General features: G+C 40.4%; 4 protein-coding genes and 2 long non-coding RNA genes across 13 annotated transcripts; 4 read left to right on the top strand and 2 right to left on the bottom strand.

Moving 5' to 3' along the window:
- The first annotated feature begins 8,514 nt into the window (after positions 1-8,514).
- LOC145431460 (uncharacterized) lies at positions 8,515-11,628 on the top strand. Of its 4 annotated transcripts, none has more exons than XR_013911767.1 (5): positions 8,515-8,556; positions 8,678-9,294; positions 9,671-9,818; positions 10,180-10,267; positions 10,852-11,628. It is a non-coding gene; the product is annotated as an uncharacterized LOC145431460 (long non-coding RNA). The 4 variants fall into 4 exon arrangements; XR_013911769.1 differs by having other exon boundaries at positions 8,520-8,810; positions 9,259-9,294; XR_013911768.1 differs by having other exon boundaries at positions 8,520-8,810; positions 9,231-9,294.
- Positions 11,629-16,863: 5,235 nt separating this feature from the next.
- On the top strand, positions 16,864-44,471 carry trim37 (tripartite motif containing 37). Of its 2 annotated transcripts, XM_026181888.2 has the most exons (26): positions 16,864-17,119; positions 18,928-18,997; positions 19,162-19,263; positions 20,563-20,603; positions 20,974-21,090; positions 21,407-21,494; positions 21,611-21,733; positions 23,880-24,003; positions 25,120-25,187; positions 26,093-26,217; positions 26,478-26,528; positions 26,884-26,965; positions 27,098-27,174; positions 27,844-28,023; positions 28,123-28,237; positions 28,485-28,676; positions 29,030-29,163; positions 29,289-29,371; positions 31,156-31,404; positions 32,551-32,859; positions 34,888-35,034; positions 38,965-39,160; positions 39,267-39,358; positions 40,790-40,900; positions 41,932-41,974; positions 42,121-44,471. In XM_026181888.2, exons 2-26 carry the CDS (start codon positions 18,977-18,979, stop codon positions 42,128-42,130), a joined length of 2,880 nt encoding a protein of 959 aa, XP_026037673.2. In that variant the 5' UTR covers positions 16,864-17,119; positions 18,928-18,976; the 3' UTR covers positions 42,131-44,471. The 2 variants fall into 2 exon arrangements, with proteins under 2 accessions (XP_026037673.2, XP_026037674.2); XM_026181889.2 differs by having other exon boundaries at positions 41,932-44,471.
- A 9,351-nt stretch (positions 44,472-53,822) lies between these two features.
- Positions 53,823-118,213, bottom strand: ppm1e (protein phosphatase, Mg2+/Mn2+ dependent, 1E). 4 transcript variants are annotated; one of them, XM_080307595.1, is made up of 8 exons: positions 118,013-118,213; positions 117,694-117,929; positions 71,541-71,662; positions 66,131-66,330; positions 64,816-65,004; positions 64,399-64,542; positions 63,322-63,415; positions 53,823-62,411 (listed from the first exon to the last, which is right to left on the bottom strand). In XM_080307595.1, exons 2-8 carry the CDS (start codon positions 117,870-117,872, stop codon positions 61,483-61,485), a joined length of 1,857 nt encoding a protein of 618 aa, XP_080163721.1. In that variant the 5' UTR covers positions 117,873-117,929; positions 118,013-118,213; the 3' UTR covers positions 53,823-61,482. The 4 variants fall into 4 exon arrangements, with proteins under 4 accessions (XP_080163721.1, XP_026037001.1, XP_026037000.1 ...); XM_026181216.2 differs by having other exon boundaries at positions 117,694-117,881; positions 118,013-118,212; XM_026181215.2 differs by having other exon boundaries at positions 117,694-117,881; positions 117,994-118,211.
- Positions 118,214-118,527: 314 nt separating this feature from the next.
- smg8 (SMG8 nonsense mediated mRNA decay factor) lies at positions 118,528-128,695 on the top strand. Its single transcript, XM_026182615.2, has 5 exons — positions 118,528-122,532; positions 123,714-124,611; positions 124,759-124,904; positions 125,323-126,204; positions 127,503-128,695. Exons 1-5 carry the CDS (start codon positions 121,909-121,911, stop codon positions 127,713-127,715), a joined length of 2,763 nt encoding a protein of 920 aa, XP_026038400.2. The 5' UTR covers positions 118,528-121,908; the 3' UTR covers positions 127,716-128,695.
- LOC145431579 (uncharacterized) lies at positions 128,374-133,230 on the bottom strand. Its single transcript, XR_013911928.1, has 3 exons — positions 132,987-133,230; positions 129,218-129,378; positions 128,374-129,113 (listed from the first exon to the last, which is right to left on the bottom strand). It is a non-coding gene; the product is annotated as an uncharacterized LOC145431579 (long non-coding RNA).
- Positions 133,075-141,578, top strand: kcnj15 (potassium inwardly rectifying channel subfamily J member 15). The gene is made up of 2 exons (XM_026182612.2): positions 133,075-133,248; positions 136,412-141,578. The coding sequence occupies exon 2, from the start codon at positions 136,480-136,482 to the stop codon at positions 137,500-137,502; it is 1,023 nt and encodes a 340-aa protein (XP_026038397.1). The 5' UTR covers positions 133,075-133,248; positions 136,412-136,479; the 3' UTR covers positions 137,503-141,578.
- The last annotated feature ends 1,636 nt before the right edge of the window (positions 141,579-143,214 follow it).

The following is a 143,214-nucleotide window of genomic DNA, read 5'->3' as shown; positions in this document are numbered from 1 at the left end:
TTCCTTCATGAAGGTATTAACTTGGCTGTCTTGAGAAAAAAAATATTTTCATATCATGCAACAAATACTAAAAATTGAATCATGCTGAAAAAAACAAATGTAATCTATAACAGCTGCAAAACTATAAGATAGAAACAAAATATGCCAAGGCTCCATGGACAAGAGACATTTGGGAGAGTACTGAAATGCAATAAATTTCACTGACCCTGTCACTACTCCAGAGTGAGATTTGAAAGCCCTCCAACAAATAATTCACCAAATCAAAACTGAAATAAGAGAATAAATGACACCCTTTTAAAAATGAGTCAGTCAAGGAGCTGAAATTCAAAGAACATTAAAATATGTTGAGATAATGGGAACAGTTCAAGGCTGCAGGGCCTGCACAGTAGTTAGCAGCTGTGAGGATTAGGAGCTGGGCAGCTTGGAGCTGTGTTTACATCTGAAGGGTCCTAGGCGCTAGGTGAGAAACAAGATTCGTGTGAATTAAAAAGTGCAGGGCTAGAGACAAAGGTGACTGTGGCATATCGCCTTGCCACTAGCTGGAAAATATAGAGTGTTTTTATGGTTATTTGAGACATCCAACATTTTAGTCATTTATTTATCCTAAGTTTATATTTACAGTACTACATGAAAGTTAGGAACATCCCAAGTTATGAAAAGAAAGTACATCTATTTACATGTAATGTGGTATAGCACAATAGTGAGCAGGAAGAACTCCTTTTCAGCAGGACAAGACCTCAAGTACCATGCTCAGGAAGGGACAGACAAATAGCTGAAAGACAAGAGGAAGGAACACGGAAGGAAAAGAGAGGAGTGGAGGATAAACACTCAGTGCATCATGGGAAGTCTCCCAACAACTTAAGAGATGGTGAAGGGTTACCTTCTTTTCTACTGGATGCAGAAGAAAAAATCATTTTTAGGCTGAATGAAATAAAATAAAAATGAAATTTTCATAGTTTTATTTTAGATGCTTATATGTTTTTTACTTTGCACAGAGACAAAATTCGTTTACAAAAATCAAAAACTACCAGGGTCAAAAATCATTAGGCCTCCTGATGCTAAGTGTCAGTTATGTATCCTTGTTGCTGGATAAGTCTCACGCGTCTCCTCAGCAATCCCAGCTCACACTTCGCTGATGAATCTCTGAAGGTCCTCTGGGTTTGGTGATCTGGCATGGTGCTTGGTCTTTAGTTCACCTCACAGATTTTTAATGGGATGCAGGTCAGGGCTTTGTGCAGGCTAGTGAGTTATTCTTTTTGGTTTTCTGGAGGCACTTCTTCCATCGACGTATGCATGGGTTGTTGTTGTGTTGGAAGACAAAGTGATGACCCAGACTCAGTTTTTTTTATTGTGGACTGATTGACATTTTCTTTCAATTCTTCACGTCTTTCTTTCTTTATGATTCCTTCCACCCACTGGACTCCTCCCACCGTGTTTCACTGTTGGGACAGTGTTTGGGTTGTGCATCTCACCCTTCTTTCTCCAAACATAAGCAGCATCTCTGTAGCCAAAGAGTTCTAGTTTTTTTTTTTCATCTGACCAAAGTTCAGTTTGTACAATCTTTCTCTAGGTTGTCTTTAGCATACTTCAGTCTGGCTTGAAGGTGTCTCATCTGCAGAAGTGGAATTTTTCTTGGTCTACAAACTCGCAGTCCATAGCTGTGCAAGGGTCTAGTGATCATCTTCTTTGAGACTACCTCACTTGGCTAAGTTATTCAGTAGTGTCTTGGCACTTGTTCTGGGGTCTTTAGACACATCTCTTACTAGTTTTCTTTCCAAAGTCTCTGAAATCTTTCGCTTCCAAAGTCTGCCAGGTTTGATCTGTACTATTTTGCACTTTGTAATTTCTTGATAGTTCTCAAGAAATTCTGTCAGTTAATGTGTGCAAATAGAAGTCATTTATGATTCTAAAGAAAACTAGTATGTTTAGAAATGCTGTTTCCCTCAGTTTAAAAAGAACTTGGGGAAATTTTGACAAAAACTAAACTAAACTGGGCTAAATTTCATGGGCGGATTTAATAACTTTGTTATTAAAGGCTCTACCTGTCATTCTACTTTTAGGAATCATGAATAAGTCTTGGACCTGAGACCATTAGAGGACATGCAGTGTATTTTCATCAAGGAGCACAACACAATACCAGTTTGTCAAATGCCATCTACTGCAAGTATAGACATTTGTGCAGCAATTTTAATGTCTACCACCAAAGGATGACATTCCTATTTTAACTCTTTTGCACATGGATTTCTATTAGAGTTGTTGTCAATTGTCATGTTGTTACAATAAGAGGTCTGAGACCATAGTTGCTGGGCTCTTCATGCTTCGCTCTTCATGCTTTGCACTTTGTTTATCTTTTTTTTCCCCTTTTTACTTTTGCTTTCGCTTGATAGTTACTTTTAAGCACTTAAAACTATTTGCCTGTGTATATATGCCAATAAAAGCAAAAACAAATAATTGAGAATGATTCATTGATCAATAATAATCACTTAGAAAATCCCAAATGAATTTAATGTAAGTTTAGTTTTAAACAAAAGCGGTTGAGTGGAACTTTTAGGAGGTAGTTGTTCTTGGGAGTAGGATTGGGTAGGGAGTAGTATAACATATTATCATATGTTATTTTATTACTTCACTAATTTAATGTGTAGTATGAAGATTATAGTGCCCCCTACTGGAATATTGGCAGCTGAAGCATTACACAAACAGCAGTAGCATGGTGTTATACATCTATTAATATGTAATATGTAATATTAATATTCATATAGGACAATCTTTGTATAGTTATATACTGTTGCTTGCTTTTCTCAAACCAGAATAAACAAATGTTATTATTGGTGTACTGGTTACCATTTGCATTTCTCCACAAAATACGACAGTTGGATATTTCTTTACCTGTAGTGCTGTACAGGTGAAGATAGACAAAGAAAAAAAACTCCCCATATGTTTTTCCCCTGAGCCAAAACTTAACTGATCTTGTGGGCCTAAGAGTAAACAACTGTTTTGCCTTAAGGAGTGCATGCATTTCTTCTTTATTTGCGCTTTCATGAAGTAACCTCATCATGTGTTTGACATCTTAAAAAAGCAAATAAGCAAATAAAGATAGTAGCTCGCTATTGTCTTCACCATCACACCAGTTTTGCTTTGAGTTTATTGGCTTAACTGTCAACAAAAAACAACCACACAGCAAAAAAACAGAGGTTTTGGCAGTTTGCTGGTCTGCAGCATTCAAGTGTGTGTTAACACAGTGCCAAGCAAGAAAGACATCAGCAATCATCTTAAAGAAGCAAGTCTTGCTCCTCATCAGACGTCAGAAACTGCAAAAAGCTCAAGAGCTACATATCAGGCTCTCCAGCCCTCGATGAGCATGTTAAATGTTAAAAGTCATGACAGCACAATTAGAAAACTGAAGACATGTGCCTTATTTGGAAAGGCTGCCATGGGAAAGCCTATGGATGACGATGAGATGAGAAAATGAAAAGAGTCAAGGTGTTGCAATAGCCCAGAGCCCATATTACAGTTTTTCTCCATTGGTTTGGCTCATTTCTTGAAACAGAAATTACATTCTCAAAATAACATGGACAAACCTCCAAACCTCTTGGCAAATGTTCACAACAGAATGGCATTTCTCATTCATTTTATCAAATGGCAAATGCCTTAGTACATGTCTCAATTGTCTCAGTGCATCTTTGCAAATGATTAAGTACACGTAGCCTACAGTTATACAGTTAGCCCACATTTAGCACATTTTCCAAATGAATAGATCTTGTAGATCTAAACTGATTAATTGATTCTCAGTCTAATGATCATTCTCTCCAAAACATGTCAGCATGATTTCATTGTATAAGTACTCGCATGCACAACTGTCTGTTCAATTGTCAAAATTGGTCAAGAACATAATACCATGAATACCATATATGAATTTCTTTGAATATTTGATAAATTGATGACAGTCATTGACAGTCAGGTGAAACTAGACTAACGACGGGGGAGTGTCACACACAGGTGTGTTCCATGATTGTGTGCTGCCAGACACAGATATATAGAGCTTGACCAGAGCCAGTCCGATCTCTGAACATGGATAGACAAGGCCAAGCAAACGGACAAGGGGAAGTTCTTCCTCAAGGAAGAGGAGGAAGAAGAAGAAGAAGAGGAGGACTGAGAATGCGTGGTGGAGGAATAGGGGGAAGAGGCCGCAAATAATGCCATCACATTGAGACAGATCCGTGATGCCATCCTTCAGGACAATCATATATTCCAGAATATAAACACATTAAGCATCTCCACAATAGACCGGGTTTTGAAGAAGCATCAGATGACAATGAAACAAATCTACAGGGTACCATTTGAGAGGAACTCTGACAGAGTGAAGGAGCTGCGCTACCAGTATATAAATGTAAGTCAGTTACTGGTTGTCTCTCATTATAACCTTACCTGTAATCACAGTAAGCAGTAGTTCACTTATTTGGTTTCAATACCTCCTTTACCTGATTTCAGAATCAGTATTTGCTTCATCTGACTAACAATTTCAACAGAAAACTGCAGTTTACTGTATGAAACAATTCTCATTATAATCCTTATTTTATTGTCTCCCAATCAAATCCATCTACTACTGTAGGTTTTACTGTAACATCTCAGTAAGTCATCAGTATTTCCCACTCCCCTTTCTATCAAATACCCCTGCAGTACTTCCTCATAGGCCTATCACTAGTTTAGAACCACTGGAGTAGTGGCCTGTGGTATATTGAACCTGTGGGGGAGAACATGTAATTGTCTAACTGTAGTATATGACTCTTCTGTATGACTGATTTTATGTTCTTTACTCTATTTTAGAGAATAATGTCATTGGAAGGACATGAGACCCCTCACATCCTGGTGTTCGTGGATGAAGCTGGCTTCAACCTGGCCAAGGGCCGAAGACGTGGCCGTAATATTATTGGCCACTGGGCCACAGTGGATGTCCCAGGTCAGCGAGGGGGCAATATAACTATGTGTGCTGCCATTTCTGAGAATGGTGTGGCCACTCACATCCCCAGTCTTGGCCCATACAACACACACAAGCTCCTCATCTTCTTGGATCGCCTTTATACCGATTTTTATACTGAAAATGAGAGAGGTCTCATAGGGCCTCACCTACCCATTCATGTAATTGTGTGGGACAATGTCAATTTCCACCATAGCCCACTCATTAGGGGCTGGTTTGCAATGCATCCAAGGATGATCACGGGGTTCCTACCACCTTACTCTCCTTTCCTCAATCCGATAGAGGAGTTTTTCTCTGCTTGGAGCTGGAGAGTGTATGAGCATCATGCTCAGGATCAGCCGTCCCTGCTCCATGCTATGGACGCAGGGGATGGTTGCGGCATGCACGCCGTGTCTTCCCTCGTTGCATCGCAAGAGAAAGTATCCGCTGTGATGTGGACGAGAATCTGTGGCCAGACGGACAACAGCGTGTAAATAATCAGGAGGGTGAAGACAGTGGACAAGAGCGGGAGAATGAGTACAGCGACCACTGAATAAGTCCTTGTTTTTTGATTTTGTGTTCATACAATTTACTACTGTAATGTACTTTTTTTTTTTTTTTTACATATGTATGAAACTTTCTTTGCGTGTGAATAAAAAATGGTTATAATTTCCTTGGTAGTGTGAGTGCAATCTGTGATGTCAAACCTTGGAGGCTACTCTTTTCTGTTGTATATTGTTGGACCTCTGCCATAGTGACAAAACATCTAAACATTTTGTATGGCAGCACTCACACAATGCCAAGGGGACGATGCATTTTGGGGGCACTGACTATTCAGATTAGAAAGAAATGTAGTTTTGACACATGAGTGAACTGTTTTAGGAGAGATATGAGCTTTTGCAGGTGGACCATGTTGTTGTGATCAACCATCCAGGTTTATTTTGACAAAAGCACCAAGAATGATGAGAATGTCCGATCTGTGTCGAGAAATGAGCCAAAGCTATTGAAAAGGATCTTTGCCATTTTGGAGACACTGACTGTTTAAATGAGAAAGGGATTTAGATTGAAGCCTGAGTGAACAGTTTTGGAAGAGATATGAGCTTTTGCAGGTGAGCTATAGTGTTGTGCTAAACTGTAAGAGTGTTTTGCCAAATGATCTTAGAGTTTTGAGAATGTAATTTCTGTTTCAAGAAATGAGCCAAACCAATGGAGAAAAACTGTAAGTCAAATTGTGTGGCAGGAACTTACAGTTTTCCTCAGTCGCTTTGGTGCGTTTCTCAGATCAGAATTGAAATTCTCATAACTATTAGTTCAACCTCCACAACACTCAGTCATTTGTGCACATCATAGTAGCAATTTCTCCTCTCTCTGAACAAACTGCAAATGATTTTGGACATGAATCAGTTGCTTCCATACATTTCCCTGCTGCTTTCTGACATTTCCATTTGCTTATGTCATGTCAGTCAAAAGTAATCATACCTATGGATGCTGAATAGTCGTTCCCAATAAAACTAATAGTCATACATCCATTGCTTGAGTCATCACACACAAAATTGTTGAACTAGTTATCACATGCCAAATATTGGCCATCTGTCAAGCAAATCCTATACCTTTCTGTATCATTGTTCCTGGAAATGTCTCCGAAATTGAAGTGAATTACAGCTGTCACTCATGAGGAGGCGTGTGAAAGTTTAGTTGTAACCAATGACAAACAACTTGTTCACTGTCAATTATGGATGAATCCTGTGAATCCCCAATTGGCAAGCATATATAAACTGCGCAGGAGCTAGTGTGTACCATTTCTACACTTCTGTGACACAAAATGGAAGGTCAGCACCGTGGAAGAGGGGTGAGGATGCGGGGAGGAAGGGGAAGGGGAAGAGGGAGAAGAGGCAGATATAGGCGGATTCCTAATGAAATAAGGGCTACAATTGTGGACCATGTTGTCAATCACGGCCTCACCATGGAGGAGGCTGGTCGAAGGGTGCAACCCAATATTGGAAGAACTACTGTCAGTTCAATCATTCAAACATTCCGTAGGGAAAACAGGTATGCAAACAGTAATACACTGTACTGTGCCATCTCAGACACATCACATGTTACTGTACTGTATTTGCAATTTCACAAAAAGTTTACTCTGCACCACATAGGATTGTAAGACAACCTCGCGGAGGCGGAAGAGGGCCCCTTTTTACCCCACAGCAAGAAGAAGCCATTTGTGCAATGGTCATTGCAAACAATGCAATAAAGCTGAGAGAAATACAAAGCGCTGTCATAGAGAATTACACGGTATTTGGCAATATTGAATCTGTTTCAATTTCAACAATTGACAGAGTACTCAAGAAAAATGAAATCCACATGAGCAAATGGCCCTGCTAGCAGCCATGGATGCAGCATGTGACGACATCACAGCAGGGTCCTGCAGAGGATGGATTCGCCACTCCAGGAGATACTTTCCTCGCTGCATTGCGAGGGATAACATCTGTTGTGATGTAGATGAAAATATGTGGCCAGACAGACAGGAACGTCTGGATGTGCCAGAATGATTTACTGTACTGTTACATGTGCTGTTTATTGTTCACATTAGTGCACAGCTCTACCAAATGGGTGATTTTATGTTTACATGTATTCTACAGTGAACAAGTGACTGTAGCATATTTTTCTTTTGCACAATTCTGTAGGATTACAAACACTTCTACACAATGGAAATGTGAAACGTACGTATTCAGTGTCTCAGTTACTCCCAAGACTCCCATAACATCTACAGTGACTTTACTGCACATTTCAGATGGCTGTACAGGTAGGCCATAGTGCTGTCGTCAGCATTTTCAGGCGTCACCAGTTGTTTTTGCAATGGGAAACACTGAAATTATAAACTGTCATAGTGGAAACATGACAATGCCATTTGACTATCTTGTTCATAAAGATGGTGTCAAGACTTTTCATTTTGATGGCACTGACAGTTTCATTGACATGGATACTTGCTTTTGAGGTATGGATAATCAATTCTGTGCATGTGACGTGCTTTTGCAGGCTATCCACTAGGTTTTGCAGTTTGCACTAATTGTTTTGGGAAATGCACTAACTGCTGTGCAAATGTTAATGGTGTTCTGAGAAACACACCAAAGCGACTGAGAAAAACTGTAAGAGAGCTATGAATAATCAAATGACCACAAACACCAAGAGTGGGCCAAAATTCCTCCATAATGATGTGAGAGGCTGATAAAGAAACACTGATACTAATACATAAAATGATGACTTGTACGATCTCATGGGGTGGGGTCTGATTGGATGTACTCCATTATGTTTTATTTTCAGTTTTACACCCTGCTCTTTTTTTTTAATATTGGCTTAGAGATCATCCAACATGCCAGAAAGAGAGTGTTTGGTTAGCAATACTGATGTAATAGATTTAAAAGTTGTTAAAAGGTTTCTACAGGTCAGATCTTCATCACTGCTTTCTGTTGCCTTCATGGAGCTTTCCCAAAGTACTGAGTACTCACTCTCGCTATGCACACACGCACACACACACACACACATATATATATATATATATATATGCATACACTGAAAAAAAGGGACTGGCCATCTCTTGGATTTATGTAAGCATCTTGCATGTATTTAACACAATTGCCTCATGTTTTAAAGATAAATGTAACTATATAGTGTAAAAACTACATGATATGCAGAAAGGGTGTATTAAATTGTTTATATCATGTTCAGGTGAAGTAAGTCAATAAGATAGCAACGTTAAATCTCGTGAAACCACGCGTGATTTCATCTCGCGGGCTTTGGATCGTGGTTTAAAAAATGCATCCATCTCAGTCAAGTCGAGCAGCCAACTCTACGTTTTTTGGTATGTCTTGATTTTTTGAATTAATATTTACCATATTTCAGCCAAATGTAGTTAAACGTCTAAAGTGCCGCCATGTAACATGCTAAAAAAGAGCCGTTAGCTTATTTGCTGTTTTATCTGTTGTCAAAGAATTGGCGCTTTTTCATTTGAATTTGTCTTTGGCACAAGAGCCGTAATATCACATTAAACCTAATTACGAGGCACTCATAACATAATTTGGTTTTCTGTGTGAATAGATTTGCCAACTGACTCTTCAGTTACATTGTGTATTTACTGCACCGTGGTGTTAGTGAGATTTTGGACATTGAACAGCTTTAGTTAATATCATCAGCGGTATTATGCTAGCTTACATCCCTACCCCTCCTGCCCTCACCTGCTGTCCTTTTGTTTTTGTTTTTGTTTTTGTTGATGCACATTGAGAGACCACATCTATTCTGCATTTCACCAGGAGTCAGCTGATGGATTGTGGGTTCAAGGTGTTATGGTAAGAAAGTATATTCTATTTTCGCTTAAGGTTTCTGTAACTTAATTATAATAGGTTTTTTATAATTATTAGGTGCATGCATACTCAAATAGACCAACCTATTAATACAACTGAGAAATCCAAAATCTGCCATAGGTTTGACTTATACCTGTATGTATTGTCAGAAAGGTGATTACTGGACTCACATTAATGCACACTTGAACTAAAATGAGGTTGTAACTTGTGGGTTCTTGGGTTGCAAATCAGAAATAAACATCTTTGGATTTTTTTAATCCCATAAGATCTGGAAACACAGTTTTTATTCAACAAAACATTACTGATTATTAACCAAGCACAGTGCCTGCTGTTATTTCAAAATAATTTTATGTCATTTCAGATGAAATGCAGCATTCCAGTGCATCCCAACCATGCCTTTACAGGTTTCTGACGGAGCTGAGTTTCTCTCTGACAGTCTGCTGAAAGTGTTTGCAAAGTGATCGGGGGAACAGGGCACAAAGCTAAAGGATGTAGCTGCCATGATGACAGTAAGAACTTTAAAATTCTTTAACTACAAAGTGTATATGTATTGCATTAGGTCAGTAAAAGATTTTTATGCTGCATCCATTGAAACAGTCAACTATTACCTGTGAGTACTGATTCCACCGAAAGGATGCCATAATTTTCGTCATGCATTTACTGGCCCACTGAGAAAAATTGATCTTTTTAAAAAAATAAATGTTCTGGAAACTATATATCCATAAAGTTGATGTCAAACAGGAACTTTTGATATTGCTTTGTAGATGCTGGTGTTGCATGTTGACTGGTTTAAGTTTTGGTCTGGGATCATTTTCTTCTGTGCTACTGAAAAGTTCACAAATCTCTGTTTTCTTTGTTATAATACTTTAGGATGACATTAATGCTCAAAGGGAGTCTCATCAAAGTGCTCCGCATCTGTGTGAAAGACAATTGCAACATCTTGGTGCAGGAGTTCATGGTGAGTGTTTTATGAGTAGATTGTGGCTTTGCAACATTTTAAAATGCATTTAGTTATCCACTTGATCCTCATTGGACCAGTTAGGACCAGTAGTCCTCTTTAATAATTTGAAGTTCACATGAGGCCTGGTAGTGAACTCAGCCGCCGGCCCTTGAGGCCCCACCCCTGTATTAGGGGTCACATCAGATTGAAAAAACTTTAAATTTGTCATTCTAGTGAACAAACGAAAATCCCACCAATATTTACATTAGCTTTTGTTTGAAAAAAAAAAAAAAGACCAACAGCTAACCAAATTGTGGGGCTGAAAGTCTAAATTCTAACATCTTCTGAGTGACAAAACCTGGATTTCTGATGGGCCGGTGTCTTTCTAAGAAAAACTAATGTAAAGCATTTGAAATTATGTTTTTCACCCTCTCTTAGAAACTCTGTTAGACCATGAATGGCAGCATGGCAGGCCACTCTTTGGCTATAGCTATTTACTATGTTGCTTGCATTGGTTTAAATTACTCTAACATTAGAACTGGTAGATTCAAAAGAGATGAGTTTAAAAAGGAATCTTAAAGAAATGTTTTGTGTTTAACCAGGACTTGACTGAGGCCACTGCACAGATTGAGAAAACCACAATGAACATCTGTCTCCAGAGGATGCACCAGGCAATGACTTTTCTGACGTTGGCATCATCATCGAGGGTATAGTAGTTCTTCAAGATCTGGATAACGTGACCTTTGCAGTAGCCATGCTGTTTGGACCTTTTTTATTCCTTCAATATGAGTTACCCATCACAACTCTGCTACACTTTTGAGGTGATTCAAAGGGTGGTAATGGAGTTGGAAGCAACTCAGCTCTCAAGAAAAGCTCACAACTAAGACAAAACTGCTCCTGCAACGAAGCTCACTGTTATGCATGTGAGGTGACCAGCTCTAGGTGAGAAGACATTTAAATCTCACACTTGTTCTGCTGCATTTTTGAAGCTCAATTCCAGGAACAGATCGCAGGGTTCATTTTTATATACTCTGCAACTGCCATGAGGACGAGCCGTTTTTTTGTTGTTGTTGTTGTTTGTTTTTCCTTTTGCTCTGTACAAGTTCTCTGTTTGGCAGCATTTTTAAATTTCTCTTTGTATTTTTTCTTTCTTTTACTAGTGAAGAGATGTAGTGTGAACAGTTATACAGTCTAAATATCCCATATGGGCCGTGTGAAATGGTATTTTCAGTTTCATTCAGTTGAAGTAAGGAACGTTGAATATTTCTAAGCTTGCTGTTTTGAACCAAGATGTCACAGTATGATCAGTGCCGTAATTTTTGACAGTCACTGTATCAATGTTATTTTTGCATCTCTTGAATAAAGGTTTTGACCTGCAAGTGCTAATTTCTTTAGTTATTGGGGTAAAATGGGTAATGTTAATAGGAAGGTGTTTGCCAATTCAGTAACCTAATTTAATGTTAATGGAAACTAACATTACCTCAAATTGTTTAGTTATAATTGTTGTTTAACTGAATCTTGACGTCAGAGGCCTTAAATAGAATGTTTTGTATTGTTCTTTCCCAACATTTTTCAAAAGAAAGAGTCTAATTTCTTTGCTGTGATTGATTCCAGAGAACACGGAAGAACTGACATTATTTAACTGTTGGTTTATATAGATTCAGTAGTGGAGTAATGTCAGTTTAATTCTTTACCTACTGTCAATGCAGTGAAATTAGACATTTTGTTTTGAAAGGTTACTGGTGGATGCCAGCAACCATCTTGGAAGAGAACAATATAATCTGTTATAAGGCCTCCATTTGAAAATTGTGTATTTGATACTAGAATATAATAGCAAAATGTAATTTGAAGATAACATGTAGTATTTAAGTGACCAAGTAGTATTGGGTAAAAGTTATTGAATGGTGTTGGGATAAAGTGAGAAAATTGTGAAGGATTAAAATATTTCAAGAGCTCAAATTACTTCATCAAAACATGTTTAAGTCACATTTTATCAACACAAATTGCACAGGTTTATTGAACATGAATAAATTGTGTTAATTTAACTCAATTGTTTAAGTTGCTGCCAAAGCAAAACATCTGTGTGCAACAAATGTCCACCATTGAATTAAGTAAATCCAACAACATATTTTTTTCAGTGTAGATAGATAGATAGATAGATAGATAGATAGATAGATATAATCTAGCCACCACCTGTTGCAAGTCATCTGCTGCCATCCAACCACGGTGTTTTGTTTGATATCTGTTGAGTGTGTCAAATCAACAGTATATACAATTTTGGTCAGAAGTTTTCATATACTCATCATGGGCATTAATGTCACGATTTAATGATTTTTTGTTTAATTGATCTGTTCTTTTTCAAGGGCAAAATGATTTGAAAGCTTACATTTTTAATTACTTAAAAAACAAACAAAACAAAACAAAAAAGACAAGAATTGGGTGCAAGTTTAACTTTACGTAATCTCTAATCTACACAGGGTCATACAGCGTCAAATATATGCATACATCCCCACTAATATTTGGTTAAATGTTGCTTTGCAAATTGCATCTCACCTATTCACTCTTGGTAGCCACCAGGCATAATTCTGGCTGAACATTTTGGCCACTCTTCTTGGCAGAAGTGGCACAGTTAGTTTGAACTGGTTGGTTTCATTACAGGGACCCAGCTTTTACACATAGTCCACAAATTTTCAATGCAGTTGAGGTAAGGGCTTTGGAAAGGCCTTTCCAGAAGCTTGATGGTAACCCTGTCCCATCTACATGCTCGCCTACATGTTTCTGTTATCATCTTGTATTTAGTATATTTCATTTGGTTACTTCCTGTATTACCTTGCTGGGGGTTTTCCTCACATGTTTTGTCTATTTTTTACTGATCGTCTTCACGTCTGTAGGATTATGTTTACATGCACCTCATTCTTTAACTCTTTCTCACCATCTGTCCTTCATCTGTCTATCCTGTCCTCACCTGTCTTTGTCAGACTTTCTGTTGGATTGTTTCCATTTTTCCTCTTTTATGTAATGCTCATATCAGCTTTGCACTTGTGTTATTTCCTGGTTTGCTCTCACGTTAGATTCCTGCGCTGATAATTGATTTGTTTTTTTTGTTTATTTCTGCTGTGTTTGTCCTACGTTTCTGTCCTGGCTCTGTATGCTATAACAGGAGGACTGAAATGAGTTTAAAAGTTTAAAATATTGAGCAATTTGAAAAAACGATAGAACTAAATGGGGAATAATAATAAAAAATACTAAGTTTCATGTAAACGTGTTAGAAAACTCCTCATTAAGCAGGAGCCATTTATAGTATTAGTGTATGTTAGTAACCTATGAAAGCACTAGGTGCTGCTTGGTGGAGCACATATATGTTTAACTCAACAGCTCATGTTTGCACATCTAGATCTGTGCTGTAGGTTTTGATTGAATGCATTTATACAATAATTCATCTAAAACCCAGGAATAGCAGAAAAACATGCAAATTTACGTTGTTATGGCCCATCTAGGGGTGGCCAGACCACAACACAAGGGTGATCTATCCTCGTCAGCAGCCACATCACACAACTGGTAAAGTTTGACAATGATTTATTTATCATAATTTGATTCGTTAGGTTATTTTTCACAAAAGAAGGAGGTGGTTATAACTTCAAGATGGACCTAATGCCAAAACAACAACAAAAAGGGGCCTACCTCAACGATTTAACAAACTTACCTGCTCATAAGAATGAAACCAAATGACAGCAACATGCCCCCCTAACTATGGAAAACCTAATATAATCAAACAGAATGGTAGTTCACCCCTACTACTCCTGTATAAGGCGAATGGCACTGGGCAAGTAACAAAAGATCTCCTGATGCACTGCCATTAAATAAGTCGTGTCCAACTACTTAGCCAGTCTGTATGGTCAGTCCTTTGGATCCACCAATCCCGGAGAGGCACCTGCACACTGAGATTTGCATATTTAGACAACATTACAACAGCAGTTGTAACAACATTATATGAGAAACTGATGACACTTGTCACAGTTTTTAACATGAGAAGTAGATCCTGCTGATGTTCACAGCTAGTTATTTTTTGTTGTTTAATTTAAGCAATAATAAAACACCTCATCCCCAAATGCATTTAACCATCCAACATGTTTAACATTTTTGCTGTTTTACTTTTTTACCCAGCAGTTAGACAGCATCTGACTCAACTCCCTGGGTTTTACGAGATTCATTCACATACTTGTTGTCTTTAGTCATGTGCTTCTGCTAAGTTGCGCAGCTCCTTTTGTTTTCCCTCTTGTTCTGTGGGATGACTGTTTTTTATATCTCTGAGAGAGTGGCACATCTCCTTGCAGCACATTAAACCACAGCAGATACTTAAACACAACAACAGAACAAAGGGGGTTAGGAAAAAAATGCCTGACATGGTGTTCATTTTTAGTTTACATAACTAATCGTTAACCTCAAAGAAAGGTAAAAGAGGCCAACTGAAATGCATTAAGGTAGATGCTTTCTTGATCATGAGCCAAAAAATCAGGGCATCAGGGGAGAGATGTGTTCTCTGGAGTGACAAATCATGCTTCTCTGCCTGATGAGCCAACGGATGAGTCTGGGATTGGCAGTTCCCAGGAGAACTTGTCATCACCTTAGGAATGAATTAGAGCGGAGACTGTGAGTCAGGCCTTCTCGTCCAACATCAGTGTCTGACCTCACAAATGTGCTTTCGGTCAAAAATTCCCCGAAACATACTCCTAAACAATGCCAAAAGTCTTTCCAGAAGAGCTGAAGCCGTTATAGGTGGTGATGTATGCTGGGATTTTCCTTCACAACCAATTCTGGGATTTATAGAGACTGATGAGAAAACGAAAATATGCATTCAGTGACAGTAACAGCATGGATCCATTCATCCATAGCAGAGTACCCATGTTCTGATGGCTGCTTCCAGCACGGTCACAAAGCTTAGATATACTCAAACTGGTTTGCACATAATGATGAGTTCACTGTAAATGGCCTGTATTTGTATAGGGCTTTAATTAGTCCCTAAGGACCCTAAAGCACTTTACACATTCAGTCATCCACCCATTCACACACTGGTGATGGCAAGCTACATTGTAGCCACAGCCACCCTGGGGCGCACTGACAGAGGAAAGGCTGCCAGATACTGGCGCCACCGGGCCCTCTGACCACCACCAGTAGGCAACGGGTGAAGTGTCTTGCCCAAGGACACAACGACCGAGACTGTCCGAGCCGGGGCTCGAACTGGCAACCTTCCGATTACAAGACAAACTGCCAACTCTTGAGCCACGATCGCCCCACTGTAGCCTCCACAGTCACCAGATCCCACTACAATAGAGCACCTTTTGGATGTGGTGAAAAGGAGCACTCCCATCCTGGATATTCAGCCAACAAATGCAAAAACTGTGTGATACTATCATGTTGGTATGGACCAAAATCTTGGAGGAATGTTTCCACCACCTTCTTTTATCTATGCCATGAAAATTAATACGGTTCTGTGAGTGGGTGTGGAGAACAAACCAGGGGATTTTTTCAAACTATTATGTGTCAAAATTGTTAATAATGTTCCAGTGTAATCACTGCCTCCCAGCTATGAAGTTAATAACAATCCAGTGATGAAGTAAGTATGAATATGTTCTCAGTATGAATGCTAGAAAATGCATTTTCTGAAGAATGAATGAATGAAGAAACTGAATGTTTCGCGCTGAAATGATATATTTGCTGAATGTTAAGTTAAAAATATTGAATGAGCTGAAAAATACTGAATTTTTCACCTGAAAAAAGTGCAGAACTGTTGAAAGCTGACGTTCACACAGAAGAAGTTGAAAAGTAGCTGAACAGGTTTAAAATGTAAATTAGAAAAAGCTGAGTAATGACAAACGAAAATAGAGTCAGAAAACAACCGAAAGAATATTAAAAGTTCATATTCTTTTAATCACTGAATGACTGAAATGTGATCCCCCTACTTGGATCCACACAGTTCAAAAAGTTTACATCTCTGAGCTTTGGAAGACACACTGTTGGAAAGAGAATAACGATGGCTACGTCTTGAGGGTCAAATAATAGCTGTAGACCGAACACTGTGGACACAGCAGCAGTTTAAAGAGAAGGTTTTAAGATAAATTTTTCCTCTACTCCCAGTCTGGCAGTTGAATTTTTCCTCTACTCCCAGTCTGGCAGTTGAACTGTCTCACTCTAACCTATATATATATATATATATATATATATATATATATATATATATATATATATATATATGTATATATATATATATATATATATATATATATATATATATATATATATATATATATATATATTTATATATATATATATATATATTTATATATATATATATATATATATATATATATATATATATATATATATTAGTATATATTATTAATATACTAATATACTATAATATATATATATTAGACAGTTATATATAGTATACGATACAGTTTACGATATACAGTGTACACTTTGTGCTTTGCCCTGCCTTAGGTTTACGCTGTACTTTCCCAAACTTTCCATTTGGGGGCGGCAAAGCCCCACAGACTTTCTGTCACTTGCAAACACATAAAATTAATAGAAGAAGAAAAAAAGCCATTCGATTGGTTATTGCTAGGGGACAAACAGCCTCTCACCAACCACTGTTACATCTTCAGCTTAGGTAGAAAGGCAGCTGTATACCATCCTTGGTGCGGCACAGTGTGAGGTCTATTTTGTCGCAGCTAAATCTGAGTAGCACTTTAGTCTTTTTTATTTTTTTGCGGTGCTTTACGCGACGGAGGTGTTGTAATATATTATAATGTAGCCGTTAGCCGTGGTTTGTTTATCTGGCGGGGTGGACAGAGCCGATTCTCCGTCTAGGTGAGTGAACGACCCTGCTAATGCGAGCAAGCTAGCTATGAAAGCTCTCTCTCTCTTTCTAGATATATAAATATACATACACGCACTTATATATGTTTTTGTATTCAGGCTATCCTGCTATATGCTGCTGTCAGGGTATATCTTCCTTCCATCTATAGCTGCTGCCATTGCTGCTGCCGGACTGGTTTTGTGTCTGCTGATGCTGGGCCTCTGGCACAGATTGCAGGCTGCCGTTCACAACAACTGTCATGTTGTTGCTAATGTAGGCGAGCCCGCTGTTTGTGTTGTGCTCTACAGACACAGTTGCACTGATGTTACTGAGGTTTACATTCATCTTCACCACGTGCAACTATTGAGTATCGATTAGAGCTGCAGGGGTGACAATTTTGATCGTTTTCCCCATTTACTCGGATATTAAATAAAAATAATAATAATATTAAAAAAATACCTGAAAAAAACTGCTGTTTACTACCGCACATTCCTGGATTTTTATGTGGCCAGACCTTCCAAACCCCATTTAATATACGATATGTCAAAGTAAAAGATGTGCCATTTTTGCTTTCACAAGAAATAATTAAATGATAATAAAAATAAATAAATACAACTTATGCTACTTTCTCTTTATTAAGCATTTGAGTAAATTGCTTTTTAAAGTTGCAAAAAAGGCTCCAGACATGCCGGACCATATGCACTCACCAGCTGCATTACACCTTCCTAGTACCAGGTTTGACCCCCTTGTGCCCTCAGCAGTGCATTAATTCTTTGTGGCATAAATAGCTGGAAACGTTCCTTTGATTTTGTCCATAGTGACATGATGGCATCACACAGCTGCAGGTGTTTCATTTGCACATGTATGATGTGAATCGCCTGTTCCATCACATCCCAAAGGTACTGTACTGGACTGATTACTGTAAATGACATTTGAGTACTTGTTGTCATGGTCAAGAAACGGGTTTGAGGGGATTTGACCTTTTTCACATGGCACATTAGCTCATTAGAAGCACCTTTTAGAACATAGTCAGCAACAATACTAAGTGTGGTGTTTAAAAGACGTTCACATAGTATGACGGATCCAAAGTGTGCCAAAAAAAATGTCCCCCACATCTTTATAGCACCAATTTTTTACACTAAATTCAACAATCTTCTGTTGTCCTGTTTAGTTTTGGTGAACCTCATTTTCGTGTTCTTGGCTGTCAATAGTGGTCCTCGGTGTGGTCATCTGATCTTCTGCTTCAAGGTTCAACGTGTTATGCAGTCATAGGTCCCATTTGGCACCAACAGCTATGCTTCAGAGTCACTTAAATCTCCTTTATTCCACATTCTGATGCTCGGTTTGAACTTCCTCAGGCCGTCTTGTCCATGTCTACATGCCTAAATGTACTGAGTTGATGCTGTGTGTTTGGCTGATTAGATATTTGTGTTAACTACCAGTTGAATGGGGGTAATAATGAAGTGGCTTGTGAGTATAGATTTAAACTTAACAATTAAGTGATGTATTTATTTTAAAAAGGAATATTATTTGTTTTAGTAATACTTAAAATTACTAAATTGTATTAAAAAACTATTTCTATACAGTGATGTTTTATTTAAGAAATGTAAGTAATTAAAGCAAAAATTAGGGGTCCATTCTCAGTGTGCTTGCAGTAAAGCCATCAAGTTTCTACATCACATCTGTAAACCTTCTGAAATGCTTGTGAGGTTTCAAATCCTGCAAACCTTGATCTCAAATGTCAGGTGCCTACTTTCAACTGTCCAACTAAAGCACAGTTTGTTTATTGATATATCCTTATACTGTTTTTCTTTTTTAGAATACTTGTTTGACTTGTCTGTGAGGCCCAGAACATCAAACTGGCTGAAATGGATGAGCAAAGTGTTGAGGTCAGTTTCACTGTTAGACTGCTATGATGTATTACATTATATATTGTATTGTATAGTGTATTACTTACCAAATTCATGTAATGTGCATGGTTTAATCTTCATAATCTGTGGTCTTGAGTTCTGTGGCTGTAGTCGGTTTAAAACGTTCTTCTGTCCCTGTGCAGAGCATTGCTGAGGTGTTTCGATGCTTCATTTGCATGGAGAAACTGAGGGATGCTCGCCTCTGTCCACATTGCTCCAAACTCTGCTGCTTCAGCTGTATACGAGTGAGTCTGTTTAGACATAGCAGCGATCAGAAAATGTTCTCCTCACTCCACAACTCTGCATTCAGTTTTTACAAGTATCTTAGTTTTTATCTAATCAATTTTGTGATGTGACCAAAATTACTGCGACTATGTGCAATGAACGTACAGTCTTGTTGCTTTTCTAATAGTTGTTTCAAAGACAAGGGCCACAAAACAACATACGTACTTGACAACCTTGGTTTTATAGAGGAATATAAACCAAATGCAACCAGTTGCCAACAATTTTTGTCGAGTCCCCTGTTACAGAAACACATGTTGCAAATGCTTATTAGCGCAGACTGACTCAGATTGCTTGCAGCATGTTGCTAGTCCGTTTTTATAGACAGCAGATTTTGCAAAACTTCGCCAACCTGTCCGTGAGTGATCATAGAATCAGACTTAAACCACAATTATTTGAGAGGTTGCCTCCAAGCAGCCAAACTGTGCAGCCACCTTGTGATTAAAAGTGGTCACCTGCTGGTTGAGGGTGTTTCACGCTCAGCCTCTGGGCAACCAACTGTTTTCATGCAACTACTTGAAATCAATCACTGAATGTGGGGAATAAATAAATAAAATAATGGAAGTCACCAGGCATTAGGCTGGTTTTTTTTTTTTTTTCCAACTTGAAATGAGGTTGATGTCCTATTTTTACTCTAATGTGATTGAGCCATTAATGATAAAGCGATGAGACAGATAAGTCTGTTAAATCACACAGTTGGGATTTATGTAGAGCTTTTCCAGTCTTACTATCCAAACCCTTAAAGAACACACAAACATTCAGACAGCACTTTTTAAAAAATAATAAACTACACACTGTCCAGCACACCTGTGTATCTTTCAGCCCACCGTTATGTGTGTAAGATCTTCGTGTTTTTTATACATGTTATTTTTATCTTTGTAAAATTTGATGGTGACTGGTTTTGGGATCGGTCACGTGCTGCCACCGCTACTTCTTTCATGTTTTATAGCTACATTGATAAATACTGAGATGACTTATCAAGTTAATAACCACCAACAGTAACCACAGTTGTTACTGTTCCCTTTCAATAATATTTGGTCAACAGTGCAGCAGTGGGATGCCGATGATTCACATGAGTCAGTCTTTGCTTATCCTCACACTCAGTAGGATCAGTTTGTGTAGTTTAGTTTTTCTTGGTCTTTATAAGGAATGTACAAATAAGAAAAAAATATAAAATGATTCCAGCTCTGTCCTGAATCATGAATCTTTGGCAGACTGTTTGTGCTGCTTGTATTTAAGCTGAAATCTCTCCTGTGTAACAGCGATGGCTGACGGAGCAGAGAGCACAGTGTCCACACTGTCGGTAAGCACCTGCTAACACACACACTTCATATAACTAATCACATTTGGTGGAATAATTCATGGTCCATGTGAATTTTGTTTGAACTCATAAGGTACATGGTAAGACCAGAGTAATGACTAAAAACAGTGTGTAAGAGCTATACAACTCACAATGTAACAGCGTGGAATACATATGAATTCGATGTGAGTTAATTCAGCAAGACATAAGCATATTATGTCTTTAGTATATCCTATGGGCAAGGAGAACACCAATAAAACTGATGAAACGTAGCGAAACAGACAAAAAGCCTCAAGATAACTTTCTGATCTGCTTCATAATGTTAGAATAGCTATGCAGTTATTAAAATATGTGTGTGCATTCTTTTGTACAGGGCTCCACTTCAGCTGAGGGAGCTTGTCAACTGTCGCTGGGCGGAGGAGGTCACCCAGCAGCTGGACACCCTGCAGCTTTGCAGCCTCACCAAGCATGAGGACAACGATAAAGACAAGTGAGTTCTTGACAAGTGTCTTTCAGTCCCAGTCCTGTTTTCTGAGTTGAAAGTGTTCTTGTCATTTTTATATCCCTGTCTTCCTTAAATTTCTCTTCATAAATCAAATCTTAATGCCAGAACTATGAAAAGTTATTTTAAGAAGTTTTGTTCATTCTGTGTCACCATTGTTTTATATTTGTCAGGGTTTTGGTTTTTTGTTTTTTTTTTTGGTTGGGGTTACTTATATATGCTCTGTGATGCTCAACTCAGAGAATAACAATCAAATTTGGTACAGTTGTGGGAAACAAACAGTGGTTGTCTTGTTGCTCTGCAGATGTGAGAACCATCACGAGAAGCTGAGTGTTTTCTGTTGGACCTGTAAGAAATGCATCTGTCACCAGTGTGCCCTGTGGGGAGGCATGGTAATGCTTCACTTATATAATAGTTGGCAAAGTCAGAAACGCTCTCATTAATGAGTTTTCCGCTACATAAAAGTCAGATGGCGTCCGGTGAATTTTGCTGTTTTGGTTGCTTCCAGCACGGCGGCCACACCTTTAAGCCCCTGGTGGAGATTTATGAGCAGCATGTGACCAAGGTGAAGGAGGAGGTTGCCAAGCTGCGCCGCCGCCTCATGGAGCTCATCAGTCTGGTGCAGGAAGTGGTGAGGACTGCTTTTTCTCTTATGAACAACAAATGCTCAATAGTTTGATATTTACTGTCCTGTCAGATCAAACTCCTTCTGTTTCGTGCACTCATCACTTTTCACCTTCACCTCTTCAGTAAATCTTTTTAACTGCAGATTCATATCCTAGTACATATTTGAATTCTTCTTGACATTCATGGGACTTGAGGGATGTTCTCTCCCTCAACTATGAAGAATTATTAATGGGTTGGCGAGTTATCTTGAGGCAAACTCAGTTTTCAGTATTACAAAGGTGTCCTTTCTTAGCTGTCTAGATCAGCGGTCCCCAACCCCCGGGCCTCGGACCGGTACCGGTCCGTGAGTCGTTTGGTGCTGGGCCGCGAGAGTTGAGGCTCAGGTGTGAAATGTGTGGTTTTCAGGGTTTTTATCGGGTTTCAGCGTTATTTTGTTATCGTTTTTATCGTTAACTCGGTCTTCCTGGGTCATTTCACGTGTGTTATGAATAAATCTTCTTTTTTTCGGTACCGGTACTAGTTTTATTTTGTTGTATTTATCCGCGACACCTTAAAGGCCGGTCCGTGAAAATATTGTCGGGTATAAAATGGTCTGTGGCGCAAAAAAGGTTGAGGACCGCTGGTCTAGATTACCACGATGAGTTATGCTGCTTTAAGTAGAGTTTAGATTCTCTGCTGAAGGAATAGGTTTTATATGTATTGCTGTATCTTACATGCCACTGTTATGATAAGCCAATGTGTTACACTGTCTGCCATAGGAATTTATACACATTCATTTTTTGATGCAGAAAATGCATAAATGTTTTTATTTTCTGACATTAATATAAAAAATAACTAGCATTTTTGTTTTGCACAAAGAAATAAAATCAGCTCCATAATCCATAGAGCCCAATTAATGACCCACTTGTAGAGGAAAGCTTAAGTCAAAGAGCCTGTGGAAATTGTTTTAACTTAGGACCTCTGAGGCCCACTTTAAAGTTTCAGGTTATTAATGTCAACTGGGTACAGCATGAAATGTCCCGACAAAGCACTTTGCAGTGTTTCTTGGTCATTATTTGTGTGATTACACTGCTACATTATTGTAGTTCGGTGGTGGGATTCAGGAGCACCTGAGGGTCACTCTGGCCTTCTCAATTTGAGCAGTGACATTAAAGCAAACAGCAGTGAACTCAGGGAACTGTTATCATGATACTCCTGAAAGATACACATAGATGAGTTGTATGAAGACTGCCTGTCTCTCTATCTCTCTTATGAAAGCATCCACTCTCTAACTGCTTCTTCACACGTATCGTGTCACCTGACATGATGGACAGAGTGAGACGAAAGGTGAAACAAAGAATAGATAATAATAAACTATAACACAATAAATTAAAATGCCCATAAATGCTGAAATAAGTGCAAGTCAGTTACAAGGCAAAAACACTCAGTCTGTTTGCGTCATAGCTTGTGTTCAGTTTCAGTGTCTGTGGAGTCTGCTTTTGCTTTTTGTTTGAATATAATACGTCCTGCGAGAGGATGAGCTCACTCTCCTGTTTAAAAGGCTAAATGCTTTCTGTGATTGTGCCTGACTTTGTTGGTTTGTGTGTCTACTGAATGATGTATCCTGAGAGTTTTTAGGATGCTTCTATAGCCTCGGGATACCTTCATGTTTGTCTGTTAGACCAAAAACTTTGGACTGCATTAATCTGAATTCCATATCCCAGATTATCATAGTGGTCAAATTTTAGCTCTAGGTATATTGTGATTATACTTCCATTCGAAAATGAAATATCATCTTGATAAATCATATAAGTTGAATTATTTTGTTACCCCCAATTTCCTATGCTTCACATCCAACGATAGATGTGACATTGTGATATAGCGACCACAACAATAAAGTATCTACTGTACATTATAAAGCGCCTTGAGGCAACTTTTGTTGTGATTTGGCGCTATATAGATAAAATTGAATTGAATTGAACAACAGTCCTAATCAACACACAGGATTAGACTTCAAAATGATATCAAATCCGCAGCCTACAGTATGGGCGTGCTGTATTGCTGACATCCAGCAGATGGCACTGTTGTTTTAATAAAAGCTTGTCAGTGAAGTTGACACAGTGAACGCATATTTAACACAGTGTGTTTGTGTGTTTTGTTTGATGGTTCAGGAGAGGAACGTTGAGGCAGTTAGGGGTGCAAAAGACGAGAGGGTCCGAGAGATACGTAACGCCGTGGAAATGATGATCGCTCGTCTGGATAACCAGCTCAAGAATAAGCTCATCACCCTCATGGGTAGGACTCACACTGTGCACACACTCACTGTCAAAAGCAGATGTCCAGATAAATGTTTTTTTTTTCTTTTTTTAGCTTTTTATATACATTTTAACCTTCAATTTAATTAATTACACATCATTTCAGTGCATTGCTTTTATCTGAAAAAGAGCTGACCTCAAATCTTATTTTAAAAACATTTTTGACCACTTTCAAGCTCATTATTTCCATGTCTGAACACCTTGCCTACTTTTATGTAAAAATACTGAAAGAACTCTGGTAAGCTGAATTGAATGACTGGCTTTTAGGCTGCAGGAGAGGACACATTATTCTCATTTTCACCTGCATTTTTTTGACTTCACCAGAGTAGCTTTGCACGATTAACTGTTCAAAAAAATGTCCTGCAGCCCATTAGATGGTTCAAACTCTGTTTAGAACAAGGTCAAACAATTGTCTTCCGATTGGCTGAAAAGCAGGCGGGTGGGGCTTGGGCACTCACAGACAGAACTGCATGTCTGAGATGACCAGATTTCGGCTATCATACAGAGCCAGGAGTATTTTTAAAAAAATGAATGTTTTGCTGACGGGGTGACATAAAATCTTTTTACCATTAAAATATCATTAAACATGAATTAAGGAGCATTCAGCAGGATTTTGCAAAAAATAAGAGATGAAACTGCTGAAAAAACATATTTAGAGTTATCTGAAGAGAATGGTACGTTAGGGTCACCCTTACTAACTGTAGTCATTAATTAATATTCAGCAGTTAAATAAATTAATCCCAGTTCTGTCGCCACCTGGTTATGCATTCCCAATAGAATAAGCATAATTTTAACAGGTTAAAGACATATGGCAGTGTTTAGTTTTCTTGTTGTTGCAAGACTGGCTTTAAATGTGTCTAAAGGTCGAGACCTTCACCCAACAAAACACGCAGACTCCCCACTGAAAGCAGTGAGAGGCGCCCTTTATAGCTGCGGGTAATATACATATGAAATATTTATCTGGACTGAGTGGATCCGTGCACTTGGCGCCCACATACACAACCTGCACTCCCACACACTCTCACTCAGCAGCTTCCATCAGGGCTGACATTCAGCACAAGAGTACTGAAAATAGAACTGCGTTCCTCCCCATCAGGCCAGAAGACGTCCTTGACCCAGGAGACGGAGCTGCTGGAGTCTTTGCTGCAGGAGGTGGAGCATCAGGTTGGTCGTCTGCAGCAGATCAAAGCCTCCATTCATTTTTTTCCTACGGCATATTGTTAGTTGTGTAATATTAAAGCTGAGAAACCCCACACACAATACAGCAATACATGCTGTCTCATTGATTCAACACTATTCCAGTCTTTAAGGTCAAGGTATATTTTAAATCCTCTCTTATAGCAAGTGTCTGGTGCAATATTTTAAAAGTTTCAACTGTGCTGTTAACTGTTTTTAAAAAGGAAACGACTAATTTGAGGTCTATCCAAACAATACATCTGCAAGTTATAAAACCAAAAGTATGATGTAATGGCTGCAGAGCTGGTGAGAATTCACTGTAAGTGCTTTATTTTACACTGTGGGAACTTCTTTTATTCATTATTGAGTAGCAGAGCATGTTGCACGACAAATCGGGCGAGCAGGCATGTTGCATTTGCACGATTGTTTCTTACAATGTGATGTGATGAATCATGAGCTTTTCTGCACTAAGAGTAGCAGCCAGAAAATATTACAGCACATTAAATACAGAAATACTGGCAGCGTTGAGGGATGGGTCATCTCATTTACCATCTTGAAGTTATTTTGTAAAATGACTCCAAAAAAGTTGCACTTTACTATTTTTCATAGATATTCGTAGCATAAATGTAACATTTTACTAAATTACAATTACAATTTATTTTTTTTACAAAAGAATCAGATTTTGAGGGGGTCAGGTGGGAGACTGTTTTTTGTTTTAAGAAATGAACTTTTATATTCTGACTTTGCTTCTTTTGTTACTGAATTAAGTAAAACATTTAGTTGAATTTCAGTTAACTGTTTATTTTTTCTGAGCAAAAATCAACACATCGATTGTTCAGCTGCTTGCTGGCAGTAACGAGATGATTTTCCTGAATTGTGTGTATGCTGAACAGCTTCACTCCTGCAGTAAGAGCGAACTGATCTCAAAGAGCCCAGAGATCCTCCTCATGTTCCAGCAGGTCCACCGGAAACCCATGCAGTCTTTTGTCACCACGCCCGTCCCTCCAGACTTCACTAGGTAATATCCTCAGCTGCAACACCAGACGGTCCAGGGAGGATGCAACGAAATGCCTTAGCTACTAGGGATAACAAAAATTATCATCAATAATAAATGTTATGTGGCAGGAGATTCCCATTTGTTTTTTTTTGTTTTTTTTTAATCAATCGATTAAATTTTATGGCTCATAATACTAAAGGAAATAACCTGACAGTGACTGTAAACTACAGGTTAATTATTGTGCTTTTATGTGCAGTCATCTTTCCTCTTTGTGCTTTCAGTGAGCTGGTTCCTGCCTATGACTCCAGCACTTTTGTTCTAGTCAACTTCAGGTAAATCATCTCTGAGGCTGCATTTGGTCATAGAGAAGACAAACAAGGAACTCTCACTCTGACATACTGTCAGCTTCTTCCTATCTTCAAACACCATCCTTAAATTTTGTTGAGGATTTTATAAACTATGGAAAAATGTAAGGTACTTTTTAAAAATTTATTTAGCCTTTATTTAACTAAGTTCCTTGAGATTAAAATCTCTTTACACACTATTACAATGTTACAAGTTAAACTCAAATATAAATGCAAAATAAAATGAGTCAGAGTAAAAATAACCAGTTAAAAGCTTCAAATGGGAAATCTATCAAAACATCCTGATAGGGTTTCAGCTCGTTTGATATATGTTTGTTTGTAGCACCCTGAGGCAGCGGGCTGACCCGGTCTACAGCCCTCCCCTGCAGATCTCTGGCCTCTGCTGGAGACTCAAAGTCTACCCAGTGAGTTGATGTATGCCTTTTAAAACCTGGCTGCAGTTCTAGCTGACATCGATTGGTTATTGTGACTGTAGTAATTTAGACAGAAATCACGTTGTCTTTGCTAAAGCAGCACATGTCTCTGTGTTTCTGCAGGACGGTAACGGTGTGGTTCGTGGAAACTATCTGTCTGTGTTCCTCGAACTGTCTGCAGGACTTCCCGAAACATCAAAGTATGTAATATTTTGTTGTACATTGACTGCTCTTTCAATAAATTCCTCCTCTGCTCTGTTTTCTTTCTGTGACAATTTTTTATTTATTTTTTTTACAGTCAAGCCTGGGGCTAAATTGACTTGCGTAAAAGATTTATTTTCAAGTCCAATTTGAATAATTTACAGTTAACATGCAGGAAGACACATAGATTAAAAATGTTCAGTTATAATGCAGCCAGTGTTTTTCATAAAACCGTCAAGATTGTTTTAAAATGAAATGAAAATCTGGTCCTAATAGATGCACAGTATAACAAAAACCACTACATTACATGATATAGGATATTTGAAAAATGAGTTTGGCATCAGTGAGGAGATAATACTTTTTCTTTCATGTTTTAAAGACGTGTTACCGCTTCAACCAGGGGAGCAACAGGGGAACCCCTGATTGAATATTTAACGAGAAAACTGCATCAAATTTTGTCATTTTTAGCCGATTAATACCAAAATCAGGTGATCCTACTTGGACTCAATAATACTTGTGGCTTGAAAAACTAATCACTTCTAGTTTGGTGTGTTAAATATCCGTTCACTGTCTTTTAGTTCTTTAAAGAAATACATCCTCAAAAGTCCCGGATGAGTTCTGCTTTTGCTGCATTTCCTGTGTGTTGATATGCTCTTTGATATGCGTAGATATGAGTACCGTGTGGAGATGGTCCATCAGGCCTCCAGTGACCCCACAAAGAACATAATTCGGGAGTTTGCCTCTGACTTTGAGGTCGGTGAATGCTGGGGCTACAACCGCTTCTTCAGGCTTGATCTTCTAGCCAGTGAGGGATACCTGAACATGCAGACAGACACACTGGTCCTCCGGTGAGAACACGCACGCCCAATTCTAATCATGTAGAATCAGGTTGAGTTGGAGATCTTTTATCCCAGTGTGACTGAGTATCATTGGTTTTCTTTGCTCAGCTATCAGGTTCGCTCACCTACCTTTTTCCAGAAGTGCCGAGATCAGTACTGGTACATCAGCCAGCTGGAGTCGGCCCAGAGTGGCTACATCCAGCAGATCAACAATCTCAAAGAGGTACTCTGTCTGTCCGTGTTTGTGTTCTGTATTTATAGGCATGTTTTGTTTTTTTACTGTTTGTTGAATTTAGGATTCACTGACTCTCGTCAGCCATTGTTTTAGAGTAAACAGATTCCAAAGTTTTCAAAGATGCCAAAGTCTCTGAGTCACTCTGACTCATCTAGTTGGAGTTGCTTCCATAATTAAGTGTCTGTTTATTTTGAGCTAAATAATATTCCCCGAATCTCTGTATTTCTGATTCCAGAGGCTCGCTATCGAGCTATTTCGCCGTCAGACCTCACGCAGCTCCTCGCCTCCTGACCTGAGGCTTGCTGCGGGCACCACGACCTCTGAAAGAGACCCTCGCTCGGTGAAGAGTGACGATGAGATTCAGACCACTTTGAGCAATAATAAGAAAGGAGAAGAAGAAGAGAGGACGCAACACGATGACTCTAATGTGAGGATGGAAAATACTGCTTGACTTTGAAAAAACAGCTGATTGCTTCTTAATGTTTTCTTATTCGAGAGGGTGTCTGTGCATAGCTGAGCTTATACAGGTTTTCTTAGGTGATGGGCATCATGTTTTCACTGGAGGTGTTATGACTATGTCAAAAACTACTAATTATCTAGTATTATTTAGGTATTTTATTTATTAAGCTATTAATTTATTGGTGTTAAAATTTTCTTTTTATGGGGCATTTCATTGAATTTTAATTAAAAATCAAATGAATAAGAGCTGGAGGTTTTGGGATCCAGCGTCTTCCTGTACGAGATACAGCTCATTAATTGCCTGGCTCCTCTGTTGTCCAGGAGCTGTCAGACGGTGACCTGGAGGTGGACTGTCTGACAGAAGAGGAGGTGAACCCTCTGGATGGCAGCAGCACTTCAGGGAGCTCCACAGCCACCAGCAACACTGAGGAGAATGACATAGACGAGGAGACAATGTGAGCACAAATGGCTTTATTGTGAAACTTTCTACAAAAAATGTGCTTGGTGGTAATTTGATAATGAAGGCTTTGGTTTCTTTGGTAAGCCGAAGAAATGGATACTAACAGAAATATTTTCACAGGTCCGGGGAGAATGATGTCGACTTCATCGGCAACCTGGACACAGAAGAAGGAGAGCTTCCTGATGACTTGGCTGGAGCCACGGGTATAATTTAAAACATTCATAAAACTGTTTGATTTGAGTTTCCCACAGCTGACATGTTTTTGTTTTGTTTTTTTAACACACAGCAGTGTTAAAAATGTCAGATGTCAGTTTTATCGTTATGTTCTTGAAGGATTATTTAACCTATGCAAACAGAAACAAACTTAGAACCATGATTTGTGAACACATGATTTATGCTGCTGAACAACAAAGAACTGTTTATTTTTTTACCCCTGCAAATTGTGTCCTGAAATAAGCTTTCATTAATTTGTTCTTAAGTATAAATCAGCAGGAGGAGAAATCAATAATGAATGACTATAAAGCAGAACACAATTTAAAGTAATATTAAATATGCACATTACTCAAGGTGTAATGTTGTACATTTACAGCAGATGTTCTAAATAAGGACATTTTCACACATTAAAGTTGATTATAAACCTCTATTTCTTACTTAGAAATATCAAATGGAAGCTCTTAAATCAAAATACAAGTGCAATTTAGCCAGTCTTAATTCATATTACATGAAAGCATGATTTTAAAAAAGGAAAAAAAAAGATTTCTAAATGCTTGAGTTCTTCTTAGAGGGCTGTAACTTGTGGTTAATAGTATAAATGAATATGTTTCAGTTATTTAAATAAAATATGGTGTTTGTTCTCATTGTAACTCAGTAGGGCAGTTAAACCGTTAAATCTGATTATTTTCATGACAAAAATGTTCATCTAAAAGTTGCTACAAAAGCCCAGTGGGTTTACTGAACAATTCCCTCCATTTACGGAGTGTAACCATCAAATATTTATTGTCCTTTCTCAAATAAAGGCCCTGTTGTCTCCTCAGTTGAGGCAAATAAAAGTCAGCCTCTGTTTGAGAATTTTAGGAATCTATTTGTGTTGTTTGACAACTGTAGAGGCAGATCACAGCAATATGATGGTGGACCTCAAAGCGGCTCCTTCAGGCGTGTTTGACTGTGTTGGTGTTGAAAGGCATGAAGAGGATGAGTCAGTGTTGGTGCACCATGCCCCTCGCAGCCTGCCGATATAGAAGCACTTGGTGTCCGTGTGTGTACATGTGTGGGGAGGGGGTGTTAGATGTCAGAGTTGAACATATCTTTGCTGCATATTGTTTACATCCCACATTGGAGTAATTTTTATTTTTTTATGATTAGGTTACAATTCAGCGAGAGACTCCAGCCTGTTTTGTAACTCTGTTTTTGATGCAGGTTTCTTTGTCTGGAAAACCTTTAGAGAATTTTCTCTCCCAGCAGCTGGAAACTGGCCAGTCAGAAACTCATGTGGGCTGTACAGATAATAACATGTCTCACTGCTGCTTGAAACCAGATCAGTGTTTCTGTTGAGCTTCACTTAAACTTGAATCCCAGATTCAGTAGGTCTAAAGATTAAAAAAAGAAAAAAGGGGGGAAAAAAGTATTTTAAAAAATTTAAGAAGTTCAGACAGCTAAAACCTCCTCAGGCTTTTTGTTGGCAAATTTAACCATATTAAAAACTTAAGGACACAATATATCCTATAGACGTTTACTTTTGAATCAAGTTTTTATTTCAGTTAACTGAAAGGTTTTTCACAATGCCTTTTAGTTTAGTTTTAGTTACCTATAGTAACAATGAAGAGCACCAGATCTCCAACATAAAGAAACAGCTCAAATAACACATAAACATGAATATTTGGAAGGAGAAATGGAGCAATAATCACTTAAATAACCCCTTATTCCTCTTTTAATTTAAGCACAGCCACACATGAACCATATAAACCCTGTTTTTGTGTCTGATCTGCAGGCGGTTCCAACTCCAGTGTGCGATCATTACACCGTAGTGCTGCAGCTGCTGCCGGTCGTAGTACTAGTGGCAGTGGAGCTTCCGCTGCTGCTGCTGCCGCCACCGGTGCTGTTGGGCCAGGTGGTAACAGCCTCCTGGAGATCGACCCGGTCATCCTGATCCAGCTGCTGGATCTGAAGGAGCGCAGCAGCGTGGAATCCCTGTGGGGTCTTCAGCCTCGGCCTCCGGTGTCTCTCCTCCACAGCCAAGGTCTGTAGGCACGCTAACAAAATATCAGTCCCACTAAACTGGGAGTCATTACTCAAACTCTGACACAGGGGTTCCTCAAAATAAAAAACACTTTGTAAGGTCACAGGTTAGCATGTAAACAGCACTGGTTTCAACATATTTAAGTATAGAAAACACATGTAGGATGTTCTGTAGGCTTTGGGGATAAACGCTGTGTTTGCACAAGATTACCAGAGAGCCTCATGCTGATTCTTATCAGTCTCATCCTTTTTCTCTTTTGATGGATTTGAACTTGCTTTCGATATGAATCGGTTTTGCTGCTTTCTATGGAGAAGAAATACATTAGACCAAACTTTTCATTTTCAGGGTGGGAAAATTAAACTTACAGGAATCAGAAAGAAGGGTGCAGCGAACGCCAAGAATTTTGTGAAAAGAACAAAGAAAAAGACCAAAATCAGTTTTCTTGGGACTAATATTGTCCCAGCACTTCTGCTAGGAGAAACATTGGAGCTAATTTGTTGTGGATTTTTTTTTTTCTTTAAAAATTGGTCAAAACCATTACCACCAGCATCCTTTTGTAACCACTTTCTCTTGACCTGTTCGATTAAAAGCGTTGAAGAAAGGTGGAAAGAGAAAAACAGTTTTTAGGGCAACAAACTACCCTCTCACCTTGTAACAGCTGATGTTATTAAGTCTGAAACGACAGTGATCTGAAGGACTACAAAAATCTCATCTTACGTACTTTTACAGGTCATTAAAAAAAACAATATAAAGTAAAATAAGATGTTTGCCACATTGAGACCTTTAGTTCAGCAGTTTATTACGTGAAATAGGAAACAGACTGTTAATTAACATTTATGTGATCTGCACCACTTGTTGTGAGTTATAGGACGCTATCCTCTGCTAAAGGAGGTAATAAAGGAAGTATTGAAGTGTTTTCCTGAGTATCTGGAGAATTTAAACCGAACTTAGCATAACTGCCATGCAGTTTGTGAAAAGACTTTAGGTACATTTGATGTTTAACTTTTTCTCAGTACCAACAGGGAAGCTTCTGATTGGTCCCCGAACCACCATGCAGCTTGCGACCATAGCCCCAAACATAGTTTTAAGCTGTATATTTGGAGCTTCACCTTATCTGCTTCTCTAACTTGTTTCTTGTGTCTTCAGCTCATCCTCACTCGAGGAAGGAACGAGAGCGGCGTCCGCAGGTGGTGCGACGATCAGCTCCGGACTCGGGGGTCCTCATCCGCCTCAAGGCTCAGATGGCTGAGGTCCGCAGCAAGATGGCCGATGTCAAGAGTCAAGTGCTGGAGGTGCGGGGGTCAGCGGAGCCCAGGCCTGGCCCATCTGGGGCCTTCGGTGCTGAAGAGCTCCCGTCTCATCACGGCGATTCAGAGATGGCAGCTTGTCATAAACCCAGCGAGCTTGACCTGGTGGGGAGAGCAGCTGCGACTCGAGCCAGACCCTGCCGCCCCGGTGAGGACTGCTGTTGCAAGCTGTTCAGTGTTAATGTGTAAACAGTGACAGTTTCAACCAAACAGGGAATCTGAGTTATCTGGTTACCCACGCTACAGTTGGTCCGTTTGATTATCTCAATCTCTGCCTGAGGAAATGAATTTATTGAATTCTTTTTGAAAAGAAAAAAACATTGTAGAAATGAAGAGCTGTGTGAAAACTATGCCGCTTCTTTTTGCATGGCATGTTATTCTGGTGGACAAAGTACACAGCAAATGTGCAAACCGGAATAGAGAGGACAATCTGTGTGGGTTGCCACACTGTCAGTTGTCAAGGGTACTCATATGTAGGGCTGTCCCGAATACTTTTGTTTAAAAAAAATTTTGGGGGGGGTGCTTTGCAAAAGCAAATGAACATAACAGAGAGAGAGCATCGTATCTGTGCTGGGAGATCACAGAAAATGTACATGATGACCTACAGATATTTTTTTCTTTAGCTTTTGAACAGTAAATCTATTGAATAGGTATAACTGTTCATCACTGTAAAAATCCACCATGTTGCCCTGCAATCTTGAAAACAGTGACAAGTTGGACATTGCCGTTCTACCTAATCAGGTTTTATGTATCTTTTTAGAAAGCGGCCACATGCGAAGTAGTATGAATTGGCCAAACAACAACAGCAGTTGGTTATAAGCTAATATTTTCCAAGTTATACTCGAGTGTTGCAAAAATCGCACTCGCCTGCAGAGTGCAGATTAATGCACTACAGATGGCCAGCATTTTTAAGCGGACTTGGTCAGAAACATAAAATACTGCAAAATATTAAATTGACACATATCGTTTTTACCCATCAGCTGCAAAAGGCTGATGAGCTATTGCTGTGGGCTGGGTGGGCGGTGTGGACACCCGAGTTTGTGAACGTGATAACTCAAGAAGGAAGTCGCCTAATATTTTCAAATATTGATACCACAGGTACATCTACTAAAAATCTCAGACAACTTCAAAGCCTGGCGACTTTAACCTCAAGGTCAGAGGTCAAGTTTTCTGAAAATATTCTGAATGCAATGACATTAGAACAAGGCGACATAGGATTTTACCACAAGTGTATCTACTACAAGGCTAAGGGACAGCACTGGGAGCCACCAGTATTTTTTATTACTCATTTATTGCCAAGTGTTTATATGATTCCAATATGTTACATGTTACATGGTCTAAATTTTACTGTTTTTGAACAGGATGTTTACATTATATTCTCAGATATACGTATACTCTCAGAATCCACTAAGCTAAAACCTAACAGGTTAACATGCTCTTGCTGAGACTGAAGCAAGTTGACAGGTTGGCATAGCCTCAGTTTCTTTTTTTTCTGTGTCTTTTGGGAATTGGTCAGACGGCCCGGTGGCGCTAGTATCCGGCAGCCTCGCCTCTGTCAGTGCGCCCCAGGGCAGCTGTGGCTACAATGTAGCTTGCCATCACCAGTGTGTGAATGGGTGGATGACTGAATGTAGTGTAAAGCGCTTTGGGGTCCTTAGGGACTAAGTAAAGCCCTATACAAATACAGGCCATTTACCATTTAATTACAACATTGAAAGTCAATATTTGCTGCTTCTTTGGATCCAACTAACCTTACATCATTTGTAGCTTTATTTATAGCTTATAAGGGAAATAAACTCTTTTAAACCCTAATCATTGCATAAAACTTGTAATATTGCCTGCTAGCTCTGGGAAACATCAGTGGATGATATTCAGGCTAATTTTTCATTGGAAAAATGTGCCCAGAGAAATTTTGGACTTTTTGAGATTCTATTCTGTCAGGACAGATTATGCTGTTTTTGTTTTGGCACAGTCTTAGGAAGAGATGGATTAGTTTACTTTCCATATTCCCCTATTACACTAAGCCAGGAAGGCCTGCCTCACTATCTTTAGATTAAACTCCAGATAACAAGGCTCACGGGACTTCTGCTGGCACAATCAATATGGTTTTTATTATTATTATTATTATTATTATTATTATTATTATTACATTTGTGTGTCTGTGTTCTGTGTGCAGCCAGGAAGTCTCTGTCTCCTGTCCTGGACAGCAGCTCTCTGGTTGTGAAGAGGAGGAGTCCAGAGGAGATGGAAAAAGACCTGAGGGGAGCAGAAGCTGCTCTGGAGCTCAGCCTGCATCCTAAAGATGGGATGGGAGGAGCAGAGGGTAAGTGTATTCTTGTTGTTGTTGTTGTTGTTGTTGTTGTTGTTGTTGTTTGTTTGTTTTTTTATTCTCCTTTAAACCTGCATAAAATCACAGCCAAGGTGTAACATTGTCCTAAAAAACCGAATTCAAATCTGTGAGAATGACGTGAACAGTAGATGTTGTAAAACCGAAACACTGATCTTTAAAGTGCAATAAAGACAAACGGCAGAGTCAGGTGATCATTTGTTTGTTACTTCGTCACTTCAGGGGCCCGTTCTTCGTACGTCGCTTACTACATCCAAGATCAAATGACACATCCAAGATCAAATCATCGCGCTAACCGTGAGCTCGCTAATCCGGTTCCCCGAACACACCTGCTGTTGACGATTAGTACAGCTGGACGCAGTAATGTGACATCACTGGGTGTCGTAAAAGGGGCTACGCATCGATAGTAGAAACATTGATCGGCAACCCGCTGATTGGTCGGCGAAAATGTCGAAGGGGCGTGCTCGGTATTTTCCGGCAGCAGAGCAAGAACTCATGAGTGAGGGATTCCAGGAGTTTCAGAGTTTAATTAAAACGCAAGAGAACACTGCAAAGGCTGCAAAAGCAAGGAGAGAGGGCTGGCAGAAAGTTGCTGACAAATCAAACTCGTAGGTAATTTAATAATAATAATAATAATGGATTGGATTTATATAGCGCTTTCCAAGGCACCCAAAGCGCTTTACGATACCACTATTCATTCACTCCCACATTCACACACTGGTGGAGGCAGCTACGGTTGTAGCCAGGCTGCCATATCGCGCCATCGGCCCCTCTGGCCAACACCAGTAGGCGGTAGGGTAGATCTATCATATGACACTATATTGTCCAATATCATATGGCATTATATTATATTATAATATGTTATATTATATCCCCTTTCACATTAGAGCCACAACAGGACCCACAAGAACATGGGAACAAGTAAAAGTGGAATACAGGAGTATTCTACAGAATGGTAATATTTATCTCTTAGATTGCTTTGCGTCTCTTGGCAAGGTAATACTGGCCTGTAATACTCTGTTAGTTTGTTCATAACAGCAACCAAGAAAAGGGCAGAGGAAAAAAAGACAGGTGGTGGTCCTGCACCCCCTCGTCAACAAGTTGGTTAAGTAAATAATACCCTCACGGGAATATCGATATCTCTCTATGAGCACACTGTCGCGCTGAGCTAAAGGATCCTGTCTATCCCGCAATATACGCTGAATTCTGAGGACTCTCCTTATCAATCTTGCACCTTCCGCAATGGGTTGGTCGCGTATACGGACAGGACATGGCTGCGACAGGCTTCCCAAATCCACCTTCGCTTTTATAGCCGTGGTCTCTCATCTTGATTACACGAAGTAATTTACAATTACTACTCTGAAATATGAATTACATCTGTAATAATCACATACATGTAATAGAATGTTAATAGTTCATTTCCCTTTTTTAGGAAATGACCTGTATGTATCTGTGTGACATCAATAAAAGGATCAAGTGCTGCATTATCTTTAGTTACATTGATGTTATTTATTTATGGTGAAACAGTGGAAAAATATCGCTGTTGCTTTCGTATAAATGAAGCGGACATACCTGCGTGGCCGCGATCTAATCCTGTTTACATAAAGTAAACCTGCTCCCGAGCAGGTTTACGCTTACGGCTCTGTTGCTATGACAGCAAGTCCCGGATGAGCTTCGGGGAACCGACTGATCCAGGATCACGCGAAATCGTCAACAATCTAATCCGGCTAACCTACTTAGCGAGGTACGAAGAACGGGCCCCAGGTGAACATTTACAACTGTTTAGACAAAATATGGATAGAGAAGGGTTGATTTATTTATTTTTTTGATTTTGTTTTAGAGAATCAACAGTGATTGTGCTGAAAATTTAGGGTGCAGAGCTTGACTGCTTGAGTGCACTTTACTCAGTCAAGTATCCACCTGATGGATCCTGAAGTTTCTGCAGTTGATTTTTATATTTACTCTCCCCTGTACTGCTTCATTAAGACTTAAAATAGTTTGTGATTCTTTAGTTGCTTTTATGTTTTAACATCGACACAAAAACAGTAACACTTTTCTTTTATAAGAATTAAAAAAAAAAAATCTGATTCCTGACTTTTATAGGTGACTTTATTAGATTAGCCTTCAGACGTGCAGTTCATGATCTCCCCTTTATGAGTCATGTAATCATCATAAATTATATATTGTGGTTTAAGAGGTTGAGCTTTTAAAACTTTTCATATCAGTATTATGGTGTGGCCTGCAGTTAGTTCACCTTTAAGACACTCTGAATATCATGGTAACAAAAAAACCCCTGAAAGGGTTTTAAATGAGGTTTTTCATTTGGGGAAAAAAAATCATCGTAACTCTCTTCCCAATACAGACAATATGTGATGACCTCCCCTGTACCCATAATGATTAGTTTTGACACGACCTAGTTTAATGACCATTAGAATAGTTTTTTTTTTTTTCAGGGGTAACTGTATAGGCGGAGACCACCTGCAGTAAACCCAGTCATTTTGTTCTATAAGCAGACACTGTTTGGTTCAGAAAAGGGAAACAAGGGTTACTGCTAGTAGGGTTTTCACGAGGTATAAAGTTAAGGCAGCAAATCACAGTGGTTTTTATTATCCACTGAACATTCTGTAGCACCACCATCTGATCAAAATAAATAGATATCCAAAGACATTATACACTCTCCTAAACCTGCAGTATGAAGGGATTCACTTACCCCAACACTGGCGATCACGATGAGTGGTTACACAAAGCTGGTTATGAACTTTTTTAGTTATCCCAGGGTTTCCTGATCTGCGTATGAACGTTTACGTAAAAATGGTTGGCGTTGCCAGCATCTGAACAATCACACTGTTAAGTGTATCAGCAAGTAAAGCCATAATACAGAATAAAAGTAACACAGCTGCTCCAGATGAGTCAGCGATGTGAGATAACCAATCACTCTACATTAATTTAATACATACAGCTCTGAATAAAAGAGCTACTATGTTAATGAAATTGAACTTATTTGAAGCTTGGAAAGAAAGTGCGCCAACTGTGTAAATATGTGTAAAGATACCGAAGATTAATTATTTTATTAAATAAATTTTTAAGTTGGTTTTGCATGCACACTGGATGTAAGGTCAACAAATACAAAGAAGTGCTCTGCTTGTAGAACAATAAAAATTATTCACAGCCAACAGAAAAATAATGAAACAATAAAATTGTCTCTGAGAATTTGTATTTCTTGCTGATCATCAGGGAAATGGAAAGAAATTAGATATTACTGTCTGCACACAGTGGTCCGAGGGTTTTTCCAGGAATGGTGATGCTGTTTTCCAAGGAATTAATCAGCAGGCGGTGATTTCATATCTGTTGATCTCTAATTATGCTCGCAGTTTAAGTTACCAAGCTGATATACCCTGATAAGAAGTGTGAACCTCCTCCGTGGTACAGAAAACCCAGGATGAACCTGGATGAGACAAAATCCTGCTTCATTGCAGAGGCATTTATAACTTATTCATAGTGGAATTTTCAAACTGAACGTCCCACGATCTTTGACGTTGATTCCCAAGAAACACTTTTCATGCTCCAAAGAAGATAAACTCTTCTGATTTTAATGAATCACGAGCAAGCCATGCCGAAAAAGGTCGAACTTAGAGATTTCTGCACACTCCTCAAGACGATGCTTACGCTAGTGCTTCTTTTATTCAGGCTCTAAGGAAACTTATTATGACAGTGTCTTCAGTGCTTCCAGATTTGATTTGCAGTTTAATGACTGATGGGTTCTGGGATTCGCCAGCAGGGCTTTTTTTTTAGAAAAATAATACACAATATTACTTTATGGTCACACCCACTCAGCTCCCTGTTTTATCTTTTCTTAGCACATTCCCACTTTTCCATCACGTGACTTGGCTTTTGTCTTCATTCCAGGAGTGCTGAAGGCTGACAGCCTCCAGGGACCCCTGGTGTCTCTCAGCACCACATCAGAGCAGCCCTCCACCTCTAAGCAGCAATATACGATGGAGCAACAGCTATACGGGGCCTCGGGGTCCAGGGAAGACATCTTCACCTTGGCAGCATCGAGCTACATGGCTTCAAGCAAGAACTGTGGCAGCAGGAGCCTGGGGTACGACCCAGAGACTCCTCACGCACAAGAAAAATTATATCTGCAAGAGACAGCCGTGTAATGGAACGCCAGGGTCCCATATGTCTTTCATTTCTTCCCGCTGCAGGGCAGCTGCGTTGGACTGTGAATCTGAGAGCTCAGGAAACTCCCATCAGTCCTTGCCGGAGGTGCCGTCTGCACAGCTGCTGTCATGTGAAGGTTGGTTCACCTTCTAACTGTGAGCCTCAGGAGTGATTGTGTTTGATGATTTGGATTGGCTCTCTGTATACCAGGCAGGGTTTTGTGCGTCATGCTACAAGGCCGTGTCCCCGTCAGTCAGTCTAATTTAGTCTTGGTACAAGTTTGCAAAATTGAAGCTTGATGATACTTTCTTTAATTAAAAAAGAACATCTGGCACTCAGCATACTTTAAAAAAGGAATCATTCCCCTATTCTGACTGATGGTCTATGAAATCCATCAATTCAATAAGAATTCTCCATCCATCCATCTTCATCCGCTTTATCCGAGGCCGGGTCGCGGGGGCAGCAGCCTAAGCAGAGAAGCCCAGACCTCCCTCTCCCCAGCCACCTCCTCCAGCTTATCCGGGGGAACACCAAGGCGTTCCCAGGCCAGCCGAGAGATATAATCTCTCCAGCGTGTCCTGGGTCTGCCCCGGAGCCTCCTCCTGGTGGGACATGCCCGGAACACCAACCCCATGAGGCGCCCAGGAGGCATCCTTGTCAGATGCCCGAACCACCCCACGTGGCTCCTTTCGATGTGGAGGAGCAGCGGCTCTACTCTGAGCCCCTCCCGGATGGCCGAACCTCTCACCCTATTTCTAAGGGAGAGGCCAGCCACCCTTCGGAGGAAGCTCATTTCTGCCGCTTGTATCCGTGATCTCGTTCTTTTGGTCACTACCCACAGCTCGTGGCCATAGGTGAGGGTAGGGACGTAGATCGACGGGTAAATTGAGAGCTTCGCTTTTACACTCAGCTCCCTCTTCACCACGACGGACCGGTGCAGCGTCCGCATTACTGCAGCTGCAGCCCCAATCCGTCTGTCGATCTCCGGCTCCCTTCTCCCATCACTCGCGAACAAGACCCCGAGATACTTGAACTCCTCCACTTGGGGCAGGAACTCATCCCCGACCCGGAGTGGGCACTCCACCCTTTTCCGGCTGAGAACCATGGCCTCCGATTTGGAGGTGCTGATCCTCATTCTCGCTGCTTCACACTCTGCTGCGAACTGTTCCAGTGCGAGCTGGAGGCCCTCACCCGATGAAGCCAACAGAACCACATCATCCGCGAAAAGCAGAGATGAGATTCTGAGGCCACCGAAGTGAAAGCCCTTCGCTACTTGGCTGCGCCTAGAAATCCTGTCCATAAAAATGATGAACAGAATCGGTGACAAAGGGCAGCCCTGGCGGAGCCCATCACCCACTGGGAACGAGTCCGACTTATTGCCAGCAATGCGAACCTAGCTCTTGCAACAGTTGTATAGGGATCGGATGGCCCGTAGCAATGGGCCAGACACCCTATACTCCCGCAATAAGAATTCTGTAACACTGAATTATGAGCGTGCCTGAGAAGTTGGAACTTAAAGAGTTCTGCACACGTGTAACAGTCTCATTCTTTCTCGTCTCGTCTGCAGATCAGCCAGCATCTGTCCTGGTGACGGCTACAAGCAGCGACAGCGACACTGAGGACGAGGCCCTGCAGAGCAACAACTCTCGCTACGACAACCACACTCCACCCTGCACAGGTAACCAGCACACACATCATGAAATGAGGCAGAGCCAAGGTGCATGATGTAGATACTAAAATCATTGTTCAGATTCTGCAGAATCTGTTAATGTTTCCCTTTTTTCTTTGGTGGTTATCATCTCTACACACTCCTCCCTCTCTTTCTGCTCTAGTGCTTTTTTGGTATGTGCGTGTATAGTATACATGTACAGTCATGTACAGAGTTCGCAGCTTCAGTCGTTCGCAGACTTTTCCTTAGACTCTAAATAATAATCGTTCATGTACAGCCTTGCACATCCTTTACTATTTTTTATTTATTTATTCTTTTTTTTTTTTTTTTAAGGAGAAGGCAGATTGGGATGGTGTACCACCCCTGTATTCAGAAGCAGGAGGTTTAAAGGTAGCCAGTCCAGGGGTGTTATTCATTTCTCCTTACTGCGTCTCTGGCAGATGGAGTCCAGCATTCCTGCATCATCAGTTTACCACGTGTAGCCATCTCGAGTGTTTTGCTCAGTTTTCTTGTGTTTTTCATTTTGTTCTTCTTAAAGCTCTATGATGCTGCCCAAATGCATATTTAGGGTTTAAACTATTTTAAAGGCATTTATAGGCATTTTCTTTGACCACATCCAAAATCCACAGTTTTCACAGTTCGCTGGTGCTCTTGGAACGTAATCCCCGCAGATTTTGGGGGGCGACTATATTTGATGAGTATTAGTACCACTTCTTTTTATTACTTTTTTTAAAACATGAGAGCAACTGGATGAGGTGAGTGGGATCCCACAGGGGTGGTGTGTGAGACAGCAGACTGTTATCCAGCAAAAAGGATGCACATCATCAGAGAGACTAATGATTTCGACCCTGGCAGTTTTTGTTTTGTTTTTTTCCCTCATCTGTATATTTGTGGATTACTGATAGCTAAAATAATTTAATAGTCAGATGTTTGGGAATTTCCTGGTACTTTTTGTCTCCTGTTCAGATGCTGATTTTGTGTTGTAATAGTGTTATGAGTAACACACAGATTGGCGTGTTTTTCCTCCTTACTTCTTCCAGGAGAGCAGCTCCTGTCTGATGACATGAGTCTACCTGCTGACAGGTGAGCGCAGAAGGGCGCCAGCTTCACGCCATAATAACGATGCAATAATGGCTGGAGAGGACACACATGCTAGTTACACACAGCTGTAGAGTAGAAACTATTTGTTATGCATGAACTGAAAACAAACACTTGTTTTTTTTTCTTAGAGTTTCCTGAATGTCTTTATTATAGGACCATGGCAGAAGTTAATGAAATAACTGTTAAGAGCGTCACTTCATGTTGTGCAGAAACAACAGAGCTGCTCCCTTCAAGACAAACAACATCACCGTTTGCGTTTAAAGTTGTTTTTCTCTGTTCTGGGTTTGTCTTCATTCGGGGGTTTGACCCCTCGGTGCTGCTTTTTGCTCGTCAGTGTGGCTGTTATATAGCAGCACTGGGTTTACGTAAGTCAGTCTCATTATTTAATAGCCACGTACTAATGGCGACACTGCTGTTTGTTTAATGACTGAATTTCTAACAGTGTTAGGTGCATAGAAGCAGGACTGCAGTGCTTTTTAGTCACTTTATTTAATTCCTTGTGTATAAATGCTTTTCTAAGTCTGGCCTGTCTACAGCATATATATGTAAATAATATGTAGCCTGTCAATAAGAGTTTAGTGTTTCTACTGCTGTGCTGTTCATGCTGAGTTCAGTCTTCCTGCCCTTCAGGCCCAGCACCTTCTCCTCTTCCTTCACCCACTCGGCTCTCTTTATCCACCGCTCAAACGCTTCGTTTCAGACGCACAGTTTTTTTTTTTTTTTTTGTTCTTTTTCTCGAGGTGAACCATTAGCTTTCCTTGTAAGTCATGTAAATGTCTTCGCTCTTAATAACAGCCGCGTCAGACTTTATTTGACATTTGAAAAGGCTAAACGATCAACTGAGTAACGTGGTTTATGAAGCTGCCGCTGCAGTCTGTGGGCTGAAACTTCATAGCACACCGCAGCCTCCGCGGTGACCCTCAGACTCTCAGGCAGGTGTTTTCAGTTCAACATCTGCATAAACACCAGTGACTGCAGGGCAACGGGCCTCTGCCCGCAGAGACTGACACACATACAGCACACCTGGCAGCTCATCAGTTATTATTAATTTAAAGGAGCAGTCTGAGTTTGGGTCTTCTCTTGATTCTGTAAAAATCTTTGTTAGCTTTACTGGACTCTATCCACACCTGCTCCTCTCCACTCCCACAGATTCAAACACCACTAAAACAACTGCCTTTTTTTTTAAATTTATTTATTTTTATTCCATGTTTTAAGTCTGCAGTGAGTGAGCGAGCATTGAAAAGCTGAAACTGAGGCAGTAGCTCTGTTTAAATTATTAGTAACACCTCTGTGTTCCTGATGTGGTGTGTCAGCACATCTGCTCTGGAGAGTTTCTGTATGTGGGCTGTACTCAGGCACAAAAGTGCAAAATTTAAAGGGCTAGTACACCCAAATTAAAAAGCTTACGTAGTGTTATCTATTAGTGAGATTGCTGTTCTTACATGGACACGATGGAGGGGCACGCAGGGCATTTACTTAGTACTCTCTCGATTAATCCTACGGATCATTTTCTCAGGATTTCATTTGGCTTATTTAATGGTTCCAAAGAGTGAAAAATGACTGTCGCAGAAAAAAACGATCGGCTAATCAGAAAGTTTGCCCGTTAATTTCCTCTTTATCTAGATTTACTGAATAATTGCTGCACCTCTAGGTGAGTGCTAATTAGTTTGGGGAGCTCTGAAAAATGACTTTCCTTCTAGACCCTCTTACCATTGATAATTTAATTGGAAATATGTGGGGACCTTCTAATGAAAACTTCCCAGGATGGAAGGTTTTTGGTTTTTGTTTTTTTTTGGGTGGGGGAGTAAACTAAACAAAAATAATCTGCATAGAATGAAAGTGTGTTTCTAATTTTGGGTGAACTGACCCTTTAAAGTCGAGGCACATTTAGTTTTCTGAGGAGTTGACAGCAGAGCTTAATAAGAATCGCTGTAATTATGTAACGTGTGCTCTGCTGCCCTGCTGGCTTTTCTTGATGAATTTATTATTTCTCACCTCACTTCTCTGAACAAACAGAGCGAACACGAGTGAAACGCTGTTGCTGCACTTCACTGGGAGAAAACATGTCGAGCACTCTGTCAGACCTTTCTCCTTCACCCCTCAGCTGTAACTCATTTTAAAAGCCACTTATTCTTCCCATAATCGGGAGTTTGTGTTGTAAATATGTTGGAGTATGTTCTTTTGAGGCTGTGCCTGAATGCACATGGCTTTAACAGCTGGACTGAAAGAAGATGGACTTCTTGTGCGCACCAAGTCTTTACACTAATAATTGAAAAAGTCCATTGCAGCTCATCTTGTAAATTCTGCTTTTTCGTCTGTTCCACTGTTGCGCACTTTCACATACATGACCGAAACACATGTTGTTTTGTCAAAAGCTGCTTTTGTTTTACATTTCCAGAAGTTGCAGTCTATAATTTTATGTGTATATTTTCTTTTTGTTGTGAGTGTAATAAATAAAATGTTTTATGATACTGAGAAAGAGCACGGTTGCTTATTTGTGTACCCCACAGCTCACTTATGCTCGTAAAGCTCTTGGAGCCGTAGCCGAAACCCAACAGGAAGTTCACCATTTTGAATTTAAGACTCAATTTTGGCCCTGTTTCTTATGCTATTTTAGGATGTTATGTTCCAACCAACTACTAGGGATTCAATTTGATCAATTTTGTTTCTCAATCTCATCCAAAGACCTTGGTGATGCTAAGCTTGGTGAAGCGTTTGCAGCTTCGTTAACGGGCGTGTCTGTGGCGGCTTGGAGAATGCCATTTATCCGCCATAGCGTTGGAAGTTATCAGAACTCACGTCTTTGTGAGTTTGGCATGGTTGATAAACCTCCAGGGCTGAGACATCTACATGCTGAAAGGACATCGCCACCATAGCTCCGCCCAGTGCCTACAGACTAAAGCCTTTTGTGATTTAAAAATTCTGATACATGTGACCTTTTCATCATGGGTTTACATTCTAACAGGACTAAAAGACTTGGAACAACAAAAAAATCCAGTGGCACTGAAGCGACTCACAAAATGATGGCAAGAGGAAGAATTAGTGCAAATTACCAAAAATGAGATGTGCAAAAATTAGGCTTGAAACAGGCGTAATACACTGTCAACCCAAGACTACAGAGGTTCTGAGTTTGAATTCAGAGCCCTTGTATGTGCAGCTTGTATTTCATCCTTTTACTTAATTATGTTTAATTCTCCTGTCACTGTAATTGTAATTGTAAAAAAAAAAAAAAACGAGAGGGTTTATGGATGTTGTTTAGAACAGCATGCACATGGTGGGTTTGAGAGAAGGGGCATGCTCCTTATTCGTTGTAGTCAACCTGGAAGTGAGCAGTGGAAAGAAGATCAGATGGATTCAAAGCAGGACTGAGAATGACTGAAAATACAAGAAAGATTCAAAGAGACCTCAAACTGATGCAAATCAGCTAAACAAAGACAAAAATGTGCATCAGAAAGACACAAAATGTAGAAGTCTGGATCTCAGGAGGGAAGCGGTGTCGATTTGGAGCATCAAATAGCAGCTTTCACTGAATTGAAAGACCTGAGCCCCTGATATTAGATGCTCAGTGTATTGAAATGAATCAGTAATCATATTTATTACACTCTGGTACGGGTTAATACTGCAGAGCATCTTTAAATGTCACGTGTAAAACACATTATTTACACAGTATTCGCGCGCTGGTTCCCATACTCGAACCCGGTTCTTTTCCTGTTTCCATACTGGAATAAGGAACAGAAACATTGACGCGTTCTCCCTTTTACCTCTGATTCTCATTTTCCTCGGAGCCTGAACTGCTGGAATGGAGAGAATAAAGCCAGATTATGATAGGGGTGAAGTGATGAGTCTTTTTATAGAAAGAATGTGGAGGACTGCTCACTTTTGTAAAGCTGTTTATGTAATAGCAGACAGCACCGTTCCACATGAAAGCCCTGTTACGGCATCACATCTCCGCACACCGTGGCTTCACTTCGCCATACGTGAAAACTCTTTGTGCAGGTTTCCTCTTATTCTCTGCTGCAAATGAACAAAAAAAAATGTCAGACCTTCTGTGGATGGATTTTATATCCCTCGGGCCATGTTTGACCAGACCACATTAGTGACTTCACCTTCTTTGCCTTTACACAGATGGCTGCTTTTTAATTTTAGGCCATAAGAAAACAAAAGAGGGACCATCTGTGGGGTCACCCACGGGAGTCAAAAGGGATGATTGAGCCCTCGGGTCCGGCTTTACTGCTCAGTCAGTAACCGGAGCTAGAAAATCCTCGTCATCTGTAGCTCAGGAGGCCAAAAGGTGTGAGACGATTAATCGGAGTGGAAAGGCAAAATAAATCAACCTTCGCTTTTTGTGAATGTGACCTGCTTCAGCCTGAAAAGGTTAATTAAACCAATCCAAACCTTTTTGCATCAGACCTGTGACAAGTAGCGAAAGCAGTCGTGGAGGGCAACTACATATTTATTAACTCAAAGCCTTTTGCTTCTCAAGTTAATGCAAAACAAGAAACTTTCTGCTTCTTCCTCACTGCATAAGAAAGGCAAATGCTCAATTCTCACATTTCTCACACAGCTTTAGTTATTTTTAATATTTCAACACTGACTGACCCTATGAGATCTAACCCTAACTGGAGCACTCAGCTTTAAACATAAGTATTAGACCTAGCCTAAAACTCACTGAAAATCTAGAGAAGCTCCACTTCACCTTCAGGTTATTTACACTGTTAAAAAAAAACAACAAAACAAAACTAAATCCTTAAAAATAAATTCAGAAAATTAAGTCATTTTGTCCTGATTTCCAGGACTTAGTAGAATTTCCCCAAACTAAAAAGGGTCAGGTATTAGGGGTTAGGGTTAAGACAACAGAGGTTGTTTTTGTGAAGATTAAATCAATACTGGCTAGTTATGACTCTTTGCCATCTTTTACAGTCCTGACTTGTTTTACATTAAGAAATTCCCCTGAAGCTAAAACTCCCTGTTTTAAACAGAAAAGAAAGAAACAAAGTCAAAATTCAGTATTTTATTAGCACTGAGCCCTCTCATTTGTTTGGTTATTATCACTTAGATATTAGTATTAATAATTACAAAGTAAATTAATTCTTTTACTGTTGATATTTAATTAAATGTAGCTGATGAGTCACCTTTTCAGGGCTTCAAATGAAGAACTTTCAATAGCTTTGTGGTGTTTTGTTGGCCTGGTTTATACATGGTGGTGTTGCTTCAGTAGAGGACCTTAGTCCTCCTCACCACTGCTTAAGTCACTTGTATGTAGGGGACTGAAAAGTGTCAGTTTTTTCCTTTTGAAATGTAGTGAAACAGAAGTGTAGTGATCGTCTGGCTCTCAACCACGATACAATACAATAAAAACTAACTAGACTTTTGAAATAAACAAACTGATTGAAGGTACACTGCTCAAATAATTAAGGGACTACTTGGTCATCACAGTGTAACACAGAGCCAGTTAAACTTCAGGGATATTTATCTGCCCAATCAGGAATCAGAAACCGCTGTGAACCTGTCTCAGCTGAGCAAACCCAAGGCGGTGCCACAGACCAATTCTCTCTTCTTATTCCTCCCTGGTCTCCTTGTCACTGCTGGTACCAGTGGCATGATACCTGCAGCCCATTCGGGTTGCGATGGCAGATCCATCCAGGTTTGCTTTTTCTCTCATATCACTCTCAAGAGTGTGGAGGTGATACCAGGAGATGGGTTAGACAGGGGCCATAAAAGGGCAACAACCTAGCAGCAGGAGGAACAGGAAGAGCACTGCCAGAGTTCCTGAAAATGACCTCCAGATGTCTGCTCATGTGCATGTTTCTGGCCAGAGATGGACTCCATGAGGATGACACGAGGACCCAGCGTCCCGCAGTGGGACCTACACCTCAGTGCTACCATTCGTGCACCTGTTGGCATTTTGATTTCCCTGACAGTTTACTGACTCGTGTTACTTTATGACCAAGCAGTGTATATTATGCACAAAACTAAAGTATAGTAAATCCAACAGAGATGGAATGTTTTTTAGTCTTTAATGTTTTTTTGTGGTCATTTTGATTAATATGTTTATTGCAAATTGGATGTTTACATGAATGTGAGTCAGGCGTCATCAAACATATTATAATAAAGAAACAAGTAAAAGTAATACAGAAATAATTATATCAAACTCAATCAGGAAACTGAAATAAAAAATGAAATTAGAATTAAACTAATAAAAGATACAAAACTAACTAACGGGGTTTTTTGATGGCTGCACTTACAGCCACACAGTGGTAATATCACCATGTTAGTGTAGAGGCTTATAAGTAACATTGCATTCACATTTCTTTCTTTAAATATAGGAATTTATTGACAGGACAATAAATAACTGGTTTTGGTTAAGATAAGATAAGATAGAACTTTATTAATCCCTCGGGTGGGTTCCTCTGGGAAATTCGACTTTTTTGGAGGTAATTCACATATCCACATAGACTGCATTCTAAAATAAGTGCGCACATTTTAGTTTACACTGTTATGTATGATTAATCTTTTGTTTTCTGAGTTACCTTAGTTGCAGCTGTTCCAGTCCCTTGATTAAGGAGCCAAGAGGTGGAAAAGGGGCGGAGCGAGGTTTAAAGGAAGGCTACAAATTGGTTCACGCCATAACTCAGGACCATGGAGGGGGGGAATTGGAGTTCATTATGTTTGGTTTAGTTAGGTTTTGTGTGTTTTACCCCTTCTCCTGTTTTTGTGGGCTGATCAGCCACTATTTAAGTTTCCCCTTTGTCTCGTTAAGTTAGGTCAGTTTGTTTGAATTATCAGTTGTGTTGTCAACTTTGAGTAGAGTTTTGTTAGTTTGACCTCTTTTATGGGCCCAAGATTTTGATTCTTTTTGCATGAGTTAACCAATTATGTTTTTTGGGTTAAATAAAAAATCAATTTTTGGACTTTAACCTGTGCCTAAGTTTCCTTCACTGCTCGGTCCATCACAAGTGGTGTCAGGAGTGGGATCAGCAGTTGAAGGCACAGGATTTTTTTTTCTCTTTTTTCCCCTCTTCACTCATCAAGCCATGCACAGAATGGGAAGGAGTGGCAGAGGAGCAAAAGGAGATTGTCAAAACCAGCCAGTTGGAGTGGTAGAGCAAGTAGAAGGAGGAGAGGAAAATGGAGCCTCTGGAGGGGTGGATAGTACTGAGAGCCAAGGTAAGGAGCTGACAATGTCAGAACTGATTTCCATGCTTCGTTCTCATATGGGTCAGCAGGAGGCCCAGGAAGCAGGAAGCTTTAGAGCACTGCAACATCAGTTTCAGCTGTTGCAGGTAGAAGTGCAAGCTCGTACCTCCCCGGTCCCTGAGCCTCAAATGGAGGAACCTGAACAACCAGAGGTAGAGTCCTTTGAAGAGGAGGATCCTCCCAGTGCTGGCTCCAGTAATGAGCAAATACATCCTCAGTCAGGTCAGTCTCGCTTTTATGAACCCAGGCTGGAAAAATTGACAGAGGATGATATTGAACATTTTTTTTAACAACATTTGAACGCATGGCTGTAGTTTGCCGGTGGCAAAAAACGGACTGGGTTTTTCATCTGATTCCTTTACTCACTGGCAAAGCAAGAGGTGCGTATGTTCATATGGATATGGATGACTCTCTAGACTATGACAAAGTTAAAGCAGCTATCCTTCAAAAATATGACATTAATCCTGAGACATATAGACTGAGATTCCATTCACTGGAGGTAAAACCTGATGAGAATCCAAAAGAACTATATGCAAGATTGAAAGAGTTATATGAGAAGTGGGTGAAGCCAAAAGGAAAAACGGTGCATGAGGTTAGTGAAATATTAATTTTAGAACAATACTTGAGAATGCTGTCTCCTGAGTTACAGATATGGATTAAAGAACGCAATCCAAACTCTGCTGCGGCGGCTGCAGAGCTGGCTGATGTGTTTGTGGCAGCACGGAGAAAAGGACAGCCATGGAGCCACACAGCATGGAAAATGAGAGGTGGTTCAAAATCTGTCCCTCACTACCAGAAAGCAGGGGTGAGTAAACCTCCAAAGAGCCAGTCTGTCAATATGCCGTCAAGACCTCCACCCAAGACTGTGATTTGTTATTTGTGTGGGATGGAGGGCCACACAAAACCTATGTGCCCAAAGAATTCTACAAAAATAACGCAGATGTGTTTTGTGCCCCGACAAAGTGTGGAGCCTAAAGTGGAGTTTGAGAATGGTTTCAAAATGACCTTAGTTGAGGTTGATGGGAAACCATTAAAGGCCCTTGTTGACTCAGGAAGTACTCAGACTCTTGTGCACCGAGACTTTGTACCCGCAAATAAAGTTAATGTGGAGACAATCCCTGTTCGCTGCATTCATGGAGATGAGAGATCATATCCAACAGCAGATCTGTACATCAAGGTACAAGGACAAACGTATATTCTAAATATTGGTGTTGCAGAGAATCTGCCATTTCCAGTAGTGCTGGGTTGAGATCTGCCTGTGTTGTTTGACTTGCTGAATCCTAGTCATACATGCAATGTTGCAGTAACAAGAGCTCAAGCTAAGAAGAAAGAGGAGTCCCTACACCCACTCCGTGCCTTGCCCTTCTATGATGCGGACATAGAGACTGCACCCGGGAAGTCTCGTAAGTCATGTGGACAGAGAAGGCAAGAGAAGTTTCTACATACTGCTGTTCGAGAAGCTCCTAGCACAGAGCCTGAGTTACCTTTGGGTTTCAAAATCCCTGTTAATATTATTGAAATGCAACATGACGATCCCACTCCTGACACCACTTGTGATGGACCGAGCAGTGAAGGAAACTTAGGCACAGGTTAAAGTCCAAAAAATGATTTTTTTATTTAACCCAAAAAACATAATTGGTTAACTCATGCAAAAAGAATCAAAATCTTGGGCCCATAAAAGAGGTCAAATTAACAAAACTCTACTCAAAGTTGACAACACAACTGATAATTCAAACTGACCTGACTTAACGAGACAAAGGGGAAACTTAAATAGTGGCTGATCAGCCCACAAAAACAGGAGAAGGGGTAAAACACACAAAACCTAACTAAACCAAACATAATGAACTCCAATTCCCAAGTTGTCAGCTGGTGACTGTGTGGAGGTGATTTGAGTACAGTGAACTCACTGTCATATTCCAGAAACCAGCTTGAGATTATTTGAACTTTGTGGCATGGTGTGTTTTCCTGCTGGAAGCAGCCATCAGAAGATACAGATGGACACACTGCTGCCATAAATGGTTGGATGTGGTCAGCAACAATACAACGAGTTGTATGTAGTGGCTAAATGATGCTTAGTTGGAGACCAAAGCCAAAACCATTGATACAAAGCAGGATGGATCCATACAGTCATAGTGCTAATGCCAAACCTTCCCATCCAAATGTTGCATCAGAAATTGAGGAACCATTTTTTTCACTCTTCCATTTTCCAATGTTGAGTCAAATTTTACCATTGCGTTCTTGTTCCCATAAGTGGAACCCAGTGTGATCTTCTGCTGCCCAATGCTTCTGCGTCAAGGTTCAATTGTGTGGTGTGCTCAGAGATGCTCTTCCGCAGCTCGAGGCAGTCGGCCATTCTCCTGTGACCTCTGATTTTCAGATTATACATTTGCATTAACAACCCAGTTAAATTAGTTGTACCTAAAAAGTGTACAGTGAGTATATTTTATTGAAGGTTACAAATGATCTTCTTATGGCCTCTGACAGTGGACTCATCTCTGTGCTTGTCCTGCTAGACCTCAGTGCAGCGTTCAATACCGTTGACCATAATATCCTATTAAAGCGATTAGAACATGCTGTAGGTATTACAGGTACTGCGCTGCAGTGGTTTGTATCATATCTATCTAATAGACACCAATTTGTACATGTAAATGGAGAGTCCTCTTCACACACTAAGGTCAGTTATGGTGTTCCACAGGGTTCGGTGCTAGGGCCATTTCTATTTACATTATACATCCTTCCCCTAGGCAGTATCATTAGAAGACATAGCATACATTTTCACTGCTATGCAGATGACACCCAGCTCTATCGGTCCATGAAGCCAGATAACACACACCATTTAGTTAAACTGCAGGAATGTCTTAAAGACATGAAGACCTGGATGGCCGCTAACTTTCTGCTTCTTAATTCAGATAAAACTGAAGTTATTGTACTCGGCCCTGAAAAGCTTAGAAATATGGTATCTAACCAGATTCTTACTCTGGATGGCATTACCTTGGCCTCCAGTAACACTGTGAGGAACCTTGGAGTCGTTTTTGACCAGGAGATGTCCTTCAACGCACATATTAAACAAATATGTAAGACTGCTTTCTTCCATTTGCACAACATCTCTAAAGTTAGAAATATCCTGACAACGCTGAAATCAAGTTCATGCATTTATTACTTCCAGGCTGGACTACTGTAATTCATTATTATCAGGATGTCCAAAAAACTCGCTGAAAAGCCTTCAGCTAATCCAAAATGCTGCAGCAAGAGTCCTGACAGGGACTAGAAAGAGAGAGCAGATTTCTCCTGTTTTGGCTTCCCTTCATTGGCTTCCTGTTAAATCCAGAATTGAATTTAAAATCTTGCTCCTCACATACAAGGTCTTAAATAATCAGGCCCCATCTTATCTTAATGACCTTGTAGTACCATATCACCCTATTAGAGCACTTCGCTCTCGCACTGCAGGCCTACTTGTTGTTCCTAGAGTATTTAAAAGTAGAATGAGAGGCAAAGCCTTCAGTTTTCAGGCCCCTCTTCTGTGGAACCAGCTTCCAGTTTGGATTCGGGAGACAGACACTATCTCTACTTTTAAGATTAGGCTTAAAACTTACCTCTTTGCTAAAGCATATAGTTAGGGCTGGACCAGCTGACCCTGAATCCTCTCTTTGTTATGCTGCAATAGACGTTGGCTGCTGGGGGATTCCCATGATGCATTGAGTTTTTCCTTTCCAGTCACCTTTATACTCACTATGTGTTAATAGACCTCTCTGCATTGAATCATATCTGTTATTAACCTCTGTCTCTCTTCCACAGCATGTCTTTTATCCTGTCTTCCTTCTCTCACCCCAACCAGTCACAGCAGATGGCCCCGCCCCTCCCTGAGCCTGGTTCTGCTGGAGGTTTCTTCCTGTTAAAAGGGAGTTTTTCCTTCCCACTGTCGCCAAAGTGCTTGCTCATAGGGGGTCATATGATTGTTGGGTTTTTCTCTGTACCTATGAAGCGCCTTGAGGCGACTTTTGTTGTGATTTGGCGCTTTATAAATAAAAATTGAATTGAATTGAATTATGTGAATAAGAAGCTGCGCATGAATTAAACTTTATTTTGTGCCGTTCTCATTTATTTAATCTTTGTTAAAATCTTTAAACCCAGAAATGTTTTGATTCAAGGTTGTTTATAGGGCAACTTATAGGTTATTGTGATACTCTAGTTCTGGTTAATTATCATAGGTGTCTTGTAAGCCCATTTGGGATGGGTATAATGTTTTAAGCATCATATAATAATAAAATTTGATCAGTTAGTGAATCTATAAACCTGTTATGTGTCTAATTACCAACGAAAGTATCTTCTATAGATGTATTTTTAAAACCAACTTGGTGTTTTTTCTGGTGGGCCAAACCAGACAAAATGTGAAAAAATGAAGGCAAAGAAAAAATTATATAATAATTACTTAAATAGCAATATTTTGTAGGTAGTTGATAATTTTACTTGCCAAATGTTAACATTTATTCCCAAAAACATGCCTGCAGACGGTCCTATTGATGCAAATGCTTCACAGCTATTAGATTCAATAAATTAAATGAGAACGCATCAGCCGACAGTCTTTTATGCGATGTCAGACAGTCACAGTTAAAGAAAAAGCATCAGCCAGAGACTTGGTCTAATCTTTATATACATAATTAGTCACCAGTTACAATACACATATTTATATACTACAGGAACACAGATAATACAGGTACTCAGTGTGTGTTTTACATTTTTTTTTATTATTATTATAATTTTTTCTTTACCTAACCTGCATGTTGAAGAAGTGCCAATCATGGGGTTTGTCTTCAAGCCTGGAGGACAAGAAGGGGAGAGGCTCTCACTCTCAGCCCTACTCCCAACTCACCACATATCCACTGGTCTACATTTGAGCAGTGCATAGGTCTCAGAAGTCCGGACTCCTTTTCTAACGCACACAGATGGCTTATACAAGTTTAAACATCCTGCCTCTTTTATCCCAGCTCCTTTGTTTTTGTTTTTATAGAAGAAAGCTTCACATTCATTCTTCTATCTAATGCTAAAGCTGATCTGAGACATATTAGGACTCATCTGCAGATAAAATGAATGGGAAACGGACTTCATGGACTCGCCCATTATGCCCTTTCAAGTATGGCTTAACACAACTGTATTTTGTTGCATCCTTCAGCAGAAGACAAACCCACAGAGAGCCTTTAATGCAATGTCATTATTGCTTACAGAGTAAAAGAAAAAGCTTTTGTGTACATAGACACAGTGCAGATTCACAGAGGGCCCTATAGTTGGACGGTGATCATGGGAGAGCAGAGCCGAACCTCTGCTTGCTTTCATCATGAGAGCAGGGACACGTCCGACTCGGAGGAACTTATTAAGAGCAAGCAGAGTGTGAGCGGGTCGGGAGTGTAGGGTTTCTCGATCTAAGGTGGAGGATTTACCACAGGGAATGATGGCAAATGCTTTCTTTGCTTATACAGTGACAACTTCTGTGGTTTTTCAGTATGATGGGTAACACTGTATTCACATGAATGCAGCCAGCGGGGATTCCTGGTCACTGAGAGCTGTCACGGTTTGAAAAACTGAACAACAGGACACCGAAAACTACAACTGCACTGCAAAGCTGGAGTGGGCACAAGTAAAACGAGCTTCAGAGTGTCAGTGTGCACACAGCAGTTTCCTATAGCAGAGCAGAACTGCCACCAAATATCAAAACCTCTTAACATCAAAGGAGATCTCGTTCTAATGAAAAACCATCAAACTTAATGTAATACAATTTTATGTTGGAGTAGATGGTGCAGACTGTGTGTTTGCTGGATATTTAGTGTTTCTCTGCTTGAACAGATATGGGTTCAGGATCTAAAATAATGCATCTGAAATGTATTCAGGCTGTGAGCGGCTCACTCAAGAGACAGATATGTCACCATAGTCCAATATTTCAACCCTAAACCAAAGTAAAACTGTATTAAACTAAGCATTAGAGAAATGAATGTAAATAAAATGAAATTTTCGAGTCTCTCCTAGGAGTTATTAATTGAGAATTAATAACTCCTAGGAGAGTTATTAATTCTTAATTGAGAATATCTGGACCATTTCTTTAATGCAAAAATCATTAAGTAGTGAATAATGGTGCGATTGTTCCTTTTTGTATGGTCTTGTACAGACCATTGCATCACTTCCATGCATTTGTATTTTGACTAACAACTGATCTCTGATAGTATTACTGCTATTTTTCCACAGTTTGTTCAGAAATTCATGCTTTCCAGAGGATGAACCCTAACAACTTTGGTGGACCCATGATTTCCCCTCTATCACTACCATCCATCTGTCCATCTTCCAGTTATCCAATTCAGTGTCACACAGTGGGACCGGAGCCAATCCCAGCCATCATGGTGAGAAGCAGGGTACACCCTGACAGGTAGTTTATTAACCTAACGTACATGTCTTTGTGACGGGAAGCTGAGGCACAGAGAAAACCCCAGCCGGCTCATGGGCTTGAACCCAGGACTGTCTCATTGTCCTCACTGCACCACTGCTCCACTGTGCTCCCCTGCAGTAAACAAAATATAATAGAAATGGACGCTGCCTTTTGGTGTTAGTGACATAATTTGGATCAGAGATGTTCGGCAATAATCTGGGAACCTGTCAATGCATTTGCAGGATTTTGGCTGGGAATTATAGGCGAGTCGCTTGTGGACGCACACCCATGCCTTTTTAGCTAACAGCTGGTGGATAGTCCAAGCTCCAGTTGCCAAGGTAACCCTGTAATGTATTTCCAACATTGTCATATGTCTATCATTATAACAAGACCCTGTCACCCAATGGCGGCTCTGCTTCCCTGGAGTTCGAGGCTTTGTGAAAGCTCTAATCTTTGAGCTAAAATGGTTGTGTTTGTAACGCAAACCTACTGATATGACTGGCATTTTTTAAGGCTGATACTAATAAAAAAAATCAAAGCTATTGCAGAAGATTAAGCCAATAATTTAATGTATGTTTTCATGACTTTTTCAAGTAGATATCTCACCAGCTGATGGACTAAAACCATTGATTTACAAGACAGAATTATTATATGTACACTCCTCCAGCACCCAATTAACTCACATTACTCATAATATACACACATCCATTCCTAAGTGATTTTTTTAGAATGACTTGATTTCCTTGGTTGCCTATCGTCTTCACGCTTCTGGAGACAAACACTGCAGATACAGTCCCACAAAATGCGATCCAGTGGCTGTAGTTTGTTGAGTGTCTGGACGGTACATTCCTCAAAAAACTATTCTTACCCTCACAAAAACAAAAACAAAGTAAACACCTCATGTTGACCCTCTTCACCAAGTCTGTCAGGACATTCTGGGACATGAGGTACATTCTGCTCATGCTCGTCACTATTCAGTCCACAGGATGGTTACAGGAGACAACAGCAACAGGGTTAGTGATGCTGGGTGTTTTGTCAGCCAGTGAAAGTGGATGAACTGTTTACAGATCCAGGTTATCACTAACATTTGGAAAGAGTGGAGGTACAGTGTTACAGGAAGAATTAATATGTCCACACAAAAGCGTAGCAGCCAGATTTTTAGCCTTTCCAAACCTCAAAACACAAGAAACAAAGGTAAGTAATCCCATGGTGAGCAGGCCTCTTGGACCAGTGCATGGACTCATAGGCTGGAGGGTTGGAGGAGGGGGTACAGGTGGCTTACATCTTCAAAATGGGCTTCTGTATGCTAGCATAGACAATGAAAAAATGGGTGTAGCTTCCAGGCCTGAAAACTGAAGCCAGCATGGAAGTGCCTTCAAGATACATTTTTTTAAAGGGCACCAGGAGGTGACTTCTCTGGCTGCAAAAGGACATCTGGCCCTAGAGAAGCCTATGGAAAAATATAGCTCAGAGTTTCAGGTCATATCAAATAAACTGTCAGGTCCACTTTGTTAATTGTCAGAAAGGAGAATTATCCAGGGTATACTCACTGGCTAACAAGTTCTGATTGATCAGTTGTCGCATCGAGTTTCAAAACACTGAAAAAGTTCCGCCTAAGGCTTCGTAACGTCATGGTGGCTACATCCATCTTTTATATTGTCTGTGCACTTGCTCGTATTGTAACCTCATTAAATAGCTGCAATCTCGCTGGCTATTGTTTCGTTTGGTTACCCTTGATAATCTGGATTTGAAGTTGGACTTTAATAACAAATAAAGCATGGCGAATATGTAAAAAATATATAGGTGCGCCACCTTTTTTATATATCTGCTCAGCTGGATAACTAGTTTACTAGTATTAAAGCAGACTAAGAGACAGATGGCATTAAATTAATCCAGAGTATGTGGGAGAAACAGAAACAATGGTGGCTAATGGAGAACAAAAATCCCATTTTTGTGGCAAAAATCAACAAACGTTTTAAAGTTTTTTTTAAATCAGGGTTTACAGGTGATTTTTAATGTCTTAAGATAATTTAGATAATGATTCAACATAAATACCCACTTTACCCCCTTTAAAGTCTTTGCTGAGTGGTCTTAAAACACGGCCACTAAAAACATTAAAATCACCAAACACTGGTTAGCCCTGATGCGAGCCTTCTCTCATGTGGGCTAACATTAAAAGTCCAATATTAACAGCTGAATGTCAGATAGGATTTATACTGATTCCATGTGTTTTTTCCCCCAAGCTTTAAAGAGGGTTGCATCAAAATACCTTTTACTTTTAACGCTTTACAGGATTTTTGTTGGAGCTAATTAACTTTGCCCTCAGTACAAAAATAATTTTCTTTTGTGAAAAAGTTAGCATTCTCAGTAGCTGTAGAGGATGGTAAACTTCTTGTTTTTAGCTAGTTATGAGGGTATATTTGAGAACCTTTTACAAGGTTTTTGTTTCAAAATTGAATGACCCCATAAAAATACTAACCACAGCTGTTGTTTGAACTAAAGTTTGTTGGCCAGGAATCAATCAGATTAGTGCACGCTTCTGTATAAAGGTAAATATTTTTCAGAGTAAATTTTCAGTAATATTAGATTATAGCCATAGAGTATGGTGAAATACAAAAGGTAATATATTTAATGCAAAGTGAGATTATATTGGGTTTAAGTGTTATTAGTGTCATTAGAAAGGGATTAATGAGTCCAATATGAAAAAAACTGTCTTTGTAGTATTATCACATAAAGTCAGTCAGAGGATTATTGTTTGATGGCTACATGGTTGCTTGGTATTTATGATTATGAATTATTGTTTATAGGATCTGTACTGAGTGGATATTTGGGATAAGACATGAAAAAACAAACATAAATGTGAGGAATATCTATTCAGGCAAAGTGGTATAAAAACTGAAGATTTCTATGGCCTGATAAGATACCTGAAGTGAGCCTGTTGGACAGCACAGAGGGCCTGTCCATTGCAGAATCTAGATCAGATCCAATTATAAAGGCTCTGTGAAGCCATGGGAGTCAGCCACAGTGGATTTCTCTGACAGTGGCAGCTATTTGTCTATTCATGTGGTGTTGAAAGGAATTGGAAAAATTAGCTACCAACTGCAAAACATGCCCTGAAGTTACAACAACTCTGAATGTCTGCAAAAATGTTGCTACGAGACAAATGAAACAAAGTGTTTGGCTTATACTGAGAAATCTTTGATTAGTGGTGCAAATTCACATTTTCATACACATTTGTGATGAAAATTAATTTTGGAAATGTTTTCTTTATTAATTTGCCATAACTTTGGATAACAAGTCAGGTAAATCCATATTAATTCATTATAGCTATGAATATGTGTGTACTTTTTAAAGCACTTAGTAAGAAAATACAACATGTCTTCTTTGTAGCACTCATGTTGTTTTCACATTAAATGCTATAGGCTACATGAACAGCGGAAGTCGGAAGAACAATTTTCCCAACTGGGACCATCTAAGGAGGATGTGAATGCACAGTAGTAGCTGCACTATGTAATGTAGATGATATACTGTTATGCAGTGATTCTTTATTTACATTTTGATAGCTGTCTCTTAGGCTCCTAACTTTTGGGGACACTGGCTGGGTCGCTTTCTTCATGAGAAGTTGAAACCACTCCCACATCTGTACACTTAGTTAAACAAGAAGCCACTGCAAACCAGATGTCAATTAGCTTAGCTTAGCGTGAAGACTGGAAGCAGGTACCCTACAACAAAATCTGTTTGGGGCAGTGTAGCGGCAACGCCTCCTCCTGGTCTCTTACATTTGCTCGACATTTAAAAATGACACAATACTAACATAAAAGAGAAAGCCCAGTCAAAGCAGCATTATAAAACATTATAATGTACCTCACATGTATGACATCACCTCCACATTTTTCTATAATGTTACTATAACGTTGCAAAATAGTCTGGTTATTTTGCTACAAGAGAAGCATACAAACTTACCAAGTTCTTATGACAAAATGTAACAACGTGGAATTATGTAATATGTTTGTTGGGTAGTAACATAATAGTCTGCCGAAAGGTAGCAAAATATTAACGTTACAGTCTAGAAAAACTTGTATCAGACCCCACCTTATTAAAAACGTTTAGAAAATTTCCTGTTTCTCTGAATTAATAAATAATACAGCTGGAAAATATTGCATGGTCATCCTATCTTGATAGACATAGCGGTGATAGATATCGGTGTTATCCATAAGTAAGCATCAGTAAGCTGAGCCAATCAGCTGCTGGTAATAGCTTCATATTTATCAGACAGATGTGAGAGTGGTATCCATACTTTTATTTTGGCAAAATAAAAATGTTAATCTCTTTTGCTGTTAGAGCCTCGTGATATGACTGGGCTGAACGCACAAGCCAGACTTGTCTTTAATGGTGATAGGAAACAATGAGTGACTGGGTGTGCATAAAGGACATGGAGCTCAGTAACTCAGTAATATGGAAGGTATGGAATACCTGTGGGAAAAATGCTTTTCTTCACTGGGTTTTCTGTAAAAAACAAAAACAACCAAAACTATGATGAAATTGTTTTTTTGTTTTTTTTTAAAAACCCGCTCTAAAAACCCCATTATCTCAGGAGCATATCACCATCTGGACTACATGAAGAATTTATTCAGGTAAGTGACTGCTAATCTTTTATAATCCGGTGCTAAGTGCTTTTATCTGTAGACAAATGTGGCTGGATAATGGCTGGGTCATTGACTGAATTGGAGGGGGCAGAACAGTGTGTGCTTCCAGTCCGAGAAACCAGGAGCAACAATTGTTCCGGCCTCCGTTTACGAATGTTATTCATCTGCCACCGAGGGATTGTTGAGGAGACAGAGAGGCAGGCTGCGCTATTAGAGCTTAATTTAATGCTGGGTCGCTCGACATTCTCAGTAGCTTACTCAGAAGAAAAGATGATATGTGACACCTCGCCGTGCATTTATACCTGGGTATGACTGCACAGTGAGATGCAGAATTTAAAAAAAAAAAAAAAAACAGTCTGTGGATGATTACACTTAAAAGCATGAAGTTCAGTTAGAGCTACGGAGATAGATTTGACTCCCCCCCGTCTGTCCACTTTGTGCGAATGAGCAAACCAGCAAAAGTAGTTTGGTGGTGGCTTATACATTTTATATATTGTAACAAGAGAGTAACAAGAAATGACGGTAAAGATGGCTAAAAGGGATCAGATCCCTGCAGTACATGATACTTTTGTCCACATACTTTTGACCAAGCCGAGCAATTTTTTCTTTATTTCATCCTCAGTTTTTCCTTCTTCAAGTACCAGATTTAATCTTTTCTGTGTTGCATCTTCTTTCTTTTTAAAATGGTCTCTTCAAAATAGTCTGTAGAGCGACCAAGCACATAAATTAATCTTAAATGTGTTCAGACTGAATATGTTTCTCATCAACAAAACTGCTTCTAAATGTTTCTGGTGTCCAGTTCTTTCTGTTATTTGCCTTTAAATCTTCACTTATATCCTCGTTAATGAAATACTCAGACGTAAACTTTATGTAAGGTGCCTACGGTAAGCTGTGTCCTTCAGTCTGAACACATCTTATTAACCTGCACTTCCAGCTCTGGCTTCATTTTGACTGGTCAGTGGTCCCAATGGAGAATGCAGTTATGAGCTTTACCTACAGCATTGAGGAGTGGGGCTTGTGTTAATGGGCCAGCTTACAATTGGAAACATTTCAGCTTAGGACAGAGAGCACCACTCCTCTGACAGAGATTCAATAATCACATAACAACTGCAGGAGCTACAACTACCAACTATCAAAGAAAGACATGTTGACGTGTTGTTGAAGGCAAAGGTGGATGGGTGGACTGCGGGGCAGGAAGGAGGGTTGAAGGAGATGGTTTGGTCTGGGTCACCTCTTCAGATGGTGGCATCATGGGGCAGTTGAGGCACTGCCACTTCGGATTTCTGGTTGGAGTAGCGCTGCATGTGGGGCAGCAGGGGGCCAGATGGTAACAGCCCTAGCAGCTCCCTGGATCTGCTTGGCAACCTCCGCCCCCACCGGCGACTACCATAACCGAGCTTGCGGCTTCGCCTCACTGCCTGGCCTAACAGCATGGCTGTGTGGGGCCACAGTGGGTCCGTGAAGCTAGAGATGCTGGACTCCTGAAGAGGGACACAGGACCTGCGCCTCAGTGCGCGTTCTCGGAAGATGTGAGAGGCGGCAAAGAGGTCGGGGCTAAGGCCGAAAGAGCCGCAGGTCAGCGAGATGCGGCCCTCCAGCGATGGCCCCAGCAGGCTGAGGCTAGTTCTGTCCGTGAACGAGTCAGTTCGGTCTTCGTAGCCAAGGTCAGCGGGCGCTGAGCACTGCTGCAGGGGCCAGCCTCCACGGCTCTTCCCCCCATTGTCCGCATTGCTTCCTCCCTCTCCGCCATCACGCTCTACCCTGACCGCTTCATCTTCCTCCTCATGCTCCTCCTCTTCTTGCTCCTCCTCCTCCACCTCTGCTACCTCCTCCTCGTCCGCCACCTCTCCCTCCACCACACCCTCCTCCTCTTCCTCGGTGCTGGTGGGTGGTGGCGAGCGAGGGTCCCGCAAGAAGACCACTATGACAGTGATATTATCGCTAGAGCCCGCATCCCGGGCTGAGGCCACCAGCTTATGAGCTACCATGGTGGTGTCCCCAGCGTTCTCCTGGAGATGATCGCTGACCACGCGCACCGCCTCATCTGGATTCACCGTGTCCCAGAAGCCATCGCAGGCCAGAATCAGGTAGTCTTCTGAACCATCCAATGGGAAGATGCCATGGTCTGCGTCGCCACAGATGTAGGGTTTGTGCTCAGAGTCACCTGTCAACACAGGTAACAGTTTAATCTGTGAGGATCTGCTCAGACTAAGGTAAAAACATCCAGGAACATCTCATGAATCAGGAAAAGGAATCTAGTAGGAAATTATCTAAAATAATAACATTATATTTATAATAACTGCTTTCTAATAGTGGGATTAGCATATGTACATGTGCTGCTTTAAATGTTGGGGTGGGGTTGGGGTGGGGTGGGGGTGTTAAAGTTCTCTGTACTCTTACATTTAACACCCTACCTTAAATCTAACTCTGTTTTAGGGTTAAATTGTAACTTTAACCCTAAAGGAAATCTTTAACTCTCATGTTAGTTCTTGAAGGGATGTGAAAAAAATAAGAGTGAACCGATACATTAGGGTTAGGTGCAACTTTTCCTTTCCCTCACTCTGCAGCTCTAAAACTAAGTCTGGTTCTCAAAAAGATAGCTGGATCAATTTTTCTGTAAGGAAGCTATTTTTGGCTGCTCCCTTATTCACAAAGGGTCACCACAAAAGGTAGCTCTGCATATTTGATTGGTCGATTTTTTTTACTTCCTGACTCAAAACCTCAAAGGGATTTGTCTGTATTCCTCGGTCTGAACCAGGGAGTCTTTTCCTTGCCAGGTAAACGTGTAAGCTGCTAAACTTGGATATGCTTTTACGGATGTGTTTTAATGTCATTTTATATTAGTTTTTTGTCTTTTCTATAGCAAATGACTTCTGTCGTTCTTTTTGGATGAGCAGTTTTCAAGAAGGGTACCACCCACAACCTGCCCACAGTCTGCCCACAATTACACATATTTCTCTTTTCAAAAGAGAAACTTTATGATTAACTCAATGTGACACGTTTAAGGGTCATCTATGAAGCTACAAAAATGTATGAGAATTGTGCAGTAAAAAGAATGTGCATGAAAAGTTTACCTATCGCTCTGGATACAGACAAGCTGCCATTGACCCTCCACGTGCCGAACCAGATCACACAACCTCCGAGAGCCTCGATCCTCTGCTTCTCATCCTGCAGACACAAAATGATTGGAATCATCTTGTGCTGCCATTCTGCAGCAGAAAGCTCAGTACTAAAGCACAATGCTTTGCCCGCCTCTGCTGTGCCCTTAAAATCTGAAATGCTGGTGCTGTTTCTAGATTAATGATGCTGGAAACAGGCTGGGATGTAGCAAGGAAGGAGGACGGTGTCCTGTGTTACTATTGTTGTTGCAGAATTAAACAAAGAAACACATGGTGAGCAATAATGGAGTGGAAATTTTGCGACAAATTACAATAATGAACAGGAAGTGGAAAGCTCATGAAGCACAAGTTTTCCTATATACAGATTTTTAAGGGAGTTCAGTTGTTTGACTACGACGTGCACCTTTCAGGTACTCAGCAGGCAGGTGGTATAATACTGCTCTCACATTTGGTTGTGAAATATAAAACTTTGGCAGAAATCACCCTAAAATATCACTAAATAACACATTATATCTCATTTGTTCTCATTTTTTTAAAAAGAAGTGTAAATTAACAATGTGTTGTTTTATCTGAGTTTATTGGTGCCAGAATATTTTTTTGGCTGTAACTATTAATCTACGAAAGTTCTCACCGCCTGCCAACTGCTCAGAGAAAATAAATATTTTGCCACATAACGCCGTAAAATGGAAACTCGACGTTTTTACACTTCAGTACTTTTGCCGATTAAATCAACACAACACAGTAACGGGATCTTTACATAATGCAAGTGCAAATATGATTAATCTGAAATCCATCTAAGTCAAAATGCACCAACGTATAAAACAACTCTTTATTAAAGTTGATAAATTATTGTCATTTGTCTTATCCTTGCCACTGTCTATTTGAGAAAGTTTACATCTGATTGACTGCCCCTCACAAACAGAAGGTCAGAACAGCAGGTAGGCGTGGCTGCTAACAGAGTTTCTACAATCCACAGAGAAATTCATAAAGGACTCATCATGTCTGAGGTATGAGGAGACTGAGTTATCTCACCTCTCTGTCTGGTTTATGTGGTTTCATCAGCTCCACCACCTGCCCTCTCCTGACCAGAATGACCTGGGAGTCTCCAAGCCAGGCCACGTACAACGTCCGGCCCCGCAGGAACGTCACCACCCCTGTTGTGCCGCAACGTAGGTTCTGCCAGACAGACACATGTCACAGTGTTCTCAAGAGCAGCTGCATCACCACAAATACTTTGAAACGAGCAGAAAAAAATGTTGACAACATTGAGCTGTTTAGAAAGACACCTCTGTCTCATTCTTATTAAAATTGGACTAGCTGTTGGAATTATACTCATAGCATAAATAAATAGTGTTATTCACCATGAGTAAACTTAACAGTACTTCATAGTTTAGGAATACTGTGCAGTAAATACTACTAAATGGTTTCGTCCTTGGATTATGTGGTTACCTCTCGCGAGGCCTTCTTCACAAAGCGTTCGTCGGTGAGTTTGAAGGCTCTGCAGAGCGCCTCGCTGGGGTCCTGGCTGAAGGATTCCTGCCGGACTAAGTTCACGTGAAGGTGATTGGCTGCATAAATGGCAGCATCAACACCTCCATGACCGTCAAACACAGCAAAGAAAGCCTGCTCTTCCTGATCCTGGCAGACAGGAAAAAACATGATTTTGTAGGCTGGACTGCATGGCGTGAAACTCCCATATCACAAAAACAAATTTCCACAGTTATCTATTTGGCATTAAACTTTTGATGTAGTCCCTAAATACAGTAAACTCAAATGACTTAATGGCCTAATTGGTCAAATGATATAATGTAATATTGAGACTGCAAACATCACAATTTGGATATATCAAAAGTTACTATATGCAATATTTGCTAAGGTATTCTATATAAAATATACGGAATTACAGGTACTTAAATGCTACATATGGGTCCTTTTAGCATGATGGTGGGTAGTTGCTAGGCACCATGATGATGAAATAAGATCCTTCAGGGGCCCAAGATGTACCTGGCTGTTCAAGGTCTGATCATGTAGTTTAGGGGCAACCAAACAAAGAGAGAGAGAAACTGGGTGTTTAATATGATTTGTGCCAAATCGACTGCATTCTTTCTTATTGCCAGCAGGAGGCGACTCCTCTGATTTCAGAAAACATTTTACTCTGGAGTTTATGGTCCTAAGTTTTCGAGCCCTATTTCATCAATAAATAATTAAATAAAAATAGCTTGAAAAGGCTTGTTGTTGCTAACAGAGTACAAAAATAGAAACAAGGGGCCAGAAATGATGTATTAATGTGATCACATTAATGTGATTAATGTGATCAAACATTAATATGTATTAATGTTTGATCTGATATTGTCATGTTAGTGTTGTTTCTGGATAAACAAAAGTAACGTTGGTCCAGGTTCAACATTGTAGTGATGTCATTGTTTTGCGATGTGGAAAGACCGTCCCACCACACACAAAACCGTAACCCTGATCTCATAACCCTAACCTATAGCCCCGTAATCCTAAACCTAACCTAACCTTTTCCTAAGTGGACATCAGCAAGTTTTTTTGCAAGTCGCAAAGCTATGACATCCCAACAATGTGATTGGTCAGTTCCAGTGTTGTGGAATCATTATTGTGTTGATCCAGGATAGTGTATTAATTAGGTTATGATTGACCGTAATTCTAACCCATGGCTCATGAGCTGCAGTTTGCTGACCTCTGGCCTAACGTAACATATTTAATGCATGAGTTTTTGTGTGTTTTTGACACTAACCCCTACCTGAATATTGAAAAGTGTGTTGAAGTCAGGGATGATGATGTGCTTGTCCTCCATCTTGCGCCGCATGTTCTTGATGGCGTGGATGGACGTCTCATAATATGGCTGTGGACGACGGCGGAAGGGGAGCTCCTTCAGCCAGAGGCAGCACGTCTCAAACAGTCTATTAAACACCAGCCGGGCCAGCTTCACAGACTCCATCTCTGACACACACAAACACACACACACGCGATGAGCCAGGCTGTTCTATTTTAGCTTCATTGCTTCCACTGTTGGTTTGGAGCTCAGTTTATAGAGCTTGCACTTTTGAAAGTATACTCTTTCAGAGATGTATCTTTTGAACATCAAACAGTGCGTCTCTAGGTGCCTCTGAAAGCTGTCTGAGAGGTGATCGCTCAGTCTGCAGTAACAATAGCTTCTAATAGTGACACAGAGTACTGGAAAGATAAAGAAAATGTGCATGAATCACTCTTACAGTTTAATCCAGTTTTCTTACCATAGCGAAAGTAAAACAATATTTCGGTTATCCTGAAATGGCACATCTGTAAATCTGATCATTTTTGTGACCATTTAAATTTATATGATAGTTATTTATTTCATTTAAGGAAAGGTTTAATGTAGGTTTGCAATAACTGTTTGAGGTACAAAGTACATTTATTTTTTATGTCAATTAGCTGTTCCTCAATGAAATGTCAGGAAAACACAGAAAATCTTCAGTGTAGTTTCCCAGAGTCCAAGGCAACATTTTCAGATGTCTAATCTAAAACTCAAAGACATTCAGTTTACATTTATATATAAACTGCAAAGATTCATGTTTGAGAAATTAGAAAACACCTGGTGTTTTTGCTGTTCAAAAAATAATGAAGGGAGCACTTATCGTCACAATATAACACAACTTCAGGGTTATCAATCTGTCCAGTTATGAAGCAGAAACCACTCTGAATCCATGTCAGCTACTTTAGTGGAAATCAAAGTGATTAAAGGTGCATTTGAGAAGAAACAACAAGACAAGCCCTAAACAGGGGATGGTTTCGCAGGTGGTGCTTCAGGGCATCGCTCTCTCTTTCTCCTTCCTGACTGATTTTTGCTGGTGCCTTTGTCACTGCTGGCAACAGGGGACGGGACCTGCAGCCCATTCTGTTTATCCAGCTAGACCAGCTTCTCCAGGATTTTAGACAGCATCTGTCTAATGAGCTCAGTATAGACCTGCCAGCTCTGTTTCCTGGTGAAAGCCAGTAGAAGTGCATTTTTCTCATCTATGAGCACAGGCCCCACTCTAGGCCGTTGGGACCTCATGCAAGTGAATATCCTGGCCGAGGTCATAATTTACTGGACTTTGGCAGTTTTCCTCCTGTTCTTTCACACATAAAGGAGGAGATCTCAGCCCTTTTGAGCCCTTGTCTTGTTCTCCCACAGCCCATCTCCTTATATCTCCTCCACGCTCTTCACACAGGAAACCTTTTGATCGTGGAGAAGCTGGACTCCCTGTGCAACAGATACCATCTCGTGGTAACAGCAGTGATCAGGACACTGGCAAAAAGCAAAACTGTAGAAAAAAAAAGAGCCACAGAGGAGAAGGAGAGAGCAATGATCTGTGGCCACCACCTGCAAAAACACTCCCTTTTTGGAGCTTGTGTTGTTGTTGCCTTTCAGTGCACCTGTCGTCAATTTCATTTGCATCAAAGCTGAAATGGACTCGCAGTGGTTTCTCCTTCCCGACTGGAGAGATTAATATCCCAGACGTTTGTGTGTCATACTATGATGATCAAGTGGTCCCTTAATTCATTTGAGCAGTGCATTAAGTGATTACATAAATGAGCATAAATACATTTTCTGGTAACTGATCAGGATAAGCCATTGCAGGGGTGTGACGTCTGTGTCTGTCACCATATCAATTTATTTTAATTTACCGACTCTGTCTTCAACAAAACCTCAGTAGTTAAGTTCAGTTAAGTTGAAAGTGGGGGGGGGGGGATTTAATAGCTGAAAATAATTATGTGTTAACATTGTTATCTTGCTACTTCTTTGTTCCTATATTTTCCTCTGGCAGGTTTTGCTCGTACTGGCCAGATGGAGAGGAAAAAAGAAAGTTAATGAGTCGAGTTTCGAACCTTCATGAGGTTGGTCTACATTCAGCTTACAACAAGAGTATTTTCTTTAATGAGTAAGTATTTGAATAAATAAACCTTTTTATTGCTTCATGTGGATCACAGTTCCAATTTATTGGTTGCACCGTTGCCATTTCATCCTTACAGCACAGTTTTCTGGACAAGGTTTAATATTTCTCCAGATAGCAGAAGACAAATCGTCAGTAACATTTACCAAGAACTGCTTTGCGAGATCTAAAAATTAAAGAAACATTGGTCAAATTAAAGTACTTTATCCCTGGGTAGTCCCTGCACATCTTCCTCTCAGAGAGATTTTACAGGGTGAATTAAACTAAAAGGTTCTTGTCTAAATTTTTCTGCTGTGTCAAAAAATACCCAACAATGACATTTGAAAACTCCTCATCCCCCGGAGGAAATTACACCCTTGTGAACAGAGGCACTCCAGGGGCCTGTTTTACTTTGTCAGAAAGGCAAAGTCATTGGCAGATTTCACTCAGGTACACAAGTTAGTGGAACAGAGGCGAGCCTGTAAGCAGAATATGCGCTCGCTGTAATAACCACGTCTGTGCGAGTATGTGAGCGTGACCTACTAATGCTATCTGCTGGTATTATAGTCTATCCTGATTTTTCTCTCTCTTCTCACTGTCACTTTGCTTGAAAAATATGGCATCAGCGAGATGGAGAGCCAGCTGGTGCTGCATCCACTCATCCTCCTTTTTAAAAGTATGTGCACATCAAACCCAATGTCCTGGTAATAAACTGCACTTTGTGAGCCGAATGTTTCACGCTCTCCTCCCGTCTGTCTTGCTCCAAATGGAGATGTTGTAAAGGTCTATTCATAACACCTTGCAAATAGTTGGAGGGGGAAAAAAAAGAGAATTGTGGCGTGCAATGAAGCGGCATCAAACAGGATGTGATCGGCTGTTACACAACACAAGACGCACAAGCAGAGAGATGGTGGTGGTGGTGCACTCTGAGCCTCACTACAACTCCAGCAAGAGCAGAACATTTACAACCTTTCTACAGCTCCTGATGCTGGATTCACTGTATGCGCTTCGCCCGCTTAAAGCAGGAGAACTAAAGAGAAACTGGTGTAATGTAATGGAAACAAACCCAGTCTTTATGCTTTTATGGTTTTAGTAAATAATGAGTGTTTTTGGTAATTGGATTGCATTTATATTTTTGTACTTTTTCTATTTATTTAATTTTTTTCAATGTTGTATATCTCAGCTGACGTTCTCTGCTCCTTTATAACTGCTCTGTTGAGAATAAATAAAGCATTTTTGAATTTTAATTTGAAACGTAAAGTTATAATTTCTTGTTCACTGTAAGAAAAAAACAACATCTCTGACATATGTTAGCAATACTAGATTTTTGTGACTGTTAGCAAATGATTGGCTGCACGACAAATCAAAAATGGTTAAAAATTTGTTTTCAAAGAATAAATCATTTTTAATTAACTGATATTTGCACGTGCAATATGCTTAATGTTTCCTACCATGAACCTCTGAATTTACTTCTCCTACAACTTTTAGTATTTTGCAGAAATAGGTCCATTGTTGTGGCATGGATAATGGCTGTCAGTTAATACCTCTATGTTTTTTTTTAACATTATCAGATTCGATTTTATTGGAATTTGGTGCTAATAATTCCATAATTAGGCATCTCAGTTTAATATTTAAATATTAAACTGAGATGCCTGTTAACATTTTAAATAATTTGTAATCATAGAGACAATTTCCACAATGGAAAATAGAAAAAGCTATATTTTAAAGCTATATATAACTTATATGCACATAAGTCGCTCAGACTGTGAGTAGCAGAGTATCTTTTTGTCTAAATATAAGTAATTATGTTTGATAATTTTGTGCGATTTTTCATCTCCTTTTTGCACAAATGATTAAAAACCACAATAAGTTACATTAGAACATACACTCAACGGCCAGTTTATTAGGTACGCACTGTTTGTACATTGTTTGATGCTTTATTTCTTTATGCAACAGAGTCAACAAGATGCTGGAAACCACCAGTCCATTTGAGTACAGTGAACGCAGAAACGAGTTTGAGATGATTTAAGCTTTTTTACATGGTGTGTCTTCCTGCTGGAAGCAGTCATCAGACGATGGGTGGACTGTGGTCATAAAGGGATGGACCTGGTGCTTAAATGATGCCCAGTTGGTAGTAAGAAGCCCAAAGTGTGCCAAGAAAATATCCCCCACACAATTACACCACCGCCTGCCTGAAATATTGATACAAAGCAGGATGGAGCTATGCTTTCATATTGTTTATGCCAAATTCTGACCCTACAATCCAAATATAGCAGAAACCAAGACTCAAGACAAGACAGCAATTTTAGTGAGCCTGGTGAACTGTAGCCTCAGTTTCCTGTTCTTAGCTGACTAACTAGTGCTGTTGCTGTAGTCCATCTGCTTCAACATTCAGAGTTGCTCTTCTGCATTTCGGTTGTAACAAGTGGTTATTTAAGTTACTATTCCCTTCCAGAACTGATGCTCAATGGATATTTCCTTTTTTCCGAGTATTCTCTGTAAATCCTAGAGACGGCTGTGAAGTAGATCAGCAGTTTCTGAAATACTCAGACCAGTTTGGCACCAACAACCCCACCACCAGGATTAAGAGAGCAAGCTACAGTTGAAGGACTCCCTTTGAAATGAAACTGTTTTCCTCATTGATTTTTCACAAATTGATCAAAAGGGCTAACAGAGCAACACTTTAGACTGTCAATACTGAACGGGTTCCTTTACTTTAGTTCCCAAAGAAGTCATTAAGTTAAAAAACAAGTCATAAATACATCATTTCAGCTTATTTAAAAAAACAAAAAACAAAAAGACAGTTGCCTTCGAAAACAGCTGGCAATGTACATGTCAAACAGCAGTTCTTTGGGACTATTTTTGACTAATACATATCTCGTCCTCTGCAAAACATGACAGCTGACAAACTGACAGCCTAATTGCAGTTTGAGCAGATGTTGACTGTTGAAGGTAATTTGTATATCTTTGCATGCTGTGTTTTCTCCAGTATACAGCTTTCATGTAGCTTGAAAGCCATTTTGATGTAAATATGCTGGCCATTGTTGGATTTAGCACATCCTGGCTGACAGCTTTGGGTGTGCTTCGGAGTTTACTTTGTGCCCTCTAGCGGTCAAACACCTCTCCGTGCAGCTTTGTGGGGGAGAACTGGGACAAAGCCCTGGTGGTTATATGCCTATGTGCATGTGTGTGGGATGAAGTGAGAGAGAGACCTAATTTGTGCGAGAGAGCGGTCTCGTGGGCTCCCTGGGGACTCACGTGGTAATGGGTCAGCTCCATCTTCTACAGTCTTATTGAGGTGGTGAATAGAGAGGTCAGTCTGCAGGAGGCTGTCTGCTGTGGCTCTGGCCAAGGCGGCAGCCAGGGAGCACGGGCAGTTACTGTGGTGAGGAGAGACGACACAGTTAAGAATGGGTCAGAAAGAAAAATCATCTTACATCATCGACTGACAGCATGATCTAGGTTTATTAGGAAATATATTCAAGGATCCACAATACTAACATGCCGGAACAAACAGCATTACTGATGCTTTCTTGGAGCCTTAACACAAACAAGTTTTGGCAGGTATTATTGGCTGGTTTTGGCTCGTCACAGGTGTGGGCATCAGCACAGATACTGCATATCTGATTATAAGTAATAAGAAATGACAGCACACAGATCTCAGAAATATACATCTGTGGTCATTTTTCTGCTTCAGAGCAATCACATTTTTACATAGCAGTAAAATTATTAAAAGTTACATTTTTATAATAAGTCATGCCATTCACTTAACAAGGCAAACCCGCACTCTGGCAGGCTGAAAGATGATCTAAAATTGCAGTTCCTCTAGTCACCACTTGAGGCTGGCTCCAAAAACGAGTCAGTCCCGATAGACTCCCATGTTAATGAACGTGTTTGCAGCCTGGTACAAAAAAGGGTTGGGTCTCTATGCACAGTTTCTTCCTTTATATTAACTGTAAGGTAGGCAATTTATTTTTCATCCATTTTCATCCACACATCCATTTGCATACCGGTGAGGCTTAATCTTGGATATGGCTTTCTTGATTGACATATGTGGTGTAACTGCTAGCTATGTGCTAGGCCTCACCTCTACTATTCGGGTTTTTCAGTCATGGATTATCTTCTAGGCACATGGTGCTGTAGGGTCAATGAATAAGAGCTCAAACACATAAAATCAGTCGGGGCCCATTTAACATACACAAGGCTAATCACCAATTTCACAGCAAACACTTGCCAAAGGGTCAGGGAATACAAATTTTTTTTCTCTAGAAACCAGAGGTTGTATCACGTCCAACATGGTGGACCACTCTTGAGAAATATGACATCACATGAAAAACCTAAACAGAATTTATTACATGAGTGATTCTCAAAGTGTGGGGTACCGCCCCCTAATGGACACTGCTGATGAGCTGTACAAGATATTTCACAATAAACAAAACACCTTTAACTTTACACTTTGTAATTCTGTTTGAAATTAACATTAATATTTAAAATATAGGTATAAAATATAAATCAAATATTAAATACAGAAACCATTTCTAAATAATCACAGTTAAACAAAGCCATGGAATTTAAATTACATGTTTTAGAGCTAAAAAATTATAAAAAACAAATCACAAATGAGAAATCACTTCATTTTGGTTTGTGTGTGTGTGTGTGTGCGTGTGTGTGTGTGTGTGTGTGTGTGTGTGTGTGTGTGTGCGTGTGCGTGCGCGTGTGTGTGTGTGTGTGTGCGCGCGTGTGTGTGTGTGTGCGTGTGGCTGCAGCATGATTCAATTTGGGCACTCCCTGAATTCTGATATCATGCATGTCATCTGTGGAATGCCCATGTGCGTATTTGCCTTGAAGGATTTAAACGTTTTATAACACAAAGTTCTGCTTAGTGCAGCAGAATATCACAACATCTGGCCACATCTGCACACGCTGGAGGAGGTGTGCCTTTTTCTTAAGGTTAACGAGAGCTGGGGAGGAGGAGGAGAAGGAGTGGGAGGAAGCAGAGGAGGGTCGTTTGAAGGACTGAAGGCTTGCTGCACATGAGTCACCACGATAACTAGGCCACATCCAGATGCAGGTAACCATAGTAACCTAATGTCTGGATAGTCTCCATAGCACTCAAATTAACTTGAAAATATATCTGAACTGAAGTGATGCTAGCTCAATGGCTTTTTAATTAAGGAGCCACAAGCAGTGAAAAACGACTCTCCTGAACTGGACTGATACAATAATCTGATCTGGTCACACCTGAAAATCCTTCAAGCATTCACACAATCTAAAACTTCCGGCAGGTGTGTTGAGAAGCTCTGATTTTGGTTACATGATTTGTTAATGAAGCAGTAATGTTGGTTTTAAAGAAAGCAGGGCATGATCGAACAAAGGTTCAAACCAGGAAACAGCACCTGAGGCTGTGCACTCCTCTGGGGGTGATTCATTAAGTGGGACAACAGATGGGAGGCAGCGAGTGTTCAGAGGTTACTGTGCTGAAAGAGAAACTTACAAACTGAAGTATATATGTGTCCAAAAAAATGTCATGCTATATTTTAAACATATTCTAACACCCTATGCTTACATCAACCAAATATACACAGCACACCCAGACTACCAGCTATGTAAGGCTGTAATAAACCAAAGCAATCACAAGGATTGCTTTGGTTGCTAGCAAGTCGGCATGGTCGCCTTCAGTTTGAATGGATGTCAGTGCCTCGTCTGCAAAAAGATAGTGCTCGATCAGCTGTAGTGAGGCTTTCTCGTCAACGTAAAAGTTGTGCCTTACCAATGCAACCAAACATGTTTCAAAAAGCAATAAGTTAGTGTCTTCCATGTGTACTCCCCAACCAGTTGGGGAGTACACATTTCTCCCTAGCAACTAGAGGTGCGAGTGAGTTGCTGACTGGTCTCTATACCTATGATTGAGGACACTGGATTATATTAACCTGAAACCTTATCTTTTGCTAAAGTTGACCAAGTAGTTTTGGTACCTCAGCCAAACTCTGCTGCAACTAAAAACTGACAAAGATCACTGAAAAGTGAAAATATTGAATCAAAGTAGGTCTAAAAAACACTAACGACACTGTTTCCCAAAGAGTTGAATCATTTTTTGGGGGATGCTGTGCATATGTGTGGGTGAATGGAAATGGAGATAAACTATCCATCCATCCATTCGCTTCCGCTTATCCTTTTCAGGGTCGCGGGGGGCGCTGGAGCCTATCCCAGCTGTCATAGGGCGAAAGGCGGGGTACACCCTGGACAGGTCGCTAGTCTGTCGCAGGGCTAACACACAGGGACAGACAACCATTCGCACTCACATTCACACCTAGTGGCAATTTGGATTATCCAATTAACCTATCCCCACAAGCTGCATGTCTTTGGATGGTGGGAGGAAGCCGGAGTACCCGGAGGGAACCCACGCAAACACGGGGAGAACATGCAAACTCCACACAGAAAGACCCCGGCCTGATGGTGCAATTGAACTCAGGACCTTCTTGCTGTGCGGCAACAGTGCTAACCACCGTGCCACCGTGCTGCCCCGGGATAAACTAACCCTTTAATAAATTAAAGATTAAATAATATGATTAATAAGTTGCTCGGACACATAAATATGTTTAGTTATCTCAGCAAATTCATCCACTTCTGGATGGAGTGGCCATTCAACTTGCAGTGAACTCAAGAGCATAACAGCTAAGCACTTGAGCTGATCAACTCCAGGACCAAAGACTCTTTGGGAGGCATCTGAAGTGACTGGCTTTGTCTGACAGAAGTGAAACAAAAACAAAAAGTCCAGGGCTGGTTGGTTAACAATGACTTGAACCTTCAAAATAAGAGCGAGGGCACTGTCCACCAGTTAATCCATGGTCCTTCAGATAGATAATTTAAAAAATGTCTTGATGTGGAGAACACTTAACTCAAAGTTTTGTTTTTAGATGTTAGGCAAACCCCAGACTAGTGGGTAAAAAAATCTGTTGCACATCGCTACCACAATGATAACTTGCTGTGGCTGGACATTGTTTGCTATTTAGTTCAGCACGTAGAAAATTGACTAATTCTAATTAGTGCTAAACACAATAGGTTTTGTGTCTGTTTTAGTGCTTAGATTTAAATCTAAAAGCACTTATGGTCAGGTACTTTGTTCAAAACAAAAATATTTCAGCATCACTGGGATTGCCAAAAGCAGTTGCAGAACAACAACAACATCATCTGTACCAGATGTCAGTAGATTTTAGTCTAGACCTCGATCAGCATTTTACAGCTGGGTTGTTCCTACATCTAAAAAATGATGGTGTCCGAAAAGGCATTTTGACCTTTCACCAGAGAAAAATCACCAGCACTAAGTTTCTTTTTAATAACCTTTGATTTATTTAAGCTGAAAATATGTTTTTGTTTATAAAATGTCTGCTGTGTAGACTCTTAGCTTTACCTATATCAGCCTTACATATATAATCACTCCCAAAGGCTGATTTTGACCACATCCTGCTTGTGCAATGTGTCATTTTGAACTCTGTTTCTTTGGAGCACAATATATCCATCGTATTTTAACTTCAACAGATATACTGCATAATGTTCCATATTAATTTAAAATGTAGCACTAGGGCAACTGAATACAGATAATCTCTGTTGGACACTTTCAGTACAGTACTCAGTGCACTGCATTTAATTTCCCCCTAATAAATGAGCTGGGTTGGCTGAGTACAACGCAGGGACATATTCTAAAATTAAATACAGTCAGTGTGAAAGGGGCCTCTGTGGCTCATATGTCAAATAGCATGGGTTTAATCAATGAAAACTCAAAGCCAGCGGCAGCCAACCTCAACATTTTTAATTAATTCAGCTGTACTCTTGCTAACAGAGACAGCTAAGTGAGTTAATTTCCATGTACGACTGAAAAGATGTGTGTTTTTACTAGCAAATACCATTAGACGACTCTAACAAAGCGTGGTCTCATCGCAAGACTGACCTCCCAAGCACATCAACAGCATGAGCCATTTTACTCGTACCCATGGCAACATGGTGTCCTTTAAAGTAACAAAGCTTTCTTGCGGGATTAATTATGACAATGCAAATTCACAACCAGAGGAGGTCAGGGTGGATGGGTGGGTCCTAAATACATTTGATTTTAAGTAGACGTAGCTTTATTTAAAGTATTTTAATTCATGGACTCAAATGAGAGCTTCTAGAGTAGCTTTGCACGACTCATAGTTTAAAAAAAGAAAAAAGCACGTCTCCCAGTGGTTCATGGAGCCATGTTTTAGTATTCTGGCCATCGCTGTGGTGTTTTTGTAATAGTGGCTATAAATGAATAAAAATGCTAAGGTATCAGCTGATGCATTCACTGACTGTGCAGGTATGGGGTGTAGATACTTAAACCTGCTGAGTTGGATTGGTGTGAAACAACGCATTAATAAAAGAGTAGAATTTGTCTTGTTGCAAAGGCATTTAGTGCAATTTATCACACAGCAAGCTATTTATTTTTTAGCTAATTTAAAACATAATAAAATCCCAGTGGGTGAGTTTTTTGTTATAAAGGTGCAAAATATCTACTTTTTTGTATGAAGCTGCAGATGTAGTTTTGGACTAACACTCCTCAAGTGGCCACAGCAGCTGCAGTTTTTTGCATTTACTCTGCAGCCACTTTTTTATGATGAGATATTCCCTTGATTATTATTTGTCATCCATCACGTTGGAGCAGTTTATTTATAGATTAGATGAAAACAGTTGCACCTGCGCATAAAGTCTTAATTTACATTTCATGTTGCCAACAAAAAGCTCTAATTTGCTTTTTACATTTGCAGTTACAACCTGCTGTTGCCGCTCCTTTCTTCCTGCTCTCTCAATACTTTACAGTGTTGGAGAAAGAGCCATGCCATGGCAACCACAAAAACTACAAATAACTTCACTGACGATCATCTTTACAGAAATAGTTAAATATGTTGAAAAGGCAATTACTCATTCCCATCCTGACACTGAGCTGAATATATCCAGTTAGAGTATGACGTATTCCTGTAGCTTCACGACAGACTTGAACTCTCATGAACCTCAGGAACTTTTCAACAAAAGGGAAACTTTATTCGTGTTTTACTGTACTAACACGACAGTCCAGAATCGGTGATATCTTGCAGCAGCTTTAGGATCACAGTCCTGTTTACTTTATAGTTTAACAGGTTCATTCAACCTGTAATTTTTACACAAATTACAGGTTGTATTTCACTGATAATTTATCATCAGAGTGACTCAAATGGAATCACATGCTATGGCCTTTCCAATCACTATATCTCACTTCAATATTTGAGAGACTGGAAGGAGGAAAAAAACAACAACTCTTTGATTGATTACAGCATAAACACCTGGTATATACACTTAAAAAAACAAAACTCATTTATATCAGTCACATGTGCTCAGTGTCACTCTGTCCTCTGTGAAAAGATGGGGCTGCCACCGGTGCAACCTACCAGTTCTGTAGCGAACGCCAGGCCAGCTCCACCCTGATGAAGTCTGATCCTGACAGTTTGGTCAGAAACATGCACAGGAGTATCCACTGGAGGTCATTTGGCAGAGCTCCGTCAGCGCTCCACGTGTTACTCCTTGCACAAAATATCTCATACTGCTGCTGGGTTGAATCCCTTCTAGCTGTCCAGCTCTCCTCGTGTCTCTTGAAAACTCCTCCACTCACTGGGAGACATTGCAAACCCTCTCGCATCACCCTGGAGAAGCTGGGCAACGTGTCCAACCTGAATGGCCTACAGGCATCATCTCATGCTACTAACAGTGACAAGGGAACCAGCACAAAGCAAAGAGAGCAACGATGTGTGGCCACCACCTGAGAAAACATTGTCACTTTGGGTTGCACCAAAGCAGCTGAAATGGATTCACAACAGTTTAAGTGGACAGATAAATATCACAGAAGTTTAACTGACCAGATGCTGTAAAAAAGGCTGTAAAAATTCTTTTGAGGTCAAAGGCCAAAAGAGGTAGGCGGTAGGAAGCTGAAGCATATTCAAGGTGACAGGGTGAAACACAGGTGCACAGACAAACCATCAGAAAGCTAACAAGCCTTTAACTTTTGACTTCCACAAACCAAATAAGTTCATCCCCAAATCAAGGTGAATGTTTTGGAAAGTTTGAAGAAATTTTCTTGAGAAATCCTGGAAATATCGTGTCCATGAGTTCAGAGCGGAGGAATGGACAGATAACCCAAAAACCTCATGCTTCTGTCCACAACTCACACCACTGAGGAGAAATAAAAAGGCAAAGTAGCTTGAAACTCTTTACTGTGTTTTAAATCTTTTTGGTTTTCATTCAGCATCATATTTCTTTATCTGCCTGACAAAGAAAAAAGTTTTATATTACATGTCCTCCTGTAGAAACCTGTCTTACATTAGGTCCTTGATGCTGCTCTCAAACTGGGTCAAGGCCTAGAAACATGACGAAAGGAGTAGTAGACGCCTGCTCCCATAAAGCAGCATCCACTGTAACCTCATGGGTAAACTTCTCCTTGAAAGTATTGGTGAAATATCTAGTTCTCATTCTTAAAGCGCAGATCAAAGGAAAGAACAACACTGTCTGTCTGCAAAGCCGTAATGTGAATTTAGTCATCTAAGCCTGCTGCCAACATCAGGTCAAAAGATATCCTTGAAAAGGAGGTCTTTGAGTTAGAAATGTTTCTAAAGTGCTCCCAAAATATCACCATCACATCTAACTTTCTGCAGTAGCGGTGGGCTGTTTCACTTTAGTAAATGTCCCACCAAGCACCGAACATTTTCTGGGTTAAATCTGCCTGTCACTGCATTTATTTAGCCCAGAAATAGTCACTGACATCGGATTTTGTCCCAATTTAGCCTAAGATCGGCATCTTTTTTTTGGATCACGGAGATACAACCATGAAAACGATGATCATAGCACGTTCAACTAAGTCAGGCAGATATCTCATTAACTTTGAAACCTGGAAAGTTAAAAGCCATCTTTGCAGATTGGTCCCTTTCCACTAAATTTGCCTGAAAAGGTGAAAAAAGAACCACCCTTTCAACCAAATCTCAATGTGGTTTGCGACGTATCCAAAGCTATCTTTTCAGCGACTTTTAGAAGTGGGGTTACTGTTAGAGGAATGGATCCAATGAATCCAGTACAAATATTTTTATTGTTTTTATACTTGCTGTGGTTTGTTTAGCGTGTAGGTTTTAGCAGTTAATTTTGCTCTCTGTTTTATGTTGCATGCTTTTAATTTTCACAATTTCATTGCACGGCTTATTTCATTTAGTTTTACCTCCTACCTGAGCCCTCACCTGATTAGCCACTAACTCAGTCTTTTGCTTTTATCACTTTTTACTCTGCAGAATTTTATTAGGGTTTTTTTTTTTTGCCTTGCATGGCAATGTTGAATTTTGTTAATATCATTTTATCCTTTTGCTATGAATAAATGCCTTTTTAGCTGTTATTCTTTGACTCTGTTGACCCCCATGTTGCTTTCTCTTGGCTGCTCTCCACCAAACATAAAAAAGAACCGCCTTCCCCCCTTTCTTTTACACAGTCAGCTCCCATTAGAGACATAATAATGTGTTTGTTGAAAACATGAGGTGGGGAGGGGGGGGGGGCTCTTATCTGGTACTGAGTCACTTCCAAGGTATTTTCATGATCACACAGGCATTTAGCGATAAGAATATGTTTTTTGTCTCCCTCCAGGGCAAAACCAGCAAACTCATCCAGTATTTCCACAAACTGTGCCCAGGTCTGTGTTATAACAGCTCCTCTGTTCTGCTTTTTGCTTTCAAAGCTGCGTAAACATACAGCATACTCCATTACTGGTTTAAACAAAAAATTTTCTCTTTAAGGTTTTTAAAGGAGATTTTAATGGACATAAAGAAAAAAAAACAAGGTTAGGATTGTTTTCCTTTCTGTTTGTGATTTATTCTTCCACGCTCTTTGAAGTAATTAATATTCAAAGGGACTGCACACTGTGTGGGTTTTCTCACACAGTGTGGTGAATCCAAATTAGCCGTAGGTGTGGATGTGCATGGTTGTCTGTCCGGGATGAATGACGCCTCTTGCTCAGTGTCAGCTGAGGGTAGGCAACTGTCTGCAAGATAGAGCAGGAAAAGCTAATTGATGGATGGTTGATTATTAATCAAGGTGTCAGAACCTGGCTGAAAACACTGTTAATGCAGTAAAGCAGAGAGATGTGCTTTTACTTTAGTAACTCTTCTTGATTGCTTTCCACTGTTTAATTATGCATCAAGTAATTTTTAGGTAAAATAAAGACAGACAGAGAAGAGGGTGGACACCAGGAAATTAGACAGTATGGGACTGTCCCTATTTGGGCTTCTCCATCACCAGCATCCTCTCCTCCATGTTTCCATTCATAGAAACCCATATTTTCCCCTCCCTCTCTCTCCCCTCTACTCCCCTCTCTCCTCCCTCACTCTCGGCTGGCTGTTGGGGGTGGATGCTGAGCTGAGGAGCTCTGATTGGCTGCAGGTCACACAGGAGAAGACGTGACGCACCAATGACAGTTCCCTGTGGCTCATGCATCACAGTGAGGTCATGTGGAGCGGAGGAGGATTAAAGCAGGGCTTAATCTCAGTTCACACCATCACACTGCAGCGGCACGACTGACTACATGTTACTCGACCTGCGCCGGTTCAGCCGGGCTAAAAAATGCTTCTTTAAAATCAATCTGCAGGCACTGCTCTGCCCTAGTTTACATATCCTTCCTTCTCATTATTCTTATGTTATCTTATGTTTTTTCAGTGTGAATCTCTGAAAATTGAAAGGAACAAATACATAGATAAAATCATCCAACACAATTGGAGCAGAGTAATACTGAGAAAGAAGGCTGGTGCTTTGGATTAGAGTGCCTTGACTGGTGTTTGTGGTACTGAGCTTGCCACTTTACTGGTGACCTCGAGACTTTGTAAAGGACAAACTGGTTTCTTGAGGAAGAAGAACTGCAGTTTTATTACAGCTTTAATATGTGTGTGATTTTCAGTGGATACTTGGTTACTTTAGAAAAGAGCAAGGACATCCTGGACTGATTTTATTTGTCCAAGTAAATAAAGCTGCAGGTTTGGGAAGCTGAGGGTAAAAGAAATAATATTTGGAAGCAGTAGTTAAAAGCTAAAAGCCTGAGACTGCCCAGCAAACAGAATCCACCTAGTAAATGTACTGAAAGCATTCTGAAGCTCTCAAAAGTGCTAAAATTTCTTCATGAGTCATATGTCTGTGAAGGTTCTCAGTCATCCAGGTGATCGTAGTCTAAGGAGTTTGGAAAGAAAAGCGTCTGGGCTTCTTTAAGCAAGTCTTCAAGCAACTTAAAGAAGTCCAGACGCTTCCTTTTCCAAGCTCCTTAGACTTCATACGGGCTATTCAAAATTAACTCTATTCATAATGATATAAAAAAAAGAAAAAAATCCTAGTAATAAAGGCAAATATACTGGAGACTATTTGTTGTATTTCCTTTAAAAATGACTTTGGCTGTTGCTGACTGGATTTCCCCTCTAACCCTTTCATCTTGCTGTTGCTGGACTGTGATTAGAAATGAGTAAAAGATTTGCAGCTGGTATGGCGGTATGCTTGAGTCAAAGGTGATTACTGGCTTCCCCCCGTGGTCCTTAACTCAGTCTGTGGTTGCTTTTGTTCTCTCATGTGGTCTCTGCTGCGGCTGTGTTTAGCTACAGTCGTGCAGGGAGCTCTGACAGGCTGCTCGCAGTGATAAAACTGGAGAGCTCTGGGTGGATGTGTTAGCAGATGACTCATGCATGCAGCCATGTTTTTTCTCTTTCTTTTTTTTTCTACCAATGCTTTCTACAAGCTTTTTCTTAGCCCCGCAGCGGAGCAACAAGGTTGTTTCCATAGCAACACGGAAGCAAGTGACTGACAGTCGGTGGTGTCAGTCGTCCTGCTGCCAAGCCCACAGAACAAGCTCCCACTTCATTATTCTAAATATTGAACCTTTTCTGTGCCAAGTGGAGGTGAGAGTGGAAATCCACGGGAACTCACTGGGCTCCATCGATATGTTCTGGTTTGGCCGCCGGTCCCTTGTAGCAGGCATCCCTCATATTAAACCTGGAAGACGGCAGAGCCTTTTCTAGCAACAGAGAGAAAATCCTCAGGCTATTCCCAGCCTTACATTTCCAAAGGAAATGTTGAATTAGCCCATCCCTAACAACTACTGTTATGTGAACACAGTATTCTCAAGAGGACCTGATAGGATTACATAACACAAAGTGTGCCAGGAAGCCTTAAATCGTGGCATTTTAGTACTGCTTCTCCCTTAAGATGGCTTTCAAATGACTTTGATGAATTAATTTGTCTCCTCAGTCCACACTCACCATGTGGTGCTTTAGTCAGTTACTGGGGCCTTCTGGCATTTGATGGCGAGTAGCAGGAATCCACTGATGCCTCTTCTGAATGCTCCAATATCAAATAATTCGCTTTCATTACATCTTTTTCTGCTAAATCAAGGGTAAAGCTTGGCGTTTTATATTTTTCCATTCAGGATTTTTTCATGTTTTAAAATAACACCATGTCGTAGTCTTAATATGTGTTATTAAGCAAAAAAACAAGCAAACAAACAACATAATAAATAAATAAATCACCCCTTTTGTTCTTCTAATTTACCTATATAAATAAAGCTGCCAAAATATAATAACCCAACATGCATGTACAAGTTAAGCACTGTATAATCACTTGGTAATAAACACTTAACAGTAATTACTGTTTTTGTTCCTCTTTAAAGGATAAAGCTTGTGCATTTCCGCATTATCGACAAATCCTATTAAAAAGCCATCTTGCTCTCGTAAATCTTTAAAAATGGGTCAGACATGTTATAGTTTCATTTTTATCAAACTGCTGCATGATTCCCTAAAACAACCACAAAGCACTTTAGTTTTTAGCAGACGTTAACAAACAGATTAAATCGTTCTTTTGTTGTGGACTACATTCAGCCGTGAATTAAGGGACATTTGGTGCTGTGGCTGCAAAGCAAAGGATGGATACAATGAGGTTGGATATATGCAATTTCCTTCATGTAAGCAGGCATTTAAATCTAAAATAGAATGTGTGGTGAGAGCATGCACACCTCCAGGATACTACTGCAGGTGATACGAAGTCTTTCCACAGTTTTCCATTCTGTAGTTAGAGTAAACAGAGCTGAGGAAATATCGACGCTTGAATTGGTTTTAGAGGAGCTTTCATGGTTGCAATGATCATGTATTGACTAAAATGTTGGAAATTTTTTGGTTCAAATTAAAAGAAACCAAGTCAGGAAACAATCAAGGTGCAGCAGCCTCCTGTTTTAAAATGAAACCTGTGGTGAGGCTATCCATCCAACCTTTCCTACTCTCTTTGTGACTCTAACAGATAAGATAAGATTTTGTAAGTTACTCCAAAAGTTGGGAAATTCCTCGAATACAGCTGCCAAAGCCTGAAAAATAACCTTAAGAAATAATAATAATAACATTTAAAAAAAAAGACAAAAAGTTAAGAGGTCAAAAAAACTAAACACTAATAGCCAATAAGTAGCTTAATAAGTAAAATCTAAACATTATAAATGGAGGCGCTGTCTGTATTTGTCCTTGTGGAAGCAGAAAGTTTCTCTGCTGCCTGCACAGTAATTGGTTTAGAGGGTGGTCTGGATTCATTAATTACCTACAGTCATTCACCGCAGACATTGGGACGACCTCTGCGTCAGCTGGTGGAGAAGCTTTTAAATGGCTCTATATAGCATTAGCATGACTTTGATCTTTAGATCAATCTACTCACTATAAAGGAAGGTCAAAGGTCAAATCTGATATGATATTTGAAATCATATATGATACTTTCTATATGTTGAAAATATACACCACAAGTATCATAGTTTCTAAGTTATACAACTTTTTGTCCATTTTATGACCAATAAATCATTAAGCTGATCTTCAAGACTTTGGTGGATTTCAGGCAAATTTTAGTGGGTTTTTAACACGGCCACACTCCTACAAGGTTTTACCAGAATTCATTCAATTTTTTTTGAACTGTTGTGTTTACCCATATGGAAAAGAAATAGTAAAAACTTATATGTGATTACTCATGAAAGTGGCCACTTTCAGGAGTAAATCATATAAGGATTACATGATTTACTCCTGAAAGTGGCCACTTTCTCATTACTTTCATACATTGTTTTAGTAAGTATCCAAAACATACAACTTTCATTATATAATTTTTCAAGGGATCTTATATGTGTTTTCACTCTTGTATGCTTTTCATACAAGTTTCGCACAAGACAGATACAAACTTTATAAGATTTATATATATCTTTTCCATATGGGTATTTGCAGACAGAATGACGTGCACGCTAAGGAGGTTCAAAACAACAATGTGCAGCACTATTGTAATTTTGGACACAAACAAAGCTGGAAAGCTGAATACCAGAAATGTCTGGAGGATTACTGACGATGCATTAGCTGGTATATAATGATCTACTACCTCATGGTTAGCTCATAGACAATGTAAAGTTGAATGTAGCTACAGCAATAAGTATTTTAACTGTCGCCATCTGACTGTAAAACTAATCAGGACCCGAAATCCATTTCCAACCACAGGTATGCCCCCCTGCTGGCCTTTAAAAACGCTGCAGATTTAAAGCATTTCCATGTTGGCTTCGCTTTTCAGACCTGGAAGCTACATCCATCATATTTGTGTCAGCCAGGAGATGGGACATCAGTACCCCATCTCCACCTCCTGGAAACCAGTCTGTGGCCTCCAGTTACAAATTACATCGCCAGGGAAACATGGCAGCGGCGATTTACTGCAATATTTTGGCTTCACTCTTAATAATTATAACAAAACTAAAGTAATAATATGCACTAGAAGCAGCAGCATTTGTAATTAATGATAAAAACCTAGATGTTGTGTAACAGCACCATATCTGATAACACAGTGACACTATGAGCCTCAGCTACAGCGACTCTTTGTGCATGGCGGTGAAACAGAGGTGGTTCTGTGCAGATGTGTTGCCCATCCACAGTCAACCTGAGCAGTGTGATCTGCCATCGGCTCTCATCAAGCTGCAGTCAAGAAGAAAGTGTGCTGTGTTTGGCCCTTTCAGCAGCTCTACCTCATAACCTGCGTGCCCCTCCGGGTGTTTTCAGAGCTCTGCTGATGTAACATGGTGTGCCTCAAACAGAGTGGAAATGATGGACCAACTGTGACTGCAGACGTCACACAGTGCTGCCGCACGCACTCGCAGTGGCATGTTCCACTTACGATGAATTGCACAATGTTGGCTGCAGAGAGGCGTGTCTAATCTGTCATAAAATTAGAAAACCCTTCAGAGCCGCAGAATTCGTACAACCGCCTACGGTACATCTGGGACTGCTGTGTAGGCAGCGGCTCTACTACTTCAACAAGACATGGCAGTAAGTGGAGACTTAAAGGTGACACACTCTGAGGAAAATGAGCCGTACAGCTCTGCATGTGTCATGTCGTTGAAGTGGTTGTGTGTCTGTAGTAGCTGAGTGTAGTCAGTTTTCAGATAAGCCTCGAGCCTGTGCTCAGCCTCTGCAGAAAGACTGGGGAACTTACATGTAATTCCCTGTGAGGTTTTTGAGCAAGCCCAGCGCTGCGCTGCACAAAGCCTTAAGGCAGCATTATGTAATCCACCAGCTGGATCGTTGGTGGGTTGGTGAGAGCCTACAGGGAAGCCACATCATGTCCTGACCTCGAGTATCCTTTAATTGATCCGCTTTCTCATAAACAATAGTGACATCTGAGACAAGGGAGTGATCAAGCATATTTTGAGCTGGCAGATATTTCAGCCTCTGCTCTGCATTCAAATCACAAAACAGAGACAGACCTGCAGTTTATTTGATTTAGTTGCTGTAGTGGTGCTGTAGCTTAAATGCACAGATGGATGGCTGGGCTGTAGTTTCGGGAAAACATACTTCTCTTTCTTGAGATGAGAACATCGATACCACTTTGTGGTGTCTCTGCCCTAAATACTGCCCGGACATTGGATTCGTTTAGCATAAAGACTGGAGGCCAACAGCTGGTCTGGCCCTCCAAAAACACACCTAACGACCCCTCTAGAGCTCACTAAGTATAATGAGAAGCGATGGAGCTGAAAGTTGCAGGCTGTGGGAGGGGTTTTCCATCTCAAATCCCGTAACAAACATCCTCAGTTACTTAACACAGAAAAACAAGCCCTTCACAAATACATTAATAACCCTAAACAACTGCCAGCTTTTAACATGTTAGCTGATGTTCTACGTTTGCGCATCAGTTTGGCATGGTGAGAGCATTATTTAAACATCAGCAATGTGTATTTAAATATCGCAATGGCCATGATGACCCAGTGGCAGCTAATGAGGAATCTGGACAAACAAAAAGAGCTGTTGCAGCAGAGAAAAGGTCAGTCAGAAGGGTGGATAAAAGCTGCTCGGAACAGTTTAGTTTCTAAACTAATTTTAAAACTGGCACAGCATTTACATTTAATCTGGTCTTCATATCTTTCTTGTAAAGCTTCTTAAAGTTCTGTTGTTGGATGTTTTGGGGGGATATTTGCCTGATAAGTTTTTTGAGTGCATTCTTTAACTTTTTGTCAAAGAAGATATTCTTTAGTTTAGTTGGGCTTTACCCCGAGGTGAACATGAGGTGCTCACACTGCCAGAAAGCTTAAATGCACCGCAGACATCTCCACCTGTTTCTGCCATGAGCTGCAAGGTTTTAAAACTGTCAGTAGAGCCAAGAGGAACATTGTGTGTGGGCTCATCACTTCAAGAGACTCTTTTGACATAATTCTATGTTGTTAGGTATATGAATGACACATGCTTTAAAGGAGACCTCTTACGGTCATTTCCAGCTCTATGATTTTACTCTTTGACTCTACTCTAACCGCGCATGAGTCACAGTTATCTTGAAATCCTGATTTATCTCAGTTCACCCCCTATGTGAAACAAGCTGTTTTTGCTCCTTCCTCTTAAAGACAACTTTCTTCTGATTGGTTGCCCCTCACAAACAGAAGATCTCAGTGTGGTTGGAGCTGCTGTGATCACAGCTGGAGCTCTGATATCACAGCGATCCAAGAGTTTAAAGCAGCTAAGGTTTATTTGTACATATTTGGCTCTAATTATTTGAAGAATGTAGCAGAACATGAGGAAAAGTGGAATATGTCCCATTTCAACATGCTGTGCACATGGGGGAAATAATTATTTGATCATCTGTTGAATTTGTAAGTTTGCGCACTTACATTGAAATGAAAAGTCACACGTTTTTTATGGTAATTTCATTTTAATGGAGAAAGACAGAATATCAACCAAAAGTCCAGAAAAAAATTACATAAAAGTTAAGTATTTGCTATCCTACAACCCACCCAGAATTCTGGTTATGTGCATAGCTGTCCAAGGAATCAATTTCTTCCGTTCCACCACCCTAAGCGAGACCAAAGAGCTTTTAAAGGATGTCAGGGATAAGATTGTAGACCTGCACAAGGCTGGAGTGGACTACAAGAGCATCAGCAAGAAGCTCAGTGACAAGGTGACTACTGTTGCTGTGATTATTCAGAAAAGTAAGAAATAGAAAATGACAATCAGTCACCTTCGAGCTGGAGCTCCATGCAGAGAGGACCGAAAGTGATGTTAAGGTGCTGCAATCTGTGAGGTGCACTCCAACCAGAGCCTACAGCAGGCGAGGGTGTGATTCATACCTCTCTACCAAATTCACTGAGGCTGCCAAGCAGAAAAATTGCTCTTGAATATTTTTTAATCATCCTCTTAAGTTGTTGTAAGATAATCGTTGTTTTTACTGGGGTTTTTTTTTAGATTTATTGACAATATAACATCATATCAGCACTGCTGCTCACCTCTAGAATATTTTTTTTCTCTTTAACTAAGTGATTTATGTTGATATAGTTGAAAAAAGAGACTCAGATACTGACTTTAAGGCTGTCCAAAGGGAAGCGAATAGTGCAAAATGAAGTGTCCCTTCAAGCCTGAGTGTGTGGACGATCATATCTCGTACATCTGTTTTTTTAAAACACATTTTTAAATCGCTCAGAGGATGACATGCTGGTGATTTGGAAGCGTTCCCTGCATACTGATGTGGCTCAGAAAACAGCTGTGAAACCTCTCACTTATAAATCCAGCCTCGACCAGGCGTGCCAAAATTTAAATTCAAATTTTCCTTGTATTTTATCATTTCGTTATTGTGAGCTTTCATCCGTTAAACGTTGTGTCGTCACCACAAGCCCTCGTGCATGTTTGATGACTTAAATTGTATTAAAGGCCACAAAAAGAGCAGCGACCTTTACTCTGAAGCTGAAACTCTGATTCATTTCACTTCCCATGAAATTAGCCGCGGATGTTCCCAGTCTGCAGGGAGACTCAATCCTCGTGTATTTGGTGACCTCCCCTGACATTTTCTGTGGTATAAATGAGGCTAAAATTTCAAGCTGAAGACAATTTCAAACTCGCTTATCTCTTGCGACACACCTTGAAACATCGAAATCTAATCTTTTCCAAAATCACTATTCTGGATTTTAAGATGTGCTTCTTAGTCACCGAAGCCAAATCTCAATATTTAAAAACTGGTTCCCAATTGTCAAAGTGTGCAATCATCCATCCATCCAACTTGAGCTGGAGCCTATCCCAGCAGTTATGGGGCAAAATGATAACCTATTAGACCTTGCCTGCTAATAGATTGAGGCTTTAATGGTATTATCCATGTACAGTTATAAATGAACTGTTCATTTACTATAATGATTTAATCTATAAACAAAACTAATTTCAAAGGAAACCCCAGTCTGATTGCACAGCTGCTGGATAATGACACATCAGAGGCCAATCTACCTTAAGAAAACAAATATCAACAGCCTCAAGTCTGAGTGTGTCATCTGTCGGGGAAGCCGGCTAACGGTATGGTGCAATAAACCAAACATGCCTTCAAAGAGAAGCTAGGCCTATTTCTACAGACTAATTTAAACCAGAGGCAGCAAGACAGCCCAATGAGGCACCAGAGGCAAGTTTATTGTAGCGGGGTAACACTCTTGCATAAAAAATGTCATGCTAGGGCTGGATGAGGGAAATGAGCCATCACAGATACAGTCTAATGGCATGTGAGATGACATATAGAGGCTATCCCTCACAGACATGAACAGATTTTGTGGTTTCCCCATTTAGCGTGCTTTGGGCAGAAGAAAGATTAAAACTGCTGTTTAAAGAATCACCAAATAAAAAAACAAATGTTTGCACGTTTTAGGTTTCACATTTTTGGGCATTTAGGACTGGTAAAATAAGACATTTGACTTTAGAGAATTTATTGAGAGCATTTTTCAGTGTTTTGCAACATTTCAAGATTTCTGCAAACTCACTGCTAACTAGGACTTGATTTAGTGACATTTAAAGTCACCGTGGCTTTCTTCTGTCACTGCCCATCAGTTTTTATTTGTACAAACATTAAATTCACAACCTCAGTTATCTCTGTATGACCCTGCATTAGCATACAGAAAAAAGCCTGATATCGATTCAATTCCAGGAACAATAACTGCACTTGTGCCGTTTGTTTCTGCAGGTGCTCGTTCAGATTCAGATAAAACAATGTCGGTTTGTGCACGGCTGCTTTGGGGGCATTCGTTCAGCAGCTTTCAGGCACATTTTTCAAGGTCAGACAGGCAGGGATTCTGGACTATAGCATGAGATGAACTGCTTTGCATTCAGTTCGTCTGCCACAGACATATGACTCATCATTTGAATTATGGGCACCTTGTGTGAACAAAGATGCCCAGCACTTTCAAGCAGCAGCAGCAGGCTGGAAGAGCTTCTGCAAAAGCATCCATAATGCTGCAAAAGGAAAAAGGAGGACACTGCACACTTTTGAAGGTCATTGCACTTCCAAAAATGGGGCCTCTCCAGAGCTGAAATTAATTAAGGCGCCTGTTTTAGAGACATCAATGTGAGCCACTGCTGGAAAGACTCTCCATTCTTTACAGCCCAGTATGAGTCACAAACCGTGAACCTGCCACGCTGTAAAACTGGACTGTAAGTAAATGCTCCTCCGTTAACCTGAAGTTCATCTTCTTTTAAGAAAAGCAATGAAAATATCTTCAGAAATTTCTGCAGCTTCACATAAAAGATTTCTATTTTTAAGCATTCAAACCAACACGGCTCCAACTTTTAGTTGTCCTCTTGTAAATGTCAGTAAAAAGTGTTTCTTTTTGAAATACCAAACACATTAGAACAGAAATGTCTCACTGAGTTCTTTTCAAAGAAGAAACTTATGTTGCATCTCTCACACAAAAAGGGAAAGTGCTTTTCACACAGTAAGAAGCTCCAGTTGATTAACTTGATGCTTAAAAATATCAGAAAACAATTTTGTGAAGAACATGGTAATAATCAAATAATCTAATTGTTTTTTTGATATTTTCAGAAGCCAAAAAGCTTAAGGATACTGAATATATTAGTTTAATTTTGAAACAAAAAAAACTTATTTTCTTTTACATTTTTTGAAGGTGTGGTTAGAGATGTTTGCTTAAAAGCCTGACACGGCAAGATCATTTATCTGGACATATGAAATTTTAAATGTATGCCGTGAACTCTTCACCAAGTCTCTGATGTTTTGTTTCATATCTGGAGAACACGAGGAAAAACAATGCAGGATGTTAGAAATGTTGCTGACTCGTGTGCGATCAAAGATATCACAATGTGACAAATATCAAGATTAGCTTTGTTTGCTTCCATTAAAAAGAAAAAAAACCTCCACAGGCCACATTTGGAGGAGGTCAGGACGCTGCTGCGATTAGATCTCGCCACATGTAAATGCAGCGTGACCACGATCTAAATACAAAAATCCACCTATCAGGTAGAAAGGTCACCCAACAGGGCCTCTTTCCGCTAACTCACACAAGCCCAACGAAAAGCAATAAGTAGCATTATCTAGGTACATTATGTTTGTCTGAAAGAGGGCTACTGATGGAACTACACAATGAAAAAGTAAAATGATAAGTGTAAGGCTTTAAAAGATGAAAGTTCAGGAAGAATGGTTCAAAACTCATCTCCTTGTCTCGTAAGAAGCTAGAGGAAATGCATGATGGAGGTTGTTGTGGTTAAAGGAGTTTTTAAGAGGTAGTTAATTTTAAAAAAATCCATGAGGTGGCAAAAAATCATTTTAAGTGAACTTAAATTGGACACATTACCTTAATAATAACTATATCTGCTTCAACAACACCTTGAAGGCCCAGTTTAAGGCAGGGGAAATGCAGCAGTTCACTTACTTTTTCAGGTAAGTGATCATTAGGATCATTAGAAGTGTTTGCTTTAGTGAGACTGTGTTCACAGGAGTAAAAAGGAGCTCAGTAATTGGGTCACAGAATGACTGCGAAGCTATTCCCAGTACAGGCAGTTAAACTACATACACAGAGGAAGGCAAATACTAAATAGAAATGAAGGCCCCAGTAAGTCCTTGTCCTCTAAAATGACTGGATCCTGTGCACGAGAAACGAAAGCAAAATGAACAGGTTTGCTCCAAATGTCTCACTGATGTGTTCAGATAAGGATGATGAAAACAATCCAATGCTGTTTATTCAAATTTTATATTTAGAGCTGCCATTAACTAACTCCACTTCCTATTAGCCCTAGAAGGCTAAACGTTACAGCTCGGCAGACGAGGGGAAGGGCAGAAGGACAGAGAGGGTAGTGTTTTTTTTAGCTGAAATAAAAATGAGAGAGCATCTTAAAAAAAGAGGAAGAGAAGTTTGGTGATGTACACAAATCTCTGAGATGATACACAAAACCACAGATGTGCTGAATGTGTCCCTTAAAGCAGAAGAACTTCTTAAATGAAACACTTTGTGTGTTTGTGAAGAAGACTGGCTTTGTAGCACATGACAGCCAGACTCCGGTTCCTGTCTGCGTGCAGTTTGCATGTCCTTTCCATATTTGCATGTTTTGCCTCTGCGTGCTCTGCTTTCCTCCCACAGCTTCGGTCAACCGGACACTCACGCTCATGACTGTGTGGCCTGTGCTGGTTTCCCTCCCCAGTCCTCCCGGGTCATGTCACATAAATCCATAACTAACTATGCATTCATAAAGAGGAACTCCATTTACTTCTCACAGACAGGAATGACTACTATGTTTGATGTGAGCCCAGACAGGCTTACCATTATCATTAGCATCACCGGTTACTCTTAATATTAGAAAATAAAGAGGGGTTTAACCTCAAAACAATTACTCAGACTTTGTAGTTTCTCTATAGAAGGGATGTGCATGATTTCCAGATACTGAGATAGTCAGAAATCAAATGGTTTATGCAAATACACGTTGCATTAAACCTATATAAGAATAAAAGGCATGACCAGCAGACTCAAACAGAGCTTCTTCCCATGGGCCACCAGGCTACACAGTAACCACAATAAACTTTAAGCAGTCACTGAACATTGCCGACCCCTATGCAAAACCTTATTTATTTAGTGTTTTTATTTATGTTAGAATAAAAATTGTTTCTTGCTCTTTTATTCTAATAGCACAGCTCATCTGAACGCAGCGATTTGAGTGGAACGAATGTTTCAAATTCACATACATGCTCTGACTACACTTGTGTGACACGCCAAGAAACAGACAGATGATGCCTGGAAAATGCTGCCATTATTAGTTTCACAGCTGACATCTGGAGCTCAGATGAGTCCACACAAATGTGTTACTAACAGCTTAAAAGAGAGGAAGGAGAAATGTTATCGCATGTGTACGTGCAAGAGTCGGAAACGGGTGTGAAAAAGTTGCCACCATGAGGCATCCCTGCTGCCTCATGGTGGTGCTGGATGTGTGATGCTGCCTAAATCAAATACTGCAGGTTCAACAATTGCCAGTAGTGGTTGAGGGCAGTAACTGAGGCTGCCCTCTGTGGTAATCCCAGCGAGACTCTCTGATTAAAGGATTATTTCTGAAACTAATTTCAAAGGCTGGGATAGAGCAGAGCAGCGCTTGGAGGAAAAAGAGTGGGAGGAATGAGAGAATGAGGATGGGGATGCATGCGAAACAGCCCTTAAACGTGTCGAAGAAGAGCACCGATAACTCTCTAAAAGCTTCCAGCACTGTCTTTCATTGGTATACATTACCAGGCTGGTGTTTTTCTAAGGCAGGATGCCTCAGACTAACAGAAAAACCCCTTTAAGGACAGAGGGAGGCTCTCACAGCCTAAAAAACACATCTTTAGTTTTTAGAGCTGCTCTAGAAAGCCATACAGTTACTTCCCAGAAGCCTCGATGGATATACATCTCCAGGGGGATCAACTCTCCCGGCATCATATTGCTCTGATTAAACAGAGAGAAGCCAGCGGACAGACAGATGGTAGCATGAAAAAGTAGGACTTCAAACATTCCAGGCAAATGCACTTTCTGTGCTCGGGCAGATCTTGAGTTTTCCTTTAAAGCTCATGATAACGACTTTTGATGGTGAGCGGCGGCTTTCACACAAGCGGCGAACGCGCCTGATGTTGTTTTATAGTGTGTGTGCGGTGAGGAAGATATCCGCTGTCTTTGAAACTAGTTCAGCTCAAAAGGAGGTCACTTCATTCTGAGACAGTGCAAGTGGGACTTTGGTGGATGTTCTGATTTGTCTGCTGCAAAGTGACAAAACCAACTAACATTTGCTCACTGTCAGTAAAATCCACTTTGAGCTCTGGACCGCAGCCTTGTTTTCTGGATCATTGCTATGGTAATACACACAATACATTCCCTCTGTGACTTTGCAGTACCGTTGCTGTTGACACATCTTCTCGGGCTCTCTGACCTTTATGATGTTCTGATTAAAGCAGAAAGAAGAACGTATTGTCAGCTGTGCTCGACAGCCTGTGCAATGAATACAGCTTCATTCTGCTCTCTGAAGGTGAATGGGCTTCTTTTATTAACAGAACGCCTTGGGTTGCTCCACTATGAAAACCAAGGTCCTCCTACAATGTGAGGAATCTTTGTTGCATGTCTCCACTCGATTTCTGTCATGTTTCTACTGTCAACCTCTCGACTGATTCCCAGCCCCCTCTGCGCACTGTAGGAGTGATTGGCACTTCACAGGTTCTCTGTGTCACCAGCATAAAACTGCTGGTCCACTTTCACTATTGTACATGTTGTGTGTCAGGTAGAATATCAGCAAGGTGGAGAAAAGTTACAGTGCTGTTAAAGTATTACTGATCTCTTATTTTTGCATTGTGGCGTGGGTGTGGTCTCTGGCCAGCTGCAGAGGAGGGGTGACGCAGTGAGCTCCCGGGGCGGCGCAGGGGCGGGGTGAACAGGTGTGCTGGGGATCTGTCAGTGATTGTCTCTCTTTATATGTTGGCAGTGACAGTCACTGACAGATCCCCAGCACACCTGTTCACCCCGCCCCTGCGCCGCCCCGGGAGCTCACTGCGTCACCCCTCCTCTGCAGCTGGCCAGAGACCACACCCACGCCACATGCATATTTGTCACACGTTTCAGCTTTAATATTAGACAAAATATCATTTTAAAATTATGATTTCATTTATTAAGGGTGAAAACGTTACTGGTTGTGCCCTACCCTATCATGTGACCTTTTGAGGTCACCTGATGGAAGCTTAAGGTCTCTGAGAAGGCATCTCGAGACGGCATTGTAAGTGGCTGAGTTGGTGTCAGCCACCACCTCTGTTCAATGATGGTCGTTCACCTTTGGGATGGACATAGAAGTCCAGTCGCCTTCTTTTTAAGCTCTTATGACGACTTGTGTTTCAGATCAGATAACCCAAGTGAGCTTGAACTTCAGGGCATAAACTGATGGCCAGATATTCTCCTTCAGCATTTTCTGGTAGAGAGGATCCATCAGTCATGGCAAGTCATCCAGGTCGTGAGGAAGCTAAGCAGTCCCAGACCATCATACTACCACCACCATGCTTGACTGTGGGCAACATGTTCTTATGGTGCAATGTTGTGTTTACTGGGACTCAAACCTTCAAGAAGCACAGTACGATGGCACTAACCCGACAGGCTTAATGAAACTATATGTATAGTTTCCCCAGTGGGGTTGAATTTTCTTGCTTTAACTCCTCCACCTGGATAAGTACGTTCGGATGGTGGCAGCAGGTGTCCCGACATTGGTGACTGCTAGGCAGAGATGAGCAGTAACGTGTGTAGAAAATAGGTTTAAATGTTTAAAAAAATTCTTCAAGTCAGAGAATGTTGCATATAATTTAATTTTTGCGTGATGCATAAAGTTAAAAGATTAAAACTAATAAAACAAGTTTTAAAAAAGAGACTTTTCCATTTGATTACATTTTGTATGATAGATTATGCAGAAAAAGTAGAATTGGGCTGAAAGATCTATCGTTTTATCACCTATTCAGGCTGTAAATCGTGTTTTTAAAAAAGTAACTAAGTAATTAATTACTTTTGAAAATAAGTAATCAGTAAAGTAACCGGATTACTTTTGGGGGAAGTAATCAGTAATTAGTTACTGATTACTTTTTTCAAGTAACTTGACCAACACTGCTGCTAGGCCTCATCCACTACTCTGACTAATTTAACTAAATCTCTTTGGTGCGTTTGCACTGTTGGAGATTTTTCAATGGATTGTAAGACTAATGTTATTTCTTTCTGTGCAGTACACACCATCCAAAAAAGTTGCACTTTCATTTTGGTGGATGAAGTTCGAGTGTTTTATCAGTCCATTATATAGGCCCAATTTGCCAACACGTGTGTCTGTGCCATAAAAGATGGACATAGCTTCCGGGTGTGAAAGAAACAAACAAAAATGAAATAGTAGCAGCCAAAGCGCCAACAGTGAAGCTTAGAAATGGTTAATGTCACTGTGGATACATACAACAGGATTCTGCCTTGGAGGCAGATGGTAGCTTAGCACCATTGGCTTCTCAGCCAAGTGCATACACCAAATGTCTAAACCTGCAGTTCCTCTCATGCTTAGCAGGATTACTGTTGCAACAACACATCATCAGGCGGGTAAAATGAACCCGTCTCAGGTCTAAACCTGGGTCACTTTCTCTGCTATTGAGTAAACAATGCAAAGTTTGGTGAATTCTGCTTCACAGCCAAAACAGAAATCAACCCACTGAGTTGCTATGAGCGCTTAGACACCACAAGTCAGTTACGTCGGTGGGATCTTGTCTGACAGCTCCTGCTTAGAAATCAATAAGTCAAGACGATCATAAGGGCCCATGTTCACAGTCTGTATTCATACTAAAAAATTAAGATGAAGTAAGCTTTTGTCCTTCTTCTCTGCAGGAAGTGTTACATTCCTAATATAAACTATTCTTTAAAGAGCACCGACTGGTTTTGGAATTAGATTTCATTACTTCACAATATGTTCTTAGTGGATTACTTTTCCTTTTATTAAAACTGCTCCTTGTTAACTAAAATCACATCATGTTGCCGCTTAGATTCAACTTAATTATGTTTGGATTACATTCACATTGGGTCTCTCTTGTTAAGACATTTATTTATCGTCACAACAAAATGATAAATAATAAAACATTTCAAACTGTGCTCAGGAGAGACATCAGAGACAATTAATGTGAGGTAGGCTGCGCCAAGTGGAGAGAGATTGTTCATATGAGACAAGACAATCCCCTGCGTGCTCATAAAACCACAGAGTGTGTCTTCTTTCATTAAACTCCACAGAAGTGTTCACATGAAAAACTGTGTGTGTTCGCATTACGAGCACAAAGACTTGACCTTAAAAAAAAGCAGAGGACACACACACACACACACACACACACAGTAGATGTTTGGGCCTAAAAAAACAAAACAAAAAAAACATGTCCAACTGCTCCAGATAGGATTAAAATCATTTGATAGCACATAATATTACACCATTTCATCTCCCACTAGGAAATAAATTTTGTATCCCAGGATAAGATCCTGATATTTAATCAGCATCAGCTTTGTACAGAATGTTTTCATTTGTTATCAGTTTTAAAGCCGATTTACTGTTAAAAATGCTTTTACTGCTCCTTAATTTAACCGTTATCGCTCCGTGCAGATTGCTCGGTGTTACTACACATTAAAGGTCACTCATTTTTGCGATGCACCAGCTATGTGTGAACACATCTCCTGGCGTGTAGGGGTGGGAAGACTGTGTGTGGGCAGCTGGACATCAATGCTGCTACACACACACGCCTGCACTGGCAGTATTTTCTCTCTCATTTGCAGCATCCTACAACCCCAGGTCCAAAAAAAATACCAGAAGCTGCCGGTGCTACCCCTCAGCCTCGCAGTAGATAAACCCCGGGACAGGGTTACGACTACCCATCAACTTTTTACTGCTGAGGGGTAAGAAGTTGGGTTGTTTTTTCAAATGTAAATAAAAACAGATCTGTATCTGTAAATCTCATATAACATATTTAATTCACATTAGCTCCCTTTGAATTTGATGACTGCACGACATGACTAAAAAAGTTGGGACAGGGACAAAAAAAAAAAAAAAAAAAGGCTGGATAAGTAATTGATCAAAGGAGCTTGCAAAGAAAAGCGTCTGGACTTCTTTAAGTTGCTTGAAGACGTTTCACCTCTCATCCGAGAAGCTTCTTCAGTTCTAAGGTCAAATGGTGGAGAGTCCCAGATATAAACCTAGTGGGAGTGACCCCCCACAGAGGGACAAAAGGACCCCTTGATGATCCTCTAATCGCCTGAGCCAAGGTGGGAAACTGGGTGTGGGTCCCAATCAGCCAGAGTTTCGGGTGTGTTCGGGTTGATTGGGACCCACGCCCAGTTTCCCACCTTGGCTCAGGCAATTAGAGGATCATCAGGGGGTCCTTTTGTCCCTCTGTGGGGGGTCACTCCCACTAGGTTTATATCTGGGACTCTCCACCATTTGACCTTAGAACTGAAGAAGCTTCTCGGATGAGAGGTGAAACGTCTTCAAGCAACTTAAAGAAGTCCAGACGCTTTTCTTTGCAAGCTCCTTTGACTACGATGACCTGGATGACTGAGAACCTTCACAGACACAAGTAATTGATACTAAAAATAAACAGCTGGAGAAACATTTTGGAACTAATTAATTGGCAACAAGTCAGTGTGACATGACTGGGTATAAAAAGCATCTTAGAGAGGCAGCGTTTCTCAGGAGTAAAGATTTGGAGAGGATCACCAATAAAAAAAATAAAAAAAAACTTCTACAAATGTGAAATCATTTCACAGTAATGTTCCTGAGTGCAGAATTCTGTAGACCTAGAATAACTCATCATAATACCATCAAAAGATTCAGAGAATCTGGAGAAATCTCTGTTAGCAAGGGAGGAAGGCAAAAATCTGTATTTCGCACTAACGATCTTTGGTCAGCCATGATTCTGTCATGGAAATCACTGCAAGGGCTCAGGAACGCTTTCAGACCGTGCCATCCACAAACCCATCATGCAAAAAAAGGAGCCATATGTAAACATGCTACAGATACGCTCATCATTTAAAACGAACTGAGGCAAAGTGGAAAACTGTGCCGTGCTCAGACGACTGGAAATTTGAAATGAATTTTGGAAAACATGGATGTCCTCCGGAGTAAAGAGGAGAGAGATCATCTGGTTTGTTATCAGAACTCAATTCAAAAGCATGCATTGCTGATGGTATGGGGGTACATTAGTGCCTATGGAACTGACTGTTTATGCAGCTAGAAAGGGTCCATGAGTGCTGAAAGGTATATACTCACTCCCATCCAGATGATGTCTTTTTCAGGCTTTTGAGGCTCTATTACCACAGCAGGGCTTCATAGTAGAAGAGTCCGGGTGCTGAATTGGCCTGTCTGTGATTCAAACCTTTCACAAACTGAAAATGTTTGGTGCATCATGAAATAAAAAATACAACAAAGAAGCTGCTGAACAGCTAAAATCCTATATTAGACAAAAAAGTCCATCAGCTGGTCTCTTCAGTTTCCAGGCTGCTGTTAAAAGAACGGGGATGCTACACAGAGGTACACATGTCCCTGTCACAACTTTTTAGAGATTAATCATTCTGTTTTATTTTACATTGTCCCAGCCTTTTTCAAATTGGGCTTGTACTTCATCGACACAGCCTGAGGTAAGTCCTCATTAAAAAAAAGCCCTTGAGAGGTATGCTTGTTCTAAACAAAGCTAAGCTTGTCCTTGACCTGCGGACATGACTTATAAAAGCAGAGGTTTGCCCAGCCCGAAGCAGGCAAATGTCAGTCAGTTAAAGTCAAAGAGGTTGATCACAGCAGGCTATAACAGGGTGGCAGCTGTCACTCTCTTTAAGTATGAGTAAAGTTCATCATCTGTTGTCAATTATCTGTTAATATATTTCTGATAAATTAATACCCACCATTTAATTATTTTAGTTTTGATTACTGAAAGGAAGAAACTGGTCTTTGGAGAGACATCAGAAGGCCTTTAGCCTGCTAGCCTCAGTGTGGGTGTGAAACCGTTCCGGTGTGATTGACAACTAAGCTGGCAGGAGCATAGGTGTAAACTAACTTCCGCTACAAACTGTAGCTCACAAGCTGAGAACAGACAGAGGTTTGTTAGCACTGATACTGAAGGAACAAACCAACAGCAGCAGGAAGAGGAACCTTTCAAACAATTTCCTGCTATTCCACCAAATAAACCAGGGTCCAAATAAAGCTTTATTAAACACAGTGGTTTAAAACTATTTGGATTTTTGCACGTTCAGCTGAACATATCACACCGGCTCCCTGTACTGCAAAGAATTAGCTTTAAAATACTATTATTAGCATTTAAAGCTCTTTAAGGAAGTGAAGAGAATTTGGTTGGAAACACAGGATTAGTTTTTATTACACCTTACAGTGGAGGGAGTGCCGCCACATGGGCGCCAACCGTTCACACATATTTTAACCACACAGGAAAATTCTAATATTTTGGGACAATATATGTTTTAAAGAAGGACCCAGGGTATGAAAACTTTAAAGGTGCCATTGTATTGTACCTTGGGCTAATAAAAGAAAGTGTTGTTAAAAAATGAATGGTATATGTTAAAATATTAAAAATTTTTGGTAAAAAAAAAAAAAAAAAAAAGGAGACAGACAGAACTGGAGTAAACCTGATGCTTCCCATCTTAATGATGACCATGACTTTCACACCAAGATTTTACGGGGAAATGGATTTCCTATACCTGAGATGAAGAGGACGCTGGCTTCCTGCAACTTGGATGGTTATAGAAGTTTGGGACATTTGCGATCTTCCACGTGACCTTTTTCTTCTCTTTCTCTTGTAAAGATGTTAAGAGTTACTAATTTCCTCACTGAGTTATTATAGTTTTGTATTTTCTCATTTTCATTTTGTTTGACTTTTTGCTTTTATGTTTAGTTTATTTTAGTTTGTTTCCAGAACCGGTTTAAGTTTAGTTTCTCTTAGATTCAGTGTTAGTTTTAGTCATTTTAAATTATTACCATTAAATGGACAGCATATGTCAGAGGCAAGATTTAGGAAAATCAGTGCAGGTATTATGACCCACAGCCTTGTAGACATCCAAAGTCTCAATAAATGCATCCATCAAAACCTCATCAGACAAGTTGAAATAAGATTTATACCAAACTCACAAATACTAAAACTTCCTCTATATTTTTTCATTTCGGTTATCAAAGTTCACAAAATGATTTTTCACATCAAGTTTTACTTTTTAGTTTAATTGTAGCTACCTATTATAGCCTTGATTCCTGACCTACCACCAGGAAACTATATACTTTGAGCGTCAGTGTCCGCAGCCCCATCGCCATGTTGGACCCTTGTGCATTTTGGTTGATTAAAGAAAGAAGACACACCGACAGCCACAGCGTTGGAGCAAAAGTTGAACTATTCAAATAAGAGTGCCTTGAGCGAAGTTAGCAAACAAAAAGCAAAAACTTGAGTATGGTATCGTTTGGCACCAAGGACTTTGAATGCTGTCAACTTTAAACTTTACAGGATTTGTATAGGAAACCTATGAAGTTTGCATTCGCACAGCCAACTATGGCAACTAACCATAACTAGGCAAACAATTGCGTCACTAAACAGTCATCTTGTCCTGGAAAATTACCTTCCCTAACCTAGGCATTAAGAACTACAACTATCCCCAGTTGCTACTGTGCTAATTCTTTAATTGCACTCACCTGAACTAGAAAGCTGACTACTTGGACAGAAAGTACACAAAGAAATCCTGACAAACGCTTATTGTTTGTCAGATCATTGTGTTACAAAGACTCCTAAAGGGGCCACAACCACATTGAGAGGTCCAGTTGAGGTCATTGAATGAGCTGAGGTGATACCTTCGGGGAGATAGTGGCTTAATCGGTACATCTCTCACACCCCTAATAATGAAAAAGCCTCAATACAATACAAGGAAAGTAATTTAAAATTCACCCCAACACTGTTGTCAACCATTTTGGCCATTCAGGGAACGGCATTTCTGGGACTTCAGCGCCAGCAGATGCACAAAATAAGGGTATTCTTCCTCCTACAGTTGTTATAGCAGTCCAGAAACACCTGTTTGTCTTAATTAAGCGTTATGGGGAATTCACTGTCTTGTTGCTAATGCACAAAAAGCAGAAAATGGTTGAATGTTTAACGGCTTTCGTTTTATTGCACATGAAAAACAGCTATCTGACTAAAGCATTTACTGATACAAACAAAATTAGACCGCAAGTCCTCAAGAATGAAGAAAATAATGCTTCTTCTCAGTGCCAGTTAATTAGATAAATATCATCTTGATTAATACATTGATTTAAAAAAAACATCAAAATTTTTTTGTAAATTCCCAGTATAATGGGCCTGAACCACTGCAAGGCATCTACAAAGCCCTGGTTTTTCACCAGTAGGCTACATTTACTGCAAAACTTTAAGAAGAAGACAAGTTCAGTTGTCAATTAAAACAGGAATCATTGCAATGAAATCCATGTGAAGTCAAACTTTGGCTTTGACATTATACTCTGACGCATTTACGCCAAACATATTGTGGCGTTATATAATAACTGAGGCGCAGGCAGTCCTAAACTGTAAAGGTTAGTGCTAAATAAAGGTTAGGAAAGAAGAGAACTGTCTGTGATGTGAGGCAGGTGATTTGTGGCTATCAGACGCTCGTCATGGAGTCATACAGTACATGTGCACAGCGGCTCGTCACACGTTGTGGTTTATCCTTTAATAAAGCCGTCAACGGCAGCTCCTCTCTCACCGCCCACTCTTCTATAACAGTGTGTGTGCTTGTGTGCAGGAGGAAGCCAGATCCTGCCCCCTGGTTCTTTACAGCTGTGGGAGACGTTTCTGTTTAATGAGGTATAGAAAGGCTTTCCCCTCAATTACTATCTATCAGCTGCGTGTGTGTGTGTGTGAGAGAGAGAAGGGGTTATTTAACTCCCCCTCTTCCTGCTCTTCAAGTCATCATCAATTCATCAACATTCAGCACAAACTGACAGTGATGACTGCTGCCCACTTTCTTTATTCCGGAAAAGCTAAATTGTGCCCGATGAGGCCAGATTTACATTTATTTTCGTTTTAGACAGTTATTAGACAAAGGACAGTACTTAACAGTTCATGGACGATAACAAATTTATAATTTAAAGTATTGTAATCTAGCAAGGACTCAATTTGAGGGAATTCCTTCAAAGGATCAAATGTGTGCAAATACACATGAAAACAATCAGGTGCAAACAGATCATTTCATTTGCTCTAAAAACAAAATAATCTCTTCACTGGAAATGTATGGTTGCTTAACTGTGCTACATGTAGTAACAAGAAAGAGATCAGCGGGCAGACAGCTCACCCGGAGCGTTGTGCAGAGAAACTGTCTTCAGTCGATAATCTCCTGGCAAACATGAGCATTTATTTAGGATCCTAGTTTCAACTGGTCAACTGTTCAGACCGTATGCTCTCCTAGGGAGATACAAGTCACATCATTGGCCTCTGAACACTGAGCCATCATATACACTTCATGACATCTGAGCAATAATCAGATGTATCTCCAGCCACTTCTTCTGCAGACTGAAGTTAGCTACCTGCATTGAGGTCCTCAGAGTAGCCCTCCAGATCCCAGAGCAGAAAAAGGCAATCACCAATAGATGGAGTCCAAAATGATGGAGACAGACTCAGCAAGCTGACCTACCTCTAGGGCAGGGGTGTCCAACTCCAGGCCTCCAGGGGCGGTGTCCTGCAGGTTTTAGATATCACCCTGGGTAAAAACACCTGAATCAAATGATTAGTTCATTACCAGGCCTCTGGAGAACTTCAAGACATGTTTAGGAGGTAATGTAGCCTTTTAAATCAGCTGTGTTGGATTAAATACACATCTAAAACCTGCAGGATACCGGCCCTTGAGGCCCAGAGTTGGACACCCCTGATCTAGGGAAACACTAGAAGAGAAGAACTGTGTGACTCTGGTTAAGGTGGTTTGCTTCCCAGATCCTCCAGAATAAAGCTGCATATGAAATCTTTGTGAGTGTGGGGTTTAGTTATATTAGAAAAGCACCTTATATGCTGTACATAACAGTCTATTAACTATTTAACTGGAGTTAGCTAGTTTTCAGTGATTAAACTTTCAAAATAAGAACTAGGGGCTATACCAAAAACAAATTGCATCGCTGTTTTAAACATTGGTGGGTGCAGTGTGTTTTAAAGTACCACATTACAATAGTCACATTACATTTTTCAGTTGGTATTGTAATGATTTACTGTACTACATTCAGTAAATACATTAAAGTAATTATGAAGTTCTTCAGTTATCTTAACAGCAGGCCAAGAAAAGTATCAAAACTTGTCCTTTCCGTACTGGGCAGTCAACACAGAGCCAAGAACCTCAAGGGATGACACAGCCAAATGTCTGCTGACCCCAGCCCAGCAGCCAGAGCCTGATCTTCAACTGGTAACAAAGGTGGTGACCAAGTGATGTAGACTCTGCTCCTACAGTAGAAATTTTGAGCAATACCCCTCCACAAAAAAGTGTGTTTATGAAAGTAGTAGAAGTAGAAAAGTGCTATATAAGAACCAGTACAATTTACCATTTACCAGTTTTGGAAGATGAAAGGATAAAAATGTATCCTAACCCTGTAAAACTAAGTTCATCATATATGATACATGAGTTTTTGATGCCTCTACATCATCAGTGTGATTTTTTTTATCCTTTAAAAACCTGATGTAGACACATGCAGTGCTACTGCGAACAATAAAATGCACAAAAATGCTGTAATTAGAAAAAAAATCAATAACCATTCCTGTTTCAAAAAATTTGAATTTTCAGGGAATTATTTCATGGTTCAGGCTTTACAGAGCTGAAATTTACTTGCGTGGTGTATGTTTAAAATGCTTGGGTGACCCGCCCAAGTAAATTATATGAGTAAGGAAACACTGCTGGCTTATTTCAATATATTTAGTTGAATAATTATCACCAGCTTAAGGCTCTGTCAGCAGCTCCACCCGCTCCAAGCTAAATGATACTTGATACTTATATCTGTGTGTAATTCTATTTAAGCAGATATTGTGCAGGATTTTCCTTAGTTAACCACAGCCTCGCGTTTAATAATAGTGCAGCACATCAGGGTTTTTTTTTTTACTGCTGTCTGATAGAAATGAAGTAAACATCAGCAGCTGATTATTTTTGTTTAGTATCTCTACTTATATAAAGATACTGAATACTAAATTACAGGTTCCAAATTATAGTTTGGACACATTTCTGGACAAGAGTAGTTTAAAAAAGCAACTTTACAAATATTACCCAGTCTGTTTGTGTGTGTGTGTTTCCCGCTAATATCTGTAGATATTTCAACAAATGTATCAATTATCTACAAAAATCACATATTGTGAAAGCCCCCAATAAACACTCAGATTTAGCACTATGCTGGTTTCCATGAACAGGATGACCTGGGATGGAGTTGAATTCTGGGACTGAATTGTTAGTGTTGGTGTGTGGATGGATGGTACATCTCAAAGTAACACACGCATGAATGTCTCAGAAGAATAATGCATTGTAATGAGATGAAGTCATCCACTTTACCTGTCAGTGGTTTTAGTGTTGTGGCTGATGGGTGTACGCACCAGCATAATGCCATCCACGTACATTTCAAATCAAACTGTGTTTAGAGAGAGTAAACCGCAACCTCTTCTTTTCAGATGTGACTCCCAGCTGCCTGGAGGAAAATGGATTAATACACACACACAAGCTCTGTCCACACCTCCAATCACGTTCTAGCACACCAAGTGCTTCACCCACCCCCTATTAACGCACACATTCACACGCAGAGGGGATCTCTCTCTTTTTGCACAAGTCTATTATTAGCTGTTCAACCCAGAGACAAACTAATGACACGTTGGGATGAATCACCAGAGCTGCTGCCTCCGACTATCATTACACTCACAGCAGAGCTACTGTAGAGACATCCATGTAGGATGCTGGCCACCACAAATATAAACACACTCATACCATTAGTCTGCTTCAACTGCTACAGCTTCTCGTCCATTAGCGTCCGAAGCCCACGTGTCTGCAGGTACAAATCTAGATTCAGCAAATACCCACTGTTTTATTTCATATCAAATCCATCTGAGGATTTAACCTCATTACTGTGTCGATGGCTTGACAGATTCATATCCTAAAATTTTTTGTCAATAACCCCTGCAAAGCTTTTTAGCATCTCTCAGCCTCAATGCTCAGACCGATCAGGTATCAGCCAAACTCCACACTCAGCACGTATTCTCTGTAAATATCTTCATTACATTACAGTTCAGTTACATGATCAGTCAGTTCTAACAGCCACAGCAGAGCCTCCTGTTACCGTGCATTAAAATTATCCAGGCAGTGAGGTATATAAACAGCTTCCATCTGGGAAAGGAGATTTCTTTTGCATTGCAGAGAAAAATAAGAGGCGCGCATGCACCATAAGAAGTTCAAATCCGCCCCAAGGCCTTTCTTGATTCCTCTCCCCATTGTCCTATAAAATTAAGCCTAAACAATTTTAACTGTTTTACAGTGCTTTGCTCATAAATTTTTCTTAAACTAGTTTCGGGTGACCTGTTCCAAAGGGTCATCGTCTTCTGATGACCAATACCATCACCAACAGGTTGGCAGAGGAAGCACAGGTAGGCATGCTACCTCAGGCCTAGAGACTGGTCACCAATGGTCACGAGCTGCTGGTGGAAAAATTGTTTGAAAGACCTCCTTGCAATAATTTTGGTCACTAGCAGGTTGCCACGGGCAATGATTTGTCTACAACCCCCTGCTAGTTATTGTCCAAGCAGTACTGAAACTCTGAAAAGTGCGACTCGAATGGAAATCGCCTACAAAATAAGTCAAGCCTATTCTAACACGTTATGGCGGAACTTTTACTTTGAAGGCAAATGTCCTCTATTTCTGGTTTTCAAGTAAAGAGAATTCAGTCAAACAAATCGCATGGAGGTCTTTGATGCAGCACAATCTTTAGCGTTTGACGGCAACCTCAAAATAATTCACTCACAAACCAATTGGGGACTATGTATTTTTCCCTTGTGACCAGATGATCATTCAAACCGGACTCTGCCTAAGGTTGTGCTTCCAACCCTTCATGTTTGCCCCGAACACAAAAAAGACAACACTGCTCTCTCTCAGCAGCACATACGTGTGCTGACACTGTTGCCTCACAGTAAGAAGGTTCCCGGTTTGAGGAGTTTGCATGTTCTCCATGTGCCTGCGTGGCTTCCTCCCAGGTTATCTCGGGATTCTAATGTGGCTGTGAATGTGAGGAAGATAAAGAGCTTAAAGCATAGAGAATAAAGTGCAGTATGACTGTATAGCTAGATGTAGTCTAAATTGCTTTGAGGAGTCACTAAGACTAGAAAACCTCTATAAATTAGAGAGATGAGAGACGTCTTTGCATGGTTACCTGTTCTTTGCACGATTTAGCCTGCCGTGATAAGTGGACGGATATCAGCCGAGCATCTTAAATGGTATCAACTTATAGCATCTCCCTTGCTCTTTACTTTTTTCATTTTAGATCTCGAGATCTACAAGCATTAATCGTATCTGGAGATGGCTACATGAAACTACAGCGAGGCAGACTCAACTTGTTATCAGTCCTGTTATAATAATAATGTTAAACTGATGAGTTAGCAGGGAAATGAGCAAATTGCCCATCACTTCGACCCCGTGAGGACGTTGTCCATTCACACAAACCCAATTTAAACCATAAGGTGATGATTATCACATACATACCATGACATACATAAAGAAACATACATGACATACAAAAAAAACAAGATTCAAGAGAGCCCAAATTATATCACAGCACAATACAACCCATTGATCTCATTTAAGAGGAAAGATAGCTGCTACATATATTAACACAGCTACTTTTGGCTGCTTATTTGGTTAGCACTGGGGATAACCCCATGGAAATGTAAAAGAGGAACTCAGGGTCAGAAAAATTGTTTTTCCGGTTCTACCCATTATTCCAAACAGCCAGAGCAGGAAGCTGTTTTCAGCTTTCCTTCCCCGCGTCCCTTTACGCTCATTTAATTCTTTTACTGCATCCCTATAAAAGCAAAAGACCAAGACCCTGTGTTAAACTGAAAAGGGATTTTATGTTATAGTTAATGTTTATTTATTTATTTTGCAAAGTAAACTATAAAACTCGGCTCCACATTCTGCTATAAAATGTCCTTCCCACTGATCTGAACACACTGTCCTCAGACAACCAGAAATTAAGGACATGCCAACTCAAACAAGTAAAACTAAGGAGCTAAATAATACAGTGAGAGTGGACCAGGCATACTGATTGGCCATGTTGTTGTCTGAAGCACTGTTATCAAACTTCACATACAAAGACGCTTGATTGAAACATGATTAATCTGCTGCTGTTCCTGCCTGCTGTACTCAGACTGACCATTGTTACTCTAAGCAAGAGGATACCTGGGTTGCTACAATGATAAGTGCTGTAAATTATGTAAAAAAACAAAAACAAATAATACACGCAGCTAATACTTCTGCATTTCCACTCGCAGCCTTAATGCACAAAGAGCCCAGCTTTAAGAGCTTGCAGCCAAGGTTAATGGGCGCTTAAGTGATACATTAGATCGTGTATCGGGTCTGAATTGGAGGTGATACGTGATCTATGTGTTGCCTGTTTCTCCTGTACCTGCAGGACTGCCTCCAGCCTAATACTGAGGGAGCTCATTTTACATGTTAAAACACTTTAAACCAGACGCCACTTAAATCTGCAAGATCGGCTGCTAAAGTGATGAACTTTCCTGGTTGGATTCAAGTAAAATAACAGATTTTAAACAAGTTGAGGAAACAACACTGACACATCATCCACTTTTTAGTTTGAGCTGTAAGTTTTTCTGATCCCTTTGCAAATGTGATTCACTCTCTTTTTTGCTATAATTTTGGTTTCAACCATCTCATAACGCGTTCTGTTCATTTTGATCTGATGAAAGTTTAGACAGTTTTTGTGTTAATTCCCGATATAAAATAGAAGGACCTACTTCTGGGACTGAAAAGTGAGGCTTTAACCTGAACTCTTTCCCTTCAGGCGGAAACTTCTCTGGCTGTAAACGGTTGTATGGAAATCTATGGGAAACCGACCCTTTAGCTCCGTTGATCTATGAGCTTATAGTCTCAGTCATTAGTTTTAAGTATTATTCAACACAAGATGATGTTTTTTCTGTCAATTATTGTCCCAATATGGTCAAAAATTAAGATACAATGGAGATGACGCTGGAGAAAATGCTCTGCTCAGGCTCATACACTGCAGGGCTCTAGTTTTAATAGAAAACTACATCATGAAAACTGTGACGTTTCACCAAATCTGTTTTGTGCAGCCAAAATGTTTCTGGCAGAAAACGCTCATCTCTAGGCTTCAAAACGGGACTTCAGAAACCGATTGGAGTGAGGTCACAGTAGCTATGTCCCATCTTTTATACTGTCTCTGTCAACTACTGCTACCGTCTTCAAGCACAAGCGCTTTTTATCATTTTGCTAGTGCGATAAAACAGTCAAACTGGAGCCCTGCAGCGTGCATGCTGCTCATTTCATTTTCAATATTTATCATATTTGGCTTGTTGTCGTCCCAGCAATAGTATGGTTTGATGTGTATCTATGTGTATTTTTCTAGTTTTTTACCATCTCTGATATACAGCTTGTTTTTGTTGGTTTGTTCAGAGGCCGTGCTCTCTTGCAAGAACTCTCCTTGAGGCACAACTTCTGAGAGTGAGCACCCACTCGTCACTGCATGTGAGAAAAACAGTGAGACGGATATTATTGTTTCCAACTTTCTCCCTGACTGATTATTTTACTTGTAAATATTGCCAAATGGTCTGGACAGAACGAGTTTAAGAGCTTTTCTCTGAAAACAGCTGCAGCAGCCCAACACAGCACAATGTGAGCAATAAGAGCGACATAAAACATACCTAAATCACATAAAACTGAGCCGAAAATCAGATTCATCCAACCATTCACTGATTCAACCCATTCAGTGCACAGTAATTTAAAAATGTAGTGAAACATTGGGGTTTAAACATCTTCTCTGCTAAGTCTAACTAGTTATAATAATAAGTTCATTGAGGTTTGGGGGGGAAATTGTGGATTTTATTGAAGCAAACCCGAGTAGCGTGTGAATCTGAAATAGTAAATGAAAGGTCGTCTCTACAGTTAAATGTTTTATTGACCCATCCATCAACCCGGGCTGCTTCACACGTCCAACTGTTAGTAAATTTTATGGCTCTGCAGTAAATTACTCCCACTTCTGCTCCCAACTGACCAGCGTCATGGCTTCTAAACATATAGTTTTGCTCCGCTGGCTGAAATGACTGATGCTTTTGTTTATCTTGGAGAGCCGATCTGGGATATTCATGTTTCCCAGAAGACGAGTCCTCTGGGTTTTTGGGAACCAACTGGCTTTTCCTTAAGCAGTATATATTAATTAATAATTTAACGCCTCCAACATTTTGCCTTGGGTATATAAGATGGGAGAAATAAATGGCCCTGTTTGACCTTCATACAGTAGCTCCTCAAATCTGTCTCCCTTGAAAATATAGTGTTACATGGAGAGTGGCCAATGAGTGATTCATTGCCTCTAACAAGCCAAATGTACAACAAAGTGCCTCTGCCAGAAAACAGAGACAGTGGGATATTTTACAAAGTAAGCCTGTGCATTGAGCTGCAGTTATTTTGGTAGGCTTGGCTAAAGGATGCTTCACACATCCAGATTGGACGGACTCTTATTTTTAAAATGACTGCCACAACTTTAGCTTTTCACTCGAATCCGATCAGCAGTAACTCTCACACGATGAATCACACAGAGCTGCGCAAAAATATTACTACAGTACATATAAAACACCCACATCTTGCAGCCATGCTTCTGCCTTGTTTCACCTTCACACCTGTTTCAGAAGGAATGAAGTTTCCGAGGGCTGTAGTAAAACAAAGTTCAAGCAATAACAGCATCTAAGACTAATATCATTCTCCAAATGGCCTAGTTCACTGTTATATTACCATTTATATATTACAGATGAACAAACATGCTGTGTGGCAGTTGGCTAAAATGTTTTTTCACACCTACTTTTACTTTTTGGTTTAGCTTTAGTTATAAAAACACAGTCTTATGTAATAATCTTGGTGTGCAGCAATTATTTTGCATTATTATTGATAGTATTTTAATTCATTTATATCATCAAAGAATTATTACAAAGTTAAGAAACAGATAAAGAGGCAATGTGGAATACCTTTTGATTAAAGATTGGGATATTTTCCAGGGTTGTCTTAAGCAAGGTGCCTGAATTGGTAACTAGTCCACTGAAAGATTAGGTGTGCTACTTTTTACTAGTAAGCTGTCGGGTTAAAGATCAACTAATGTCCAATTTCATCACATCAGACATTTGTACTTTCATATGCAGCTCTGTCAGCTCTGAAATCGGTTGAATACAACCAAGAATGTATGAACTAACAGTCACTTCTATAGAAACCCATCAGATTCAAACTCTTGCTTCGGGCCTCAACTTTCTGCTTCCTTGGAGTGGTTTGGCACCAGGTGGTGAGGGTGGAAGCTCACGTTCACCCAGCTGAAAGCTCAGACTTGTGAGTCAGAGCGAAGTCACACATCTTTGGATTAAAGTATGAAGCGCATTAGCGAGTAGACTCCTAATGTGCAGTATGAACTGGAGGAATCATCACAGAAAACCAAACCTGTTTTAGTGTCCATATGGGCAGCTAGATAAAATATATGATGTGTGATTTCGGGCTTTCCCAAGACTAAAGATAAGCATGCTGAAATTTTCCTGGCAATGTCTTTGGTCGCTCATACGATCAAAGATGGCTGCTGTTGATCCACTAACCAGCCAAGCAATAGGAAACGTGCATATCTACAGTGCAAATCTGAAATTTTAACAAAGATTGTGTGATGTCTCCTCCCTGTGTATTCCACCTCTGTATTATCACGATGCAGGAGGGAGGATAGTGCAGACGTGTATCTCCGTAGGTGATATCATCGTACAGGCGACATGTTTTGTCGTATCCAGGTTTATAAAGTACACGAAGCACAGTGTGAAGTGCAGTGACTGCTTAAGGCCTCAATCACAGTAGAGGAAAAAATAGATCATCAACCTCCGTGTGACCACAAAAAAAACATGGTTGGTGAGCGATTGCATTTAAATGGTTTCCCAGACGTTGAGGTTGTGAAGCTCCCTCAACGTCTTGTCGAAGGTAAGTGTGCAACAAGCTTGGAGTAAACTTGGGTTGTGTTCCCTTTTGTGACTTTAGCTGAACCCGGCAACACCAAGAGATTTTGAGACTTGAGACTTGTGCTGTAATGTTGAGAAAAATTCTACTTTTTGAGTTTTCAAATATGTTGCTAAATTTAAAAATTCTGGCCGCTTTTGAAGTTCTACACAAAACTAAGGGAGAAGCTGATCGTTGTGGGGAGTGATCACGTGGTCCAATAATCACCTTGGCTGTTTTGTTTTATTAATAAGTGTAAGGCAAAACTGCTGCTTAGATTAAAATTTGATTAATTGCACAGTTTTACTAAATGCTAATCAAAACTCTGTAAGCCCACCTTATGGTTGATCAGTTGCTGAAAGATCAGGCACGCCTACTGTGAAGCGTTGAAACAGTGGGTTAAAAAAATATATATATATATCTGCAATACAGTCCCAATCACTTGTTTGTGATTGGATCGTGAGCGACAATCTTTAAACATTACAGCTTTCACTAGATTAGCATTCACTGTGGGTATCAAAGTATCACGAAAAGATGGAAGTGTGATGTGACATTGCAAAAGATGAATGTAGATGAACGGTTAAAAAAGTGGCATCATGAAGCCTCAAACTTAGTATTTTCACTATCGTCATCTTGATATTTGATACAAAATGTGACGAAAGGATCAGTCCGAAGGGAAAACAAAGACACTGCATTCTCATTGGCTGGATTTTTATGCTGGATGATCCTCCTTTCTAACTCTAATAATCAGAATCAGAATCAGAATCAGAATACTTTATTGATCCCTGGGGGAAATTATTTTTTGTTACAGTGCTCCATTTTAAACCAACATTAAGACAAGACAGACAATACGCTAACTAAGAATAGTACAATATATACATATATATACATACATACATACATAAGTCACTTATAAATAAATATTTGGAAAAGAAACATGTGTAGTTGTAGCAGCAAACAGTGTGTTAAGTGGATGCGTTGTACAGGGAGATGGCCACAGGCAGGAAAGATTTCCTGTGTCGTTCAGTGGTGCTTTTCGGTAATCTCAGTCTCTCACTGAACGAGCTCCTGTGACTGACCAACATGTCATGGAGTGGGTGGGAGGTGTTATCCAACATTGTCTTTATCTTGGACAGCATCCGCCTCTCCGACACCACCTTGAGGGAGTCCAGCTCCATCCCCACAACATTGCTGGCCTTACGGATCAGTTTATTAAGTCTGTTGGCATCTGCGACCCTCAGCCTGCTCCCCCAGCATGCAACAGCATAGAGGATCGCACTGGCCACCACAGACTCATAGAAAATCCTCAGCATTTTCTGGCAGATGTTGAAGGACCTCAGTCGCCTCAAAAAATAGAGACGACTCTGGCCCTTCCTGTAAAGTGCTGTGGTGTTTTTAGCCCAGTCCAGTTTATTGTCAATGTGTACTCCAAGGTATTTATAGTCCTCCACAATGTCAACACTGACCCCCTGGATTGAAACAGGGGTCAAGTGTTTCCTGGTCTTCCTGAAGTCCACGATCAGTTCCTTGGTCTTTGCCACGTTGAGCTGCAGATGATTCTGCTCACACCACGTGACAAAGGAGTCGACCACAGCCCGGTACTCTGTCTCATCATCCCTGCTGATGCATCCAACCACCGCAGAGTCATCAGAAAACTTCTGAAGATGGCAGGTCTCTGTGCAGTGGCTGAAGTCTGTGGTGTAGAGGGTGAAGAGGAAGGGGGAGAGGACAGTCCCCTGTGGTGCCCCTGTGTTGCTAATCACCTTGTCAGACACACACTGTGGGAGACGTACATATTGTGGTCTTCCTGTCAGGTAATCAACAATCCAGGACACCAGAGAAGCATCCACCTGCATCGCTGCTAACTTATCACCCAGGAGGGTCGGCCTGATGGTGTTGAAAGCACTGGAAAAGTCAAAAAACATGACCCTCACAGTGCTCGCCGGCTGGTCCAGATGGGTGTAGACACGATTGAGCAGGTAGATGATGGCGTCCTCTGTTCCGAGACGAGGCTGATAAGCGAACTGAAGGGGATCCAGATGTGGTCTTACTATGGGTCGCAGCTGGTCCAGGATGAGCCTTTCCAGGGTCTTCATGATGTGGGAGGTCAGTGCCACGGGCCTGTAATCCTGGGGGCCACTGGGACGAGGCGTCTTTGGTACAGGGACGAGGCATGATGTCTTCCACATCACCGGGACCCTCTGCAGACTCAGACTCAGCATAAACAGTTTATGAAAGACTCCACACAGCTGGGGGGCACAGGCCTTGAGGACAAGGGGACTCACTCCGTCTGGTCCAGCAGACTTGCCTGAGTGAAGTCTCCTCATTTGCATCTCAACCTGGTATTGAGTGAAGGTGATGGGTGGGGGAGGGGTGTCAGGAATCTCACAGGAGGCAACATGTGAAGAGAGAGGCTGGCACAGTGGTGTGGCTCTGGATTCCAGGCTGACTGCAGGTGAGGTTGTGGGGGTGGGAGCAGACACTGTGGTGTCGAATCTATTGAAAAACAGATTCAACTCGTCGGCTCTATTCTCACCTCCCTCAGCTCCCCTGCTGTTGGTTGGCCTGAATCCAGTGATGGTCTTCATGCCCCTCCACACCTCTCTCATGCTGTTCTGCTGGAGTTTCCACTCCAGCTTCCTCCTGTAATTGTCCTTAGCCTCTCTGATCTTGTCCTTTAGTAACACCTGGACCTTCCTCACCTCCTCTTTGTTGCCCCCTCTGAAAGCCCTCTTCTTGTTGTTGAGGAGGGCTTTGATGTCCTTAGTCACCCACGGCTTGTTATTTGGGTAACAATGAACAGTCTGAGCTGGAACAATGGAGTCGGTGCAGAAAGTTATGTAGTCTGTGATACACTCAGTAAGCCCATTGATGTCCTCGGCGTGAGGCTCACAGAGTGTTTCCCAGTCGGTCACCTCGAAACAGCCCTGTAGTTCCGCTATTGCCTCCTCTGACCACCTCCTAACAGTCCTGGTGGTCACAGGTTCCCTCCTCACAATTGGCACATAGCGGGGGGTGAGGTGAATCAGGTTATGATCTGACCTACCAAGTGGGGGGAGGGAGGAGGAGCTGTATGCATCCTTGACGTTAGCATACAGTAAGTCTAAAGTTTTCTCTCCCCTGGTGGGACAGTCCACATATTGTTTGAATGTTGGTAGTGTGTTGTCCAGTGATACATGGTTGAAGTCACCCGAGATCACAATAAAGGCACTCGGGTGCTGAGTCTGTAGCCGAGCTATGGCAGAGTGGATAGTGTCACATGCAGCTGTGGGGTTAGCAGAGGGGGGAACATAAACAGCCACCAAGATGACGTGAGAGAATTCCCTGGGTAAATAATACGGCCTGAGTCCAACAGCACACAGTTCAGTGTCCGGGCAACAAATCCTTTCTTTGATTGTTATGTTGGCAGGGTTACACCACCGGTTGTTAACTAAAACAGCAAGCCCACCTCCTTTACGCTTACCGCTAGCGATGCTGTCCCTGTCCGCCCGAACAGTGTGGAAGCCTTCCACGGAAGCATTCTCATCGGGAATGACCTGGTGCAGCCATGATTCGGTGAAACACATCAGGCTACACTCTCGGTATTCCCTCTGACTCCGTACCAGTGCTGAGAGCTCGTCGATTTTACTTGCCAACGATCGCACATTTCCCATCACGATAGACGGCAGACACGGTTTAAACCTCCTCCTCGCTTCGAGCCTCCGCTGTCTCACCGTCACCTTTTTTCTTCTCTTCTGTCCTTGACCTCTGCATCCCCGATGTGTTTTCCTCCAAATTTCAGCTGGTACTTCTGCGGGCACTTCTGCGGGCCTGGCCAGCGAGCCGGCCGGCATCAGGGCGATCAGCTGATCTCTGGAGTAAACAGTCCGTGCGTGTAGGAGATGTGCCGCGGTCCCGTTCCATGATAAAAGTAACAGTTCCACGGCCACCAGAAGAACAAAAACTCTCTCAATCCACATGATTGAGTAAGAGATAGACAACGGAGGAAAATACAAGTCAGAAAAAAAAAGAATACGTAAGAAAAAAGAGCTAAACTAAGAGAAAAGCAGGAGCGACTGTAACAGGCTGCACGCTGGTTGGCGCATGCGCACTGATAATAATAACTATATTTTACAAAATTGACTTCATGTTTTAATCTATGACCTTAAACTAGTGATTGGGCCTAGGAAGTCATCAGGACGGCATTTACTGAGGTCATGGATCATAGGAGCCCACAGTCAATTTCCCATAGACTTCTATAATCTGGACTTCTTTTTGGAACCACATGAGTCGCCCCCTGTTGGTCATTATAAATACTGATTTAAGGTTAAAGGCACTTCTATCTTTCATGCTTTCTTTGGTTATTGTGGAGGTTTCTCAAATACAGAAGACATTAAAAAAAAAGCTCAATAAATTTAGAGTGGGTAGTAGCTAATTCCTCCTCTATTGTGCATCTCAGTTTGGAAACCTTTACACTCAGTGGTTATGTATTGTACCTGCTAATAACTTGTTAGCTCCTGCTCTTTGAATATTTAAAACCATCAGGCACAGGCACGCCAGCCGATGCAGCTGCTCCTAAAGAGCATGAGTTAAACAGAAAAATCTACAGGTTTTTTCATACTGTTCCCACTCTTTGTCCTTTGGGGTTAACCTGCATGTGAAGACAGGGAGAGGGAGGAGGTGGCAAGCTGCGCTAGATGTTAAGTGCTGAACGGTCAGTGACCTTGTATCCGCCAGCCAAACAAACCTGGACATTGCGATAGAGACAGCGTGAATGTGCGGTGACACTGATCTGGATGTGGCTGCTGCTGCAACAGGTTAAATACGCTCTGCAGAAAGCCCCTGTGAGCACTCCGGGCTGTGCGTGAGTTTATCTTCACCACAGCTGGAAGAGCATGCATGCAGACCGGTCGGTGCAGTCATTTTCAACATGCAACCATGCAGTCCCCTTGCCACTCGGTGCCCTAGATGAGTCCTTCCACCCTCTTCTTCCCAGCACAGTTTCTGCACCTATTTTGGATTCAAAAACCAGGCCAGGCAGCAGAGCTCAGGGCAGCCGTACATTTCTGTCTCAGCTTTACCGTTCATGCCAAGTTTGTTCGTGCCTCAGAAGCTGGATTGTTACTAATTTAACTGAGCAGCTGTTAAAAGCGTGCATGTTAGAGAAGAGTCCACTCATAAACATATCTGTACTTTGCTTCTTTTCCTTTCGCAATGGGATTGAGGTTGAGGTAAACAGCACACATCTGTTAAATGTCACTGATATAAATGTGGTAATCTCAGTCTGCGGCCATTCATTCAGTCTGCGACTTGGATTTTAGAGCGTAACGATTCAGGCTAATAACGTAACCGGTGGGTTATTTTTAGCCCGTGAAGATGCGCTCAGCAGTGATGGCGATGGCTTCCTCCTCCTCCTACACCACAATGACGTCGTGCTGTTACGCACAACCAGGGGTTCACCTTTTGTGGACCTACAGCTCCGACGTAAATTTCTGGCACAAAACAGGCGCAAGTGCGCAAATAAAACACGCAGAACAACACGAACACATTCCGAGGCGAGGCGGCTTTTAACTTCTGCTTTAGCTTTAATTCCGCATCTGTAACGGCACTTGTCTAAACTTGATGCTGGCACACCCTGGTATGCCCAGAAGCAGGCGGCTGGCCGCCCGGGAGGGCAGCAGGCTTCGGGCATCCCGCTTCATCCTGCTCTGGACCCAGTCGGGGTCGCAGCTCCGCTCACCTGGCGCAGCTCTCCACAAAGTAGAAACCCACATTTCAAAAGCACGGCCACTGACATTATCTGACTATACAGAGACACGGAAATGACAGCATGCCACGAACAAAAAGTGGACACTTAACTATTTGTAGAGGTGCTGGAGACACAGGTCGAGGCATTCCCCCTCCACTTCGTCCTCAGACACCAGGTCCGACAAGGGGCGCATCGGCAGCGGGTCGCCCTCCTGCAGAGGCATCCTCATCTCCCGAATAAAGAGCTCCAAGAACCGTCGGAAGGTTTTCTCCTCTGCTGCGGCCATCATTTCTCATTCCTGGACAGACAGAGACAGCTCCGCCCGTCAGTACACTAACTTGCCGGGCTAAGAAGAGAAGAGTCAGTACACTAACCGAACTAGTTGGACTGACAGTGCAGTACCATACTACCTGAATAAATGTGTACTACCGGAGGAGCAGGGCCGTGGACTACCGGCGCGTCTGAAAGCAGCGGACCCGACTGGATGAGCGGACCGTGGCCTCTACGGTTACACTACAGGACGAGCTGTCACAAGCTGGACTGAGCCCCCATTCAGAGCAGAGCGGGAGCGCGCGCCGTGTTATCAGGGATTTCGGATGATCAGAGGGCGGTGACGTCAGAGAGACGACGCCAAAGCGGGGTCGCGAGCGCGCACGCAACGTTGCCTCCTGACGTCCCGAGACCTTTCTGAAGACATGCCATCACGATGAAGGTGATAGGTGTTTAAAGTAAACACGAGTGGAGGAAGGAATTCAGATATTTAACTCGAGTACAACAGTACTAACATATCACAGTCAGAATGGATTCACTACATATATATATATACACACACACAGAGCACTTTATTACAGCTTATACACTTTATTACAGCTTATACAGAGAACTTTATTATACTATTTAAATGTAGTAGTTTTTATGTGTTTTCATTTTGTGAGTTAGTTTTAGTGCTTTTTTTTAAATATAACTTTTTCTTAGGTTGTAGTATTCTTGCAGTATTTTTGGGAACAGTACTATGACTATGTTTCAATTTACAGAATTATTAATATATTTTGAGGAGAGCACGATGGCGTCGTCATTAGCACTCTGCACTCCGCACACAGCAAGAATGTCCTGGGGTTTGGATCCACCATCTGGCCGTGGCCTGTCTGTGTGGAGTTTCTGTGTGTGTGGGTTCTCTCCGGGTACTCCGCCTTTCTCCCACAGTCCAAAGATATGCAGTTAGTGAGGTTAGGTTAACTGGTGGTTCTAATAGGTGTGAATGTGAGTGTGACTGGTTGTCTGTCTTTCTGTGTTAGCCCTATAGACTGAAACGATATACTGTATATATCCACTTGATAAAGAAAATAGCAGGACTGATAAGAGCATGTATTTTACTAAACACTGATACCTCAAACAGGAGTTATGACTTAGTTTTTTTTATCTGGATTTGAACAAACTGTTTCAAAGTCTTAAATAACTAATACTTGTCTACTTACTTTATTTCCTTTCCCCATGAACACACATCTGGCTAAAGTCCGGAATTCCCAGATGATTTCCCTCTTAGCGATAATTTTGGATTAATTTACTTACAGAGTACATTTCCATGGAGAGAATAGCAGCTTACAGAGCTTAGGAGAAATGTTATAACGGTCAGAAGTGATGTACATGATCACAAGTTGCAGGTATAACCTCAATGTCACAGCACACCCAGCCATACACAGAACACAAGCACACACATCTCTACACAGTATATTTTGCATTTTGCAGCCTACATTAGCTTCATTCATATTCATTAAGAATTAAGGCAGTTCTGAAGGCGAAAGGGGCGTTCAAATCAATACTTGCAGAGTGTGCTTAATAAAGTGGCCATGAGTGTATATCCAGATAATTACACAGCTGTCTATTTGTCTATATATATAAAATTGATCAATTCGAGTAGAATAAAAAACAGAACATTAATGAATATGTTATTTCATCTGAAAGTGTATTTTAGGTCAATCCACTCATCATTGATAACACTTTTTTTTTTCATTGATAACACTAAAAACACATTTTTCCAAAGTAAACAAAAAACATCAAAATTTCAGTACAAGAAAAAACCTCATTGCATTTATGTGACAGCTGCTGTCGCTTAAAGATATTAACAGTTAAATGCAAAACAAAAGCAGAGCTAAAACATGAGACTTACTAAAGAAAAAACTTAGAACAAAACTTTAATGATTGTTTATGTTAACTACTTAAAATGGGCAGTTTAATTTTTTAAATTTGTATTATTATTTTTTTTACAAATTAAAATTTCAGTCTCACATCATTCTTACGGTTTATATTTTGACAGTATGGTTTTGCTTTACTTTTATTTTTTTTATTTATTTATTTTTACATCTGAATTAATATTTATGTCAATTAAGGTTATTCTAATTAACTAAAACTAAAAAAATAACACTAAAACCACGTATGAAAATAAAAAACACACGCAAAGAAAACTGTTTAGTTAATGGAAAATAGTAATTAATTTGAAAAAGAAATTAGAAAAAAGGAAACAAAAACAACTGAAAGCACATCTTGTTATTATCAAAATAACTCAAATTAAATTAAAATTTTTTTTTTTTTAATTTAGTCTTTGGTCACTAACAGCACTAGGAGAGTTTGCGGTGAATGTTTAATAAGACTGGGATGTCTATTTTCTATTTAACTTCTTAAGTCTTAGGATCCCACAAAGAGCATCCGTACAATGATAAAGAAAACCTAAACTACTGAAAAACTGTTGTGACGAATAAGTACGAATCAGGTGGGCTTAACATCTTAGACTTTTCTACTTTAAATAACACTTTCAAAATTAATTGGGCTAAACATTTTCTTAAAAACCCTACCTCTATCTGGAACTTTATACCATATCATATTTTCTCTTGTTTTGGTGGCTTTAATTTTATTTTAAATTGTAATTACAATGTTGAGAAACTCCCTGTAAAGCTTTCATCCTTCCATAAGCAAGTCCTCTTAGCGTGGACCCTCATTTATAAACACAACTTCTCACCTCACAAATACCTTATCTGGAACAACAGAGATATTTTATATAAAAATAAATCACTTTTCCTGGTCCAAAATGGGATCCTATTGGTGGCTCAGCTGGTTAACAAAGAGGGACAACTACTTACTTACAACGACTTTATTGCACTATATAATTTTCCAATCAGTGTTCAGGAATTCTCAATGGTGCTTGGTGCCATACCGTCAGGGACTTTAATGTTATATAAAAACACTGACAGCTCAATATCTACCTCAGTCACTCTCCCTGATCCAGCTGAGTCACCAATAGGAAAAATCTGCTTTTCACAGGAACTTGGTAACAGCAATAAGAGAATACGTAGTTTATTCCAAGAAGATATCGTCTCTCTCCCATATATAATATCTTATTGGAACCGATATGTTCCAGATATCAAGTGGAAGACAGTCTGGATGATCCCCCATAAATATTTGATTGTAAATAAGGTGAAAGAAGTCTCATTTAAAATTCTACATAAATGTTATCCAGCCAGTCACTACATGGTAAAATTTAAAAGGGACATAATTGTACTTTCTGTGGGGATCATCCAGAAACTGTGACACATCTTTTTTGGTACTGTTCTCTTACACAGAGATTCAGGAAGGAATTTAGCAGGTTTGTTATTGTCCATATTTTAACGAAGTTTTCTTTACGATGGGAAAATGTTTTATTCTGTTTCTTTAAGTTCCCCAAGAAGTATGATAAATGTGTTTTTATGATAAATTTGTTAATACTTTTAGCTAAATTTTTTATCCATAAATGTAAGTTTACTAACAAAACACCATATTTCTGTCATTTTTTAAGGATGTGGAAATGTACATACAATCAATATCAGACCCCACCAACAAAAAGGCTCTCAAAACAATATATGTATGTGAATTGTTGCGTGTATTCTTATAATTGTTATTTTTTTCTTTTACCCCTGCCTTTTGGTGTTCATGTTCTGTTGTTTTGTATACTTCATCTGTTCGTATTATGTATACTCATTGTTTGTTAAATAAAGTAAAAAAAAACAAAACTACTGTCTTCTTCTTTCTTTAGCAGCTCCTTTTTAGTGGATCGTCTTCCTCCTGGTATGCTCCCATCCTAGGACAATAGCTGAAACCGAACAAATAAAATAAAATAAAATAAAATAAAATAAAATAAACCCACAATTTAATAACTCTGTGACACAAACTGTGGTTTAAATTGGGAAGAGGAACGTTGAAGCTAATGCTGCACTGACTCGGACATTTTAGTACAAGGAACCGGAAATGATAGGGGAAAAGAGTCCGGGGTTGTTTTCATTCCCCTGGTTTTCAACATGAAGGAAGCAAACATGGCTCGTCCCGTCAGTGTGGGGGATCTACTACAAGCGGAGCTCTTAGAGGACGCTGCTTACCGGGAAGAGGGGCTGTGTGTGGTCGGTATTTTCGGTAAAAGCAACATGCAGCCCGGCGCGCTGAAGGAATCTCTGATCAACACACTGGCGGACAAACACCTTTTCTTGATGTTCGGCGGACCGGAGGACGGCGGCACGCCTAGCAGCCACATCCAGGCTTTTTACGACCAGGAGAACCGGGTGCTGTACCTCCTGCTCTCCTCCGTCTGCGACAGCCGACAGCTACTGCGAGCCTGCCTGTCTCTGGACACCGGGAACGGACACTCGGACGCCCACGACTTCTGGAAGGGCCTGGAGCGGCAGCACTGCCTCCACCTGCTCTACATGTTCTCCGTGTGTCACGTCCTGTTGCTCGTCCACCCCAACCAGACCTTCGACGTGACCTACGACCGGCTCTTCCGAGCTCTGGACGCTCTGCGGCAGAAGGTTCTGCCTCTGATCCGGGCTGCCATCAAAGACTCCCCGGTATCTAAAGAGTGGAAGCTGAACTGCCGGCCCTGCCCTCCACGGCTCCTCTTCGTCTTCCAGATGAACGTCACTCTGAAGGTCTGCTCTCTAACAAGTCCTTATTCGCTCTCATTCATATATGCACTTTATATTAAAACTGAAATATTGATATGTTTTAGTATAGTTACAGTGCTTTGAAAAAATCGTTTCCCCTTTCCTGATTTCTTTGGGGGTGGTTTTGGCATATTTGTCACACTTACATGCTTCAGATCATTTAAAAAATGAACATTAGATAAAGATAACCCGAGTTGACACAAAATGCCGTTTTAAAGTTATGATTTCATTTATAAGGGGGGAAAAAGTTATCCAAACCTACATAGGCCTTGTGTGATAAAGGAATTGCTCCCTAAACCTAATAACTAATGTGCAAACCTTTGCAGCAAGAACGGCAATCAAGCATTTATGATAACTGGCAATGAGTCTTTAATTGTTTTCATTGTTCAGCAGTGTTTTTCTCCTTTGAAGCCCTCCATGAATGCTATTTTTGCCCAGTCTCTTTCCTACTGTTGAATCATTAACTCTGACCTTAAATGAGGTAAGTGAGGCCTGCAGTTATTTAGTTGTTGTTCTGGGTTCTTTTGGGACCTGCTGGAAGATTCATTGATGTGTTCTTGGATTCATTTTGGTAGATTCAACACGCCTGGGAAGTCCACCCAGGACTCCCAAAGCCTTAACTCTTTTCAGACAGATAGCCGTCAATGACTTTGTTTCTCAGCTGTTTCTTTAGATTTTGGCATAACATGTTGCTTTTTGAGATCTTTTAGCCTGCTTATTTTTTTGTCAGACAGGTTCTGGTCTGGCAGTAATTCAGCCTGAGTGTGGCTGAAAATGTGGCTAATTGCAGTTAATTAATGAGTCAACAAGGGACAATTACTTTTCCCTTAATAACTGAAATCATGATTTAAGAACTGCATTTTGTCTTTACTTGAGTTATCTAATGACCAATTATAAAACCATTTGTTTGATCTGAAACATTTCAGTGTGACAAACATGCAAAAAACAGAAAATCAGGTCAATATGTTTTGATGGAACTGTTTTATTTTTTCTTTTAACACAGAATCTGGACTTTAAGTAAAATAATGACAGTTCAGTCCATAGGAAATTTTGCAAAAATATTTCAGAAACTGTCAAATCTTTCTTTAATAAATGGTCACGCCATATAAGAACTCAGGGTAGCCATATGAATACAAATGATGTTGTCTTTGTTTGTTATTCTAAAGGTTTCTGCAAACGGCTTAGAGTCAAATCCTGACAAACCAAAGAAGCACTCCCCCAGGCGGAGGCTTCAACACGCCTTGGAAGACCAGATTTATCGCATCTTCCGTAAAAGCCGAGTTCTCACCAACCAGAGTAGCAACTGCTTGTTCACGGTGCCCGCCAACCAAGCATTTGTGTACGTGATCCCAGCACTAGATGAGGACCCCTTAGGTGCATTACTCGGTCAGCTGCGGTCCAACTGCATGTTGTCTGAGCAGGACTCCTCCGTGCCCGTGTCGGGGCCGAGGCGCTATCAGCAGATGCGGCATTCAGCTCGGCACCCCAGCAGCAGCAGAGACTCAGGCAGCATATCGATAGGCAGTCAGCTGGTGGACTGCAGCTTAAAGGAATTCCTCTGGCAGCATGTCGACCTGGTGCTCACCAAAAAAGGTTTTGATGACAGCGTCGGCCGCAACCCGCAGCCTTCGCACTTTGAGCTGCCGACCTACACCAAATGGGTCCAGGTCGCCTCCAGACTCCACCAAGTCCTCATCAAAAACACAGATGAAGAAATGGCTGAGCTAGCCACAAAAGTGCAAAGCCAGGTGAAGGTTTTGGAGGGTTTTCTTGACGCTGACACAAAGTTCTCTGAGAACAGGTGCCAAAAAGCGCTGCCTCTGGCTCACAGCGCCTACCAGTCCAACCTCCCCCATAACTACACCACCACGGTCCATAAAAACCAGTTGGCTCACGCTCTGCGGGTGTACAGCCAGCACGCTCGAGGAGTGGCTTTCCAACGCTACGCTTTACAGCTTCACGAGGACTGCTACAACTTTTGGAGCAACGGACACCAGCTGTGTGAGGAGCGAAGTCTGACTGACCAGCACTGTGTTCACAAGTTCCACCTGCTGCCTCAGCCAGGTGAGCGCACCATCTTCCTCTGCACAAGTTTGAGGAGGGCCCCTTTAATGCAATTTTTTTCATTGACTATTTCACATAATTGTCGTAGCTCTAACACTGAAATAAAATAAAAGCCAAAAGTGTGAAATCTGACACTTAATTCCACAGGAGAGAAGCCTGACATGGATCACAACCCACCAATCATGAATCACAACAGTAGAGGGCGCTCCACCAGCTCCTGTAACTGTGGACGGAAGCAAGCTCCCCGTGAGGATCCTTTTGACATCCAGGCAGCAAATTACGACTTCTACCAGGTCAGGATTTACTCCACATGGGTCCTGCTGAGGACCACAGAGGGGCACAGGCTCTCTGCTCTGTCAGTATTTCTACATACAGCTGTGAAAGACTCAGTCAGACACAAAATTTTGAGGGAAATGTCTCACTCTGTAGCTGATAACAGCTCCTTTATCAGCTCAGGTAGTACGCTGTGCGCTTTTAGAGATTTTCTTATTGAAAATTGTCAAAAATGCCTCTAAGAGCCACGAGAGTGAAGCAAAAACAGAAATGTCATCCGGTTGCAGATTTATGGTTCTTCGCTACGAGATTATCCCTCCACATTGTTCAGTTTTCTCGTGTCATTATAAAAACACTGTGTTTTTAAATTGTATATCTAAAACACAACATCTAATCACTCACAAGTATTTGCTTGTTAACTGTCTTTTTCCTGAGTAGATGCTGGAGGAGAAATGCTGTGGGAAGCTGGAGAGGATTGAGTTTCCAGTGTTCCAGCCCAGCACTCCTGACCCGGCCCCGGCAAACCAGGCTCAGAGAAACCCCTGTGAGGCTTCAGGATCGGGTGATGCAGAGAGGTTGAAGGAGCCCAGCACTGCCCAGAGCCACACGCCTGGAGACACCAGCCTTAGCCTCGCTCTTAGTCTAGGCCAGTCTACAGACAGCCTGGGGCCCTACGGGGACGGAGACGGAGCCGAAACACAAGTCCAGCAAAAGAGGCCGAGCCTTGTTGACCGGCAGCCTTCCACTGTGGAGTACCTTCCTGGAATGATGCACTCTGGCTGCCCTAAAGGTCTCCTCCCTAAATTCTCCAGCTGGTCACTGGTGAAACTTGGCCCAGCAAAGTCGTATAACTGCCACACGGGCCTGGAGCAGCCAGGTTTCCTCCCTGGCTCCTCATTCCTCTTGCCGTGGGACTTGGTGATTCGCTCCCGATCGGAGGAAGATACAGGACTAACGGAGCCTTTGGACGGAGGCACGTCCTCGTGGCCAGTGCCCAACAAGACCCTTGTGGGAAAGCGAGGCAGCACCGGTGGGCTCGGTAGGAGTCGCAGGAGGGAAGACATGGCTCGCATCTTCGTGGGGTTCGAGTATGAAGACGGCAGGGGGAGACGCTTCATCAGCTGCGGGCCTGATAAAGTAGTGAAGGTGCTGGGGCCGGGGGGTGCTAAAGATCCTGCCACCAGGGTGCTAAACACCGACATGCCGCTGCACATCCCTTCTCCCTCCCAGGGCCGTGGCCTGAAGCCCCACTTCGCCCAGTTGACTCGCCTTTTTGTTGTAGTGCCTGACGCCCCGCTGGAGGTGACCCTCAACCCACAGGTAAGCAGCAGGAGGAGACTCCAAGTCATCTCCAAACAGGGGTGCACCTGATGATGATTTAATGGACTCTTATCTACTGTTTATTTTCTCAGATGTTTTTCAGCGACTTAAACAAAAACTCTTTTAAAAAGGGGGATTCATTTTCTGTCTGTTTTCAGTGAGTCAGCTAATTCTTTCAGCAATATGTCCATGATCACTATGTCTGGGACTCTGTAAAAGCTAAAGTTACAGTTCAAAGCTAAACTTTTAATCTTTTTTTTCCCCGCCTGGAAAAGGTTGGAGTGTGCAATCTAAGTCGGGGACAAATTGCCACGAAAAGTGGAGGAGTTTAGGTGTCTCAGGGTCTTATTCCCAAATGAGTGAAGCATTAGATTGACAGACGGATTGGAGCTCTGCCGGTCCGTTGTAGTCTAGAGAGAGCTGAGTGTAACCTATAGTTGCGAGCGCTGGGTAGAGACAGAAAAAATGAGGTCGCAGATACAAGGCGTGGAAATGAGTTTCCTTTGAAGGGTGACTGGGGTTTCCCTTAAAGACCCAAACCAAGCAAGAACCTATTGCACTGTTCAGTTCATTGTTCAACAACAGGAATGTATCACAAAATGTGCAAAGAAAAGGTTAAGATATCTGCAGCATGTCACTATTTAGGCAGGTATGAAAACTAAAATGAGCATGTCACAGTTTTAACAAAGACAAACCTTCAGACTTGGCTGTAGTTGCAGATTCTGTTGCCCTTTAACACATATATGGTGCATATATATAACAAAGAGGAGTGAAATCTGCCAAATGATTAATAAAGGCAACTCAAGCTGCTCTGCATCATACACTAAATTGCCTCATCCATCCATCCTGCTCTTATCTGAGGTCAGGCTGCAGGTCATTCCAGGCATCCTCAGCTGTACTTTCCACTTTCTTCTGGGTGATCCTAGGCTTTCCCGGCCAAGATCTTAGTAAGTTCTGGGTCTGCATCAGGGTTTCCTCCCAGTTAGGAGGCATCCTAAGCAGATGCCTAAACCACCTCAGCTGGTTTCTTTTGACACAGCTCTACTCCAAGCCCAGACACTCAAGTGAATAAACAACTTTACTCTTTTGGTCACTACATGCCTCATTCTTGACCAAAAAAGCAGCAAAATTTCCCATCTCTCCATTGCTGCCTCCTGTTTGAACCTCTCCACTACCCCAGTATCCACCTGTAACCTGTCAAAGTGACAATCTTGAAGCCTAGATTTTCAGTTGTGTGGCTAAATTATTAGGGTTCAGCACTGAATAACATCGTCTTTTGTCCTCTGCTGTGATTTCAGGTACAGCCAGGCCCTCCTCCCTGTCCGATCTTCCACCCAGAGCAGACTGAAATATCGTTGCCATCTGATGGCCTTTGGGTGCTGCGGTTTCCTTATTCCTACGCCACAGAACGTGGTCCCTGTTACCCCCCCAAAGAGAACCAGCCCCTCAACAACTACAAGGTGCTGCGAGGCATCCTGAAAGCCACCACCGCCACCTCTCCACAACAATAACCCTTAAGGTTTTATTCAAGACTCCACCTTCGCAGACCCTCCCAGTGTTGTTTCTGTACATTCTGTATATTTGCAGACACTGCAAATATTTCCTTTTTTGTTGACATCTTTTACTCTGGATTTCAATGAAATGACATGCGGGCGTGCATGGTCTCCACAGATAAGCATTTGCACACATGCTCTGGTGTATGTGAGACCGTATTAGCTGCTCTCTAAACCATGTTTAGTGTCAAATCCATTCATGCAATACTGTGTTGCATTTACCTCTCCCAGTGCAGACGCAAATGCTGGTGTGGTCGAATGTTTCCTCACCAAAACCACAGAGAAAGTTTGTGTTGAAGTGGGCTATTTCCCAAGTGTGAAAAATAATTTGATCTGTCTCAAGTGAATATGTGACAACAGCTTTGTACACCTACAGATTTGGACCACTGGTTCTCAGACTGTGAGGCACATTTAAGCACAGAAAAAAAAGCCTTTAAATTAAGACTTGGATTATTTTATATTTTTATCAGTAAATAAAAATTGCAAAATGTGATTTAAAATAACTTATTTTCACTTTTTTTTTGCTCCCCAGAAGACAGATCAATGTTGCAGTGACATTAATCTTCACATTTCAAGCTTGAGCACAATAATAGCACCAGGAAAAACTTCCTTCAAAGTTAACATGAGGGGGCGTGGATCCTGTGGTAGCTGTTTGCAGCTAAGCTAAGCTAAATTTCCAGTACCAGCATCCCTGCACATTCACGCTGGCAGGCTTTAATAATGATGTAAATTTTCCTGTCACTGGTCAAACAGTGAAGCTCTCATTAGAGCAGAGACTAGAGTCGACTGTGTACGTCTGAACTTGTGTTTCTTTTGTTTCAGTTTGTAAAGATATCACAACACACACTATTGCTCACAAACAAAGATTTAATACACTCGAACTAAACCGAAAGACGTTTTTTGTTTTTTCTGTGTAAATAAAAGCGACTCGGACATTCTGTTTCATGTTATTGGAGGTGATTTTTTTTCCTCAGTGTTGTAGATGTCAAGAAAGCAAGTGCAAAAAAAAAATCCTCAGTTACACTTTGAGAAGTATTAATTTCCTCTTTTGATGTCAAAACAGAACTTCTTGAGTCACCTGTAACTTCTTTACAATTCACCAGGAAAATAGGTGAAAACATTCTAAAGGAATTAAATAAGGTAAAACAGAATCTGTCTAAATTCTAAGATTGAACGTCAGTGTTTGTAATGACCACATTTATTCTTCAACACAGCCTGAACTTTCTTAGGGAAGCTTTCCTGTAATTCCTTTAAGCAGTCTTCAGGAATAGTTCTCCAGGCTTCTTGAAGGACATTCAAAGCTCTTCTTTGAATTTTGGCTGCCTTTTGTTGGCTTCTCCAGCCCCCCTGGCGACCCTGAAAAGGATAAGCAGAAGAGAATAAATGGATGAACGGATTCATCACTCCATCAGAGCTGTTGCTGCTGATTTTCAGTCCAGCTCTTGTGTAAATTCGCATACCTCAGACTTTCCCTGTTTCCCTTTCTTAAGAATGGCTTCTTGACAGCCACCCTTCCACTGAGACCATTTCTGATGAGGCTTCAGTGAACAGTTGATGGATCAGCTAAAGGGCCAGGTGCATCTCTCAGGTCCTGTGTGAGGTCTTTGTTGGATTCTTTTTCCTGTTTCAAAAGAACACGACTTTCAGACACTGTTCATTTTAAGCTTGCCACTTCTTTTTTTGGTCCTCCACTTTTCCCATTTCTTCAAATTCTTTAAGGACACAGTGCACACCGTGCCGAGATATGGAACATTTTAACGCTTTCCCTCATAAAAATGACACTTGACAACCTCAGTATTATGTCAAAGGGAAGTGCATTAGATCACAATATTAGAATAGTTTCTGGGTTTTTACAATGTTAGCTGCATAGGCAGAGACCACCCTCACTAACTTCTGATACTTCATTTTGTTTTATAAGCAGGTCTGAAATATAACAGAAACCTGACAGAAAGCTCAGAAAGGAGCTTCAAAGATGACTCCTAGCTGGCTTTCAAGGGGTAAAGAGTATTAAATTGATGAGAAAGGCTGTCTCCACGGAAGCAAAATATAAAGAAATTAGACTTTTGCACACTACTGATATGATAGATCATGTCAGGAATACCACTAAGACTAACATCTTTAGAAGAGAAGCTTAATTTTCCAGGTAGGTTGTGTTTGGTTTCATGAATAGCAGTACACTTTACGTCCACTAGGTGGAGCTGGATTCTTTGGGACATATTTTCACTTAACTGTAGGTTCCCACACATTAAAAAAAAGCGACTTGGACAATTTATGTGCTTCATCTTACAGAAGAATTTAGGACGTCAAATCCATAATTTTCTTCAATATACGTTTCTTTATACTTTTAACTATGTTTTTTTCCACACAATTCAAACTTTACAAAAAGAAAACACGATGTGCTTATAAAACAGAGACAGCACACTAGTATAATCAGACCACTCGGCTTCACAAAAATCAGTGCATAGTTTGTGTCCTTCAACACATTTTATATGTTTGTGAGTTGGTAGTTGTCAGAATGCCTTTTAAATGTTTCAAGTGGTTTAATTTAAATCACTCCCAGACACTCGGACAAAAGTACGAAAACAGGTTTGTTAATTAGTACTTAGAATTTTCTTTTTTCTTTTCCCAGTAATCATCACACAACCTCTGAAAATGATCTCATGGCCCTTTAGGGCATCATGCTGTAGTCTGGTGGACACAGAAGTAGCAGTAAAAAAAAGCTTCTTAAAGACAGTTTTACATGTGTTTCTGACAATATTTCTGTATTTAAACTTCACAGAAAGAATGCAGATGCATGCAGATGACAGGTTAAAAACAGTAGTTTTCTTTGTGTGTGGGAATCTCATCTGCATTTGAACACACTTTGATTCTCAGATTTTCTCTTGGATAACAGAGAACCAGGAAGTTAATGGGCGATCTAGCTCACACACATAACCTTCAGGAATGTGCACACTAACAGGGAGGTTAATAATAAAGCCAAAGACGCTGATTCAAGGTCATAAAGACTCAAGGGAACACTCAAATCTGACCACTTCAGTTCAGTTAAATTTTACATTCACTGACACATTAACAGATTTTTACATTTCAAGTGACTCTTAAATTTTTTTGCTACTTTTAACAGTACCTTTTAAACTCATCTCACTGATAACACATCAATTGAAACTAAACACAATTTTACTTTTTCTCTCTTTAACCGACACCTAACAACCTTTCAGGACTTTCTCTGTCCTTCTGCTGTCTCACTTTTTAACTCACACTTCACCTGCTTGAATTTTGATTGGCTATTAGGTCATAACAAAGTCAGTCACCTGAACTTTTCTTTTGATGCAGAGTCAGGCCTGTGAGTATTTTGCTTTTGATTCATGTCATGCCTAAACAGCAGAAGTCTGGTTTCCTTTAGCTCAGTTAACCAGACTAGTGATGTGGTCCCTCAATCCTAAAACTTAAAGAAGCATCCACAGTTTTTCTGATGTCTTCTCCTTTTTCCATATGAGTATGAGAACAGTTGGTCCATCACAGCTGGTCGAATTTAGTGGAAGTGAAGAATATTTCCAAAGCATTTTGATCCATCAAAACAAGACTTGGTACGTGGAGCACATAGACTGTATATAAAAGATAGAAGTGTACGTGGCAGTGCCTTGAAACTGCATTCTTTCTGATGGCCAGCAGGGGGCAACTCCTCTGCTCACAAAAGGGCATCAAGTTGTATCCAAGTCTATAGATTCCTTTGACTCTCTTACTCTGTGACCTCATTAAACTCAAATGCGATGAGTTTATGATCTTAATCATTAGTTTCAGGTCCTTATTGAGTACAGTATGATGGTTTTTTAGTAAATTATTATGAAAACGTCATAATTTACTACAAAAACGCTCAGCTTGAATGCTTTACTGTGCTTTATCAGTGCGTGACGTGACAGATGCCATCTTTTGTACACAGTCTATGGCATGAAGTCTGGCTCCCATTTATTGAGAAATATAAAATAAATAGATAAATAACTGACCATGAGGATGTGCTACAATGAATAAAATGCCACTATGGCATACTAATTGAAGCTATCGCAGTATGTTTACCTTTAGAAGGATTTAAATTTTTTGAGGGTCAAAAACATTTTTATACAGATTTTTTATAAATTGTATGAAAACGATTTTTGCATCCATATGTTGACATTTCAGATTATGGTTTCAATTTTGAGTCTTTTTTTTTTCAGAACTTTAAGTTGTATATCAGTTGTATTTATGTCAGACATTTGATCAGGAATTGCAGCTAGATGCTGAGACATCCAACATTTACTTTCCATAACCACTGACAGTGTGAGGTGTTCTGCAGTAAACTGGACAAACCAACATAACTGACTCCGAGGCATCAGCATTGCACTTTTTAAAAGTGTGTTTTCTAAAATGTCTTTCATGCTTGATTATAAATTAAAAGTCAGTGCTGTAGTGCAGACATTAGCTCTGCTGCTTTGAATGTACTGTTATTAAAATGTGCAGCAGACACCTGACGATGAGTCACTGAAATGACTTTTATGGAAAACACAAAAAAGCCATTGTATCTGCCAAATCATTAACTAACATTACTGTTGCTGTACTTTTATTATGAGTATTATACTGTAGGAGTAACAAGCTGGAGGTCTTTTACAGTCTATAAAATTCACTTACTATTTGATTCTGTCTCAAATGGCCACCAGTGGAACTGCAGTCTAAGTCTAAAATATATAAGTTTTTATATATTTATATATAAATTTGTGAAGGGAAAAAAGTTAAAACTCATTTTTTAATGTTAGAAAATGTCCACAAGGGGGCACTGATCCATCCCAGGCTGACATGTTTAAAGGTTTACTGACTCAACAGGTGCAAACATTTGTAACAGTTGGATTTGTTTTTGTGTTGCACTACAAAGGATGCGGCATTGGGTTAATAAAGTGACAACAATGTACAACAGTTTTCGCTTTGACGAGAGTATTACTTATTTGACAGCCACTTATTATTAATTGTTTGCAGTATTTTGACATTTCTGCACTGTTTTAACACAAGCTGATTTGGTGTCAAATTTCCTTAGCACTATTTATTTTCAGTTACAGCCTGAGGGCTGGATTTAGACAGACCACCTTTTATTCGTTTTAACTGAAAATGTCCTTCAGAGAAGTTCTGCGAGCAGTAAATCTGGGTATGTGTGTAAAGCAACAACATACATAAAAGCAGCAAAACAAACTTGAATGTTGTCCTTACCTGCGGACAGGTAGAGGAGGCGGACGAGGGGGAAAGGAAAAGCCAGCCCACATTCAGATCACAGTTAACAGCCAAGCTTTGTCTCCCATTTCTGTTCTATCACTGAAAACCACTGTGCCAAAGTTCAGATCTCACAGGTGGGCACAATAGGCGAAAGAAGACACTGAACTACATGTTCTCGGGCAGCTTCATCTTGCAGATTGTGTCAGAGACAAGTGAAAGCAAATATCTGGGACTATTCAACAAGGCAAGACAAAAGGATGTGAGTAAAATACAGATTTATGAAGTAATTAATGATTATTTAAAGTTATGGCAGGTGCTCTCTGGCTTCTGTAATGGTTTACTACCAAGTTAACTTTCAACCTTGTCTAGCAGTACTCTGTAATAGCAGCATATTATTATACATCATGTGGGGTTTTAAAAAATATATGTGTATTCCATTCATTAAATGATTATTTTGTCACATTGTTGGATTGTACTCTACTGTGAATACAAATTATGCTTAACTTTCAAAGAGCATACCAGGGTTTTTACATGCTTTGCCTTATGAGACTAACTGAGTCCATTAATTAATGTAAAACTGTATATTTTTGAGGAACTGGAGTGTTTTTGTTATATTCTCCTGTATTTCACAGCTACTCTTTCATTTTTACACTTGTCATGAGACTGTTTTAAATATCTAACACTTCCTTAATGATTAATTATGTAATTTTCCCATTGAGACTGACCTCTATTCAGACTAGCTTTCAGCTTTAAAGTAGTTAAATTAAAACCAGTCTTCGCAATCTGTTTACCTTTGACTCTTAATACAACATCCATTGATAGATCTACTTCATTTATGACTTGATTAGGTTCGTCTGCTATTGTTACGTGACTTTTTCCACTTCAGTCGGCTATTCTTTTCCCTAATTTATACTTATATAGATAAAAAAATATCTTTTAGGATAAGGGTTTCAAACAATAGGACCAATCTGGCCCATTTGATGGCATTAAAACTGTGAAGGAGGGAGTAGTCTTTTGACTTTTAACTATATTTTTATAGTTTTACAGCTTTCGCTTCTGATAAAGATCATCCCCATGGCCATCCATATTGCACCAAATAAATTATATAATAGATGAAATAACAGAACACTTCCTTTTTTCTTCTTTCTTGAATTACTACAGTAAAAAAAAAAAACAGCACTGTGAATTAACAAAAACGTTGTGTTATTATTACATTCTGGACAAAAACTATGATATACTACTGACATTGCACTTCTTTTCCTTACATTAATATACTATCTCAGGGATTAGTTGTGCAGTTAAACATCTTTACACTGATACAGAGTCGCCTGGTCCAGTCAAAGTGGGCTGTATGTGGCTCACAATGAAAAAAGTTATCTTTACATTTTCTTCAGAATGAAAAAAAAAACTAGATGTGATCAATGATCCAAGTCAGTTCTTTGCCTGCAAATTATTTTTTAAGAATAAGCAAATGACTATAATTCTGTGTCTGATTCTTTTTGCCTAGAATTAGGGCTGATAACAGCTTCTTATTTGAATGCTAAATAGATAGTTAGCCTAGCGGAGAAACAGTTACCTATCTCTATCTAAACGTAAAAAAACAAACAAGAAAAAAATATTAAAATCAACACATAAGATTCTTATACAATCTGGAACATGAACTATCTATGCTATATTTACTTAGACTTGGGTAAAAAGCTGTGAGTTTCATATCTATATGCGACACATAGCCATAGCTTAGCTTAGCTGGGATTCAGGAAACTGAAAAAAGCTATCTGGTTACTATTTTACTGTTAAAAAAAGTCATTTTGATTATTAAATTAAAAATAAAAAGATAAAAGGTGATGAATTACTTAAAAGTTACATATATCTAATTATCTTATTTCTGATTAAGTTCAAATTTTAAGTTCATAAATAGAAATTTAAAGATGCGTAACTTGTATCTGAAATTTTTAATGTAATAAGTTTCTAATCCAACTTTTTTGGATAAAAGCTTGAAATAAATGGCTTCACCTTTAGCGGTTAATTATTTACATTTCATATTTGTGTTATTTTACTATAACTCCAAACATAGGCTTGCAGATCAATTTTATTTTATCTGCAGTAAAGTTAGGGTGTTAAGTAGCATGAAATTAAAATTAAAGTACCTCAATTATACTTACAAGTACTTTACCAAATGCACTTACTGGCTGTACCACAACTAGATAGTACTGAATGTGTTCCCTAACTATATCAACAGACCACAGTGAAGGGATAATTTCTTTTGGAGTTTTATGTTAGTTGATACTTAAAATATTAAATGTTTAAATCATAAATGGATATTTGTTCTTTAATCAGTTCCAGTCAAAACCTGGTGACCTGTACAGAAAGAACACTGTGTTATTTTTAGCGAAACTTAGAAGTACCGACAGAGGCCATAAACTCATTAAGAAAGTGTGTGCTAAGGCCATAAAACAACTAGAAGATAGAACCGTTCTATCATAGACTTCAATACAAGCAGACTTTACATTGGCCTCGCTTTTCAGACCTGGAAGCTATGTCAACCTTTTATATACTGTCAGTGATAACACAATTGGTAAAGTATAGCTCATAAAAAAGTATAGACATAAAATCTCAAAAGCTTTACAGTTGCTTTGATAACAACTCTGTACACCTTATTATCAAGTTCTAACACATAAGCGACCATCAGATCGCTATGATACTCCCTCTAAATCTAAATAAAACTGAACTGAAAAATTATTTCAGTTGGGTTTTGCGCCGTTCGAATTTCCTTGTGCACACTGCTGCAGCCAATGCATCTCACAAGGCACAACTTTTTACTTTGAAGGAAAACATTCTCTATTTCCAGTTTTACTACTGATCAACATCTTTTTGCAGACAAGTCGGTGTCTTACGTGCTAATTATGGGTAACTGTGGCAATCTCCTCGCAAACAAAGGAGTATTGAATATCCCTTCAGGATTTTACAGCAACCACTCTCTAGCTTGTCAGAGAGTGGTTTTGCCTAGCAACCAGGTTGCCAGAGCATCACTGAAAGGTCCAAAGGCTTGCTTGAGTGGAGCACTAATGGTGACTACCAGAATACTCTAGCAACCACTTGCTAGCTGGTTAAGGAATACACATTTTTCCCTTGTGAATGGTAGATGTTAGATGGTTGCCAACTGGTCTTTAGGCTTTTGTAACTGAGGAGTAAGACTCACCTGTTAACTCAAAGCTGTTCTAGGTGCCACTTTCATGAGGCAGATTAGGGCAAGAGGTCAAGACAACCTGGCTGCTTTAACAAGCCTTCAGGGTTTTTTTCCACATTACAGAAAATAGTATAAATAAGTAAAAGCCCTTGAATTGGTTGCCATCTCCACTGATTTGACTGGTGCTACAGCTCAAAGTGAGATATTAATTAATATCTTTTATCTCTTTTGCCAGACCTTCAATTGGCAATGCCAAACTAAAACCTCAGACGTGACCTTCAGTTTGAATTGACCCAGAGCATCATGGCTAAAGGGAATAAAGATTTCCAGCGAAGGATTGTGTCCAAGGATGGGCACAACATGGTAAGGATCGATAACGTGGAGGGCATGGTCAAGCTGTACCTGCACGACATTTGGACGACTGTGGTGGACATGAAATGGCGCTACAAACTCACCTTATTTGCCTCCACCTTTGTCATGACTTGGTTCATCTTTGGGGTCATCTTTTACTTCATTGGAATGGGCAATGGTGACTTTGAGCCAGATTTAAATTCTACCCACACTCCATGCCTGATGAACGTGGAAACGCTCACTGGAGCCTTCCTCTTCTCTCTAGAGTCACAGACCACCATTGGTTATGGTTTTCGTTACATCTCTGAAGAATGCCCTCTGGCCATCTTTACTCTGGTGGCTCAGCTTGTCATCACTGGACTGGCTGAGATCTTCGTTACCGGTGCCTTTCTGGCCAAACTAGCTAGACCCAAGAAGCGAGCAGAGACCATCAAGTTCAGCCAGGTGGCGGTGATCTGCAAGCACCAAGGAAAGCTGTGTCTGATGGTGAGGGTGGCCAACATGAGGAAGAGCCTCCTGATCCAGTGCCAGCTAACAGGAAAGCTCCTGCAACCCTACGCGACTGAGGAGGGCGAGAAGACGCAAGTCCATCAGAGCTCTGTTGATTTCAACATGTACTCCGGTGGCGAGTGCCCCTTCCTTATCCTCCCTCTCACCTTCTATCACGTCCTAGACCAGCACAGCCCGCTGGCAGGACTGACGGCAGAAAACCTCGAAACGCGTAGGTTTGAGTTGCTCATCACCCTCAATGCCACCATGGAGTCGACGGCAGCCACGTGTCAGAGACGTACCTCTTACATCCCTGACGAGATCCTGTGGGGTTATGAGTTCAAACCGGTGCTGTATAGCACCCCCAGTGGACGCTTTGTGGCAGACTTCAACTTTTTTGACAAGGTGCAAAAGAGCAGTGATCCAGACATCCACAGCGACAGTTCAGAAAAGCTGAAACTCGAGAGGGAATTCAGGGAGGAATAGAGGATCTTAATTACTGTTAATTGACCTGAGGCTCAGCCACTGTGTTAATGTCCCTTACAGCTATGACCTTTGATTTAAACACGTAAAACGTTTATTTTGAATCATATAAAAGTGATTTTTTATCTACACTTTTAAGAAGACTAGAAACCTGACATGTGTTCACTGTAAAATTCTGTTTATTCGTTTAATCATTATGATGTTTTTTTGTATTAATATTCAAGTTAAATTAATTAAATGTAGGGGAGACCGGGGATAGTTGTAACGTGGGTCAGTTGTAACACTTCCAATTTCTCCAATCAGGGCTAAGTTTCAAATGATGTGATTCATCCTGTGCATGCCCAACTCAGTTCTGCTATCACATGTGAAAAATCAGCACATTTTGTCAAACACAGACAATTTAACATGAAAAAAAGTAATTTGTATGCCAAAAAGTAAGTTTTTCTACTTTATTTCAATTTCTAATAACATCATCTGCTTTGCAGTTAAACTCATCAAATTTAAATGATGTTATTTGTATGTCTATGGGGATATATTCTGCGTAGGTCTTTAGTGCTAATGTTTTAGCCGTTGGCTGTAATGTTAGCTAGTTCGTGGCTATAGGAGTCTGGGTCAGTTGTAACAGCAACAGTCTGGGTTAGTTGTAACAATAATGCAGATGTTGCAACTTACCACACTATTACTTTAACTTATATTAAACAAGTTGGGGCAATGACATCAGCAGAGAGAGGTTCACTGGTCGCATTTGTATATGCGGTTAATGCCATTGGTAACACAATTCCTCCACTGTTTGTGTTCCCACACATACATTATGCAGACCACTGTGTCAGAGATGGACCAGTAGGAAGTACTGGTAGTGGAAATAAATCAGGATGGGTGCAAGAAACAGATTTCCTCATCTTTCTGAAGCACTTTGCAAACCACACCAAGGTAAGCCATGATAAAAAGTAATGGAATTGCGATGCTGGTGAACAACTACATTTTTTCAGCTTCATTGTTATGTTCAAAATTGGTGCAAGAGTTGTAGGTTATAATGGCCACTGAGCCAATGAGGCCAAACTCAAGGAAGACCAACCAAAATTAATGAAATATTCAGTTGCAGAAAATTCCATAACTTGTCTTTTTGGGGGGTTGGAATAAGTTCAAAAGCTAGATTTCTGCATTCTGTCACACACACACACACACACACACACACACACACACACACACACACACACACACACACACACACACACACACACACAGCTACATAAATGGATGTAAATGCATTCATGTGTTGAATAAACAAAGATTACATGTTAATGTTTTGTTAGTACCCTTTTTTCATTGTGTTACATTTTACCCCAGGATATGTTACAACTAACCCAGACTATGGGGTTAATTGTAACATTTCACTCTTCGTGTTTGAGACCATACCATGCAATGGGTAATTGTGCTGCAGAGAAAATAGCTGCACTATTTAATAGCAGAGACATGTAAATACTTTGCATTACATTTTGAATCCACTACCTTAAAAGAGCTTCAATTTACAGACAGAAATGTCAAAAATGTTACAACTATCCCCGGTCTCCCCTACCAGAATGAAGGGCTAACAGCCCTGTATGATTCTTTCATTTGGGTTTTAATAATGGGAGCAGAGATGGGCAGTAACGCGTTACAAGTAACTGTAATCTGATTATTTTTTCAAGTAATGAGTAACGTAAGGGATTACTATTGCAAAAAAGGTAATTAGATTACCATTACGTTCCCGTAAGAACGCTGCGTTACTGCGTTACTAAAACCGTGATTCTTTTGTGAGTGTCTCATGACAATGATGTAAGCAAGTGCCACGTTCCTGGCAACAGCTGTGTGCAGATCAAGAATGAATAATATAATGAGTACGGGAGAGAGTATGAGCATGCAACGTTTAAAGCGTGGAAGTACTGACCTTACTTTGAGTTTGATTCCTTAAAAAGTGACAAAAACATTAGCGTCCGCTGTTCACTGCATGGGAATAAAAAATTTTGCAGCAAAAAACCCCTTAACTTCCCAGCAAGCACCGAGTACGCTACGATGTAATGGGAAATTCACAGAGAAACTCGTGGATTCTTCCACTGACCGCTGCGGCACACCTGCACCAGAGCAAATCTCCGCCTACCCCACTCCTGCTATACAGGTGAAAATAGAGCGACTGGACCACTAGTCTTTGATTTTATTTATTTTCTGCTGTGTTTTACTTGCATCTATTTGAAAGACTGAGTGTAAACACAAAAACCTATTTTATTTTATGTGCAGGATTGTGCAGAAAATAGGTAATTAGTTACTGATTACTTTTTTCAAGTAACTTGAACAACACTGAATGGATCTCTTTATAAATGCTTTTGAAGACCTTTTTAGAATGAATAGAATGTTAAGTTATACACCGATAAAGTAAGAGTTTAGTATTTAAAGACGTGTTTTGGAGAATTATTTTATTATTAAGATTTAGATGAAGTAACTGATACTTCTTTCTGAGCTGTACTTAAATATGAAGCTAGAATAAGCCATTGCTTAGCTTAGTTGAGATGGAAAAAACAGTGCTCAAGTAGTCCTGTCAAAATATTTCTCTAAACATCACTACTAACACTTTACAGCTTGCTTTCTAATCGCTCCCAAAAAGCGAGGTGTAAAGATGTAAAATATCCCAGATTGTTCACTTGTGATTAAAACATTTCCTGCAGAGCCCCCTAAAGATCATGGCAAGAGTTTTCACTTGCAGGACTAGTGATGACACAAACAGCTCATAGTGTTTGCGCATTTCATCTGAACAACAGTAGATCCGAACAAATTTTTTAGTGGAAAACCACAAAGACTCTCATATGATAAGCTTTTTACGTAACCACCAATCGATAATTGCTTGTTTCAAGTTTTATTTTTAAAATTGTTGTTACACATAACAGATGTTTTTAAAATTCAGAAGACATTTACAACTCTGTTTAGAAATTTTGCAAGCATTGAGAAATAGTTCCACAAAACAGTAGTTACTGAATATAGCTCGTGTTCTATGAATGTAGGCCCTCCTAACAGGCTTTCAGCACTGGGCTGATCAGACCTTCCTGTGAGACCAGATACAATGAAAGTGACTGAGCTGGATATTAGTGCCACAATTTAGACTGATCCACTCATTCTAAGCATACCAGGCAAAGATACATAGAATAAAGCAGAGATTTTCAAAGTGTGGTCCTAGTGGCCTGTGAAGGTACTACATGTAGCCGTGCAAGAAATTAAAAAAATAATAAAAAATTAAACCAATATGATACCAAAGAAAAATTTACTTTTATATTCAGGGCAGGGTGACCCCCAGATTTTCTGATTTTAAAATGGCTCAAATAAAGGGATGTAAGTGAGTGTGAATCTGGCTTGTAGTATAAAAATGAGTTGAGTGGTGTATCAATACTAGTCTGTTTACCACAGTAAATGTGCCTGCTTTGGTACAAATCTTTGAATCCTACTGCTGTGCACCATCTCTCTCGCTGACACCTGCTGCAGAATTGTATTTATATCATTATGGTGACACATCAGTTTAAGTTATTATTGGCTCAAAAACATAAATATGGGCTCTACAGTGTATCTGGCACTATAGTGCCACATGTATTTAAACACAGCAGTAGGTGAAGAAGAATTAGTCCTAAATGCTTCATGTAACGTTTCAGTTTCCATAATATCTGCAGGGTTTCGATGTTGTGGCCGTCAATACATAACTGGATTAGACAAACACCACCAAAATAAATTTCAAAGAAAACTTGCTGTGATCTTTAGTCGGCGCTATGATTTCTTCTTTAAATAAGGAGTTCCTCTGCAGCTTGAGTAATATTGCACCTGCCAGAGGATATTTCTACATATGTTTGAATCATCAGAAAAATGTTAAAGCTTATTACACATTTACAGTTGTTAGTGTATTCGTATGACTAATGTTGATTGTGTTATTCTTGGAAAAAAACAAATGTTACCTTTAGTTGTTGTGTTTTAGACATAAATATCATTATGGTATCATAATAATAAATCAGGGATTGTGATACAGGGGTATGTTATGTAAAAAGTAATAAAAACGAATCCCTTTTGTTAGTGTGTTTCTTTTTAGCTAAAAACAAAGTGTTGTGTTTAAATCATCCACTGCTTTCACCTCCCCCCAGCCGCTGTCCTCCCCCATGGTGGAATAGTGGAAAGTATATTTACTCATTCAGTATACACAACAGTTAATTTGACTAGTTGTTATATACAAGTAGTTATATATAATGAATGGAGAAAATGCTTCTTCTTTTTTTTAACGTCAGGGCATCTGTATAATAATAAATGAATGTGGGAGTTCTCTATAAAAAAATACTTGCAAGCAAATTTGCATAGCGACAACTTCTTCATTGTAAAGAAAGTAGCACTGTAACTGAAAGATGAAGGGCTAAAGCCTTTCAAAGGACGAATGAGGCTCAGCCTGCACACAGTTGTCTTTAGCTGTCAGCCTTGTGTTGTGGCAACACTGTGGAGCAGCCACTGAAGTTGAGATGGCTGGTGGCGTTTGTGTCTGGTCCAAACAATATGGTCCAAAGTAACTAATATTTACTGTAACAGACAAAGCAGTAACATGTCAGCAGAATTTTTCTTTCAGCTTGAAAAGCATTAAAGCTGCACTCAAGATGTCAAATAATGTGAGAACCACCGGTGAGATATTCTGGAGGTAACTCACAACCCCTGATGCAACATCCCTTCACATGAAATAAATGTTGAAGCCTGTGTTTGCAATGCACACACAGGCTCAATGTGAGCTGATTTGAAATGAAAGTTGAAAATATAATGAGCCACACACTAAAACACAAAAGCCCCTGTTAAAGGATTTTATTTGCTGTGACATCTTGTGTGATGTTTTCTGCCTATAATCTGAGATGTTACAAGTATCCAGTTCCAGCTCCAGTAAGCAAAGAGGGACTTTATTTTCATTTTTATTAAAATTAAGGGTTTATTCACTTTTATTTTCTTAAAGAAAAGCAGTTTTTTTGTCATGAGGTCTAGTTCCTGCCTTTTCTTCTTTTTCTTAACCTTTTTGCTTTTAGTTTTCCCAGGACTCACTTGAGAGATTATATCTTTCAGCTTGCAGTGCTCCACAGGATAAGCCGGAGGAAGTGACTGGGTAGAGGAAAGTCTGTGCTTCTCTGCTTAGGCTGCTGCCCTTGCAACCTGGCCCCAGATAAGCGCAAGAAGATGGATGTTTGTGGTATAAAAGGGGATTTATATAAAACAAATAAAACGTGTAACCTCATTCAGAATTACATAACTTTGAGATTTGAGAGATATTAAATTTTCAATAACGGACTTTAATTGTTTGGTTTGTACAGAATATTGACAATATCCGCACAATAACACCTGTTACAAGTGCATCAAATCAAAAAACAAGGGACAACCTCATATATCTCATTCTGAACAATTAAAATCTAAACGTAAAGATAAGATTTTTATGTATTTGTTTTGTGTAAAGTAGCCCAATGTAGCCATCTAGTGGTAAAATCTAAAAGTGACTTTAAAATTTCCAAAATAAGAAGCAACAAAAAGGTAAACACTGTTAAACACCAATTTACATTAAAAAAAATACATAAATAAATGCACAAATTTAGCATATCTAGTTCAGTTGCTGCTGGATTAAAGAAAATGTGTCCAGGTCTACAAATATTCAACATATATGTTGGTGATTGGCTAACACACAAAACC

This window comes from Astatotilapia calliptera, chromosome 10 (assembly GCF_964374335.1).
Source record: "Astatotilapia calliptera chromosome 10, fAstCal68.1, whole genome shotgun sequence".
Classification (NCBI taxonomy): domain Eukaryota; kingdom Metazoa; phylum Chordata; class Actinopteri; order Cichliformes; family Cichlidae; genus Astatotilapia; species Astatotilapia calliptera.
The sequence above is the reverse complement of the archived record's forward strand: the minus strand, read 5'-3'. Positions and strand labels throughout refer to the sequence as shown.

Bases quoted from the DNA above. Each gene is read 5' to 3' on its own strand.
- ppm1e (XM_080307595.1), bottom strand. From the start codon at position 117,872: ATGATGGCCGCAGCAGAGGAGAAAACCTTCCGACGGTTCTTGGAGCTC. The intron at 66,331-71,540 runs GTGAGTCCCCAG...TGTGTGTGTCAG, and splicing joins TGGAGCTGACCCATTACCAC to AGATGGAGTCTGTGAAGCTG. The intron at 64,543-64,815 runs GTAACCACATAA...TCTGTCTGGCAG, and splicing joins TGAAGAAGGCCTCGCGAGAG to AACCTACGTTGCGGCACAAC.
- kcnj15 (XM_026182612.2), top strand. From the start codon at position 136,480: ATGGCTAAAGGGAATAAAGATTTCCAGCGAAGGATTGTGTCCAAGGAT.
- trim37 (XM_026181888.2), top strand. From the start codon at position 18,977: ATGGATGAGCAAAGTGTTGAG. The intron at 18,998-19,161 runs GTCAGTTTCACT...GTCCCTGTGCAG, and splicing joins TGGATGAGCAAAGTGTTGAG to AGCATTGCTGAGGTGTTTCG. The intron at 31,405-32,550 runs GTCTGTAGGCAC...TTGTGTCTTCAG, and splicing joins GTCTCTCCTCCACAGCCAAG to CTCATCCTCACTCGAGGAAG.
- smg8 (XM_026182615.2), top strand. From the start codon at position 121,909: ATGAAGGAAGCAAACATGGCTCGTCCCGTCAGTGTGGGGGATCTACTA. The intron at 122,533-123,713 runs GTCTGCTCTCTA...GTTATTCTAAAG, and splicing joins AGATGAACGTCACTCTGAAG to GTTTCTGCAAACGGCTTAGA. The intron at 124,612-124,758 runs GTGAGCGCACCA...TTAATTCCACAG, and splicing joins CCACCTGCTGCCTCAGCCAG to GAGAGAAGCCTGACATGGAT.